This window comes from Gossypium raimondii, chromosome 4, assembly GCF_025698545.1.
Source record: "Gossypium raimondii isolate GPD5lz chromosome 4, ASM2569854v1, whole genome shotgun sequence".
Lineage (NCBI taxonomy): Eukaryota > Viridiplantae > Streptophyta > Magnoliopsida > Malvales > Malvaceae > Gossypium > Gossypium raimondii.
Genome location: NC_068568.1, coordinates 5,273,643 through 5,409,116, shown reverse-complemented (window position 1 = coordinate 5,409,116; position 135,474 = coordinate 5,273,643). Strand labels below are relative to the sequence as shown.

General features: G+C 32.6%; 12 protein-coding genes, 1 long non-coding RNA gene, 1 other non-coding gene and 1 pseudogene across 15 annotated transcripts; 7 read left to right on the top strand and 8 right to left on the bottom strand.

Annotated features, from left to right (window-relative positions):
- Positions 1 to 12,088: 12,088 nt before the first annotated feature.
- TRNAD-GUC (transfer RNA aspartic acid (anticodon GUC)) lies at positions 12,089 to 12,160 on the bottom strand. The gene has a single exon. It is a non-coding gene; the product is annotated as a tRNA-Asp (tRNA).
- Positions 12,161 to 14,667: 2,507 nt separating this feature from the next.
- LOC105780190 (probable galacturonosyltransferase 10) lies at positions 14,668 to 18,887 on the bottom strand. The gene is made up of 2 exons (XM_012604378.2): positions 18,410 to 18,887; positions 14,668 to 16,472 (listed from the first exon to the last, which is right to left on the bottom strand). Exons 1-2 carry the CDS (start codon positions 18,557 to 18,559, stop codon positions 15,021 to 15,023), a joined length of 1,602 nt encoding a protein of 533 aa, XP_012459832.1. The 5' UTR covers positions 18,560 to 18,887; the 3' UTR covers positions 14,668 to 15,020.
- A 762-nt stretch (positions 18,888 to 19,649) lies between these two features.
- Positions 19,650 to 21,441, bottom strand: LOC105780892 (protein TIC 20-IV, chloroplastic). Its single transcript, XM_052629514.1, has 3 exons — positions 21,187 to 21,441; positions 20,639 to 20,769; positions 19,650 to 20,556 (listed from the first exon to the last, which is right to left on the bottom strand). Exons 1-3 carry the CDS (start codon positions 21,252 to 21,254, stop codon positions 19,958 to 19,960), a joined length of 798 nt encoding a protein of 265 aa, XP_052485474.1. The 5' UTR covers positions 21,255 to 21,441; the 3' UTR covers positions 19,650 to 19,957.
- Positions 21,442 to 24,803: 3,362 nt separating this feature from the next.
- Positions 24,804 to 26,361, bottom strand: LOC105780891 (protein TIC 20-IV, chloroplastic). The gene is made up of 3 exons (XM_012605419.2): positions 26,170 to 26,361; positions 25,612 to 25,742; positions 24,804 to 25,529 (listed from the first exon to the last, which is right to left on the bottom strand). The coding sequence occupies exons 1-3, from the start codon at positions 26,235 to 26,237 to the stop codon at positions 24,871 to 24,873; spliced, it is 858 nt and encodes a 285-aa protein (XP_012460873.1). The 5' UTR covers positions 26,238 to 26,361; the 3' UTR covers positions 24,804 to 24,870.
- An 18,086-nt stretch (positions 26,362 to 44,447) lies between these two features.
- On the top strand, positions 44,448 to 48,269 carry LOC105779991 (external alternative NAD(P)H-ubiquinone oxidoreductase B1, mitochondrial). Its single transcript, XM_012604041.2, has 10 exons — positions 44,448 to 44,616; positions 45,074 to 45,350; positions 45,791 to 45,997; positions 46,105 to 46,355; positions 46,600 to 46,819; positions 46,909 to 47,013; positions 47,098 to 47,361; positions 47,450 to 47,571; positions 47,695 to 47,814; positions 47,926 to 48,269. The coding sequence occupies exons 1-10, from the start codon at positions 44,522 to 44,524 to the stop codon at positions 48,011 to 48,013; spliced, it is 1,749 nt and encodes a 582-aa protein (XP_012459495.1). The 5' UTR covers positions 44,448 to 44,521; the 3' UTR covers positions 48,014 to 48,269.
- A 39-nt stretch (positions 48,270 to 48,308) lies between these two features.
- Positions 48,309 to 50,415, bottom strand: LOC105779992 (pentatricopeptide repeat-containing protein At1g11900). 2 transcript variants are annotated; one of them, XM_012604043.2, is made up of 4 exons: positions 50,080 to 50,415; positions 49,807 to 49,963; positions 48,815 to 49,671; positions 48,309 to 48,626 (listed from the first exon to the last, which is right to left on the bottom strand). In XM_012604043.2, exons 1-3 carry the CDS (start codon positions 50,227 to 50,229, stop codon positions 48,935 to 48,937), a joined length of 1,044 nt encoding a protein of 347 aa, XP_012459497.1. In that variant the 5' UTR covers positions 50,230 to 50,415; the 3' UTR covers positions 48,309 to 48,626; positions 48,815 to 48,934. The 2 variants fall into 2 exon arrangements, with proteins under 2 accessions (XP_012459497.1, XP_012459496.1); XM_012604042.2 differs by having other exon boundaries at positions 48,815 to 49,963.
- A 6,042-nt stretch (positions 50,416 to 56,457) lies between these two features.
- Positions 56,458 to 57,213, top strand: LOC105779096 (germin-like protein 9-3). The gene has a single exon (XM_012602847.2). It carries the CDS (start codon positions 56,460 to 56,462, stop codon positions 57,084 to 57,086), a length of 627 nt encoding a protein of 208 aa, XP_012458301.1. The 5' UTR covers positions 56,458 to 56,459; the 3' UTR covers positions 57,087 to 57,213.
- A 12,234-nt stretch (positions 57,214 to 69,447) lies between these two features.
- LOC105779097 (uncharacterized) lies at positions 69,448 to 70,815 on the bottom strand. The gene is made up of 2 exons (XM_012602848.1): positions 70,022 to 70,815; positions 69,448 to 69,922 (listed from the first exon to the last, which is right to left on the bottom strand). The coding sequence occupies exons 1-2, from the start codon at positions 70,813 to 70,815 to the stop codon at positions 69,448 to 69,450; spliced, it is 1,269 nt and encodes a 422-aa protein (XP_012458302.1).
- Positions 70,816 to 73,609: 2,794 nt separating this feature from the next.
- On the top strand, positions 73,610 to 74,379 carry LOC105779295 (germin-like protein 9-3). The gene has a single exon (XM_012603051.2). It carries the CDS (start codon positions 73,619 to 73,621, stop codon positions 74,237 to 74,239), a length of 621 nt encoding a protein of 206 aa, XP_012458505.1. The 5' UTR covers positions 73,610 to 73,618; the 3' UTR covers positions 74,240 to 74,379.
- Positions 74,380 to 75,473: 1,094 nt separating this feature from the next.
- On the top strand, positions 75,474 to 76,400 carry LOC105779253 (uncharacterized). Its single transcript, XR_001128932.2, has 2 exons — positions 75,474 to 75,824; positions 76,065 to 76,400. It is a non-coding gene; the product is annotated as an uncharacterized LOC105779253 (long non-coding RNA).
- Positions 76,401 to 105,741: 29,341 nt separating this feature from the next.
- LOC105779971 (protein THYLAKOID FORMATION1, chloroplastic) lies at positions 105,742 to 107,815 on the top strand. Its single transcript, XM_012604003.2, has 5 exons — positions 105,742 to 106,143; positions 106,232 to 106,499; positions 106,721 to 106,937; positions 107,131 to 107,246; positions 107,511 to 107,815. The coding sequence occupies exons 1-5, from the start codon at positions 105,942 to 105,944 to the stop codon at positions 107,602 to 107,604; spliced, it is 897 nt and encodes a 298-aa protein (XP_012459457.1). The 5' UTR covers positions 105,742 to 105,941; the 3' UTR covers positions 107,605 to 107,815.
- A 4,856-nt stretch (positions 107,816 to 112,671) lies between these two features.
- Positions 112,672 to 113,418, bottom strand: LOC105779100 (uncharacterized). Its single transcript, XM_012602850.1, has one exon. The coding sequence runs from the start codon at positions 113,416 to 113,418 to the stop codon at positions 112,672 to 112,674; it is 747 nt and encodes a 248-aa protein (XP_012458304.1).
- Positions 113,419 to 114,928: 1,510 nt separating this feature from the next.
- On the top strand, positions 114,929 to 116,373 carry LOC105779970 (transcription factor MYB41). Its single transcript, XM_012604002.2, has 3 exons — positions 114,929 to 115,193; positions 115,283 to 115,412; positions 115,497 to 116,373. Exons 1-3 carry the CDS (start codon positions 114,938 to 114,940, stop codon positions 116,134 to 116,136), a joined length of 1,026 nt encoding a protein of 341 aa, XP_012459456.2. The 5' UTR covers positions 114,929 to 114,937; the 3' UTR covers positions 116,137 to 116,373.
- Positions 116,374 to 121,944: 5,571 nt separating this feature from the next.
- LOC105779101 (cytochrome b6-f complex iron-sulfur subunit, chloroplastic-like) lies at positions 121,945 to 123,398 on the bottom strand (annotated as a pseudogene).
- Positions 123,399 to 128,904: 5,506 nt separating this feature from the next.
- On the top strand, positions 128,905 to 131,004 carry LOC105781066 (putative cyclin-D6-1). The gene is made up of 6 exons (XM_012605639.2): positions 128,905 to 129,258; positions 129,344 to 129,424; positions 129,852 to 129,947; positions 130,046 to 130,247; positions 130,325 to 130,455; positions 130,563 to 131,004. The coding sequence occupies exons 1-6, from the start codon at positions 129,067 to 129,069 to the stop codon at positions 130,737 to 130,739; spliced, it is 879 nt and encodes a 292-aa protein (XP_012461093.1). The 5' UTR covers positions 128,905 to 129,066; the 3' UTR covers positions 130,740 to 131,004.
- Positions 131,005 to 135,474: the final 4,470 nt, after the last annotated feature.

Sequence of the window (135,474 nt, the reverse complement as noted above, 5' to 3'; positions counted from 1 at the left end):
GAATGAAATGTGTTATTAAATAGCCAAATTTGAATTTATTAGATCAAGAAAAGAAGAAATCAGATTTGGATCGGGGGAAATCAAAAGTTGTCGAATAGTCGTCCCGGTCAGTTCATCTTTGTCTGAGGTAAGTTCATAGTAAATACATGCTGTTAATTTCGAATATGTATAAATTATAAGTGCTGAATTGAATTATTAAATATATTTGGGTAAATGTCGAATTTGATATAAGCATGGGAGAATTAATTACGAGTTCGATTCGATCGAATTACGACGTCCAAAAGCCCCGTACGAAACATAGGAATAAATAGGATACATATGTCATGACATAGGATTTCGATATGTGATCTCGTGTAAGACCACGTTTGGGACATTGGCATCGATTTGAGATTTACATGTAAGACCATGTCTAGGACATTGGCATCGTATATGATTTCGTGTAAGACCCTGTCTGGGACAGTGGCATCGATATTTGATTACATGTAAGATCATGTCTGGGATGTTGGCATTGTACGAGCTTTCCGAGTTATCTAAGTATCCTATTTGATTCCGAACGGTTCAACGGGCAATGGTACGGTAAAAACTGAATGTGAGTTCGAATTAAATGATTCATGTATGTTTAAGTTTATATAAAGTTTGATAATAAAGGTAGGTGTTGTTGTATAATATGATATTGTGAACTAATTGTTTAAATGTGATTATAAATACATGTGTTTGAGATTGAGAGTATTCGACCTACTTGAAATAACCATATTAATGTTCATTTGTTAATTTAATTACTTATGACTTATTAAGCTTTCCAAGCATACTTTGTATGTGTATTTGTTGTTTTATAGATTTTTTTGAAAACTTGTATTTATGTCATATGGCATGTATAGTCTAGCTTGATATGCTTGGTTTTGAATTGTAGATATTTAGCCATGCTAAAATGGCTTAATTTTGATATTAATGCTATGCATGTTCGGTCATGGCAATAGTTTATTATAGAAGTGGATTTCATGATATAGATATATATATATATATATATATATATATATATATGGTGTTTGGTTATATTGTTTGGTAATAATGTTAAAGTTTGTGCATATATGGCTAGAACTTGATACTATTATGAAAGTAGGTTATTTATTTATATATATATGATTGAGATTTGGTTATAAATCGGTATGGAGAATTGATAGGTAGATTAAAAAGTGGTTTGATAGTTAGTTAAATTTGGAAATATGAGTTGTGGAATAAACATTGAATGGTGGATATTTGTATAATTTAGTTTAGTAATGTAAAACCGATATATATTTGTTGGAATTTTGATTATATAAGTTCAGTTGTCCAATGCAAGAATGGGCATTTTATATGTTTGTTTGATTGATGGTTTTGTTATGGTGTTATAATTTGAGGAAATTTTATATTAGAAATAATTTGAGAGTTAGTATTTGATGTGTACGTGAATTTGGATATTCATTAGTGAAGGTAAATGTATATACTAGTATTGTAATCACTTAAGGTTGAATTACTATGATTAGGTTTGTGATGGTATGATATGTTTCAATATAGGTGAAAGAAATTTGCTTAAATAAAGTGATCATAAGCGCATAATCGCATGATGAATAAAGTGGTGTATTTGGTCTCTCTTTTTTTTTTGTAATGATGGTTTTTGTGTAAAAATATATGTTATTAGGCCGTGTGAATGGCTAAATTTTGATTAGTATGCTATCTGAATAGTTCATGAGGTGAATAAATAAATAAATGTGGTTTGGCTTGATTATGAAATTTGTAACTTGAGTGCATGATTATGAAGTTTAAAAATTTCATACATGCCCATTTGTTGAGGTTATTTAGGCCAAATATGTTGGAGTTCATATACTAGGTGATACTGCGTAATAATTATAACATACATGATATACGTTATATAATAGTTTAAGCTTAGATAATAATTTTTTTTAAACGCAAATGAGATGAATATGGGTGATTTAAGATCTGAAATTTAAACGGGCTAAATGTATTGATAAGGTTAATTTACGATCATAAGTTGAAATGAATGTCTTTTTTGAGCTGTGATCTGTTTGGTAATGCCTAGTAACCGTAATCTGGCGATGGACTCGGGTTCGGGGTGTTACAGATGAGGTCAAGCACAAAAATATGCATTTTGGTCACCTTAATACAGCATGATTGGACTCCATAGCTTCATCTTGACCCAATGTTAAGTGGACTTACAAGCTTGGATGTCTAAGAGGCCAAAAGCAACCAAGAAGACTTCAAAACATCAATGAGGACCAAGTCTACATACCAAAGGTGGCCTAAACTGTCCACTAGTAGGAGAGGGGAGCCCAAACTATCCATGAGGCTTAGTCTTGACCACCAAATCAGCCATGGAGAGAATCTTGCAACCACTAACCTCCATGGAGAAAATCAAGCAATTCCTCTCCCAAATCAAGAAAAATCGTCCACCCTCTCCCTTGAATCAAGCAAATCATCCACCTATAAAGAGAAATCAAGGGTGAGACGCCAAAAATAGTAAAAGGATAAGGGGTGCTCACTAGTATAAATAGGGGCAAGCATTTGAGATCGTTCATGTTGGAACGCCAACACCCCTACGGCGCAGCGGAAAATTAAAACATTCGGTGATCCTAACCATGGATCCATGTGTGAGGAACGAATAGGGGTGAAATAAAGGTTTCGAAATTACCGAATCTTTATTCTGAGTAGACAGCAACGCGTCAGCAACGAGTAATCTAATCTACTATCAAACCAAGCCGCAACCTATCGTGACTCCGGCCTCTACGTAATTCACCCAGTTGACAATGAACGAAAGGAATCCCCAAAACTGATTTTGGAAAAACTTTTCTTTGATGGCTGCTAGACCCCAAGCAAAGAAAAAATGAGATTTTTATATCTATTTTTAGGGTTTCTAGAAATTAAATAAATATAACTATGTTTTAAACCGAAAATTATAATTACATTAATTATAATAATGATTTCGGTAAACTATATATTTATTTGAATTTATATACTAACCAAATTCATGTTCTCATTATACGTACAATAACCTTGTATATAATGTGTTCGATATTTGATTATCCAATTAAATTAATTCTATAATTAATTTAATTCAAGCGACAACCAAACACAATACCAACTATGTTTTATTCCGTTCATTTCAACTATAGGGTGTGACCCTGTAGGTTCTTGTAACGTTAGCAGTAATACTAGAACGATTCCAATGTTACAAACAATGAGTGGCACCTAGCAATGCATCATTGCTACCTAAGTCACAAGAAATCATGATTCGACATAATATTTTTATGATTAACTTTTCATGCAATAATCCTTAAGTCCTTTACCTCTGGATTGGACACAAGTCATGGAATAGTCACACTTGCATAGTCCATTCCATGTTCCTTGATATCTTAAGTACACTATGATATACAAATAAGTATGACATCTCATATCAGCTTATTTGAGCATGGCCATACATTTCTAGTCTCATTCAATCAAGTGGTCTAAGATATTACTCCCATTATGTAGGAGGGACTTATCCTATATCGATCAACCATATCCCTCTACATAGGTCGTGGTATATCCAACATCAGCTTTTATAGAACAACCAATTACGGTGTACGTTTGACTGTATCAAAATATACAACTCACGATGTTGGGATTATGATGATCTCAAGTCTGAGGATCATATACATATTAATCACTATGAGTAATGTTGTGACAATTACATAATAATCCAAGAAACATACTCATAACGGGTCAGTACAATATGTTGTTCTCTAACACACATATTCATGCATTGATTTTGACATTCCATATCAATGACAACTCTTTATCACCAATCAACTACATATTAGTCTTAATGCATTATTGTTGTCCTATCCTACAATAATACTTGACTAAGGACCTTTAAGAATAATCATATTACTCTCGTGACATTATTATAAAACAGTTTATTTATATACACAGAAAAGAAACTGAAATAATAATGGTAACGCCTTAAATTAATAAACATGATAAATCAAGTATGTTATTACAACCATCTCATGATTGATCTTTGGGCATACTCTAACAGTTCATTCATCCATCTGTCAATACATCACATTTTAAAAGAAAACAATATAGAATTGAGAGAGCAATTTAGAGTTATTGAGAGCAGCCAATTTCGGCAACTTGAGAGCATTTGTGCATAGGAGCAAAGGAAAAGAGAGAAGAAGGAGCAATGGAAGCAGTGCCACGGAAAATTACCGGAATTGGCTTACAGTTTCCTTTCTTTTAATCTTTTATTTTGTTCAGTGTTGATTAACATGATTGCAACTTATTCTTTTACTTTCAATTTAATGATGATCACTTAATTTTGTTGATGCTAGAATGATCACAATTCCTTAGCTTCTGTTATTAATACTCTGCTGATCATGTTCTGTGCATTGGTTGTTTATTCATTCAAATAATATCATGAACATGCTTACTCATACATAATTAATGTTGAGAAGTATATGAACTAATTTATTAATTTAAATAAGATGGTAATTAGTGGACACACTATTTGAATGGTGCATGATTGATTACTTAATGATTGATTTAGTAATGATATTTAGCAATATTGTTACCTTACATAACCCCTGAGATGATGCTTGCATATGAAACTTTGAAGTTAATTGAACATAGAAATATGCTAAAGAAACTAAAAGGTTAAAAGTAGGACTTCATAACTTATAAATTTTGGGTTAGTAAACCACCAAAATTGTCATGGGTCCGCCGTAACATTCTTTAGCATTGTTTCTAATAATTCTAAGTTAAGGGAAGGTAATTATTCTAGCTCCTTTATGTCATAGTAATTAAATCTCATGATTTGTTGCTTATTATTTTGTGTTAACACATTTATTTGTTTCACATACTTAGTAATTTTATTTAGGTTAATTAGTTAACTCAATTCACTTTTAATTATTTCTATCATCAACTTGTCAATTGGTAATTTTATAAGATTTGCCTTACATATACAGTCTTTATGGAGACGATACTCTTAACTCACTACTTTATTACTTATTGACGATTGTATACACTTGCATATCATTAGATAATCTTGCAACAATAACCATTGGATGCGATTGGAAGGTGAATGAGACTTTGGGCATATTTATAAGGCAAATACCTTGCTAAATTCCACAATCATTGTTTGTGTAACATTTCTTGAATTTACTTAGAACAGTTATTTTGATTCCGAATTAGTTTTTTTTTAATTTCTTCAATTAATTTTGAGAAATTAGGAACATAAGTTATGGTGTAGTATTTAGGATTTAGTCAAACATATGTAAAAGTGAGTAAAAATTTATTTAGGAATAACACATTTAATTAAGAGAACAAATTCAAGAAAAATTATTTAAGGTTAATAATTAACATCACATTACACATTTAGACAAAAACTTGTTTAGTTGGTAGCATAATATTACATGTAAAAATAAAATCCATTCCCTAAACTCTAAAGCATTCCATATCGTTTATGTTTATTTTGACTTTTAAAATTATTGATGATTCAACTTCATTTAATCAAATTAGATGCAAACTTTCACAGAAATTTATACCAAGTGTCGAAATGCATAAAGATGATCCATACTACAGTTATAAATATAAATACGACTTCCCACTTAACTTGTTTCTCTAATTTCATTCATCCCATCCAACACACCAATTGGTCCAATCAACAAATATTAGCATGAAGATGAGTGGCACATCGAGAAAAAGCTAATATAAGCACAAGGTGTTGAATACATAGATGACAAGGTGGATCAGTACCACCTCTAAACAAATACGCCATAACCCATTTCTTTAAACCCTCAATCTCCATCCTTGGTAGCGTCAAGCAGTGGAGCATATAATCATGATTGGTTTTCTAATGTTTACACCCTTAATGAGGATGGTACTTTCTCGAAGCACTAAAAACTTATATCTATAAATTTTAAACCTTAAATTTTTAACTCTACAAATTAAATCACCGTCTAAGTTAATTTTTTTTCATCTGCATTTTTTATATTTTTTATTTATTTTGTGCTAATGTTAATTTTTTTAAGTTTAAGGGGGTAAAAAATCCTCAATTTTTTTTAGAAACCCAATTAAGTTCTTGCATTTTTTTACACTAAATTAGATACTTGAGCTTTCAAAATATATAAAAAAGCCTCTCAAAATTTTTCAAGAAAAGCAATGTCCCTGCTTTTTTTTTTTGCACTCAATTGAGTACTTAAATTGTCAAAATGCATGAAAAAGACTCAATTTTTTCAAAAAAAAGCAATTAAACCATTGCTTTTTTTTTTTTGCATTCAATTGCTAAAATGCATCAAAAAGGCCCTTTGACTGTAAACTTTAACAGCTAACCGTTAAAGTTAACTGCCCTTAATTTCTTTTCAGTTAAAGCCACCTTGTGTCACAACCATTATGTCACATGTGACAAAAAAATTATAAAAAATAAAAATCAATAAAAATTATAAAATTATTAAACTTTAATAAAAAATATTTAAAATTTACTAAAAATTAGAAAAAAAAATATAAAAATCGTAAAAAATATAAAAATTGTAAAATTTTATAAAAATCATAAAAAATTATAAAATCTATCAAAAATGCCCTTTAACCATTAACTTTAACCGTTGACAGTTAAAGTTAACAATCTCCCTTTTTTTCAGTTAAAGTCATCACGTGTCGCACCACAATGTGATATGTGGCAAAAAATAATAAAAACAATAAAAATTATAGAAAAAATACAAAATGTTTCTTTTGGTATGATAATTTTATAATTCTTTTACTAATTTTATATTTCTTTACATTTTTATCATTTTCTTACAACTTTATAAAATTGTATATATATTTTTCTATTTTTTATATATTTTATAAATTTTACCATTTTATAAAATTTAAAATTTTATAATTTTTATGAATTTTATAATCTTTTTCTAATTTTAATAAAATTAAATATTTCTTATATTTTATTTATTAAAATTTAATAATTTTGATAACTTTTATTAATTTTAATTTGTTATCATTTTTTCCACAAACATGAATCTTCAAGTATAAATGAATCCATAGGTTTTCACATTTCTCATTTGGTCCTCCATAATATGGGTTACTTTAGGTGTTTCACCACAGAATATATTCGAAGTTGACATCCAAAACATTACCTCATACTTACAGCGTATGTAATATGTATCATATAAATTAATAAATAAATTAGCTAAATTTTAACATGTTGATCGGTAATACTTCAGATTAAAATCGAGAAGGATTGTATGAAATTGTGATTCTATGTCATTTTATTTCTTTTCAATAGAAGGATGACAAATTAAAATTTTCCTCCTGATTTTCAGTTTTTTCTCCTAAAAAGTTTAAATCCAACTAAAAATACTAAAAGTTGAGAATAAAATTTAATTTGTCATTTTCTCATTAGAAAGAAATAAGGATAGTTTCACAGATTGCGGTGTATTTTACATATAGTAATAATAAGTACTCATAAACTACACATGTAGAAGAAATATACTTCAGGATGGATGAAAACCCAAATGATTACACATCACTAGAACTATAAATCCTTGTTTTACATATATAATATATAATCAATCAGTAGCTAAAAACTAGTAGATTACTAGATTATATAATTACTGAAAGAACAATTAGTACTGGTTGAAACTCAGCCATGGCAGAGACTCGGTTCTCCATCAATCTTAAAACGTTCTTTGACATTGGAAATAAAGGTGGAAGCCATGGAATCCACGTTTTCGTCTCCAAGACCCCAAGTTTCATTTGCGTAGCCGTTGTGGTCGTAAAAGCTAGGCGACCTAAAGTAAGGCACCGCCTTGTGTTGTTGGTAACCAGTTGGTTGCTTAGACGTTACCATTGGAATCAGCGTGGACGAATAGTTTGCCATGTTCTGGGCGGTGTTCATCGACGGCGAAACCTTTCGGCTTCCTCCGCTACCATGCTTGGTGACGGGTCGAGAGAAAGACTTGGGTAGCAGCTTGCTTTTGAAGAACCCTTTATTCTTTCGAGTGGTGTCCATTGAAAGGGTTGTTTTTATCAAAGGAAAGTAACAAAGGTGAGGAAACAAAGATTGTTTTTGTTTTGGGTTTGGGTTGTTGTTAATGATGGATGGGGAAATTCTAGTAAATATATATAATGTTAAGAAGGATTGTGGTGTGCCTTCTAATGAAGCATCCTAAGAGACCTTAGAATTTATGCGGAATCAAACCTAAAGAAAGAGCTAAAGTGGCTTTTGCTTTTCGGACCACATAGAATCCTCGAGGCCTTTCGGTTCGTACTCTTCCAATTTCTTTTAAACAAATATTATTATTGGAGATCACGGATTTGAGTAGATTTTTTTTAACCAACCATTAATGTTCTGTATTTTACATGCCCATTAAAAGGTAAATATTAATCACGAATTTTAGAACTACTCCATACTTAAAATGAGGATTAAACTATTGATCACTAATATACGTTTGGATTGAATATAATTTTTTATTAAATGAGGTTGATACTTTCTCTATATATTAACATATTTTTACTCACCTAACTCCGTGTAATAGTCACTGTTGTACTAATCTCAGACAAAGTAGGAAATGGAAGATATGGCTAATATTCGAGGCTACCATGGGTTTTTTTTATTATATATAATTTGTTCGTTTTATGATTTAAAATTAATTATATAAATAAAATCCTCCTAATAATAATTATTTTAAAATTCAAACTTAATTACAAGAAAATTCTACTTACATTTTTAAGGGTAAATGATTAAAATAGTTATTTTTCTTTGCATTTTAGTTACTTATATTATTGCGGTGTAACATTTTAGTCACTGAATTATTAATTGTTGTTAGCGCTATAACGTTAAGTTGACGCGGCACGTTAAATTATCATTTCAAAAAAAAAATTTAGGTTAATTTATACAATCGGTCCCTATATTGTTTCATTTTGAGCAATTTAATTTTTTTCTTTTATGTTCTTTTAACTTTCACTTTTTCTTTATTTTCCGTTCTCTTTTGCTTCTCCATCTATTTTCCTCCCTTCTCCATTTATTTTAATATGCAGTTTTTCTATATTTTCCATTTGTTAAAACTAGTCCCCGTACTTTTATTTTTTTGAACAATTTAATTTTTTTCGAGTGAGGCAAGCTTGTATACTAGTTTTAACAAATGGAAATCATAGAAAAACTATGTTAAAAGAAATAAAGAAGGAAAGAAAACAAAAGGAGAAGCAGAAGAGAATGGAAAATTAAAAAAAATAAAGTTAAAAGAACATAAAAAAATTTGTTCAAAATGAAAAAATATAGAGACCAATTTTAGAATTTAACTTAAAATTTCCGTTTGAAATGGTGATTTAACATGCCACGTTAGCTTACTGTTACACCGTTGATGACAATTAATGGCTCAATGACTAAAATGCTATAACACGATAATATAAGTGACTAAAACGTAACATTTCAAACATAAATAACTAAAATATAACATGAGACAAACAAAAATAACTACTTTGATAGTTTACCCTTCTTTTCACTATTTGAAGCGTGTTTAAAGATATGGTCAGCTATGAACTAGGCCTGGGCTGCCATATGTTATATGCTTAATGATTTTATTCTTTAGCTCTTCTTTTTTGCTCTTTCTAAAGCAAAGCATTCATCTTCAAAGAAAATTCTGTTTAACTTCACAGAAATTCCTAAGCCTAATTTGAATGTTAACTTTTTTTTTTCTAAAAGGATAATTTTCTCTTTCATAAAAAATCAGTTTGAACATACCATATCTTTGTCAAGCTCGGTGGAATGGTATTCTAAGATCAGAATTTCTTTTCTTCATTTTCTTAAATAATAAAAGATTTTAGTGTCTCATAATTGATTCAGTTGGTACTGTTGTTATTGTAACAATTAAAAAGCATGGGTTCAAACATGTTTAAGTACGGTCTTTTTCTAATTTAAGGGTTGGAAAAGAATCTTAATTAGAAGTATCATTTAAAATTAGGATCAAATAAAAAATCAAAAATCGATTAAAACTATGGTATTTAGTTTGAATTTTATTGTGTTCAATTTGGTTTCGGTTTAAATGTTTCTCAAACGAATTCAATTAAATTTGATTTTCAAATGATAAATTTAAATAAAGGATATTTTATGCCTAAAAATATTGGCCAAAATATGGACTTAAAATTTCGTTCAAATACTCTCATATTTGCAAATGCTTAACCCAAGTCTATTTTAGGTCTACCCATATTATTTTAAAAAAATTAAAACATATATTTATATTATCTTAATTTATTAAAATTTTATATATAATTATCTTAACATTTTTCCTTTTATCTATTTTTTTTAATATTTGCATTGTAGTAGTATTATATATTACTATAGATTTACTTTTTATGTCTTAAAAATTACATAATATATAAAAATAACATAATACAAAATGTTACAAACTTAAAAAAAAATGGATAGAGCCTGGATCATATTTTAAATAAGCTTAACATTTTTGCACAAACCCTCTCAAATTTCGAGTTAGCCTTCAGGTCTAAGCGAATAATTCGACCCATAAACAGGTTTAGTTTCATGACAAGTGCATGAAAAATGCAGAGCTTTTAGATTTTTCCGAATCAAACTAAAAGTTTCGAGAATAATTCCTTCCGAATCAAACTAAAAGATTCAAGAATAATTCCTTTTGAGTGATGCACATGTATATTTGAGGTCTATAATTTTAAGGAATGGAGAATGATAATTCCTTCGATTGTTGCACATACAATCTCGCTAGTGGATCAAAAGTTCTATGAAGTTGATGATACGGTCCTACTAGCTGGTTTCCCTTGGGGCCCTATCTTCCCGACGAAGATTCTCATTTTCTAACATTTGGAGATCCTCTCCATAGGAAAAAGATGTGTTTATGCACATCTATGGGCCCTTTCTAAACCAAAATTTTAAAACTTTTAGAATGCCTACTGAGGTCCTCTTCCTCATGCCTTTCTCTGTTGGGAGTATGGTGTCCTTTCTACAAATTCTTCAAGTTATCCCTTCCCCACGGCTTCCTTGATGGCGTCCTTTAAGCAAAGGCAATCAATAGTAGCATGGCCTATATCGTTATGCTATAAGCATTCTTCTGTAGATTTTTTCTTCCAAGGGTCAAATCGCATGGTTGGTGGAGCTCCCAATATTCCTCTATTCCCACTAAAAATTTCTCCTTGTGAGGTATATACGGGGGTATAGCGGCGGAAAGAAGTGAGCAGTACTCTTTTAAGTGTTTTGGTTGATGATAGTTACAAGGCGCTCCACCATAACTTCAACTTGTCTCCCTGTGCAAAGCAGTGGTTTGAATTTTCTTCTAAGTCGGTGTTGCATTGTTGCCCCAAGGGGAACCCAACCAATTTTCTCATATCTTTACGTGAGAACCGACTTTTGGAAGTTTACATATTATACATACGAATAATTATATTTATCTAATATAAAAATAAACCGATGTATTTATTTAAATGTATACAATTGAATCCAGATTAAAATTTTATATATACATTTGAACCACAATTAAAATTTTATTTATATAATTATACAAAATTGAACATGATAATTTATAAATAAACTTTTGTCTCCCCACCTATAATTCACCTATTAAATATATTTTTAATTTAAGTTTTTCTTTCATCCACATTATAAGCATGGCATCATTTACATACATATATATATATATATATATATATATATTAAAAAGGTAAAATAAAGATTATATAAGGGAATTTGAGTTTGAGTCTTATGAATAAAAAAGAAACAATGCTAGAAGAGCTTTGTCTTCTTCTCAGAGTTTAATCTAGTTCTATCTTAAATTTAGTCGAAGGTTAATGTGACTAAAAATACCTATGGCAACATTGTTCATCTCTTTGAAAGAATTTACTATCATGTCTTCATATGCTTTCTGCCCTGTACTGCTTATTTTTGGTGGTGGTGGTGTACAAAGATTCTCTTGTTTCTTTGTTTATTTTGGATTAGGTAAAAAATGATTCATTGAAAAAAGGAGGTGTTTTTGCTGTAGATAAAGCGGAGGAAAGTGCTTAGGATGGAGAGGCAAAAAGGAAAGGAAAAATACGAAAACGCCGTTGCCGGGGATCGAACCCGGGTCGCCCGCGTGACAGGCGGGAATACTCACCACTATACTACAACGACTTCGATGTCATAATTTCGAAATTATATTATTTGTTATAAATTACTTTAGATTGTCAGAAAATATAAACCAAAGGATAGATCGCCGTTGCCCGGGATCGAACCCAGTCACCCGCGTGACAGGCGGGGATACTTGGCCGTCCAAATTTTGAAATAAATTGATTTAGAATGTAAAAAGTTTAAATCGGAGAATAGTTGGGACAGCAGGAAAATGTTGATTTTATTGCAGATTGATTAATGTCATGCATTTGACAATGGACACATATAAGTAACTTCTGAATTTATTAGGGTGGAAGATGAATTGAGTTTGAATGAGTCTATAGGTTTAGGGTATCTATCGGGGTTTATGGTGCTTAATAATTTTAAAATTGTGTTTGTGTTTATTTATTTAAAATTATGTATATTTGTGTTAGTTGATTTAAATTAAATGAATATGTTTACGGATAATGTTTATAAATCATAAACAAACAAAAAACACAAATAAATTTAGGGTTAATATTTGGTACACTGACAATATACTCTTTTTTATTTTATTTCACACGACCTTAAAATTTTGATAAGTGTCTCCTTGTTTTAGGTATTTATTTTTTAACATTTTATTATACCCTTATATGACATTTGTCAACCTCTTAACCCCGATTATAGGGTTTAAAAACTTCACCGTAATACATCAAATAATTTCTTATTTATTAATATATAATAATCAAACATTAAATAAATCTTAAATGAGCTTTAAATAATTTATTAACCACATTCTAAAATAAATTTATTTATAAACATAAATAAGGTAAATAATTTTTGGTCATGTTCACTTCATTTAATAAATCAACCTTAAGAATCATCTTTTAAGAAAGTAATAAAATCATTAAAATGACATTTTATCTTTTTATTATTTTATATGAAATTTTAAATAAAAAATTAAAAATCAGTACTTACAAAAATAAAACAAATATAGCATAATAATAATTTATACACGAGCACTTTGCCATTTCGCTTATGATTTAATTTTCAATAACTTTTTTATAAATTTATTTTATGTAAAAATTTTCTTTGGTGTCATATAATCTAATTATATATAAAAGGGTAAAATAGAAATTATACAAGGAAGTTGGTGTTAACTAAAATTCTAAACGTAAGTCGATTACTACTCTCATACTACTTTATGCGTATTAAATAAGATAATTTGTGTACTCATATTATATTAAATAAATTAGATAGTCGATTGAGTTTTAATTCGATTGGTATGGGTGTTGATGTCAATACAGGAGGACGTGAATTCGAATGCGATGAACTGCATATTCCTCCTATTTACGGGTTGTGAAGAGACTATAGGTAATTTAAAAATAAAATAAATAAATAATTGAATTGGCTGGGAAATTAAAGAGTGGAATCTTGTTTGTACGTTCTTACAATCAAAAAATAAATAAATCTTGCGAAGAGACTAAGTATTGCATAATGAGATTATTTAAAAATAAATAAAATAAATAATTGAATTGGCTGGGAAATTAAAAGTGGAATCTTGTTTGTTAGTTCTTACAATCAAAAGTAATTATAATGAATTATTTAGCCTTTCAATTTTATAAAAAGTTATTTTGATATTTTTTAATTTTTTACTTTTTTAATTCTTAAATTTGTGTTTTTTTTATCAAATCACCTAAAATTAGATGAAAAATTAATGTTTTTAACTTTACTAATGACATACAAGTAGATTGTCACATGGATGATATATCAACATTTAATTAATTTTTTAAATTAAAAATTTAAAAATTTTAAAAAATATTAAAAATATAAGAAAAATATCTTTTAGTATTTTAAAATTTCAAAAAGTTTATTAAATATTGACATGTCATCAAAGTTAACAAATGTTAACTTTTCTATCCATTTTGAAGTGATTTGATAAAAAATAAAAGTTTAAGGGCAAGGCGAAAAATTAAATAAAGGGTTAAAATGATTTTTTTTTTTAATTTTATAAAATTGTAGGGTAAAAAATGTCATTATGCAAAATCAAAATGAAGCATTAACTATCGAGTTGAATGATAAAAAGTTTGATCTCACCCACGTGACAGGCGGGAATACCAGGACGACTTTAACGTTAGTACTGCAAAATTTTATTCTTAAGAGAAGATCAGTTTAAATAAGGCTCCGACCAGCAGTTTTCGAGTAAATGGATCTCTATTTATATTTGTTTGCTTATTTTAAATTTGTTCATATTCGATTTATGTTTGTTAAATCTACGTATATTTGTGTCTATTGATTTAAATTAAATGAACATGTTCCCGAATAATATTTATGAAAAAAACATATATCTTAATTTTCAAATATAAATATAAATAATATAAGCACACAAACAATAATAAAATATTAATAAATAATAATAAAATAAGCAAATCTCAAAATGAACATAATGAATTAAACAATCTTTGTTCATGAACCTTAAAATTTTATTCATGAAAAAAACTGAAGAAAATAAATCTTAACCAAAAGAATCCATTCCTCCCAAGTAATAATGATAATAACAAACAAAAGCCATCCTATAGATCAAACTGATATCAACATTACAATGGATGCATTAGATCAGAGGTCTCACAAATGGAAAAGAAAGGTTGATTTAATGCGGATTACGACCGTATAAGTTTACAGCTTGACCTAAATGATAGTATATCAAAATTGTTTAAATAATTTTTTATATGAATGAAGAGTCTACACTAAAAACAAACTACTAAAGTTGGGATGAATTATAAATACCATGTTACAACCAGCAGCAGCAGCCATGCTTGACCTCTTTAAAATTATACAAGCATTACTTAACCTTCAAGCTTCTAATACGGTGTGGAAAGACTACAGATTCCCGTTGGCGGTTGTATCAATGAAAATTGCATTGTTGCAAGAGAGGGTGAGAGTAATCGACGTATTTCTCCCACAGTGGCTTGTATTTCTCTATCCCGATTTTCAACCACGGCTTTGAATTTCCATTGAAGTGTAGAACAGCTCCTTTCTCTATTAACTGGGGATCAACATTTGTATAGCCTAGCCCCAGTACATGCCATGAGGGATCCAATGCCTCTGTTAATCCATAGAATGTCAGCAGTCCAGGTGGCAGTGTCCCAAGTTTCCACAATGTCCGGTCCACATTCCGTTCTTGCCAATAGTGATAGATGCCAGTCACATTCCTCTTCCTCCACTCGACTAAATCGAAAACATTCATCCCAAATGCCCACCCACATGCATCAGGGTCAAAATGTGCTCTTATAAGAGGGTGAGAGTAATTTAGGTACTTGTGATATCGGTGAAATGTCTCCATGCATGTCTCAACCGCTCCATTAACATTTCCATTCAAATCAATGGAGAATAGACCAGACAGATCCTTCTGAACCACGATGTCATCATCCAGAAATACCACCTTCTTTAGTGCAGGATAAACTTCAGGGATATAAAACCTCAAATGATTAAGCATCGACAGGTACTTGGGATTTCTGAACTTGATTGGGGTCCGGCCATCATCATTATGGCCAGAAAAATAGTAACTCTGAGTCTCGGAATCTTGCAACTGCTTAAGAACCGGAACATAAGAAGCATTCAACCACTTGAAGTCCTCAAACTTCTGAACCTCAACAGTCACTCCCCGAAAACTGTTCACAGTGAACCAGGCCTTCATCGCAGCATAGTTTATTTCATCAGTTACAAGATGAAAGACAATCTTATCTGGATTTTTGGAATTTAAAGCTGTCGAGTTAACCACGACGGAACTTGCAAGGATGTTATCAGAGAAGATACAGAAATGATACATACTGTTGTCTTTAAGTTTCGCATCCATTTGCTTTCTTTCCCTGTGTTTCTTCTGTAAATTAGGGTTTCCAAACCATTCAGTTGTCAACCTAACACCGAGACAATATAGACTTTTGGGGACTTCTTCGGCAGCTATTTGTCCATACTTTGAACTTTTCTCATTCGCTGAACTCATCTGTTCTTCAAGAGTTTGGATTTTAGCTCTCAATCTCATGAGCATTGTAGCACTGTCATAATGGAGCTGCTGAGCTTGGTAGAGCAAAAGTGCCATATCACGAATTGCGGTCTCTGATTCTCCAACTGTCAATGGAGTTCGCCTAGTTGCAGCATTTGACAGAAGAGCCTGTGAGTTACGGATTTGAGCACTTAGCTCCCAAGCAAATTGGAGATTGTTGCTTTCTTTTGCTATCACAACAAAAGCCTTTGCAAGAGAAATTTGATCAGTAAGTTGTCTGGTGACAGAGTTGGAGCTCAACATTTCATCAGTGACGGTTACACCTTCCATAATTCTGTCACGCCGATAAGGTTTCTGCAAATATGCAACACAAACACATAATTTGAGAATTTAACATAGATAAAAGTTTTACTCATAATAAGCCAGACTATGAATGGAAGTAGTAGTGCCACTAGAGAACAGAAGCATCCTAACAATCTTATCTAGTCCTATGATTTGAGACAATAAATGTCCGTTCAGAATGTTAGACAAAGTACTCCAACCATTCCGTGGTTTAAAAACCATTTTCTTAATTTCTTCTGGTAAGTTTTAAGTATCAACACAACATGTGCAGAAAAGAAAAGAACAGATACCATTAAACAAGTAGAGCTTATATTACTAGGTGGCGACAACAAGAAGAAGAGACAGAACAAACAAATGATTTTGATGTTTTCCACTAAAAAATCAAAGGAATTACCAAATGCAATGCAAAGCTGAGATCCCCTGAAACATCAGTTTACAACAGTAGACAAAAGTGCAAGAGCACCTTGGAAACTAGGTGCTTATGGTACAATCCATCTATGATTCAGAATTTATCAGCTGAAATTGAGTTTAACGATAGCAGATAAATGAAACATGGTTTACATAGGACCATCACTTGGAAGGGATTTGGCAAGAGCATAAATATTATTATATATAAAAAAAATTTAGCATCATTATGCAACTTGGCATATCCAGCATTAAACTATCTCATCTCGAATGGCCTATCCTCAAAAACATTGTCATTGCATGATAAGCGGTAACAACTTACTTTTCTAAGGGATCAAAACTACCTTTAAATTGTTGCTTTAAATCAACATGGATTACAGAGTTCTACTTTCATAAAAAACCATACTTCTTGAAAGCAAATACATTCCGAGGCTCGTGAGCATTTCCTCTTTACTTCTATATCCTGATGGCCTATACCACAAAGCAAATAGTACCATGACAGAAAGCACAGCATTGCTTTTGGTTATCCAACTTTTCTCTTTCTCTAATTAAAGATCAATTCATTCCCCTAAAAGTAATGATGTACAGTTCTTAAACTCCTCTTACTATCCTATGGCTTCAAAAGATACATAAAGCCATTAATGTTCACTGGGGCTAAAGAGTAATACTTTTTTGCTACAGAAGTATGATCTTAATATGCTGACTTAGCTGCTATAGAAATGATTTACTGCATATGATTAACATGTATGAAACAAGCCATACATCACCACAGAGATGAGGTGATCAAAATCTCCAAGCTATTGTTGAAAAGAAAATGACACCTGACCATTATATGACTCCCTTTGTTTAAAACACTCATTCACTGCTCAAGGCATATTTCCTAGAACAAATAAGCATATATCACCACATCATAAGATCAACCCTACAATACATATCAACTTCTTTTGAGTCTGAAGTTGTCTTCCAACTTCCTTACAGGCTCGATTACTCAGTCCTTACAGAGGGACCAAAGTTGCAGCAAACTCTCTTCGGTTCAGGTTTGTACTTCCTAAAGTTTGTCTTAAAACAGTTCAAAATGATCTGGGCAAATAAATGACAATTGGCATGCCAAACAAACCCCTTTTTTTTCTTTTTTTCCTTTTTGGCTAGAACTAACAGCAGCATAATCAAAACCATTTTAGATATCAAAGAAAACGACATTTTAGCTAAACAAAATCCCAAACAAAGAACAAACTAATAACACAACTCTTTCAGACAAAAAATGTCCCAACAAAACAGTTAGAACTATAAATCAAACAATTAGTATATAAATCTCTGAAAGTTGAGACATACCCCAGATCTTACGAGCAAACAAAAAAAAACAGATCAAGCAAATTCATTTCCTAAATTCACCTCAATCAATTAATTTAGCCATAACCCAAAGTAGAAACATGTTCAAATATGTCCAGAAATTACAACAACAAAAAAACAGATGAGAAATTTTCGATCTTGGTAACTAGTGAAAAAAAAAAGGAAAGATAGAAAAAAAGAAAGGGTAGATTTACCCTAGAAATAGTGGGTTTTGATTCAATCTGACCCTCTCTGCTCAAAACCACGATGAGAACCAAAACCAAAATTCCGCACACTGTCCACCACACCACATTGGGAAACCTCTTCCTCACTGGTCTCCTAAAATCTAGTCCTCTCCGCCTCATCTTTCAAAACCTCCACAGCTCCCGTATGGTTCTCCTGGGACAATTAACACTAGTTCCCCTACAAATTAACTTTAGATCTAACTAAGGTTAAGGGATCGTATTAACTAAAAGAAAATAACAAATCAAAATAGGAAATGAAAGGGAAAGTGCTGTGGGTTTTTCCTTTTACGTGGATTTAAGTGAAGCGAAGAGTTTCCTTTTTGTTGTTGTTGGGCAGTGAAGGATGGGATCGTATTTAGCAATTGGTGGTGGTGGTGTTGATGTTAAAAAGACTGTTTTTTTGTGTTGTGTCGTGTAATAAAGTGAATGCCATTGCTAAATTTGGGTATTATTGCTCTCGATCTGATTTATTTGATTGTTTTACTTACATTTCTTAAGAGTGTTTATATTTCACTCAAATTGATAGACTTGCACTAAATGCATAAAAAAGGATGATTATTTCTATGGTTATTAATTAAGAAACTATGGATTTTTAACAAAAATATAAATAAAAGTTTAAAATATATATAGTTATATGTTTTTTTAAATGAATAGTGATAATCATAAAAATTTATCTATAATGAGAAATGGTTCTTTTGGTGCGTTGAAAATCATTAGAGGTATTTGGTCAAAGAGAAGAGAAAATTGGTAAATAGGATAATTGTCTTGTGCTTTTATTATTTTCATAAAGATATTTAAAGGAACGTTCATAGGTTATATGTCTTCTAGTGAAAGAGATGAACTTGACTGAGAGAAGAGAAGAAGTCAGTAGTTAGAATAATTGTTTTGTTCTCTTTATCGTCTTCATAATGACATTTAAAATGAAAGTTCATTAGCTATATATTTTCCCGTGGAAGAGATGAAGTTGGCCGAGAGAAGAAAAGAAATTGATAATTAGGATCATTGTTTTGTTGTCTATGTTCATAGGATGATTAAATAAAATAAAAATAAAAAAACTTAAAAACATAAAGGACATGGGTGGCTTCCAAAATCCAAATGAAATAAAACTAGTGGTCAGGCAATGTTGAATTAGGGAACAAGCCAAGGCCCATCCCTCAATAATGCTTTGCAATCATTCAATGATGATATGCATATCAGCTATTCTCTCATGTTTATCAATGGATAATTATTATTCAATTATCAGGAGAATAAGTAAAATACAAGCTAATTTAAAAACAATATTAAAAGTTTCTCTCCACCGATTGAGTCTTAACTCGATTGGCGTGGACAATATTACTAATACAAGAGGATTCAAACGTAATTCGAATTCGCTGAAATGCATTATCCACCTATTTTTGGATTTCTCTCCAAAAATTTATTTTGATACAACATTTTAACAAAAAAAAAACTCTACAACTCCTCAAATAGACCCTAAGCAATTGCTTTTGTCCTGTGAAAACCAACCCCATTAAAGATCTCCTAGAATGGTCTCTGTAAACCTCCTACATTGAACCGAGTATGTATATATGCAGCATTACTAATAACAGGGATGTGAGCACACTTGCCACCAAGAGCACACCTAACACATTCCAACAACACGAAGATGTAGCCGATTCCAATGCCGGCCCAAAAGTGCATCATGAAATTGCCGTTAAAGTGTGTGAGCGGGAGAAAGGTGCCCGTATACCATATTAACTTGAAAGCGGTTTCCAGTAACATGCCCATCATGAGATGGATCCTAATGTAGCGAGACAAAGCTTTGTTCTTCACAATTCCAGCATATCCAAAGTAGCAATATATCATTGAGAACCATGGAGGTAATCTCTTTATGGCTCCCGGGACGAAATAAATCAAGTTTTCGAACATTTCGTAATGTTCTAGGAAGGGATGAAGAAAATATCCGGTACCGGAAGTCTGCAAAGCTATTAGATATGGAATACAGGCTAAAGTCCTCAGCCACCATTCAGGCTTCTCGGTTATTACAGGGTAGCAAAATTTGGATATGTCATCCTTATATGCTCTTGGTAAAGAGAGAGATCTCGACCGTATAGGTAAAACATTCGTTTTACACCGTGCGCCTGCGAACGGATTATGAACTATCAAAATATACATAATTTAGAGTATAAGTCTTACATTCTAAGGCAATACAAATTAGAGTACCTGTAGAAGACAAGAAACCCTGTGAACCACTGTTGCTTGACAACAGAGGATTGGCCTGAAAACTTGGGCTTAATGCAACAACCGAGGACTTATTTCTCGGGTTGTGTCGTTTTAAATTAGGATCTTTAGACCTGGTGAGTACAAACATGTTATCAAGCAGGACCAGAAGCATACAAGAAACAAGCATGTAGGAATGTCCTGAGCAATTAAATAACCAAAGGATTTCCAACAAATTTAGCAGTCAATTCCCATTAACAAGAATATAGCAAACTAAAAGTTTCACATTTAACTATGGAACATATTCATTCAAATGCCTAAATCACAATAATGAAGAGATAAAAAGAGCCAAGAAGAAACAAAAGGCATAACCTAAGATGGACGAAAACCCTAAAAAGGCTAAACCCGAACCAAACATACACTCCATCTTGTCTAAAAATCACCAAAATTTTTAATCAACTTAAAATTCAGAAACTTCACAGAATCACAGCCCATTGATTAAAAAAAAGACCCAGTAAATTAAATTTGAATGAAGATGAAAAAGAGTTTACCAAAGAGCGGGGACAGGGGCGAGTTTGGGGTAGCTTGGGGCAGAGAGAGTAGCTGTTGGAGGAGCCATTTTTTGGACTTGATGCAAAGAAAAAAAAGAGAAGTTACTTTGCACGCAAGAAACTTGTGATATTTATAGTTAGGGCCTTGTAGTTGCCCAAGTTTCAGAGCCCTGTCGTTGCTGCTGAGTGAGAAAAAGATGACCGTTTTCTGTTTGTTCTAGAATATGCATCTGTTATTGACTTTCCTTTTTAAATTTATTTGTTACATATAAATACATCTCATCAATATTTTTAGGGATTGGTGAAGTTCTTTTTCGCTCTCTCCTTCCGGACAATAATTCTTGCGCTTTTATAAAGTATGGTTTTTTAATTTGATAGTGAATGCACGTTCTCTTTTATACAAAAAAAAAAATTTATACACAGATGACATGTCAATATTTAATTAATTTTAAAATTTTTAAAAATTATAAAAAAAGATATTTTAATATGTTTTAATTTTAAAAATTAATTAAATATTGGCATGCCATCACATGACAATCCATGTGTATGTGTCACATCAATAAAATTAACAAACATTAACTTTTCTATCTATTTTAGGATTGTTTGATAAAAAACGTAAGTTTAATGACTAAAAGAGACAAAAAATAAATAAATGACTAAAATAAGTTTTTTTTTTGTAAAGTTGGAGGGCAAAAAAAATCATCATGCCAATTTAAACATACTTTGATTGAAATAGTGATACGGATAGTGCAGAATAGGATCGTAAATTTGTCCAAGTCGCGGATTTGACATAGGGCTCTACATGATCAAAAAATAAATAGATTTTGACACAACCTGAAACGTTAATAAATTCAAGTCAAAACCAAGAATTTACAAAATAAAGGAAGCAACTAAAATAGATAATTAAATAAATCAAATAATCAAATAATTAAACAAGAAGAAAATAGTAAGAAAATAAAGAAGATAGATAAAAAATATATATGAATGTGACATGTACAAGTCCTAAAGAGTCTTCGAAACAAAAAGAATTCACAACTCCCTTCGAAAGCTCTAATTTATCCTCTAAAAAATGAAACTTGGCAAGAAAATGTTTGAAAATGATCCCATAATCTGAAAAGATTGTTAAAACTCTTTCAAAAGAAAACTCAAAAGAGAATTTTATTAACTCAAAGTGAAAAATGAATGAATTAATTTTGTATAATGAAAAGGGCTAAAAAGAAAACTCAAAGAGAATTTTATTAACAAAAATGAATGAATTGATTCTATATAATGAATATGCATTTATATAGGCAAATATAATATTGGACTAGTATATAAAAAAATTAAGCCTAAAATTCGAATCCAATATGATTTAAACTTATTAAAAAGCTTAAAACTCGTAATTTCTGTAATAGTCTCATCTAGAAATTTTGCACGCGCAATCTTTACTAAAATAATCATAACTTAAGCTCCCGCACTTGAAATCGAGTGATTCAAAATGCACTTCAAAGCTAAGAGATAACTTTTCAAATGCTATGCAGACATCTAAACTCATAAATGTCTCGATCTCATCCAAAAATCCGTCGCAAGTTGATTAATCTTTTTAGCTTGAAAATTGACAGCTTTGTTAAATTGACTTTAATAAATTTCACACATTCTGTGCATGTATCATTCCTCCTTCCCTTAAAAAGATTTATCCTCACATATTGTACTTGATCGAATATTGTTTTGATTTTCTAGACTTCTGACCTTGTTATTGAGTCTTGAGGTAGTGTAAACTCATTATATTTATAAGCCTGAAATTTGACTTTGAGACTCGTATCAATTAGTTAAGGGTGATATCGGTTTGGTTCAATTAGTTTTTTTAGATTTTTAAATTGTCCATCATAATTCAATTCAGCTCGGTTCGATTCTCAATTTTTTCATGTTAATTTTGTTTTAACTTTTTAGACTTATTTTGATAAAAATAAATTTTTTGACTTTTCAATATTATTTGACAAAATTTCAACGTCATTTCCATAAAATTTCTAAAAACAATAATTTTCAAAATTTAAAATTATTTTCACTATTTTAAATGCAAAATATTTTTTATATCATAAAATAAACTTTATTATATATTAGATAAAAAATTCATCAACCACGTTAATTTTTAATGGTGTGAATGAATAAAATTTTAATTAAATGACCAATTTACTTTTTAATTTAACATACAATAAATAATTTATTCACTTTTTAAGTTACAATCCATTTCTTAATACAAAACTTCCATAATACTTAACATTTACCATACATTTTATCATAATTGAGAAAAGGTAACCTACACATGGATATGTAACCCACAATCATTGAAGGTGCCATATTTGATTTTAGCATCGCAACTAAAATGTAAAATTAAAAAAAATAAAAATTAGAGTGAGAGATGATTAATCAACTTTTCACCACTTAAAAATTTAAGTGTTGTAAAATATATATTTAAACTGGTGATTTTTTAATTAAATTTGATCATTAACTTTTTAAAAAATTAAATAATTTAAATTTAAATGAAAATGTTAACTTAAAATATTATTTTTTAGTAGTGTTGCACGGTAACATGTGTGATAGTTTATATGTACTTCATACAAACATAGTACTATATAATAGTTCAAAAATATAACATTTTTGTCTTACGTCATATCAATAAATAAATTAAATTTTATAAAAATATTCTAAATTTTTAAAAATCCATAAACACTCAAAGGCGGTAGAATGAAATACACATAGATTACCATATTAAATGCTTTAATTAGTATTTTGTTATAAAAATAGTAATTCGACTTTTTAAAATGTTAATGGTCAAATTTCACTCTTTTAAAAAGATTGCAAATAGACTTGTTCATGAGTCGAAAAGTGAGAAGATTTAAGCAAATATATTAGGCTCGAAAAGTGAGCTTGAAAAAATTAAGTCCATTTAAAATATAGGTTGGGCTTGATTTTTTTTTTTGAGTTTGTATTGTTTTATATTATATAATTTATAACACTCCTAGAATATAAACATTATAAAAACGTTAAGATGATTACATATAAAATTTTAATAAATAAAGAATATTAAATTAAAAATAATATAAACATATTTTAAAATTTTAAAAATAATATGAGTGAGACCTAAAATGGGCTTGTACAAAATTGTAACTCCATATTTTGACTCAAGCTGAATGTAGACAAGCATAAAATGTATTAATATCATATTTAAACTCAACCCAACCTATGAACACTTTCAGTTGAAAGCCTAATGCAGCTAAAAAATAATTAAATTAATAAAAATATAAATATTAAGGATTAAATTTATCATTATGCATTTTAATTTTTGTAAAGGTATATGTAAGTAAGAAAAATGAGTAAAATAATAATTTTATAATATAAACTTAATTAAATGATATGATATTAATTTAAATTATAAATCATAATTTAAAATTTAAAATGTCACATATTCTAATTTAATAGAAATATATCTCTAAAAATAAAACAATAGTTATTTTTCTAATGAAATTAATTAATTAATTTCAAAATAAATGATAAAGTTTTGTAGTATTTTTAAAGTGTTTTTTAAAAGTCATATATAAAAAAACTTAAAAAGTAAGTAAAATACTCTTAAGAACTATACAACTCCTCAAATAAACCTTAAGCAATTGCTTTTGTCCTTTGAAAACCAAACCCATTAAAGAGCCCCTAGAATGGTCTCTGAAAACCTCCTACATTGAACACAGTATGTATATATGCAGCATCACTAATAAAAGGGATGTGGGCATACCTGCCACCAAGAGCACACCTAACACATTCAAACAACACGAGGATATAGCCGAATCCGATGCCGGCCCAATAGTGCATCCCGAAACAGCCATTATAGTGTATGAGCGGGAGAAAGTTGCTCGTATACCATATTAACTGCAAAGCGGTTTCCAGTAACATGCCCATCATGAGATGGAACCTAATGTAATGAGACCAATCTTTGTTCTTCACAATTCCAATATATCCAAAGTAGCAATATATCATTGAGAACCATGGAGGTAATCTCTTTATGGCTCCCGGGACGAAATAAATCAAGTTTTCGAACATTTCGCAATGTTCTAGGAAGGGATGAAGAAAATATCCGGCATCGGAAATCTGCAAAGCTAATAGATATGGAACACAGGCTAAAGTCCTCAACCACCATTCAGGCTTCTCGGTTATTACAGGGTAGCGAAATTTGAATACGTCATCCTTATATGCTCTTGGTAAAGAGAGAGATCTCGACCGTAGAGGTAAAACATTCGTTGTACGCCACAAGTCATCGTCATCTTCGCCTAAAAATGGTGATGATAAGGCCGAAAGTGCCTTACACCGTGCGCCTGCGAACGGATTATGAACTATCAAAATATACATAATTTAGAGTATAAATCATATATTCTAAGGCAATACAAATTAGAGTACCCGTAGAAGACAAGAAACCCTGTGAACCACTGTTGCTTGACAACATAGGATTGGCCTGCAAACTTGAGCTTAATGTAACAACCGAGGACTTATATCTCGGGTTGTGTCGGTTTAAAATAAAAACTTTAGACCTGGTGAGTACAAACATGTTATCAAGCAGGATCAGAAGCATACAAGAAACAAGCATGTATGACTGTCCTGACCAGTTAAATAACCAAAGGGTTTTCCAATAAATTTAGCGGTCAATTCCCATTAGCAAGAGCACACAAGAATATAGCAAACTAAAAGTCTCACATTTAACTAAGAAATATATTCATTCAAATACCTAAATCACAAAAAGGAAGAGATAAAAAGAGCCAAAAAGAAACAAAAGGCATAACTCAAGATGGACGAAAACCCTAAAAAGGCTAAACCCAAACCAAACATATATATCATCTTGTCTAAAAATCACCAAAATATTTTATCAACTTAAAAATCAGAAGTTTTACAGAATAACAGCCCATTGATTTAAAAAAGACCCGGTAAATTAAATTTGAATGAAAATGAAAAAGAGTTTACCGAAGAACGGCGACAGTGGCGAGTTTGGGGTAGCTTGGGGCAGTGACAGTAGTTGTTGGAGGAGCCATTTTTTATGTAGAGCGACTTAATGCAAAGAGAAAAAGGGAATGTTACTTTGCACGTAAGGAACTTATGATATTTATAGTTAGGGCCTTGTAGTTGCCCAAGTTTCAGGGCCCTGTCGTTGATGCCGAGAGAGAGAAAGACGACCATTTTCTAGGTTGTTCTTGAATCTGTATCTGTTACCGAGTTTCATAGAACAATGTAGAAACTAAGACCTAAGGCCCAATTTGATTACTTTTTAGAAAGAAAAGAAAAAAACACATGTTTCTTTTTTTCTTTTACCCTTGTTTGTGGCGAAAGAAATGTAAATTAAGTTTCCTTTTTACCTTTCCTTTTATATAAGTTTGCCGTCAGTCTGTTTTTCAATTTATCTGTTAAATTTAAATATCAATATTTTCAAGGATTGATGAGGTTATTTTTCGGTCTCTACTTCTTGACAACAATTCTTTCGTATTTATAATGCATAGTCTTTTATATGATATGTTAGGGAATAATTAGGTGTTATGCATACGACACGTTTCCCTTTTAGGCTTGACACGTACCCTTTGACATGTCTATTTAGTGGGAAGGTATCACCATAGAGAACTAGCACTACTCGCACGTCCTTCGCATTCCACCTCCACCTTGTGAGGTGGTGAGGCATGATAGGATCAACTTGCACATGGACCACCTCACGTGATATCGATGGTGTGTAGAGTGTTCACACGTGATCTCCCTTGTACTTACTTGTTGAGGTGGTGAGCCGATAACCTCGTAAGATATAAGTGGTGTGTGTGGTGTGCTCACACGTGATCTCCTTCCACCTCGCGAGGAGGGTCATAAGCATTCCACCTCATGAGGTGGGTCGGGCTCCATGGTCATAAGAATGGGTTGGATTTTGAGTTGTGAAATATTTTATAACAATTTGTTCCCCACTTTGTCGAATAAGAGTTATAAAGTGACCCTTCTGAGTCAGACTTGCGTAAATCGTGTAGCTGGGGGCTTTTATATGCACATTTTAACTGAAAACTTATTGAGTAAGCTTTGTTGCATGACAGCGAGGTACATAAATAATAAGGTTATTGGGGAATTAATTTTAAGGAAATAAATTTGAATCATTTTATTTCCTTTAAAAAAGAATTTCGCACAAACCCTAGATTATCTCGCTAAAATTTTGTTTCCATTCTTCATCTTCTTATTATTTTATTTTTTGACTACCTCCTTTATTTCGGTTTCCCATTTTTCTTCTTTTTCGGTTTCAGTATACTCTAACTTAGAGATTTCACAACCTTTTGGTGGAAAAAAATCATCGGTTTATAGGTAAGTCGTTCGACTGCTCTTTTTTTGCTTTGAATTTGTTTACTTAATATGGCTAGGGTTAGGATGGGTTGGGGTGGGGTGGCAGGGGTGGTGGTTGCTGTAGTTGAGGTCATGGGTCTGGGGTTGAGAGTGAAGGTGGTGGCCGAAAGAAGAGTCGTGAGGCTTATGTACCTATAGAGGCAACGTATATCGGTGTACAACAAAAAAGAAAGAGATGGTTCAGTATCTTGCTGTTTGGGGGATCAAGTTGTCGAACTTTACTTTTGATTTCGATATTGTCGAGGGTGAAAAAGGCTGAGTGATACTAAAGAGGGCTTTATGTTGCCTTTACATCTAAAAGATGCATGTTTCCATCTTCTTCTTCATCCTTTTTTTTGTACTGTCTTTCAAGAGTATAGAATCGCAGTGGGACAAGCTCTAACTTTTCTTAGTGGATATTGGTCGCATACTTCATTAATTGTTGTCTTAAGGATATGTTAAAAAGATGAAGTTGAAATGAATAACTGTTAATTCACTCAAGTAAAAGAGTAGTAAATATATACAAAATAGTGTAACAAACCCTATTGTTAATTACACGTTATTAACTAACTTCTAACTAACTGTACACTAATACCAATATAACAATATTATACTCTCAACACGCCCCCTCAAGTTGGAGGATGAAAAATATCTTTCATTCCCAAGTTGGACACTAAATATTTGTGCTGAGGAATGCTTAATCCTTTAGTGAGTAAATCTGCCATTTGCTCATTTGTTGAAATGTGCTTCGTTTCCACCTCCCCCTTTTGAATTTTCTCTCGAACAAAGTGACAATCGATTTCTATGTGCTTTGTTCTTTTATGAAAGAATGGAATTGAAGCAATTTGAATGGCTGTTTGATTATCACAGTGTAACAACATAAGTCTTGAAATTTGAACTCCCAACTCAGTTAATAAACCTTTCAACCAAATCAATTCTGCTACTGTAGTGGCCATGCTTCTGTATTCTGCTTCTGCAGATGATCTGGACACTGTATTCTGTTTCTTGGATTTCCAGGAAACCAAGGAATTTCCTAGCTTAATGCAATATCCTGTGATTGATTTTCTAGTCATGTTGCATGAAGCCCAATCAGAGTCACAATATGCTTGAATATCAGTCGTACCTTCAGCTGAAAGAAAAATACCTTGACCAGGATTTTTCTTAATGTATCTCACAATACGCAAAGCAACTTCATAATGGTTCTTTTTTGGCTTTTGCATAAACTGACTAAGGTGTTGTACTCCAAAGGCAATATTTGGTCTAGTGTTGGTGAGGTATAGGAGTCTCCCTATTAATCTTTGGTATACACTTGCATCTTCTAATTCTTCATCTGCATCGTGTATGTCTAGTGCTGCATCATACTCCAAACTTGTCATCTTTAAATTCTGCTCCAATGGTGTATTTGCAGGTTTTGCATTTGTCAAACCAAGATCATCAATGAGTTCAAGGGCATATTTTCTCTTATTCATGATGATGCCTTCTTTTGATCTTGCAATCTCAATGCCAAGAAAGTACTTGAGAGTACCCAAGTTCTTCATTTTAAAATTCTGATGAAGAGTTGCCTGCAAGTCTTCAATTAAGGATTTATCATTCCCAGTGATCAAGAGATCATCAACATAGATGAGCATGATTACAATATTGTTGCCAAACGATTTGATGAACATAGAGTAATCATGCTTACTTTGAACATAACCATTGTTGATGAGAGCCTTATTGAGTTTCAAATTCCATTGTCTTGAAGCCTGTTTTAACCCATAAAGAGATTTGAGTAGTCTACATACATGAGTGCCCCTTAGAGTGCCAAAACCCTGAGGTAAGTGCATGTAAACTTCTTCATAAAGGTCACCTTGAAGAAAGGCATTGTAAACATCCATTTGAATGAGAGGCTAGTCAAATAGAGCAGCAAGGGCAACAATGACTTTGATTGTAACCTACTTGACAACCGGTGAAAAAGTGTCCTGAAAGTCAATACCTTCTTTTTGACTATAGCCTTTAGATACTAACCTGGCCTTATAACGTTCAATAGAGCCATCTGAATGGTACTTGATGCGAAAAACCCATTTGCAGCCAATGGAACGTTTTCCTGGCGGGAGTGGAACAACCTCCCAAGTGGAGTTTGCTTCTAAAGCTTGAATTTCCTGTTGCATTGCAGCTTTTTAACAATCATGCTTAATTGCCTCTTGGTAGGTGCAAGGTTCAGAGATATGAGAAATGGAAGCAATAAAGCATTGAGTTTGTAAGGGTAAATGATGATAGGTGATAAAATTAGAGGTAGAGTACTGACCTTGTGCAGCAGTAGAAGATGATGAAGAAAGGGATGAATTGGGACAAATGTAATCCTACATCCAGGCAGGTTGTTTGGTGGTTCTAGTACTTTTTCGAGAAGGATTAGAGGGTAGATGAGATGGTGGTGGTTAGACCTGTCCATGGGTCGGGCGGCCCGCCCGAAATATGGGAGGGTTTGGGTAAAAATATAGGCCCGAAATATGGGCTTGGGCAAAATTTTAGGCCGTTTAAAAATGGGCAGACCTCGAAAGCAAGATTTTTTGGCAGGGCAACCCGACCTACCAAAAATATTAAATATATATTTTTATTTTTAAAATATAATAGTTTTTATTTTAAGTTTATTTACTTTCATTTCCTTAACTAGTGTTACAAAATAATAATAATAAAACATCAAGTTTGTTTTACTAATCAAATGTTAGATTTTGTTACAACAATTAATACAATTAATACAATTAATAATTTGATAAATTTACTAATCAAATGTTAGATTTTATTACAACAATTAATACAATTAACAATTAATAATTTGATAATTTTACTAACAATTAATTTTAATAAAAATTAGTTTTAATTTTATTTAAAAAATAATTTTAATTTTAATTTTAATTAAAAACGGGCCGGACCGGGCTCGGGCCCCATATTTTTTCTTCGGGCCGGGCCTGGGCAAAATCTCAAGCCCATATTTCGGGCCGGGCCCAGGCCTAGTAAACGGGCTGAAATTTTTTTGTAGGTCCGGCCCGAACCCAGCCCGGCCCATGGACAGGTCTAGTGGTGGTGTAATACCCCGAAAATTTCTACAGTAAGAGAAGTAAGATAATATCTCTGATATAGTAAAATAAGGAAATAATGTGCTAAAAAGGGTAATTTTGAGTTATCGTAACATTGGGAAGTATATTATGACATATTAATTCAAGAAAGGATTAAATCGTAAAAGTGAAAAAAATTTTGTTACCCAAGAGTAAATACTCAAAAGTTGAGGGGTTAAAGTGTAAATATGAAAAATTTGAAGGACCAATAGTGTAAATATTTTAAGGGTGGAATAATCTAGAAACTAAGGAAAATGGATGGATTTAGACCAAATTGAATAGATGAATAATTATGAGGGACTAAATTATAATTTTACCAAATTAAGTGATGACTCAAGGATGAAATTTTAAAAGATCTAAAGGGCAAAATGGTCAATTAGAAGAAAGAGAAATCTAGAAAATAATGATGATATTGGAGATATTTTAGAATAAATAAATAAATATTAGTTTATTAATATTTTAATTAGATTTTTAAATGACATTTTATTATTTTGTTATTATTGTTATTATATTATGAAATAAATTAAAATATGACAAATGGATGGTAATGATAAAACACATGTGTAATAATATGTAAATGTACAAATGTAATATTTATATTGTTTATTAAATAGATATTTATTATTATTAACTATATATATATATAAGATATAAAAAAAAGGGCGAGAAGAAAGTTACAGAGAAGAAACAACGAAAATAAGGGAAAGAAAAGAACAAGGGGGAAATTAGAGATTTGAAGCTTGGAGCTTATTTTGGTAAGTCAATCAAGTCCTTTCTTTTTAATTTTATATTTTAGAAACTTTAGAATAAGGTTTTGATGAAACTAAGTTGGCATATTGAAATTTTATGTGTTCTCAAGTATAGTTTATGTTGAACAAAAACATGAATTAGGAACATAATTGAATGAATTTCAAGCTAGAATTGATAAAAGGATTAAATTGAAAAGTAAGCTATAAATTTTATGTTGTAGGGACTAAATTGAGGAAAATTCGAAATTAAGAAAATTTTCTGAAAATTTAATAGTTAAATTTGAGTTTGGGTGGAATTTGAATAGAAAAGAAGTATGAATTGAGTTAGGGAAGTAAGTGAAATTATGAAAGAGTAAATTTAGCAACAAAACAGTTTTGGACAGCAACAGTCATGTGACTTTGAAAAATCACCAAAATTGTGGAAATTGAATTAGAAGCTGAATAATATATGAAATTAAAGCTGAATGAATATATTTTAACATAAAAGAAACATAGTAAGCAAAAGAGTTATATATTTTGATATATTTGAATTTTAGTAAGACAGAGTCATAATGATTTCGGAATCCCTGTTTTGAATTTGGAAAATCATTAAAATTATACAAAAATAATTATGAGTTATAGTTTATATTTTGAAATCATGAAAGAGTCTATTTTCAAGATAAACAAATGAGAATGTCATCCGAACTCTGTACAATGAGATAATTAATTTTAGTGAAGAGAGGTTAGAACTGCTAAACAGTGAAACATGGGAGATTTAAAGAATAAACTGTACTTATTGGCTAAGCCAAAATTCTGAAAATTTTATGGTAATAATATATATGAGTCTAGTTTTGGGAAAATTAAAGGATCTTAATTTGGAGCTCTGTAGCTCGAGATATAAATAATTTAATGACTCTGACTCGAATAGACAGCTTTGAATTTACATATAAGTAAGCAGTGAAAATATAGTTAATGTTTGTTTAAACGTGTTATATACATTAAGGATGTGGAATGGAGAGGAGAAGGAGGAAAATTGGAAATATATATATATATATATATGAATGAATTGTGTATAATTGGTCATATGTTCGATTATAATCGACAAATGTTGAAATATAATTGATGTTTATATTTGTGCATTATTGGTCATGGTTTAAGCTCATGTGAAGAAATAAAGTTTCATAGCATATATGTGTGTGGAGTGTTTGGTATATGATTTGGCATGAAGAATGTCATGAATGGTTATGGATTAACTCATGTTGGTAAGTTGATACATAGTTACAGTATTTCTGCAAAATAGCCTGGTAAGTTCATATGAATTATATTACGTACAATTTTGATTAAAGTGAATGTTATTTAGTGATGAATAATATATATGTATATGTGTTAGTATTGAACTGAATTTAGTAAAATGAAATGAATGATATATGCCTATGAAGAAACGATAAGAGAATGATATATATCGGGTCTCGTAGGCCCTATTTCTTATAATATTTTAAGGATATATTATGAAGAATTGTAAAAGCATGCTAATAATTTGAAAGTTTTAATTTATAATAAAATTTTATAACTCGGTTAAATACGTTTACAAGTGTATGTGTTCTGGTAATGCCTCGTACCCTATTCCGGTGTCGAATACGGGGAATGGGTATTACAGGTGGTGCAGGAGGAAGAGAATAAATAGATAGGGAAGGTGGTGGTGGTGGTGGTGTTGAAGGGGTGATAAAGAGAAAATCAGGATCATACAAGAAGCCAAATGCATTGACATCTAAGGGAAAGAGTGGTTGATCTTCGAATGGTGTTTTAAAAGGAAAAATAGACTCATGAAATATGACATCTCGGTTGACAAAAGATTTGTGTGAAATAGGATCAAACAGTATGTATCCTTTTTGCACTTGAGAATATCCCATAAAGATAAATGGTGTTGCTTTTAGAGAAAACTTGTCATGAGAATTGGTGACTGTAACATAGCAAAAACAGCCAAAAATTTTGAGATGAGAGAGGTTTGGTGGCTTATGATGCAACATTTCAAAATGTGTTTTCCAGCCAAGCACAACGGAGGGCAATCTATTGATCAAGTAAGCAATGAGGACACATTCTCCCCAAAATTTGACTGGTATGTGCGACTGAAATTTTAATGCTCGTGCAATATCTAAAAGGTGGCTGTGTTTACGTTCTGCCACACCATTTTGCTATGGTGTGTGGGCACAAGATGATTGATGAATGATTCCAAGGGTGTGGAAAAAAAAGAGTGCCTTCTTTAGTGAAAAATTCATGACCATTGTCACTTCGAACAACTTGAACTTTCCCAGAAAAATGTGTGTTGGCTAATGTAACGAATTGTTTAAGGTAAAGAAAGGCATCACTCTTAAGTTTTAAAAGATAAATCTATGTCATTCGAGTATGGTCATCAACAAGTGTTAAAAAATACCTATTACCAGAATGAGTGGAAATTCGATAAGGACCCCAAAGATCAACATGAATAAGAGTAAAATGTGTGGATTTCCTTGAATTACTTTGTGGGAAAGGTAATCGTGTTTGTTTTGCCAATGGACAGACAGTACAAGTCTGAATGTCATAGGAATGCAAAGAACCAGTATGTAAAAAAGGGATTTTATTCATCTTTGAAAAGGATGTGTGACCAAGTCTAGCATGCCACAAAGAATAATCAACATGCTTAGAAACAGATAAAGAAGTAATATCGAAAGGTTGTACAGGAAAAGGTACAGATGGAGAAGTATGGGTTGGGGAGGGGTGAGGTAGAAGTAGATAGAGGCCATCTTGTTCTTTACCAATCCCCATCATCCTTCCACTGTAAAGGTCCTACAAAATACAAAAAGTAGGATAAAAAGAAACAAAACAGTTAAGATCTTTGGTGAGTTTGGAAATGGGGAGAAGATTAAAATTGAAAGAAGGTACGTAAAGAACATATTTAAGGGTATAATAAGGTGTAAGGTTGTGAGTACCAATATGAGTGATGGTGGTTGTGTTACCAGTAGGCAATTTAACAAAAGAGTTGTTAGCACATGCAACAGGTTGAATTAAAGAATTAAAAGCATGAGTCATGTGATTAGAGGCCCCAGTATCAAGGATCTAATGAATCAGATCTGATGTATAGGATATACCTGCCATGTGGGCTACAGCTTGCACAAATGATTCCTTGTTTAATAGGTTCAAGAGCTGTTGATACTGTTCAGCAGTGAATGTAGGAGCAGAAATGACAGATGAGGAAGAAGCAGGCAGATCAGAAGAATCAAAAGAAGTAGCAACAACATGATTGACAGTTGGTGATTTCTTTTTGGTGAACTTTAAGTTAGCAGGAAAGCCAGTGAGTCGATAACATTTTGCTCGGATATGACCTTTTTTTTGCAAAAAGTACAAGTCAAATCAGAACGCTTCTTGGGGGCTGAAGAAGTTGATGATTGCTGACTAAGAATAGCAGTAGGCTCAGAGACAGGTAAAGTAAATTCAAGTTCACGTTGAGTTTCATCACGCATAACAAGTGAGTAAGCCTGATTAACAGTGGGTAAAGGCTGCATCAAAAGAACTTGAGATCGAACATTAGAATAAGTTTCATTTAATCCCATCAAGAACTGAAAAAGACGTTGTTGTTGAAGTTGAGCATTTCTGCGAGTAAGATCACAATCGCAGGTAGAGGAAGGAATAAGAACATCATATTCATCCCAAAGTAAGCGAAGCTTAGTGAAATAAGTGGAAACAGAATAAGTTCCCTGTATATGAGTGAAGATGGCACGATGAAGATAGTAAACACGAGAACCATCAACCTTATCATACCTTTCCTGAAGATCCTTCCAAACAATGGCAGCATTGGACGCAAAAACGATCCCAGCAGAGAGTTCTTGAGTGACAGTGTTAAAAATCCAAGAAAAGACTAGAGCATTACACCGATCCCAATGAGGCTTGAGATCTGCATCGAAGCCATCACGAGAGCATAAACCATCAATGAAACCAAGCTTATTCTTTGCAAGAAGGGCGATATGCATAGACCTGCTCCAGACACAATAATTGTCAGTACCAGTAAGCTGATGAGATACCAAAATCATCCCTGGCATGTCAGACGGATGCAAATAAAGAGGATGACTAAACGGCAGAGTGAGAGATGAAGAATTAGCCATTGAAAAAGAAACGAGCAAAAAATGAAGAAAGGGAATAATGGAAAAACTGGATCGAAGATCAGAAAAAAATCTTTAGGCTAATACCATTGTAAAAAGATGAAGTTGAAATGAATAACTATTAATTCATTCAAGTAAAAGAGAAGTAAATATATACAAAAGAGTGTAACAAACCCTACTGCTAATTACACATTATTAACTAACTTCTAACTAACTGTACACAAATACGAATATAACAGTATTATACTCTTAACAGGATAAGCATCCACTGCTGTCTGTTTTCCAGAGAATTGATCGATTGAAGGTTTCAAATTGGGAAAATTCATAGGGGATGACATAAGTTTTTCCCCGGGAGGGATTTGAATTGATTATCCGAAATTGGTAATAAAATTTTTGGGTTAATCATTGTAAATATACAAGGGTGAAGCGAAAATTTCGAGATGACTTTGGTTTTCCTGTTAAATGGTCTTTTCCAAGTACAGATATTTGTACACAATGCCAACCCCTTGATTCTAAGCTCGTCACTACTCAATATGCGAGGCTATGTAAGGGTCGTGTGCTGAAATTAGAGGATTTGCTAATTGTGTGAAACATATTTCGATATTACCTTCTGGAATTAGGTCGTAATGGTTGTCGGGCAATCGATATTAGGAACAACGCGAATCTAGATCTTATGTTCCGTGCAGAGCTCGCCTGGTCCACAGTGCTTCCGATGATTTCAGGCTAATTTTGTTAGGAAGAAAAATTTGAGTCTATAAATTCTTTATATTCCTATTGTAAGTAGTGACCTCACAAGCGGTCTTCCTTGTCTACCAGTGATCAGGAAGGTTCTACGAGCTCCCATGTAATGGTAAGTGATGTTGATGGTAATCTTGTTGGTGATGCAAGTATTGTTGGTGTTTGTGCTGCAGATTCAAATTCAAGAGAGTGTAGTAGCTCGCTAGAAGAACTTAGGCACATTATGGATATCGGATCTCTTATGCATGACTTGCGAGGTAGAAAAAACTTTGCTACTCTTGTTGGTGAAGGTAGCAATAAGTAAACAAATGAGAGTACAATATAGAGAAAATAATCTAAATGTACAACTTGTATATTACCCAAAATCCCAAATATAGCTCAAAATCTCAAAGAGAAAACTAGTAAACAAAACCCTAAATCTCATAAGACACTCACAAAATGAGTATAAAATACTCTCAATAATTATCACGAAAACTCTCACCAAAACTCATATGCGACTACATATTGTCGCTCTAAAAAAAATTTTGTTGATTGACATATCAAAATAGAGATACAATGACCCCTTTAAATAGGCTAAAATTAGAGTTCTAATTATACTTAAAATATCCCTAGAGTAATAAGAATTCAACTGAAAAAAGACAACAAAAGTTTAACTGGGAGAAGAATACGAGGCACACCCCACAAATTGCCTCAATTTGTTGACAACATTAATTTTTATTAAGGCGTAACATGTAGTTTGCCTCCTAAACTTGTCCAAAAGTATCTAGTTGATACCGGAACTTGTCAAAAAAGTATGTAGTTGGTTCTTGAACTTGTCAAAAAAATATTATATTTTTTAAAATTAATTTATTTTATAAGATTTTTAATTTATGTCTACCACGTGTAATATTGAGAGGTTACCACATGTCACTATAGGATTGACCATCAATGTCACGTCAACACAAACTATCGGTGCTAGTGTAGAGGTACTAACCTAGGTAACATAATACAAGTTCAATAACAATTAGATAAAAGAAAAAGTTTAGGCACCTATTTGATACTTTTGGACAAGTTTAAAGGGCAAACTACATATTAATCTTTTTCTTATCATAGGTATAGATATATTTTTAACTGATATATACATTTTAATTCCATTATGTATATTTTATTACTTCCATCAATTATATATATCAATAATATCATACATATTTTTATGTATTATTAATTGCTTTCAAACCATATGTTTCATTATTTATTATGTGTTATTTTAAACACACATTTGTGTTTTAAATTTGTAGTTTCCACATGCATATGTGTGTGATAGGATTTCTAACTATATGTTATGTAATATTCATCCTTCCTATCAAGTACACTTATGAAAAAAAATTATCCTTTTAATTTTCTACCCTTTCAATTTTCTTTCCACTCTATTAAGCAAAAACTTTAACAAATTTTGTTTGCTTGAAAAAGAAATAAATGTGGGTGTTGTAATAAATTTTTCCAATGTTTTGGATTCAATTGCTATATATTATGATAAACCTAGACAAGGGTGAAACTAAAATTTCTTTTTAGGGGTAGAAATTAAATTGTGATTTTTACGATAGAAAAAAATGTAATTTCACCATTTTAATAGGCTATATCTTTATAATTTTTGAAGAAAATTTTATATTTTTAAGGGGGGCCAAAGTACAATTTTACCTTTACTAATTTAAAATTTTAAAGAAAATATATGAAAACGTTTTTCATTTTAGGAGGATCGGGTCCCTGCCAGCCCCTAATTTCGCCACTGAACCCAGATCTACTCTTGGATATGTAAACAACTGTTAAAGGTGGCGGATATGATTTATCATCACAACTACTAAAGTAAAACTAAAGGTAGAAATGTAAATTTTTCTCATGAAAAATCATATCATATTTAAATAATTGTCACATTATTTTTTTACCTACATTTTATTAAAAGAATAATTTATTTTTGGGTATTTTACTAAAAAAGGCCCATTTCCAACATTATTTTCAAAAATGAGTCATTTAAAAGATTATTTCTTATTTTTGGGTATTTTACTAAAAAAGGCCCATTTCCAACATTATTTTCAAAAATGAGTCATTTAAAAGATTATTTCTCAGAATGGGCCAAAAAACCCAAAACGCGCCTACTTGGAAGCATTTTAAGGGGGAAACGCAGAAAAAAAACATATTGTCAAAGGTGCACTTTTGCCATGCCAGCAAAAAGTGCGTTGATGTGGGCGCACTTTAGCCCTTATTTTTTTCTAGGGTTTTTGGGTTATTTGTATGTTATCGCTTATGGTTTATGGGTTTAGAGTTTTAGAGTTTAGGGTTAAGGTTTTTAAAAAAATAAATTAAGGTTTAGGGTTTTTAATAAATATAGTAGGGTTTAAGGTTTTAAGATTTTTAAATTGGTAAATTTTGTTCTGGAAAAAATAAATTTGGGGTTTAAGGTTATGAAAAATAAATTTAGCTTGATGTGTTCTTAAAAGATTATTTTTACAAGATGAATTTTTTTGTACAATCAGTAAATGTATAGAAAAAGCTTCTAGCAGGACGCTTTTTTTGTGCAATTGATTCTGAAAAAATAATTTTAAGAAGATGGTTCTGAAAAAATATCTCGGAATTCACGGGAAATCTTATAGTTAGGGATGAAAAACGCTTCAAGCAGGATACACTGTCAGCAAAAGTACTGAAAAAGCTCCCAGTTGGACGCTTTTTTTGTACAGTTGATTCTGAAAAAATAATTTCGAAAAGATGGTTTTGAAAAAATATCTCGGGATTCATGGGAAATCTGATAGTTGGGGTTGAAAAACACTTCAAGTCGGATGCACTGTCAGCAAATGTACTGAAAAAAGCTCCTAATTGGATGCTCTTTTCAGTAATGTTGGTATAAATGAGCCAAATTTCATTCTCTTGTTGCATAAGTTACAGCAAGAGAAATTGAAGAAGCTCAGAAGAATAGAAACTGAAGAATTTGAGAAGTTATAAGTTGATTTATCGTATTAATATTTATACGAAACATTATATTTTTGCATAATGTTTTTTGTTTTGAATTTCTTTTGACAGATAATTTGGTTGAAAATGAGTGAACGTATTAGTGTTCTTATTTACTATGATGGTGAGGTCTATGACACCAAGAACGATATTATTTTTATATCAAAGAACACAGCGCGACTGGTTTTAACCAGAACATAGATTAATAGAACTTTGTAAAAGAATTAGGCGTAAAATCTTCGGAACGACGCCAATGAGAGTTTCGTCAATTAAGTATTGATTTTGTGGTTCGATTGATCCCTTAATTGAAGAAGTTGAGAAGTTATAAGTTGATTTATCGTATTAATATTTATACGAAACATTATATTTTTGCATAATGTTTTTTGTTTTGAATTTCTTTCGACAGATAATTTGGTTGAAAATGAGTGAACGTATTAGTGTTCTTATTTATTATGATGGTGAGGTCTATGACACCGAGAACGGTATTGTTTTTATATCAAAGAACACAGCGCGACTGGTTTTTAACCAGAACATAGAATTAATAGAACTTTGTAAAAGAATTAGGTGCAAAATCTTCGGAACGACGCCAATAAGAGTTTCGTCTATTAAGTATTGATTTGTGGTTCGATTGATCCCTTAACATATGACTCATTTGATATCAAAGGTGCTTGTGGCTTGGAGGCGATGGTGCAGACTCATTTGAGTTATATGTGGAATTTTCATATCCAAATGAAGCACTTGCAACTTCAACATCTACTGCTGTTCGAGAGGAATACACGACCCCTACCCGACACTTCATTAGTGGGAGGCAGAACACGGAAGCGTCCATTTTTATGATAGTATGAAATACACGACCCCTGCACGACACTCCGTTAATAGATGAGACATGCACTTCGGTGGGTTGATGTTCAATGCTGGAAATACGTACTAGAGAATGACATCAACTTCTAGTGGTTGGCAATCCACATCTGATTGGGGACGTTATGAAACGTCCACGATAAGGGATAATATACTTCCTACGACGTCCACCGGCGAGGGGATTTCACACATTGTAGATGTTAGTGGGTCACATGATGAGTCTGATATGGATTCACCCGGAGAGCCCGGTCCCGATGGTGTAGAAGTTGCATTATTTTCTGAACTAGAACATGTTTCAACTGAACCTGAATACGGTAAAGGGGATTCAGATGAAGAAGAAGAAGATCCGCAATTCATGGCGTACTCGCCTCCAGCCCACATGCATAATGTCGATCTATCGATAGATGATGCATTGGAGTTTCCAAATCTACCACACAGGAGGCGTGGCCACACAAGTTCGTCATTGGATTCGGGTGAATTGGAAGTTGGTAAGGAGTTTTTCAATAAGGATGGTTTTCTCAGTACATTGAAGCAATATAACATCATGAACGGGGTTAACTACCACGTGGTTAAATCCAAATACGAGAAGTTTGAGGACAATAGTGTAGTGCAAGATGATACATGTTCATGAAAAATCATGGCTTCGGTTAAGAAGATGACAGGTTTGTGGGAGATAAAGAAGTTCAAAGGTCCACATACATGTATTATCGATACAATATCACTAGATGTTTAGAGTTTTTGAATATTACTATTATTATTTAATGTTGCATTATTTAACGTACTCATGGGTTGACAGGTGTTTCACAAGATCATCCCAAGATAGATTTATATATGATAGCGGGCTCAATACTACCGATGGTGAAGGCGGATTCCAGGGCTGTTGTGTCGGTCTTAATTGCCAATATTCATAGTCAATTCAAGTACACACCTTCTTACTGCAAGGCCTGGATAGTTAAGCAGAAAGCGTTGGATAAGATGTACAGTGGGTGAGACGTTTCATACAATGAGGTGTGGCACTGGTGTCAGGTGCTGGAGAAGTATGTCTCAGGTTGTGTAATAGACCTTGAAATGGTTCCTACATATTACAACAACTGCTTGTTCTGTGGATGCTAAGTTTTCAAGCGTCTGTTCTGGAGCTTTAAGCAATACAAGAACGCATTTGTGTACTGCAAGTCATTGGTACAAATTGATGATACCTTTATGTATGGTAGATATACCCATCAGCTATTGCTAGCTGTGGCACATGATAGTGATGGGAGGATCCTTCCAATTGTGTTTGCAATAACACCGGGGGAGTTAGATGACGGTTGAGATTTCTTTCTTTCTAGGTTGAGGAGGCATGTCTGTCCCCAAGCTGATATTTACATTATATCAGATTGGGGCGTTGGAATACTAGCTGTAATTGAGTGATAGGGAAGCCTATGAGATCACACACACCATTAGTATTGTCTAAGGCACGTTGCGCCTAATTATTACGAGAAATATCGGTCTACCACTGAACGACGACAAGTGACTAACATGAAGTATTTAATCGCCACCAATATTATTTGGTTTGTAATATTCAATTTGTTCTGAATGGAAGAGTGGTATGTAATTATCCCTATCCACTTATATTGACAGGGTACGACCATTGGTCTAATAGAAGCCGTATATCTTCAAGAGTGGTAGGTATTCCCCTATAACTCGCCAAATGGTTCCACATATTTAAATATAATTTTAACATAAAATTATATTTTAAATCTATGTAATAATTGTAAAATCTAATATATATTTTACCTCGTTAAGAGTGTGAATGTATACGGGTGGTTCACTCGAGGACGTAAAAATGGAAAGCAAAACTGAGCCCATGATTGTAGCAGTGAGAGGCAACCTTCAATTTTGATTTTATTTGGTTGCGTCGCTCAACACATCTCTTGGTACAATGTCGACAACACAGCAGACCTCCAACTGAGTTCGCCATCTGCTCTAAAATCGACGAGTTTCAGCAACCACCTCAGATGTACGAGGTTTCATGACATGTCCGACATCAGATAACCTCTGAGGATCTCAAGGATGTATGCCCGAGTGTATCGTATTCTTTCTACTTCAGTCGAATCATCCCCCGACTCTGGGAATGTGTCTCGTAACCAGCCCATCTCGATCCGACCTCCGTAAATATTATCTGAAATCGTGCCTAAAAGATCGTAGCATATGGCTCTCCAATCAACAGATTAAGCAGATCCGGTGAGTACGGACCCATCCACCGGTAACCCCAATTGTAACTGTATGTCTTCCAAAGTGATGGTACACTCCCCCGGCCTATATTGGCCACTTGCCAAATACCTGTTTCCCTCAAGTAATTTTCTATCAATGGTGATAGAGGATTAGACATATTACGAATATAACATTGTAACACCCGATCTACCGACTGTTATAAAAAAATATAAAAATATTAATTAAATTACATAAATGAAAAATAATTGAATAATATTAAAAAATTAAAATTAACCCTTACCATTTTTATTTGGTTGACAGAGATATGTTTATCATCGAGACAAATTAATTATCAGACCATCGCTAACACGATCAAATTTCTTAGAAATTATAAAAAAATAATACTAATTTAGACAAAAAAATAAAAACTTAGAGAGTTTTGAGAGATTTTTTGAGAAATTTAGAGAGAAATTTGGAAAAAAATGTAAATTGAAGGAAATTTTGTGTGAAAAAAATGGGTGGGGGGTTTATAAATTTTTTCATGACCGCTGGCCCCAACGGTTAAATTTTTAAATAACAGTTGGATGTGACCATTAGGGCAAAAATAGGGGCTAAAACGCGCCCACGTAAGCGCGCTATTGCCATGTCAGCAAAAGCGCTTCCACATCAGCGCGCCAGCAAAAACGCTCCCACAAGAAGGCACTTTTCTGAAATTTCCCCTTAAAACACTTCCACGTAAGCGCGTTTTACGGTTTTTAGACTATTCCAGTAAATAATATTTTAAGTGGCCCATTTTCATAAATAATATTAGAAATGGGCCCTTTTTAATAAAATACCCTTTGTTTTCGACATTTAAAAAACACCATTTTATTATATTTTCTGGTGACCGACACATTCTTTTTTTACTTTAAAATAAATATATGAAAATGCATTTCATGCCCAATATTTTTAATTTCAACAAGTGTTTTTTTTTATCATAACACTACCAATTGGGTTGACGGTGACACCCATATTTTTAATAATTTTATTTTCTCTGTTGTCAAAAAAGGATGCAAACGCAGTTATGCATTCAATTCAATGAGAGGAATGAGTTAGATTAGCTTAATTTAAAACTTAACCATCATTAGGAAAAAGAATAAAAGCAGAGATGAGGCGTTGGATCTTCAATGCTATATCTTAATTTCTCGTGATTAGTGCCAAGTGTGTTATATATATATATATAAAGTCAATTGATGCATATCTAATAAAATATTAAGGGTAAGTTACTCAATTTTATAAGATTTCGTTTTGAGCATGCTACATAAAAGATATATATTTTAGACATTATTTTCATTTTAATCATCTAATTTTAATAAATTTTTATTTTGATCACTCATTTAATTTTTATAATTAATTTTATTTTTAAAAAGAACTTGGGTTTTATTGGAAATTAAATTATTTTATAAAACACATGTTTTTCCTTTTTACCAAAAAAAACTAAAAAATTTAAAAAAATAAAGTGATTTTTCTCTGTAATGATTTTCTATAAAACCTCATTTTTTTCATTTTACTAAAAAATTAAAATAAATTCTAAAAAAAGAAATAAAAAGATGAATGTTTTTTTTCCTATAAAAGTTTTTCCTTATAAAAGCAAACCAATTCCTCTTAAACCCCAATTTTCTCTAAGAAAATTAAAATTAATTCTAAAAAATAAAGAAAATTAGAAAAATAAAATGCGTGATAAGAACTTATTAAAGTTAGGTGACTAAAATGAACCTTGAATTAAGTCCAAAACGGTTATTAACATTTATGATGCTTAAAATGAAAACTCATAAAAATTGAGTGAACAATTGTGTAATTTACCTAAAAATTAAACCAATAGTTTTGCATTTTCTTAATAATATTTGAGGTGGAAGGTGAGAGTAAAAATATTCAAACTCGTATTGAAATGATGTCTAACAAGAATTTTAATTATCGTTTTTTATAAATTAAACCTTATTATATGATTTTTTTTTCATTCATCTAGTAGTTGAAAAAAGCATTTTATAAGAATTAAAACAATAAAATAATTAGTGATTAAAAAAAACTTACCACGTGTAAAGTCAACGTATGGTGAAAAGAAAGCTGATCCAACGCACTGTCGTTTTGCGTCAAACTTAAAACTCTGAAATATCATCTTCACTCCTCTGCTCTCGTAATTGTTCTTGTTTAGACAAAAAAAAAAAAAAATACAAGATTTCTTTAAAATATCTCTCTGATTTCCCCATTTAAAATGACAATCCTGTCTTTCTTCACCAGAGCTTCACGGGCTTTCAATGGCTACCCTGCTTCTGCCAAGCTTTTGCTTCTCTGTACTCTCAGTCTCAGGTTCCTCCCCCCCCCCTTTTTTTTTCTTTTTCTTTCACTTTTTGAGGAAATACCCACTTTTGTTTACTTTTTAGTTCTTTTGGCTTCTGTTTTATTGCTAACAGTAGATTGGGATAGTGAAAAGTGAAATTAGTAAATCTGATAGTACTGTAAAACTTAGGTTTTTTATTTAATAAAATTTTAGTGGAACTGAAGTGTGTATTTTGTTGAGCATAATGGGATCAGTAAGTGCTAAGGGTATGCATTGATTTGATACAATTTCAAAAGGGTTGATTTTACTGTAAAATGTTGGTATCTATGGTTAAATATAAAGGGAACTGATTTAGTTCCAGCTGAAAACCATTAGACATTTTGAAGTAAAACTTTGCTTTTCCACTTGTTCTACTGTGTAAATTTTAGATGCAGCATTTGGTTTTACAAGGTAGATTAATTACCTTTTATGTTTGGCTTAGTGCAGTGGTGGAGGTGTTGTGGCTTACTCAGAAGCACAAGTAGATGCTAGCAAAACTAGTGTTCAAGTGAACGAAAAAGATTGCAAGAAAAAGAGAGTGGTGGTTCTTGGAACGGGATGGGCCGGTATTAGTTTCCTTAAAGATCTTGATGTTTCGGCTTACGATGTTCAGGTTGTTTCACCCCGGAATTATTTTGCATTCACCCCATTGTTGCCTAGTGTCACCTGTGGAACGGTTGAAGCACGGAGCATTGTAGAGCCTGTTCGAAACATTATAAAGAAGGTAGATGAAACAAACTAGAGCTGCACAATATATTTTTTTCCTTTTCTCTTTAATTGTTTGGTAGGTGCTAAATGATATACTTGACTGTATATGCATGTAGGTGCATACATAGTTACAGCTTCATGGATGTGTATTATGTATAGGCCTTTCTATGTTGTTTCGTTGAATTGCAATATTTTGATACTTCTTGACTTCCATAATATATAAACTGTTGAATAAGGCATATGGTTTCTTTTCGTGATGAAGCGTTGTAGTTGCTATAATTGTACCAATACTTTTCTAGACCGCATATAGAAAATGGCTTGGAACTGCTGTGAGCCTGTGACCACATTGTAATTGCACCAAGGGGTTAGTTTTGGCGCATTGCTTGCTTAAGTGATCTGAACAATTGTAAGGGAACAGAAATGTTATTCAAAAGCAATTTATATTGTTGATGGCAGAGAAATGGAGAAATACAGTTTTGGGAAGCTGAATGTATGAAGATTGATGCTGCAAACAAGAAACTTTTGTGCCGGTATACTGTGGAAAATAACTTGGTGGGAAATGATGAATTCTCTTTGGAATATGACTATTTGGTTCTAGCAGTGGGAGCACAAGTAAATACATTTAACACCCCTGGTGTCCTTGAGAACTGCCACTTTCTGAAGGTAAAGTCATTTTAGTTGTATATATTGTAGTGAAATGGACATTTGATAGCATTCCGGAGCTCATCCTTTTATAAATAAAGTCTTTCCGGGCCCCCACTTGAATGCAGGAAGTCGAGGATGCACAGAAGATACGGAGGACCGTTATTGACTGCTTTGAAAAGGCTGTCCTTCCTGGACTAAGTGAAGAAGAACGAAGGATAAACCTTCATTTTGTAATTGTTGGAGGGGGACCTACTGGCGTGGAGTTTGCAGCAGAGTTGCATGACTTTGTTCAGGAGGATTTGGTCAACTTATATCCTTCGGTTAAAGATATGGTGAAAATAACTGTGATTCAATCAGGGGACCATATTCTGAATATGTAAGAGGATATGATTTTTGATTTTATTTCCACTGTATGGTTTTTGAATTTCGGTGACTGAGGACTGAACTATTCGATTCTGTTTATCTTTCTCTTTTCATTCTCTGTCATATTCTGTGTCTAAACATGTAATGGTACTGGTTTTACATTATTGTTCATGAGGTATTTGTAATGCTGCTTATAAATTGCAATGCAGTTTATAGACAAAATCACAAAGATCTTAGCAGATTTACACTCCCTGCAGGTTTGATGAACGAATAAGTAGTTTCGCTGAGCAAAAATTTCGAAGAGATGGTATCGAAGTTCAAACTGGATCTCGTGTTATTAGTGTTTCCGATAAGGAAATCACTATGAAGCTCAAGGCGAAAGGAGAGATTTGTTCTGTACCTCATGGATTGGTTGTTTGGTCCACTGGTGTTGAGACTCGCCCTTTTGTGAAGGACTTCATGGGGCAAATTGGGCAGGTGTGATACTTTCTTGTCATCAGTTGTTATGTTTGAAATTATTGGTTATGTTGCAGTCAAGTCACATACGATAGGTTTTCACATTTCAGGCTAACAGACGTGTTCTAGCAACCGATGAATGGTTGCGAGTAAAAGGATGTGAAGATGTGTATGCCCTTGGTGATTGCGCCACTATAAATCAGCGTAAAGTCATGGTATTTCCCTTTAATCTTTTGAGTTTAAGTCTGCAAACTTTTGATGAATATTATGGTCTGTAATTTTCCATTATGCTCCTTCAGGAAGATATCGCTGCCATATTTAAGGCTGCAGATAAAGATAACTCTGGTTTCTTAACCGTTGAGGAATTCAAAGATGTTATAGACGATATCCTTGAGAGGTATCCGCAAGTGGAACACTATTTGAAGAGCAAGCACCTGAGGGATGTAACTGATCTGATGAAAGATTCCGAGGGGAATGATATAGATGAAGTGGACATTGAAGGATTTAAGCTAGCCCTTTGTCAAGCTGATTCACAAGTGAAGAATCTGCCTGCAACAGCTCAGGTATTTGTCTTTTGGTATACAAGTTGGACTAGGTTGGGTTTGTTAGGTATTGCGTAGAGATCACACGATCTCATTGCTTTATCTTCAGGTTGCGGCACAACAAGGTGCATATCTTTCTAAATGCTTCAACCGCAAGTCTAAGTGGAAAGATAATCCTGAAGGCCCACGGCGTTTTAGAGGGTCTGGTCGTCATCAATTCCATCCATTTCAGTATGTGCTCTTAGTTGTTTCCTATGCAAGTAACTAGATGCAATTAAATTTGAATGCATCCATAAATGCTAATGGTTCTTGGACAAATCCTAATTTTAATGTTTTTTTCATTTCAACTGCAAGATACAAACACCTTGGGCAATTTGCTCCTTTAGGAGGGGAGCAAGCAGCTGCTGAGCTGCCTGGGGACTGGGTTTCCGTGGGTCGTAGCACACAGTGGCTCTGGTACTCTGTATATGCAAGGTGAAATCCTGGCCATCTTCCTATTGTTTTACATTTACTTGCTTAGCACATGCACGTTACATTGAGGGACTTCTTTTGACATGATTAATTTTCTCACTCATTCTGGTTCAGCAAACAAGTGAGCTGGCGTACTCGGGTGTTGGTGGTATCCGATTGGACTCGAAGATTCATTTTCGGAAGAGATTCAAGCCGCATTTGAGGCAGCAACAGAGAACCTTGTAATAATATTTCATTCCATCGTCATTCATATGGTGCTTGCATTGCATCTGTTGTACATGAGTATTACCATCCGTATGGATATTTATGTAAGCTTTTAATCTCTTCATTATGCTGTTTCCTTGTCTTCGTGTATGCTTGTCAATATTTTTTCTTGTAAGATCCATGAAGATAGCACTTTGGGCTATATAATGTAACTTACATTGATCTTCGACTATAAATGATTTGGTATTTCCATATTTTTCATAGGGATCATGAATGACCAATTCACACAGATCTGACGAAGTTTGTATATAGAAGCTCGAACCAAATACATTAATCAAATTGATTTTTTTACATAAAATCTTATTCTCTTCTTATCCTATGGCAAAAAGTATTGGATGAAGGCAACCACTTAAAATTGAAGTTAAAAAAATTTGAAGCTCTTTGACCCTAACGTTGCCATGAAGTATGTCGACCATTGGCAAAAAGACAATTAATTTTCTATTACAAGGAAAATGAATGCCATGCTTGAATGCATACTCAGTTCAGCCAATTTGCACCATTGTTCATGGTTGAGGCTTGGCCTTTGGCTCTGCTTCTCATGTCAAGAATACCTGAAGGAAAACAACATACATTAGCATAGTTATCGACAATATGCGATGTATGTTACGCTATAAAAGCATACTTTGCATGACGCAAATCCTAGTTATCAATCATTTAACATGGATCACATGTTACATTGCAACCATAAATCATCAATCAAATTTACAGAAGGATGAAGTAGACTACAGAATACACATACCGATATCAACAGTAATGCACTAGGGAACATCCTTGCATCCATATAGTTTGAGCCAAGAAGTACTCATGTTGACAGTAAAAAGGATTCTTTGGAAGTTCAATCCCTGAATCAATTACATAACTACCTACGTTTTCGTTTGAAATCCTTCGAACCAAACAAGTCTGGAGTAGATGAATTCATCTCCTGTGAAATCGACATTGCCAAATCCACCTTTCCTGCTTTCTTCAAAATGTCAACTAGGGATCGATATATGTAGATTGACGGGCGTATCTTCCTCTGTTTCATATCATTAAAGAGTCTTAATGCTTCTCCAGTGTTCCCTGATCGGCCAAATGCCTCAATCATTTCTCTGTAAGTAAGCAAATCTGGTTCAACTCCACTATCATCCATTTCTCTAAAAAACACTAAGCACATATCCAATCTCCCAACCCTCCTCAAATTGTTCAACAATGTATTATAAGTAATAAAATCTGGAACAAAGCCAGCTTCCTTCATAGAAGTAAACTCAAGGACCATTTCATCCACCCGACCAGCACGACCCAAGATATCCAAAATAGTATTATATGTTATTACATTGGGCTTACATCCAAAACCCTTAATCTGATTAAATACCAAAAGAGCCTTCTCTATCTGCCTACATTCACCAAAGGCAAAGATGATTCGATTTATAACAATCATGTTATTCGGGAAAGCTAAATCCGACACTTGCTTGACATATCTAATCAATGCTGTACAGTCATTAGTATCAGCACAAGCCCTTGCAAGGTTAAGATAACAAGTTAAGGTCAAGGGTCCATGAAAAACTAATAAATCTTTGAATATCCGAAACGAAAGGTCAATCTGATTTCTTTCAGCAGCTGCAGCCAAAAGTGTATTATATGCATTGGGGATGAATATATTATTATCACGCAAAGATTGCAGTAATCTAATAGCCGTAGAAAGATTCCCTGCTTTGCAGAGCTTATGAACATAAGCATTACACCTTTCCTTACTTGAATTCGGCGCGTTTCGATAGGTAGCGAGGATTTGGTTCAAGAATTCATCAGCCATTCCTTCATCATCTCGAGCAGCCTGAGTTGCAAGCGAGTTGTAATTTCCGACGATTTTGCTTACAATAGGGCAAAACAGGTGGACACAAGTGAAGTAATTCTGGGATAGAAGCAAAGGCACCGATTACAAGCTAAAAAGAACACTAGAATAGAAATTAATCAATCAAAGACGCATGCGATTGGTTTGCAAAGAAAATGGAGCGGATTTTGACTTACATGGGGACGATAATGTGGAATCGATACACGGTTACCTAAACCTCGGACCAGACTGGAATTGAAGATGAAAGTGGTTTTGCATCGAAGGAGAATGTTGAAGCACCTTGAAGCAGCGACCATTGAAATTTTGAAATTTAAGAAAGGATCCATAAATGAATGGTTTTATTCAGTTTTCATTTCCCTTTTGAAGCAAAAGGGAAATGGAGTTTGGGGAGAATGAATAGCGAGGATCAATGCTAGGGTTTCGAATGGGGGTGAAGGACAGAAGATCGCAAGCTTTAGCGATACTGCTAGGTTACAACGTCGAGGAAATCCTGTTTCTAGGAGTCGGTTTTCTTGGTTGTCCATTTTACTTTTATTTTTGTTTACCAAATTCCTTTTTACTCCTTGCCTTTAATTTTCATGGGTAAACTAGCTAGTTGGTCACCCAACTTTTAAGGCGCTTTCGTTTTGGTCACTCAAAATGAAATCCTTTCAATTTAGTCACCCAATTTTTAGGACACTTTCATTTTAGTCACTCAAATGTTGAATCTCGAACGGCGGTTAAATGTATAGGCCATGTCATGTTTGCATTTTCATTTTGGTCATCCAACTTTTAAGTCGCTTTCATTTTGGTCACCCAAAAAATACCTTTTTAAGTATTGATTGAGGTAAAAAAATCAAGGATTAAAGTGAAGTAAAAACTAAAATAATACAAAAAATTGTCAATTGTACTTGTTTATCCCATTGCTAGAAATTCTAAATTTGAATTTTGAAATATAAATTTTAAATATTAAGATTCAAAATTATAGTAGCAACTCATTGCCATTATCAATAGATAAAAAATTTTCAAAACAATTTAATTTATTTATTTTGATGTTTTGAAATTATCTTCAAAATTATCAATCAAAATTATTGTCTTTAATAGTTGTCTACAAAACCTAAATTTCTTTTGATTATATGATCTTAATCTTCCATACTAAACTAAAAGGAAAGAAAAATCCTTTCAGTTAATTAAATTAATTAATTTTATCTTTCATTTCTAACAAAACTCATAAACTTTGTTTTATCATTTTTACTCAAACGAAGAACAAGCAATTAATTAATTTTAATATTATAGTAATAAATCGGTTAACGTTATCAATGGGTAAAATTTTTTAATAATTTATTCAATTTATTTTGATGTTTTGAAATTAAAATTTTAATATTTCAAAAGAAATTTAGAATTTTGGTAATGGGATAAACAAGTAAAGTTTGACAATTTTTGTGTATTGTTTTAGTTTTTTTCGCTTTTTCTCTTAAATCCTTAATTTTTCTTTTATCCCAATCAATACTTAAAAAAAATATTTTTTGGTGGCCAAAATGAAAGCGACCTAATAGTTGGGTGACAAATTGTAAAAATTTCGTTTTGGGTGACCAAAATGAAAGTACTTTAAAAATTGAGTGACCAACTAAATAGTTTACTCTTTTAAAATGTAATTAGCCTTTTGCATTTAAATTTTAAAAATTCTAACTTCAAAAAGAAAATGAAAATCCTAGGCAAAAGTCAATTTATTTTATTCTTAGTCAAATTTATTAAATTCTCATTTGGAAAATAATCCAAAAATTTCTTTTATAGAAAATATTATGAATAATAAGAATATGAATAATAAAAGACAAAACATACTAGATGATTCAATTGATGAATTTATAAATTGATATACAGATGTTATGCCTGTAGAATAATCTCAAAAGAGGAGAGAAGATGGATAAACTAATAGTAATCATAGCATTGGAAGAATTTAGAAATAAATCAGAGATGCATTATCTTGATCAAACCATTGTATCCTAGCCCCTCCATCATCAGACTAATTTGACGATGAACTCCGATCAATCAAAAAACCACTTCCAAGAGCTTCTAAGAGACCCACAACATCAGTGATACACAAAAATGTCATGTCTTAGATGATTTATCCTCCTCCTCCTCATCATCATATTAAATTCCAATTTTACAAACACCATCACCATGCTCTATTATGATGAGGCATTTTGAGAATAGTTCTTCGTAAATCTAGTGGCACCTTTACTTGGCAAATCTCATAGATTCTCCAAAAATTAGAGTGAACAAGATAAAAACCACGAAAGTGTGGACAAAAAACTACACTAGTATGGACTGAAATTAAAAACAAAAAGAAAAATAAGAGAACACTATTGAAGAAGTTGCGACCAACAACTTGCTCGAAGGTTGACGCTAACAAAACAAAATAATTTTAATGGTATTAACAATTAGATTTAATTTTAACTTAATACTTATTGTATCTAAGTTGTGGCTAAAAGGAGATTAGAGCCTTTGATGATCCAACTAATGGCAAAATGAAGACCTCAACTAGAAGAAGACAAATTGAAAGTAAACCTTGGAGCAAAGATACGAAAGAAACAAGACAAATGTGTTCATAGGTCAGGTCATCTATTTAAGTATGAAGGTTTGTCTGAAATTTTGTAGGGCTTGGGTAAATATATTAGGCTTAAAAAACAGGGTTGAAAAAATTAGGTCCGTTTAAAATAGGGGTCGGGCCCTTGCTTGAACATTCAAGACTCGAGCATGACCCGACCCGTTTTTTAAGTTTGTAATATATCATATTATGCTATTTTTATATATTATATAATTTATAACACATAAAAATTAAATCTATCTTAATATATAATAGGTAAAAAGACCTCTCCAGTCTCTCTCAAATTTGAAATTAAGCAAATTAGTCCCTCTAAATAAATTGAAGTAATTTAATCCCTGTTTATTTTAAAAGTGAGAAATTAAGGACAATTAATTACGAGTTGAATGCCTTTCGTTAATTGTGCATAATTTTGATTGGTATAATAACAAATTTAACCCTCGATGTTTACATATTTTGTTAATTTGGTCTTGATTCTAAAAAAAAAAAAATTTAGCCTCAACAATTACACATTTGCAAAGATATTGCAGGCTAAATTTGTTAAATCATGACCAAATTGATAGAATGTGTAAATTATGAGAGCTAAATTTGTTATTATACCAGTCTGATTTATGTAAAATTGACGAAAAACATTAACGTTGTAATTAATTATCTTTAGTTTGCTCACTTTCGAAATTGACAGGGGTTAAATTGCTTTATTTTTTTAAGAGGGACAAATTTGCTCAATATCAAAATTGAGAGGGACTAGAGAGGTATTTTATGAATATAATACTATAATGTAAACATTAAAAAAATATTAAGATACCAATATATAAAAATTTAATAATTGGAAAATTAATATTAATTATAAATATTATAAATATTTTTCAAAAAAAATTAAAAATAATATAAGCGAAACTAAAATTGACTTGTATTAACCATTTATAAATATGGGTGAGCGCAAGTAAAATTTTAGACCCATATTTTATGTCGGACCGCATAAATATAAAATTTATAAATATCATACTTAAATTCGACTAACCCACCTATCAACACCTCTGACCTAAAGCTAAAAAAGATTAAACTTAACAAAATTGGTTATCGTTGTATCATAAATAAATAAAAGACATATCCTCAATCCACCAAAAAAAAAAAACCCTTTTAACTTATTCGGTTTAAATAATAATGAAAGAAGCAATGCTAATGGGAGCTTTTCAAACCTCATAACTTACCCTTTAAATATATTTAGTTAAAATTTTGAAAATGATTTTTAAAATGAAAATAAAGGTTTTCATTTGTTTAGTTTTAATTTTATTGATATAGTATTTGTATTATTTGGATAATTTAGACAAAAATTAAATGCAGTTATTTGAATGCTTATTTTTTTTAAATAATTTGTTTCAGATAGAAATTTTTAATATATAGTCGATTGAGCCTTAGCTCGATTAGCATCGATATTGTTGTTAGTGTAGAAAGACGTGGGTTCGAGTGCGCTGAAGCGCATTATCCTCTCATTTAAGGGTTGGGGAGAGATTATGGGTAATTCTAAATATTGTATCAAAAAGAGTAAATATGATAAGAACCTATAATGATATTTTTAAATAAAGTGATAAGTAACTATTACGAGAGTTCTAATATGAACTGCTTAAATTGTTGAACTTGTTACAACATTAAAACATTTTTGTAATTACCAAATTCCTATAAATCATTAATATTTTTACAAAATTACTGAATCTCATGCGAAGTTATTTATAATTGAGTAAATCTTGAATCTTTAATAAAATTATTAATTTTTCTACAAAATTATTCAAATCTTTTATAATAGGTTTACAAAGTTACTTATAATTAATTAATTTTGAATCACTTACAAAGTCATTAATTATTTTTAAAAAATTACTTAAATCTCTTATAAAATTCTCTTGAACTAATGGAAAACTCATTTTAAAGATCCTTTCTCATTTATTTCAAAGCTTTTTATTCAAATTTTATATTAAGTAAATATTAAAATTATTATCAATACTTTATCACACACCTAATTAATATAACATATGCAGTTAAACATGTCCAAAGGTTGGCCTACCTATGTTATAATTGAGTTGATTTGAATTTTAAATGGTGTATCCTCCTTATCTTGGTAATTCCTATATATATGCTAGTGTTGGAAAAATTGTAATTTATGGGAACTTTGAGGCATATTCTTAATTGATAAAAGTTGAGAGTTGAGTCATAAAATTATGATTTTATATTCAACTCCTTGAAACCTTTACAATGGTATATCATATGCTCAAAATGGTTCAGTGATGAATGAGAAATTGATGCTCAAATTAAGCTGCTTATGAATATTTGTTGAGGAAAAGAAAGCTTAAATCCCACATTAGTTAAATACCAAGTGTGAGATGTGTATATATATATGAGAACCACTTAAAAAGTGATTGAATGATAAAGTTTGGAACCTTACCTCACGTGCAAAGGGGTGTAGGTCCAAACCCTTGCATGACATAGGCGACGCAAAATGTCAGGCCCAAAATAGGTTTGTGGATATTTTAGCCCAACACGAAGTTTATTTTTTTTGAATACATATACACAAAATGTGATTTAAAAGATCATATATCCTGATTTTTTATTTGATTCTAATCAAATTGGTTTGATTTTAATTAAATTGATTTAATTGCCCCTTTAAATGTAGATTTTGTCTCCTTATACATAGATAATTCCAAAATTCCTCCACTTTGAATGCCTATAAAAGGAAAAGACTTCTTTAGAATTTTTTGTTCAATCTCACTCTATCACACCGAGATTATTTCTCTCCAAAATTCTTCTCTTTTCTCCCCATATTTTCCAACATTTCGATGATAGAAAAAGGCATCGTTTATTCGTTGACCATTGCAGTGGTGCTACTGCTTTGATCATCGTGTTGTTGTATCCTAGGAGACATTAGACCAACGTTTCTCCAAGTACCGTAGGAGCGGCCGAATCTGTCTTAAGGAATTGTTTAAAAACATGCCTCAACATCTAGTAAAACTTGTTTCTTATTTTTTATTTCTGGTTTTTGTTATGTTATTTATTGATTTTTCATATCTGATAATTTAAATATAAATTATTCAATTCAATTTATTATATATATATTTGTTTATTTATATTTATATATTTTTTTACTCGCTAACCTATTTTGTCCAACAGCTAGAGTACAACTAAAAACTGAAACTACAAACAAAGTGGACATGAGCCAGGACAATTTTTAAAGAAAATAAATTGAACAAAAACAAAATTGAAGATAGTGTAAACTTATACAAGAACCACAATAGTTTTAAGAGAAAATAGGGTGGACTGAAACTAAAAATTAATGAACAATCGAAGAATACTGTTAAAGAAGCCACAACTAGCAATCAACGTGGAGACTAGTGTCATTGCGAACAAGATCAAGATTTGGCTTCTTACGGAGAGACCAAAAATTTAAACATAAAAGTAAATTATAATATCTTATTATTATGAAGGACTTCATTTGCATGGCTCTTTGTTAGTTTGATTAAGAATGACTGCACACCTCTATTTATTTAGTGGAATAAATTATAAATTATTCACTTACAAACATTCTGACCTTATCTTATTACAATTCATTTAATTTTGGCAAAAAATATAGAGTAATAAAGTGCTTCATTCTTCGACTCTTTTTGCACTAATCAACAGAAGCAAGCAAAATTTGACAACCAAACTGTTGGGAATATCTCCAATAAATTATTCTGAATATTGAAGGATAAGGATATATAGGAATTTGGGTAAACTTCTTCGTTCTTCACGTCTTTTAACATCCTATATTCCAACCCAACCCACGTACAAGCACAAGGGACTTGGTAATCTTCACCTGTTGCAATATCACCAAATTTGTTTTGCAACAAAGCCATTACACTTAATTCAACTCTATAAATACACCACCATCCTTCAAACTTGAACCATCCCATCAAGGTAGGCACCACATTCCCCAGTTTTCCTAACATGGCTTCAAGGATTCCCACCATGAAATTGCTTTCCCTTGTGTTATCTTCATTTGTCACTGTCCAAATAGCCCTGGCTAGTGATCCTGATATTCTTTCTGATTTTTTAGTCCCTGCAAACCAAAATAACGTTGGTGGAGGCTTCTTCACGTACACAGGGATGCGAGTCCTCGTCAATCAAAGCTCCTTCCCTGCAAATTTCACGATTCTGAAAGCTAGCATGGTGGAATTCCCAGCACTAAATGGTCAAAGTGTGTCCTACGCCGTTCTTCAATACCCTGCAAGCTCTCTCAACCCTCCACACACTCATCTTCGTGCCGCCGAGCTGCTTTTCCTCGTTGATGGGAGCCTGGAAGTTGGTTTTGTCTACACAACGAACAAGCTTTTCACTCAGAGTCTACAAGCCGGCAACATGTTTATCTTCCCTAAAGGGTTAGTGCACTATCAGTACAACGCGGATCCCAATAACCCAGCTATCGCGATTTCTTCGTTTGGAAGTGCAAATGCAGGAACTGTATCGCTCCCTAAGACCCTTTTTGCCACCAACATCGACGACACTATATTGGCTAAATCCTTCAAAACTGATGTTTCTACCATTCAAGCTCTCAAGGCTGGTCTTGCATCCTAGTAAAAGTCATTTTAAGGAAGGGTGTCTTTTTAAAAAAAAAAAAAATTTATTGGTTGCTCTGTTGTGGTTTTGATTGAATTTTACCACCTCTTGATCAGAGATTCATGTGTTTCCATTTTTAACTAAGTTGTTTGTCTCCAAATGTTTGTAGTACTAAAACCTATGTGGTAATAGTATTGAAGATGCGTTCAAGATATCTCTCTAATTATGACTCTCTTCTTAATTAGTAAGATTTTCGAAGTTGTGGATTTTTTGATGCTAATGAATGGAATAATCATTCTTTTATTTAAAAGAGCATTTTTATTACCAAACTATTGCTTGCAAAGGGTATCTGTTGGTGGCTGAGGAATGGAGCCACCATTGAGGTATTCAATGACCCATGGATTTGTGAAGATAAACTTTTTTGTTGACTGATCAGCACCTCTATCGGGTATCGAAAACATGAAAGTCCAAGAATTATTCCCTGAAATAGGGCACTAGCAGTGGGATAAAAATTTGGTTAAAGGTCTCATGACTCTCAAATCCCTGTTAATTTGCATAAGCCTCCGGATCGCCATAGTGTAAGTTTAGGGTATAAAAGTAGCTCCGAATATGTATACAAATATTCTCCAATATGTTATTGAAGGAATAAAATTCCTCTACCCTATTATGTGCCCCTTTACGTTCCTTACCACTAATTTTTTTTGCCATGTAGGCTCCGTTTGTTTCATTGAAAATGTCTTCCGAAAAATGATTTCTGGAAAATGACTTACTTTTCTGGAAAAGCTAATATTTTCTGGTGTTTGGATGAATCTGTGTAAAATATTTTCTTTTGTTTGACAGATTCTTTAAAAATATTTCATAAAAGTCGTTTTCAATTAAACAAACATACATTTGAGATTTTTTTTCATTGTTTAATTGAGTTTATTTTCTATCTATAATTTTATATTTTACATTGTTTTTACATATATTAAAAATATTTTGTTAAATTTAGGTTCTTTGCAATGATCATTTTTAGTTACATGACTACCAACTGAGTATTTTTTATTTAAAATGTGACATTAACAAAATTGACAAAAAAATCAACAACGTCGTAGTTGGACTTGATTTTCAAATCTGGAAAGTAGAGGACTAAATTCTTAAAAATAAAAGTACGAAACTAAATTGTAAATTTGTGAAGAGTATATAGACTTATGACATATTTTAACATTTATACTACAAAACATTTATTATTAATATATTTATAATTATAATAAATATTTAGTATTAAAATATTAATATTGATATTTTCAATAATATGTGAATAATATTATTTAAAATTTTTATTTTAAAAGTTACTATTAAAATAAAATTTAAATATTAAATAATTTATTAAAAACAATTAATTATATTAATAATTTTTATATGACTAAATATAAATAATTAAATAGGTATGTTTAATAATATTAAAAATATAATATTTTATATTAATATTTTAAATATTTTAAATATTTTTAAAAATAAAAATAAAATTTATTATCAATATAATAATAAACTTGATTTAAGTTAATTTTTATATAAAAGTAAAATTATCTATTGAGGAGCTCTTTTCCGAAAAATGACTTACACTTTTCAAAAGGGTAAGTCATTTTACAAGGAAAAAAGGCTTATTTTCCGTTGACCTTAGTCATTTTCCGTTGACCAAACTGTTTTCTGCGAAACAAACACAGGAAAATGCAGAAAATATTTTCCGTAAAACCTTTTACATGTAAACAAACGGACCCGTAGATTAGTAAATTAATAGATTATTAAGAAATTGATAGGAATTGTTTGCCATTAACTTTTTTCTCATTTTAATGCTCGATTTACTGTTTTCTTCCCCAAAAAATCATCTTTAGCACTACTTCACTAGTGCTCATTGCAGGTTCATTGCTATCATCAAAGTGAATGCTCAACAGTTTAAATGTATTCCCTGTCATTTGCGGGGCAAGGAAGATGAATGTGACAATCCTTATATAAGTTTTGTCAAAAAGGACTAATGTGTAAAAACTATAAACAGTGGGATGAAATTTCTATAACATTAGATGCAAGTGAGTTATATAAGGATGAATTTGAGATTGATTTCGAAATCGAAGCTCAAATTTGAGAGTTATGAAAATTTCAGTTTTAGGGACTAAACTGAATAAAATGAAAAAAATTAGGGAGAATCTAAAAAATGAAATTAAAATAATACATGCATATAGTAGACTGCCATAAAATATTTTGAATTGATAAATTGAATTGAATACTTGTATAGATCGAGATTTGGACCAAACCGTAGATAATTGCAAAAAAGGCAAATTAACAGATTAGTCCTCGACGTCTTATTAATTGCTTGTTTTGTTAGATAAGTCCACATGGTATGATTCTATTTAAATTTTTATATAATTTAATTATGAATTTGTGTATGTTAGATAGTAATTTGAACTGTTTGCAATTTGGTACAGAAGGTGAGATATGGACTAAATCGTAAAGAAATGATAAATTGACTGATAAATTGGATAATTTGAAAAATATGTATGAATTTTTAATTTAATCTGATTTCGATAGAATTTCATATTATACTATTATTGAATTATTATTCGTAGATAAAAATGACGCAGGATCATCGAAAGAGGAAAAGAAAAGACGAGAGTCGATGACAAGTGGTGCAAGCTTCCAATTTGTATTTCTATGACCCGAAACTAATTTAGTTATTGCATATTCATGATATACTGCATTATACAATATTGAGGTAAACTATTAATAGTTATTGGGTGAAATGTTATGGTGGGAATTGAAGATTGAGACAGGGACTAAATTGAATAGAATAAAAAGTTGCATAACTTAACTAATATAGGAAATTGGTATGAAATTGAGCTTAAATATGTTATATTACTTTATGAATTGATAGTTTGAGATCTTTGTAGAATAAATACAAAGATAGATTTGATTTGATAGAGTAAATAACGAAATACGAACATTCCAAATATTAAGGTTAAAGGAACTTCATTGTAAAGTAGACATTTATGTTTGGTTGTTGATTATAATTGATTAGTTGTGAAACTAATACCATTTGATGAACGAATTAATGTTCATAGTTAACGTTAAGGTCAGAATGTCCTAGGACAAAGGCAAAACAGACGAGAAATAGCATAATTGGTTTGTGCTAGCATAATTATAGCTTTCTTTGAATTAAAGTATTTATACGATTAATTATATAAATCGATTTGCATTTTAGTTATAAGGATGACTTATTCTTGAATTGGTTAATTGAAAAATAAAGTTTATGCTATAATAATTTATTTCAATTCACGCTTAAATAGGCAGCTAAATGTATCAAATGATTGTGATCATAAACATGAGTTGAGGTATTTATTAATAGCTATGATTGAGTTATGTTTGAACATATGTTGTAACACCCCTAACCTGTATCCGTCGCCGAATTAGGGTTACGAGGCATTGCTGAACAAACACAACCATTTTAAAAACCAAACTGATCCCAAACATGAAAATTAAATCATTTTCGCATAGCTATTTATAATTTACAATCAAAATCTAACCAACATCGTACTCAAACCTATACATGCCATAAGATCAAGTTTAAATATTTAACAAAATACCAAAAGAAGTCGATAGTGTGATAGACTATGCTGATGATCCCCGACCTCGTAACGCGTCTCCAAAATCTATAAAATCAAATGGACAAAAACAATCAAAGTAAGCTTTTATAGCTTAGTAAGTCTATAGCATATCTAAAAATACATATAAAAGAATCACATAATTCTTTAAGTAAATTTATTGAAATCACAAATATCAAATATATTTACTAACCAATCATTGCTATATTAAGTCATTTTGTTTAAATCTAAAGAATGTATATTTAACTAATATACATAAATGGACAAAGGTATATACATTATATGCATATAATCAAGTTACTAACATAATCATTAACTGCATATACTGATTACTAGAGTACTTATTGTTCGCACTTCATCGGATCCATTTATATATAATTGTTAAATTACATATATCAAGAGCAAAATTTTTATACTTATCAACTATAAGTGCCAAATGCACATATACACTTATACCCACCTATGCCGAATGCATACATATATACACACATATATTTATATCCAACAATTTCATGATAACCGATATATATATATATATATACATACTCACTATTCACAAGGATTCGAATGATTATATACTCATCAACCACCTTGAAATAATGTTCATAAATTTATCCATTTCATATAAACAAAATCATATATATTTATACCCAATGCATAGAATCACTTAATTTAAACAAATTCACTGGCACTTCACCTGATAGGCTTATAGTTTAATTCCGTTCACCGGCACTTAGCCTGCTAGGCCTATAGCCTGATTCAGTTCACCGGCACTTAGCCTGCTAGGCTTGTAGCCTGATTCAACTCACCGGCACTTAGCCTGCTGGACGTATAGTCCGATTCAATTCACCGGCACTTAGCCTGCTAGACGTATAGTCTGAATAATTTCACTGGCAATAAATCCGATAGTCGTTTCTCCGTTGGAATTGAATTATATTCAATTCTACGTAACAATCATGCACTTAAAACATACTTGTATAATTCACAACAATAATTTCAGTTCAAAGAAGCTGTAATTCATATTCGAACTATATATGTATATAAATCCATACATAAAAATTCAGCTCAAAATTTATAACCTATATCTTTGAACCACATAGGTACATGAAATTCAAACACCAAATCCAGCTCAATATCTTCATGATTCAACCTAACAAATTTATGTATATAACTTTATAACTTGAATCCTACTACTAATATCATACTATTAAATTTATAATATACCAAGTAATATACATTTAACATTGAATTACTTAGATACATACACATTTTATGGCATTAAATTCACTTCAAAGAAAACATATCATACATTCAAATATATTATAAATAATCTAAGCTAATAATTTCATACCTTCAATTCAATACAAAATTATACATATGTATACATACATATTTGCATCTCATATACATTTATATATAATTTATACTTATAATTCAACTCATGAACTTATATATATATATATATATATATATATTCATACACAATCGAACCTCATGCTCATATATATAACTTCATATCTAATTTCAATACAATAACTTATACATGCTTATTCAACCCTATTAATATTTTTATAACATTCACAATTCAACTAAATTCAAAACTTATTTATATATATATACATATATATATATTCGAACATTATAAATACAAATATAACATCCATACTTTCACTTAACTCCAAAAACTTATAATTATATATACATACTTATTCGAACTTCTTATTTACATATATAAATGCTTATATTAACTAAATTCAATTTATATACTTTTAATTATAGCTCATCAATTATATAATAAATATACACACATATATATATGTTGAGTTAATAACATTAAATTGCTAATAGACTTACCTCGGACGATGGAAAATCGAAGTCGGACGATTACTCGACTAATTTGGCTTTTCCCCGATCTAACTCTGATTTCTTTGGTTCTCGATCTAAATATATTCAAAATAAGATAATTTATTTATTAACACATTCAATTTTAATCCAAAAACACATAATTTAGCAAATTACTATTTTGCCCCTAATATTTACACTTTTTGCAATTTACTCCTTATTACATAAAACACAATTTACACAAAATTTGCCCATACCACACAAGGGCCGAATATTCATGGTTCTCATTCAAGTCCACACATTGCATTTATTTCACACTTTAGTCCCCCAAAAATTTAATTTCACAATTTAGCCCTATTTACTCAATTTCACTAAAAATTCCAATACAAAATATATTAATCTAACAAATATATTTCATATTTCACCAACTAACATCATAAAACTCAAGCATTCATCAATGGCATAGCTCAAAATATTCATCAAAATCAAAAATTCAAGCATGGGTCAAATAGTAATCGAAGCAACGATCTCAAAAACATAAAAATCATCAAAAACCGAACAAAACCCCTACCTTAATCAAAGCTTGAAAGTGCCAAATGAAACAAGCTTTAAACCCCTTTTATTTTCTCTCCAATTCGGCCAAAAGATGAAGAACATGGCATTTTGATTTGTTATATTAAACATATATTAACCTTATTATTATTTTACTATATTAACCTTTACTAATATATATATAAAACATATATAATAAGGTTACATTAGTCCTTTGCCACCCACTAACTTACATAGTGGGCTAATTGCATAATAAAACCTCTAAATTATAAAGACAACAACAATTAGGTGTTTTAATAATTAACCCCTAAATTTTCATTTTACGCGATTAAGCCCTTTTATTAAATCGGACACTTAAACGACAAAATTAAAACACGAAAATTTCACACAATTAATTGCATACAAAATAAACACACAAAACAATATTAAAATATTTATCTAATTTAGATTTGTGGTCCCGAAACCACTATTCCGATTAGAGTCAAACCGGGTTGTTACATATGTGTACATATGTTTGATGGTGTGATTGCGTTATAGTATCGTAACATTATTTATATAATAAAGTGAACTAATGATAAGCTTGATTAGAGGTACATGTATATTTGACTAGTTGATATAATAAACATAAGTAAGAAACATATATTTGAGTGATTAAAATGTGAAGTCATTTTTATTGTAAACGAATGAATTATTTAAAAAACATGTGATAGGATATATGCTATGGACATATAAGTGCAAATTGAATCGAAAATGAGCCTTGGGGGCCAATTGCGTATTAAGGAGCTAATTGACTTGGAAATGACATAAATTTGTGGTATGAAAGGATAAGTATGTGTATATATATTTGTATGCATATAGAATTGGGTGTGTGGCACCCCAAACCCGGCCGGGTCAGTCCGACCCGAATTTAAGAGGTCACATTAGTCACCGAAGTGACCCGGACTAGAACTGACATATTAACATGTGATTTGCTAACATTAATATTAATAAGATATCAACGGAAGACAATTATATGTTTGATACGTCATACATGATCAATTACAAGAAATTAAACCTATTTGCATGCTTATTTAACAGGCATTCATGCTTATCATATGAGTATCATACATAAAAAATTAAACTAACGACATGTGTTAGTCTTAAAACACTTAATTAGACCCTTGATAAAAGAATAATCTTGGTCCGATTATAAAATCTCAGTTAATTTTAGAATCAATTAATTAGAGACTAATTTTTATAAAAATGTCAAAATATTGAGAATTATTTGAAATATAAAATTTATTGCATTTATATGAAATAAAACATTTAAAACATAAGCATGCAAACTTTCAAACCTTTTCGAAAACATCCTGGCCTCCAAAAATCCATACTCAAAATGATAAATTTGACATTCATGCTTTTCAAAGATACCTAAATAGTCAAAACATACCAATTCGCCTATTGAAACACACCTCAATTGCCAAAATACCTACATGCTCATCTTACCGCATTTTAGCTACTCTATTAACATTCCAACATAAAATATACGTCCAACATGCATCAAAATATATCAACCATATATCATCAATATAAATGTTCAGCTAGTAATCAAACAATCCATAAATAACATAAAATGTCTACTCCCAAAAATCCATATCATATTGCCTTTAAGAACTAACACAAGTTTCAAACACCTACTAAAGATGGTAGATTCCCCTGGTTAACTTAGCTCACTTGCCTTCACAACTTAGTATTCAACTTGCTGCACATTTAAACTGAAGAGTGTGAGCTAAACATAGCTCAATGAATGTTAAGGTTACTACTAAGCACTTAAGAACCATGCAACACAACACATATATGCTTACATATACATTGGATACCCGGATCTCCAAACACACCAAAGACTCAATGAGCCATATGCTGTCCCATAAGTGTAGCTCATGGCTAACACTCTCCAAACACGCCACGCTATCCTAGTGAACGGAGCTAAGCTCAACGCTCCCTTATCTCTCCACGTTGTCCCATAAGCCTCAATGCTCATCACATATAACACATAATGGTGAGTACTTACAATCCTATGGCATGCCAACTATATCCAATGGTTCCAAGTGGTCAAAAGGCCAATACATCACAATAACACATGGTTTATTACTATTTTATGCACATTATATAACCATTTCACATTTTCACAAATACTTTACACATTCACTTTGCATGCTCACATAAAGGTGTTTATAACACTTCTACAATGCTCATAAAGCCACACAAACTTAGACTTGCATACATGTGCATAAAATTAGCAACTCACATCACATATACATATATTAAACCTCATTTAATTACTATTTTGCACACTTACACATCATCTACAAAGCATCACATAGTCATACTTTACTTAACACAAGCGAAGAGAAAAAAAAACACTTACACCAAAGCCTTAAATCTTATTTAAGACCTCCTAAGCCTTTGATTAACATCCGAAATCACACTTACCAATAGCCAAACACCAGAGCACTTACCTCAACACTTCCTCTCACTTTGTCGAAAGCTCAACCGACTTTTTCCTTGCCTCTCAACTTGCTTGATGATGGCATAGAAGGATCTGTCACTTCAACCATACGAAATACAACATACATGTATGTTAGAGAACATATAAAAGCACTAGAAATTCAAACAAAACCCCATACTTCAGTCTTTATTTTCCAAACTGAAAACTTAGCCGAAACTAGTCAAAATTCAGATTTCTCAATCTAGGTCTATTCTACTAACTTAGGAATTATTCTAAACACTTAATTATACTCTAAAATCCGATCTAAACCAATTTAAAATTAAGAAACTCGAATTTGCACAAATCAAAAATAATCCTCTATTAACAAGATTTAAACTCAACTTTGTTATCGATTTCTTAAAATCCTTCATGATCTATTGATTTAAGAATAAAACCCTTTTAATCTAGTAAAATTTAGTTGAAAAATACTTTAAATTAGAGATTTAATAAAGAGACACGAGATTTTCCATTTTCAAGCTCATTTCGATCAAAATTAGCGGATATAAGATAGATCTATCTAAACTTAAGTTAAACTTAAATTAAAGACTCAAATCAACTAAAAACATGATTAAGAATAAAAATTTACCCTAGCTAGGATCAACAATGTCTGATTTTGAAAATCAAGTGTTGTAACTTGAAAAACAATGGAGAATTTGATAGAATTTATAATATCTTTTTGAAAACTTGGTGAGTATTTGGAGTTAGGATGAGAGAAATTTCAGATATGAGATGAAAATTTGAGAGAATTTGAGAGCTTTAAAGAAAAAGAAAAGAAAATGAATGCCAAAAGAAAGATGAACAATGTGTGTTTTAACTTTGTAAGGAAGAGCACCCAAATTTTAAAAATTAGCTATTTGCCACATAAACACTCCTATCTTTCCCTTGTTTTGCTATTTAGTCCTATGTCTCAATTATCACCCATTTCTTAATTATTCCAATTTAACCCTATTATTTTAATTTTTTTTAAAAAATTCAATTTAATTGAAATTAAATCTTCAAGTCCATTTTCTTTTTTTTTCCTTACAAAAATCATTTTACTAAATTGATTTCCCGAATTAATAATTTCGAGTTTCTAATTCCGTACCAATCTTATCTTTTCCCAAAATTAAAACTGACTCCTAAATCGAGAATCCAATCCACTAACCTAAAACTATCGAGTCCAATTTTAGGGTATGACAGGGTGTTAGTATGATTCTGAGCATATTAAATTGTGTGGGAAGATGATTAGTATAAAATATATTGCACATGCTTTGTTTTATGTTGATTTAAAAATAGTCGCATGCATTGACTTATATTTGTTTAAATTATTTTCGAATCATAGATTACCACTAAGTGTTTTACTCAGCATACAATTTGTTTTTTCCATGCGCAAGTTAGGTTCAATTGTTCAATTCGACCTTTCCAAGCATCGATTTCAGCATCCAAACGATGATCTTGTGCTCAGTAGAGTTTGTTTGTTTCCATTTTTATTAAACTTGGCATGTATCAATTAGGTTGAGTCATGCTTAAATTGTTACTTAAGGAATTGTGTATGTATGTATATAAATTTTGTTAAGTTGTTATGTATATATATGTGAATAATGTCTTGAATGTCATGCATATATCAACTAAGTGGATGATTGATATGTTGTATGTATGTGTTGAAGGTTTATAAGTACAGTTCATTTGGTCATTTATGAGAATAGATTTGAGTTGTTCAAAATTGCAGGTTTGCAAGTGAAGTTTGCAAAAACAGTATGCGACGTCGCGACATCATACGGATATCGTTGTGATGAGAAAAATTGAGGCGAGAAACCGCGATGTCGAGTAGATTGTCGTCATGACGTGACAAACTATTTGGTGACATCATAACGTTGACCTTGTGTTTTGAAAATTTTACAATTCAGTCCTAATTTAACCTCAGGTTAACTTTAAAGGTTTCGTAAGTTCGTATAGAACTTAAGGTTGTATTCTTATTATATTGTTAACCTATAACTCTTATATTTGCATGATCGATGATGTGTTTATGTATCTAAACTGATAGTAGTTGCTCCAACAACGAATGTGGTGTCTTATAACTCAAACCTGACGACCAGATTAGGTATGAGGTGTTACAAAATCTCACTGTAAGCACTCATAATACAATAAACAACTCTAAGAGGCAAAGAAAAAAATTTAAGATTTTCTTACTTGTAACTTTTAAAGAGTAATCAAACTCGATAGCATTTGAAAAAGATGCGGGATCACTCTTTACCAAAGCTTGCCTAAAGCTCTAAAAGGCCAAAGAAAACTTGACTCCGAAAGAATTAAGTTGCACAAAGAAAGGAAAGACAACTCTTTTTGTACCTATTAACACAAGAAGCGAAAATGTGTTAGAATGTAAAAAATAATGAAAAACAACTTGAATTTTTTGTTCAAGGTGTTTCTGATGTGCTAAAATTATGAAATTTAATCTGGAGCATCCTTAAATGATAATAAAAAAACAGGTCTAAAAATTTTCAACACAAAATTCCACCCATATAATATTTTTCGACTTTTTTTTTTCACTTTTCCAATTTTTTTTATTTCAACCGGAAACAAGGGAAAACAACTTGAATTTTTCGTTCAAGGTGCTTTTGATGTGCTAAAATTATGAAATTCAATATGAAGCATTCTCAAAGGATAAAAAGTTGATATGGAAATTTTTGGCACAAAATTCTACCCACGAAATATTTTTCGACTTTTTTTCACTTTTTTGAATTTACTTATTTATTTATTTTTTACTTTTTTGAACTAGTTCTTTTTGTAGAAACTTGTTTGTTACCATAAAATGGTGCCTAAAATAGAGGTTAAATTATGAAATTTAATCTGGAGCATCCTTAAATGATAATAAAAAAACAGGTCTAAAAATTTTCAACACAAAATTCCACCCATATAATATTTTTCGACTTTTTTTTCACTTTTCCAAATTTTTTTTTATTTCAACCGGAAACAAGGGAAAACAACTTGAATTTTTTGTTCAAGGTGCTTTTGAAGTGCTAAAATTATGAAATTCAATATGAAGCATTCTCAAAGGATAAAAAGTTGATATGGAAATTTTTGGCACAAAATTCTACCCACGGAATATTTTTCGACTTTTTTTCACTTTTTTGAATTTACTTATTTATTTATTTTTTTACTTTTTTGAACTAGTTCTTTTTGTAGAAACTTGTTTGTTACCATAAAATGGTGCCTAAAAATAGAGGTTAAAATTTTAGATCAAAACGAAGCCGTTTACCCACTCAAATGATCAAATTTTTAAAATTTTTTCTAGTAAAACAGTTTTGGAGACAACAGAAAATTTGCCTTATGCCTCTCGTTGGTTTGAACTCATCCGTGAACCTTCCATTCCACAACACTTGCATTGTTGAAATCGAAACACACAGCATTATAATGCGAACAACATTATTAGGTATCTTCGCAACATCAAGAATATCCTTAATAAAATCCCACCTTAATTGATCATATGCTTTTTCCATATCTATTTTAATCGCCATCCACCATTTTTTCCTTTTGCGACTCCTCATCGAATGGATGATCTCTTGGCTATTACAACATTATCCATAATACGTCTCCCTTCCACAAAACTAGTTTGGTTCTCCGCAACTAGAATAGACATTGTGGGTTTAAGACGATTCACAATAACCTTGGAGAGTATTTTGTACGGAACAGCACAAAGACTTATGAGTCTAAACTGCGAAAGTAATTTATGGGCAGCAACCTTCAGATTAAGCACAATTAAGGTTTTATTAAAGAAATCCTCCAAATCCCCATTCTCGAAGACTTTCCTAACCATAGCCACTAAAGACTCACCAACAACATCCCACTACAACTGATAAAATTGGGCATGCAATCCATCAATCCTCGGGGCTTTAAGTGGTGTCATTTCAAACAAAGCATTATGAACTTCCTGAGTAGACAAACTTCGATCAAGTGTCTCAAGCAAATCGGGCTCAAGAATAGGGAACACGTTTCTAACCAAAAAAAGGCCCACATTGGTTGCATCATTAGTATACAATTGTCGATAGAAATAAACTACTTCACATTTGATTCTATCCTCCTCATAACTCCACAACCCGTCATCCATCTTCAGTGAATTAATTTGATTAGCTCGTTTCCTTTTACTCGCTTGACAGTGAAAATACTTAGTATTCCGATCCCCAAGCGAAAGCCAATCACTTCGTGATTTTTGTTTCCAAAGGAGTTCCTCATTGTCAAGAACCCCTTCGAGCTCAATTTGCAGGTTTTTCTCTAACTCAATAAGCTTTCTTGAACGATATCTCTCAAGACACCTTTGAATCCTACAAATCTGAGACAGTAAAATCTGTTTCCTCTTCTGAATGTTACCGAAAACTTCCTTACTTCAGTTTTTCACGGCCACTACAAAACTCGTTACAGACCCCTCCAAATGCTCGCCATTACTCCAAGTCTCATTTACAAATCGACCAAAATCACTATGAGAAAGCCCACTACTTAAGAAACGAAAAGGGCGAGGGGCTTTTAAAGTCTTATACTGACCAAAACGAATAGCTAAAGGATGATGATCAAATTTAATCTTATGAATGTGATAAACCGTCGAGTTAGGAACCAAATTATCCCATTGGTAATTGCACCGTGCACGATCAAGGCATTCAAACAAAGAACCTCTATTCCAAGTGAACTTAGGACCTTGAAAACCAATATCCTTCAAACTATAATCAAAACAAAATTGTTGGAAGAGAGGGAAAGTACAATTATTTTTCCTTGAACCTCCTTGTTTCTCATCTTCATTAAGCAGTGCATTGAAATCACCTGCTAACGTCCAAGGACCCTTAACGTTCTGGGCAATATAACCAAAAGCAACCCATAAATCCTTTCTCAACACCCACCAAGGGCTCCTATAAATCCCAGTAAACAAAGCCACTGAAAATTTCACTTTCAAGTGCACGAATTGAAAATTATTAACTTCCACAATCACATTAACAATATCCTTCCACAAAATCCAAACTCTCCCAAAGAAACCACTAGCTTCAACTTTATGAGAATTTGGCAATCCAATCTTTTTAATAACACATTTTGCCTTAAACCCACTAACTCTGGTTTCAACCAGAAGAACCACATTAGGATAAAAATCACGCAAATATTCCTTTAAAAATTTGTGAAATTTTGGATATCCTGCACCTTGGCAGTTCCACACAACTATATCAGCTTTCATGGAAAACGTAAATTAACCAAACCTCGACCTGAAGATTCAGTCTGAAGAGGCGTCCATCCCCACTGTACCGGCCTCGTCATCCAAAACATTCTCGCAAGGAACTTCCGAAATTTGTTCTAACTCCGTATGGCCTAGCTTAGCTAACAGACAATTTCCCGAACGATTCCCCATACTTTGTTCTCCAGGTTCCAAACGTCTCACTAACCTGTTAATTGCTTGCTCTAAAGGAACCAGTAAATTCATTCCAAGCTGGCGTAAATCATTACTATGATCACCAATTTCCAGCATGTCTTTTGAGATTTTCTTCTTCAATGACAATGGAAACAAATTTGGGGGAAATTAAATTGGTAAATCCCAAATTGTCATTGAAATTAGCAGCCCTAACAGAGCCCTCATGTGGGCTTCTGTTTTCTTTCAAATTCATCAGAGAGTGGTGTTTGGGATCAAGTAGCATAAGCCCATTTGAGTTCCCTCCATTTCTCCTTCCCAGCCCAAACTTTGACCCAGCATCCTCACTGCCCAAGCTAGAACCGGACCCATCCTTTCGGATACCCAACTTCATATCCACTGGCCCATTTAAAAGTTGTTTTTGTTTCCTAGGCTTGTTTGCAACTTTGAGCTTTTATTCTCAAATTTATCCTTCCGTGATTTGTCTCCTGTTTTTACCGTAACTTCACTGATCCTATCCCCATTATTGTTTTCCAAAGAATCAGCCTCTATCCCTCAATCATTATTCTGCTTCCCAAATTGAAAGGGTCCCGAAGCTGGTGCATGTATTCCATCTTTCACCTCCCAACTTTGGAAAGTACATTAAACCTAGATCCAACCCTATTATTTCCCTGAGTTGCTCCTGAACCTGTGACTCCCTCTCGTTGCTGACGCCGTTGTCGACGATTAACCACCATCCACTTGTTGAATTCCTCTTTTTCCACCCTTTCTTGAACACCCACACTATCCCCTTGCTGATTTGGTGATTTATTACCATGAAGATTCTCCCCATCACCTTTCATGCCCTTCTCCAGAGAACCATAGGGACATCCCGCAAATGTCCAAATCTCCCACAATGGAAGCAAATCGACAGAAGAGATTCATACTCAATTCAATGAAGTCTGCTCGCAACCCGGATATTTGAAACCAAAGGTTTGGACAGATTCACTTGCACTACAAACCCTGCAAACTGGCCCCTCGATCCCTTGTCCGTTTGGAAATCAACTTTGACTACCTTTCCAATCAAACTCCCAATCTGTTGCAGTAGGCTCCTTTTATATAGAGCTCCAAAGAGCCCTAGAATACGGACCCAAGCCACACACTTAGTGGAAAATCCTCAAGAGTTGAAAATTGAGTCGACCAAGACTGAAGGGTCAAATAATGTCCGAAGATCACCCATGGACCCTTTGAAACAACATTATTGTAGTCCAAGTCAGATTCAAACTTCGCCAAATAATAGTCGTTATCGATATTCATTAATGGGAATCTCATCTTTGGTTTCCACAAGGCACACACCTTGTTCCATAAGGCGTTATATCCAATTTTCCTTCCCAGCAACTTGACTACTAGTGTCTTCGACATGCTCTTTCTAGCAAGTCCATAAACCCTGTCCTAAAACTCAATTGAAGGCACTCCATCAACGACATCTTTCCTCACATCATCTTCTCGAAGATCCAAATCATCCACTTCCCACTCATCATCCATGGTATTATTCATGGGACCTGTATTAAGAACAGCATCCTTAAACGAGAATGGTTTGGACATTCCTGCACCCAAAGTTTCCAAATCTCCTCCTTCATCCGATGGCTCCTCCTCTCGACACCGGACTTTCTTCGAAATCCTACCAGGCACCGTAACCGGTTGTTCACTCATAGTACATTTTTTTATTAAATGATTTTTGTTCAAACCTGAGTAATTAATGATATTTAAATTGTGATCATGATGAAATTGAGTTGAATAAGAAATGGGTAATGTAGAAGCAAGTTTGAACAAGTGTTAGTAAGGAAATCATTGTTGAGTTATTAGGGAATTATATGTACGAATTAAGAACTATATAATGATAATTTAAAATTTTAGAATATAATGATTAAGTCGGAATTAGATATGAATGAGTGATTTAAAATAATTTCGGATGGTTACGTGAAATTCATTTCTAAGGACTTTATTTGCACGATATTTGTTAGTTTGATTAAAAATGACATGATCATTATAACCTCTCATCTATATTTATTTAGATGAATAAATAAAAAATATTCACTTGCAATTCTGAAAGCCAATAAGAGACTCATTTTACAACTGACATGATGTCACAAAATTTTTTTTTTCCATTTTCTAAATGATTAATTGGGGAATCTGAATCCATCCCAATTGAAGTTTAATTTGGATAAAAGAACCTTCACACAAAAAAGGGGACCGTACCCTGAGGACAAACTACAACTCATTTTGCTTTGGCAACAAATATAATAATAATAATGCTTGATTCTTCGACTCTTTTTACCCTAATCAACAACAAGAAGCAAAATGTGACAACTAAGCTGTTGGGAATATCTCCGATAAATTATTCTGTATATTGAAGGATAAGGATATATAGGAATTTGGGTAAACTTCATAGTTCTTCACGTCTTTTAACATCCTAAATTCCAACCCAACCCACGTACAAGCACAAGGGACTTGGTAATCTTCACCTGTTGCAATATCACCAAATTTGTCTTGCAACAAAGCCATTACACTTAATTCAACTCTATAAATACACCACCATCCTTCAAACTTGAACCATCCCATCCAGGCAGGCACCACATTCCCTACTTTTTCTAACATGGCTTCAAGGATTCCCACCATGAAATTGCTTTCCCTTGTGTTATCTTCATTTGTCATTGTCCAAATAGCCCTGGCTGGTGATCCTGATATTCTTTCTGATTTTTTAGTCCCTAACCAAAACAACGTTGATGGAAGCTTCTTCACGTACACAGGGATGCGAGTCCTCGTCAACCAAAGCACCTTCCCTGCAAATTTCACGATCCTGAAAGCTAGCATGGTGGAATTCCCAGCACTAAATGGTCAAAGTGTGTCCTACGCCGTTCTTCAATACCCTGCAAGCTCTCTCAACCCTCCACACACTCATCCTCGTGCCGCCGAGCTGCTTTTCCTCGTTGATGGGAGCCTGGAAGTTGGTTTTGTCGACACAACAAACAAGCTTTTCACTCAGAGTCTACAAGCCGGCGACATGTTTATCTTTCCTAAAGGGTTAGTGCACTATCAGTACAATGCGGATCCCAATAACCCAGCTATCGCGATTTCTTCCTTTGGAAGTGCAAATGCAGGAACCGTATCGCTCCCTAAGACCCTTTTTGCCACCAACATTGACGACACTATATTGGCTAAATCCTTCAAAACCGATGTTTCCACCATTCAAGCTCTCAAGGCTGGTCTTGCATGATTCCATTTGTCCTTAAAACTTTTTCGTTGTTTTATTGTGATTTTGTATTGAAATTTACCATCTACTTTTGGTCAGAGGTTCATGTGTTTTGCATTTTGAACTAAATTGGTTTGTCTCCAAATGTTTGTTGTACTAAAATCTATGTGGTAATTGTTTATTTAAATCGACTTTTTATTTAAAACGAAAATGGGAGTCGCCACTAATCACTTTTGAGAGGCGTAATCGGGTTACTTCGAAATTTGATTGTTTCAATGAAAGGTTTGATTTATTAAAATAATATTTTTCGGTCTACAAAAATCCAAAAAAATGAGTTCGGGAGTCAATTACGCATGAGGAAGGATTAGCACCCTCGTTACGCCCAAAATTGGTACCTAATTGATTACTTAATGTTTTTAGTGTCGAAAAATAAAAATTTGAAGAGATTTAGAATGCGACCCCACTTTGTATAATGTTATTATTTAAACCGCTTGCATAAATCAAAACATATATAAAAGGCTCTCTTATCTTGAGGTAACAAAAAGTCACGTCCCGTAAGTTAGGATACAACATCTCGAATCCTCGAAAAGGAGCTCGCTCTTTAAAATGCTGTTTAAATCTCATGTGTTTAAATTTTAAGAGGAATGTTTGATTATCTTGGTTCAAAGAGAAAGTCGAACCCCTAAGTTAGGGCAAAAAATTTCGAATATCCAAATACGAAACATTATCTTAATTTTAAGAATTTCTTTTTATACATCGAGCAAAAATTAATATAACACTTAAAATGATATATATTTAATTTATTTGGGTATGGTATAAAACGGCCAAATACGTTTAAGTGTAACACTTGACACGAATACTAGCACAATATAAGATAACGGGTAAAAAACGATGAATAATGCGCGATAAGATAGAAATGCAAACATTATGAATATAAAATAAGGGCAAAGAAATAATAAATAAATAGGTAAAATAATAAAAATGAAAAGTTGAAAATAAATAAATTGGGGGTTCAATTAGAATTAAAAATAAAATGTAGGGCATAAATTGTAAGTTATAAGTAAATAGATAAATGCGAAAATAAATAAAATAGAAATTATAAAAGGTAGAAATTAAATAAGCTAAGGATTAAATATACCTTTGTCCAAAAACACACGGATCCTAAGGGGTCTTGGGTCGGATCTTGGGTCAAAAGGCCAAAACGACGTCGTTTTAGGATTACTGAAGCTGGCTACGTCGTTCAACATTGCCTATCAAAGTCAATTTTTTTTAAAAAAAATCATTATGTTTTCATTTTAAAAAAAAACCTGAGAGCTCTCTCATTTTCTATTGTCTCCGGCTCGGACAACGGCAAGCCTCTATCGTGCCTCCGCCGTGGCCGAAAAAATGCTTGTAGTCCCTTTTTAATTAAAAAAAAACCCAGATCTAAGCTTTTTTGAAATAGAAATAAAATATATATATATATATATATATAAATTGCGAAGGAAAACCTTCGCCTCAGTTAACTATTCAGGTCTTGCTCTGCCGAAGCCTAGGCCGAATCCTAATGGATTCGGAGATTCGACGCCGGAGAACGCATCCGACAACCGTGGAAGATGAATCGACTCAGGTAGAAAACCAGTTTTACTTTTTATTTATTGTTTCTTTTCAAAATAAGACGGAAAAAGAAATCTCCTTTGTTCGATTTTGATTGCTTTTTTGTTTTTGTATATATTTCTTGCTCTGTAAATTACAATATGTTTTTGTGGCCTTTATAGCCACTAATACATTGTTTCACTTCTGTTTCTTTATTGTTTACGCTGTTGTTCTTACTGCTTCTTTTTCCTTTTTTTGTTGTCCTTTTTTGCAGGCGTTGGCAGTCAACGGAGGCGAAGGCTTGCTGTTTTGGTGCAAATGGTGGCAGGGCGCGCCAGGCCTCGGGCGGCGTGCGTGCGAAGGGAAGGGTGCAGCGCTAGAAAGGAATTAGGGTTTCCTATTTTTTCTGAAATGTTTTGGGCCACTGGGCTCTTAACTTTAGGGTTTTTAGTTTTGGGCTATTTCGGCTTCTTTTGTAAATGAACTTTGGGACTATCAATTTGTATTTTTGTTTTTATTTGTTTTTTAGTCTTTGTTTAGGGCTCGGGCAAAAATGGTCCATTACAATGGTAATAATATGGAAGGTGCAAATCTTTCGTCCTTAGTTATACATTTGAATCTTAATTTTGATTCATCTCGGATAAACTCGTAAAGATAATAGCGTATTAATAAATTATTTATGTATATATAATATTTTTTAATAATTGAGGGTAATCAACTGTAGAATATAATATTAACATAACACTAAATTGTAAAATTTAACATATGCTATTTTATTTATTTAAATACTATAATTAATTATCATAAAATTATAAAAAAAAGTAAGTTACATTACGAAAATTATAAAAATCAAATTTAGAATAAAAATATTTTTAAAAATTGGTGTAAAAAGGGAATTTCAGCCTACCACACAGTCTAATTTGGATCCTATGACCTTGGTGAAAATGGGCAATCTTGACTTTATAAAGATGTTTTTTTTTCTTTTGAAAATGGAATTACGAGTGGAATGCTTCGAATTTTCTATCAAAATTTTTGGATTAGGTTGGCTTGAGTTTAGGAAAAATATGCTCCATCTTACCTCCAGATATATTTAGTAACTTGTCTGTCTTTTAATTATATAACCATTTATGATTTTTTTTTAACTTTTAATTTTTTGGGTAGATTAACTTCTAATATTTTAATTTTATAAAATATTTTTTATACTTTCTTAATTTTATTATATATTTTATTTAATTTTTTAAAATTTAATAAATTCTAGTTTGAGGCAGGATAGGAGCAAGAGGTATAGCCAGGATCGAGGTAAACAAAAAACCAATCCACTTCATTACCATACAATGGAATCCAAAGCCTTCAAGATATTGCAGTAATTAAAAATTTAAGGATGGTGGATTTACCTATTAATCGAGCAGCTCAAATTCTAATGCTACCTTTTGGCCAATCTAGATCATGTGTGAAAGGTGAAGACGACTTTATGATCAAGATTTTTTTTTTCTATACACAACGATTATTCGAATATAAGTTCGTGAGAAAAATAAAGGTTTCACTAATAGCTCATAATTTCGAGTTTGTTTTATAATAAAAATTTAAATTATAGTAATCATTATTTATTGTGTTTGTGATAAAAATAGAGTAACCTCTTTCAATATTATTGATAGACCTCAAGAATATACATAATATTTATTCAACAGTAATCACGTAGGAATAGAAAATATATATAATATATTTCTCAATATATACCTAAAAGATGTATAATAATATACCATATTTTCCTAAAAGATAATATCACATAATAATATCCTAACAGTTTGAAATGATTATATACTGATTATAGATAGAGCTGAAATTGAAAAATAATAATTTTAACATCTATTAAAATTTTAGCCGAAAATTAACAATCATTTTTTTTCAACTCATACATTATTAGCACACAATTCCTACTATTTAATCTGGGGTGAAGCCCGGTTGAGTTGAATAACATTCCCCTTTTTTACTCCTGTTGGATGATATTAGAATTTGTACACTCCGTGTGTCGGTGGGTGGGGTAATTCGTTTTAACCAAGCAATCATTTTTAAGAGAAACATTGATAACTTGTGTCAATATAGACACCAGAACCCTAATTATGCAGGCAACTATAATTTACAATAATCAAGATATATATGTATATATATTTGTGCATATGCCGTGACTGCCTGGATTTGGCTTAGGGAACAGCCAGCTCTAGAGACTTGAAATAGTAGAGCCAACTTGTATTGACATTAGTTAGGACCCCAGAAGCTCAAGTACATGACAGTCCTAAGGGACTCCTCCGACTGCAGTTTAAGCTTGTTGGTGTCATAACTAGTTTTTTTAGCAGATTTGTCAGTACAAATGTTTCTGACTTGCTTAGAAGAAGATTTGAAAACGGACCCAGTGATTGGAGGTTGGTGGTCTTTGATGCCTTGCATCACCTGTGATTCTACTTGCAACAGTTCCCTGCTTGTGTTCCTCAAGCTCATCTCTTCTTTAACCAAAACGCCTTTCTTCACTTGTGTTTGGACTTTGAGAAAAAGAAAATAGAGAGAGAAAGAAAAAGAAAACACATGGTAAGAGAGTAGCCCTTGTAGTTAGCTATACTTATAGGCAAGGGGAGATGGAGCCTAGTAACATAAATTTCCTTTGCCAAGCCTTAAAGGTAGTTTTTTTCGTAACCCAATTTAATCCGAAATATTTATTTGTAAATAGATAACTTAAAATATGTCATCCTCAATTCATACTTTTATTATTTTAATTATTTGTTGTTGACGTCCACCTGATGAAATTTTTTTAATATGATTACATAATCAAAATTGAACTTGATTCTCCACCATGCTAACTTCAAGTGAAAAAAACACTCACTATATCAAATCCAACTTTTAAAGATTTCACTATGCAGTTGATCAGCATGGTATCTAATTAGGTACTACTGCTTTGTTATCGGCTGATATATATACCATTAGAATGACAGAATTGACTAAAGTTGAAATACGGTAAGTCCCTTTATCTTCTCTTATCATAAATTTCTTTTTTATTCCCACTTTTTAATTTACATAAATATTCTTGATTATCTTTGGGGGTTCTGCTTTAGTATTAAAGTGAAAAACAAGAGCTTGTGTTGGTACAGTTTGGAGATAGTGAAAGATACATAGCAGGTTGCTTCCATAGAGATAGGAGCAGAAGGCATATATGCATGTGAGTGTCTACGAGTACCCATTGACGTCTTCGTCAACTGGATAAGATTGACACATTAAGTAGGCAGACAGCTTTCGCCTTTGTTTGGTTAAATCAATTTCTTATTCATCATCGAAATGAGTACGCACATTGCTTTGCGGGTACATTCAAACAATATATTTTATAAATTGAAAATAATGTGAATGTTGATATTTGAATATCAATTTTAGTATTCATTTTATTTTTATATTAATGTTTGGTTTATGATTTTACTTTTATTAATCTAATTTTAAAGATTAAATATGTGTTGTTTTATTAAAAGTATAATATATCTTATTGTTACACAAAACATTTATTGATATCAATTTTAATATATAACTGATGTGAAATTCATGTCTTTTTATGATCGTGTATTTTTCCACACCAATGAAGGATCATGGTCTCTAATAATTGTTAATATTTTGCAATGTATCTGATTACTTTTTTTGTTAATATGTTAGTTATTTATTTAATCACACCTTATTTAAAAAAGTTCATGTGAAAGTATTCAAACCCGTATTAAACTTGTAACAAGCCAAATTCGACCTTATAATAGGATCTGAGTCTGGTGTGCCACTACTTAAAATCAAACTAATTTCAGCAAAAACTTTGGATAAATCTTACATAGTCAAATATTAGTACTTCATAAAAATCTCATCAAAACAGAGTCTTAACAAAAAGTTCTTTGTACAATTCCATTTCACAATACAGTTATGCGCCTCCCCTATAAGACATGCATGATACAGATACAAAGTAGTTAGTTCACAATCCTAACAGCACTCAGGCGTAATCCTTGAACAAAATCTTCATTCTATCAACAATCCAGAGAAGGAAAAGGGAATAATCGAGTAAGTTCGTTTGAACTTAGTGAGTTCCAAAGAAAAATCATATAATACATTACTTAGTACATTATCCAAACCTTTCTGAAGATCGTACATGAATTACATAGAGTATGCCCACTAGTGTATACAGAACACAGTTAGACTTAGAATGCCAACTTACTTATCATTTAGGCGTATATTGTCCACCAACTTAACATAACTCAAACAAATCCATCTTCGTGCCATCCACATACCCAGAATACAAAATTAAAAGCGTATCATTTAGACTTATTCAAAATTATACTCCCCCTTAATTCCTCATCTCATTTCCATTCAGAACAACATGTTTTATCGTGTTCTACCAATCTGGTTTGCAATATATCTACCCTACCAAAGGCTACACAAATATATCTCCACATCCTCATCATCATATATCAGATCATATCGTATCATACATATAAAAAGCAGATGGTAGTGGATTAAGCATGAAGAATGGCGTTTACTTCACTTTACAGACAAACTGTACTCCGACTGATAATTGTGGATAACCATTATCCACACAAACATCTTTCATTCATTAATCACTCACACACTTTTCATACTTTACAGAGGAAAAATACTTACCTTACATGAAATATAAAATAAAGAAACGACAACACATAGAAATAAGAAGGAACTCACCAGAAACTCTAACATAAGACTATAAAATAAGTCTTTTGCTCTTATCATTTGGACCTTCGTTATCTTCTTGAGTAGTAAACTGGTACTAACGTATGAGTTAGCCTAATACTATGAACCTTACTTCAAAGAGGTTTTCTGAACTTCAGTTTTCAAAGACTTTTCAGAGAAAATCAAGAAAGAAGAAGAAAACGTAAAAGTGTTCAAAAAGATCACCATTATCCTTATATACTTAAGCTTGAAGACAATGATTAGTAGAAAAATTAGATAATTCCACTAACTCTTTTGATTCCCGTGATTAAGGACTTTTAAATTAATTTAAGTCTTATCATCTATAGTAGTTTAGTTCCGTTCTAACTAAGTCTCAACCTAACTAACTAAATTATCATACTTAAATAATAAACAAACCTAAACAATTACGAACTTACTAAGTTCGCCCAAAACATTTGAGTTGGGTTGATACTTACTGAAAAGTCTGCCAAACCAAAGAACACACCAAAATAAAGAGTTCGCCAAATGGCGCATCAGACAGAATCCTATACTTAGTCAAGAAAAACACTTTACTTACTCATATTTATCCTTATTTTACCAATAACACACCAAATAGTAACCAGATACAGAGATTTCATCGGACAGGCTATTACAATTCTCCCCCACTTAGAAAATTTCATCCCCGAAATTCATACCTGTGAATAAATGTGGATACTGCTCTTTCATTATACTTTCTCTTTCCCAAGTGGCTTCTTCTATACTATGATTTATCCACAATACTTTCACTAATAGGATCCACTTATTCCTTAGCTCTTTTACCTCATTTGCCAGAATACGAACGGGCACTTCTTCCTAAGACAGATTTGGTTCAACCTCTAATTTTTCACTCTGTACAATATGATTTAGATTGGATCTGTATCTTCTCAGCATAGACACATGAAATACATTGTGAATATTTGAAAACTCTGGAGGCAAAGCCAACCTATAAGTCACTGGTCCAGCCTGCTTTAAACTTTATATGGCCCTACAAATCGTGGACTTAATTTTTCCTTTTGACCAAATCTAATAATCTTCTCCCAAGGAGAAACCTTTAAAAATACTTTATCATCAACTCCAAAAGAAATTTCTTTCCTCTTCAGATCAGCATAGGCTTTTTGATGATTCTGTGCAGCCTTTAAATGACTACGGATAACAAAAACTGTTTCTTCTGTTTCATACACTAACTTAGGACCTACTAATTTTCTTTCACTGAGTTCCATCCAACATGTGGGCGTTTTGCACTTTCTACCAAACAAAGCTTCAATAGAGACATTTTCAAACTAGTATGATAATTGTTGTTATACATAAATTCAACCAAAGGAACACACCTTTCCCAATTTAACACAAATTCAGTTACACAACTTCTTAACATATCCTCTAAAACTTAAATAACTCTTTCAGACTGACCATCTGTCCGAGGATGAAAAGCAATACTGAATTGCAACTTAGTTCCCAATGATCCATGTAATTGCTTCCATAATCTTGAAGTAAACCTTAGATCTCTATGTGAAACTATGGAAGGTGAGGTTCCATGCAGACGTACTATCTCAGAAATATAAAGCTTAGCTAACTTCTCCAGAGAATAAGTAGTGTTCACTAGCAGAAAATGAGCTGACTTAGTAAGTCGATCTAGTATCACACAAATTAAATTTTTCTTTAAAGGATTGAGGGGTAGCATTGACACAAAATCCATGGTGATCTTATCCCACTTCCACTCTGGTATTTCCAAAGGATACAACTTACCCGAGGAAACTTGTTATTAAATATTTTTTAAATAAAAAGACAACTTTATTCCTTACTATTTACTTATTATTTTATTTTTACCTTCAATCTTTATATTAAATAATTTTTAATTAAAAATAATAAAATAATTAGTTATAAAATAATTTAAATATTATTAAATTAAATTATAAATTGCATTATATTCTAATATAGTCATATGTTAAAAATAATGTATTGTTCAATTAATATATGTATGTTTTTAGAAGTTACTTGTAAAAACTCAATTGCAATCACAAATAATATATTCGAATAATTATAATCAGAATTTATCATTATAAAACACGATTAGATTGATAATTGGAATATATCTAAATCTATACTAAATAAATATATACAGAGTCTACATATAGTGGTACATAAACCAAAATAAAAATAGACTAAGAACCTATACATGGTTAGGTAAAGTGAGATTCGAACTTGAGATCTTAAAGTTCCTAAGGCATTAACCTTACCATTAAGCTAAGATCTTGTTGAGGAAGGTCAACTCCGTTGGGAGAATTCTGTGAAATGTTGTTTGCTGAGAGCTGATGACCTCTCATCATGTCAGTATTATCTCTGGTGAGAGTTTACTCTCCTTAATCTAATAAGAGCCCAATCGCTTGAAAAGGCGACGAATTCATAGAGTGGGAGTGCCTTGTCAAGTGCCTAGAAAGGCGAGAGCCAATGGACCCTTTAAAGGGTCTGTGTTGTCCCTAGTGGAAGGTTTTGTCTCCCGAATCTAATGAGAGCCCAAGTTCCTAAAGAGGCAATTAATTCAAAAAGTTGAATTGCCTCATCAAATGCTTGATAAGGCAAACCATGTGGATGTATCATGGGCCGAGACTTTAGCTCCACCAACGTGAGACCTTAAGTTAGAGTTTTATGCCAATAATACTGAAGTAAAACCTACTATTTAGATCGAAGAGGCACTTGATAAGTGTTAAAAGTAACATGTTTTAATCTAATTTTTAATGTGTTTTTGGCTGATTATTCGATGTTAATGGTGAATTTTATGCTCCTAATCCTTTAAATTCATATTTTTATACTTAGGAGGGCATTTGGGAGCAAAATGAGCAAAAACTAGAAAATCAGAGTAAGGTACAAGATCTACACGGGCTAACTCCTTCCACACGGCCGTGTGAGCCATATAGGCTGCCACACGGCCATGTCGATTTTATGAATTGGCACTCTGAACTGCGGGAAAACACGATTTTTAGGTTTTTCAAGCATTATAAGACATATATGTGATAAAAATAAGAAGATAGAAGAGAGTCGTCATAGAATATTCAAGAAAATAACTCAAAAAACACCATTGAAGTCGATTTTGAAGCAGATTCCCGTCAAGATTGAAGACTCCCAGTTGATTTCTTAAGAAGCCATCATGAGTTTCTTTGTTTCTTGTGGTTATACTGTATCTTGGATGTTTTTATTTTTAAGCTTGAACTAATTTTCTAAATACCTACGGAGATGAACCCTACGATGGATTTTGTCGTATAATTTTTATTTTACGTAATAAATACTTAGATTTTGTTCTCAATTATGTGTGCTTAATTACTGGTTTGATATTTCTAGATTATTGACCCATGTTTGATGTGCTTAAACCAGAGGAGGAATAGACCCTATTTAAGAGTAGATCTTGCGTAATTGAGTGGAGTTGCATGCAATCCTAGAAATAAGATGACATAAATCTACCAAATTAGAATCAAATCTAATAAGAGAATCCATAACATAAGTTAATGTGATAATAGGAGTTTTAATTAGAAAGAAATTTTAAGTAATCAACCTAGAGTCAGTTGCTCTTACTCTCGAAAGAGATATTAGCATAATTTAGGAATTTCTACGAATCAAGATATTGAGTAAATAAATTGTGTAATTTAGATTGATAGTGACGGATGAAGTGTAGGTGAATTCTTTTATTGGGTATTGTTTTGCTTCTTGGTTGTTAATCGCTTATTTTCATGTTTTTTTCTTTTTTGTGTTCGTTAGTTAATTAATTTAGTTAATTTTAGTTTTTAATCAATTACTCGAATTTATCAGTTAAATAAAAGATAGTAATTACTAGTACTTTTAGCCTTCGTGGAAACGATATCTTTGCTTACCGTAGCTATACTATTAATTGATAGGTGCAATTGCCTTAGTCAAATTTTTAGTTAGTTTAAGACACATCAGCACTCTCTAGCCTTTGAGCCTTACAAGCACACTAAGAGTGCACTCTTTAAGCACACTGAGGGTTGGGAGAATGCTAGGAGATGTATTTCACTTAAATGCAAAGTTATGTAAAAATGAAGGAGGGGTGCCTCCTATTTATAGGTAAAGCCCATTGATCCTACAACCAAGATCATTTACATTTGATGGTCCACAACATGTCTTTAGAGTATTCTACACTAGCCTAAACTACTCTATACAAGGCTACAACATTCGAGAGCTTTTGAAACATTCTACCATATTCAATAAGGCTAAAACATGTCTTTAGAATTATGCTATCTCTCTCTAGCCAAATAAAATAAGAGTAAACTACACCGGTGGTCAACCAATAATCAGTAAGTTTTTTTTAGTCACCTAACCATGAAAAGTTACAAAATGATCACTCAACTATTCGATTCTTTTCTTTTTTGGTCACTAGACATTAAACGGCTAATGGAAAAATGACATGTCAATTTTTAAAATTGGCATAATAGCAATTTTAACCCTTAAACATTTATACATTGTGTCAATTTAGTCTTGATTCTAAAAAAAATTTAACAATAAACATTCACACATTGTGCAATTTAGTCATTTTTGTAATTTTGCCTTTCTTTGTGACCATTTCACCTAAAAAGCTTTAAAAAGCAAATTTATCAGAAAAATTTGACAAAAAAATACCAAAATTAGAAACACCCAAAAACCCAAGATCATAATTTTCACATTTTCAAATTCTTTCTATTGATGCTTCGATTCTCCACAATTGGATGGGAAACTAATGACTAAGATTAATTTGTCTTCGTCGTTTCACTCTAGATTAATTTGTCTTCGTCGTTTCAGTTTTCATCGGTTTTAAAAGATTTGCACTTGACTACATTAGGTATTGTGTAAACGTTGTGTATAAACCCAAATTTATCCGGCCCGATACAAATATAAAAACTGAATAAATAAATAAATTAAAAGTCCACTTTCAAAGCCCAATATTACAGGTCCAAATAAATCAAAATACAATACAAAACCCACTAACCTAACCCGAATTACCCAATACACCCCAGCCCAATAACCAACTCAGCCCAAATGGCCCAACATAGAAACAAAAGCCGGAAAACCCTAATGGCTGATGAACCGCTACCAAGCCACGCACGTAGCACCACCACGCGCCTCCAGCTGGCCTCCGTACATGCCACGTCCCCGACTCCGTACGCCGTACCTGCAAATAGAGCAAACAACGCAGCAGAAAAGAAAAAATGGTATTTTCATTTTTGTTATTTTTGTTTATTTTTTCGGCCTATAAAACAAAAGGCGAAACCGTTGTAATCAGTCAGACACACGCATTCAGAGAAAGTGAAAACAAAATAAAAATAAAAATCTTAAGGAAATTGAAGAGGTGATTTCTGAGTTTCTTCTTACTTTTCATTCCCTGGTTGTTAATTAGCTTTTCTTTTTTTCGTTTTGCACCTGTCGATCGTTTGTTAAGGAAAAAAGGCAGTAAAAGAAAGGAGAAACGTACCTTGTGACGAGATCCTGGCCATCTCCGTCGTCATCGGAGTATGGGCTAAGTTCGAAAACCGTTTGTATGCCCTCAGTACAGAACGGCACAGAGTTCATCTGATTCTATTTAGGTTTTTTTAAGAAAATGAAAAGGATTTTTTAGGTTTTTTTGGCCTTTAAGCACGGGAATAAAACGCTGTTGTTTGGAGTCAATGCAATGGCTTTGAAACGGCATCGTTTTGAGGACCCGATCCGCATGGTGACCCGATCCGGGCAGGATCCGCGCATTATGGATCGATTGGTCTATTTATTGAACAGGTCCCTCTTTGTTTCAAATAGTTTCAATTTGATTTCCTTTAATCTTTTTAGTTTGTACCGCATATTTGACTTTGTTTTCACTTGAATCCAAGCCTAAGCGGCGCCGTTTTTACGATTGATCTTGATTATTTCAATGCTTGCGTGTAGTTGCTGATTTAGTCCTTCAATGTTGAAATAGATTTTAATTTAATACAAATTTAGTTTTCTTTTCTTAAATTCAACAATATTTTAATTATAATTAGTCCTACTTTCATTTATTATAAAATTTAACATAATTTTTGGATATTTAACTTTTGATAATATTTTAAATTCACTATTATGGTTTTAAAATATATTAAATTATTATTTGAATTTGTTATTGATACTTTTAAATTCATTATATGCTAATATTTTGAATCTACTATATATTTATTTATTTTTATTTTATTTAAGCTCCAATTTTAAATTCATTGATATTTTTATAATTATTGTTATCATTTTCAAAGTCGTTTTATCATATCTAATTTTGTCTTCAAAAGTGTTTTTAAGTAAATTAATTCTTATCTTAATTCATTATTTCTAATATTTCAAAATTTCTGTTGTAGACTTTTATTTTCCAATTTGATATTATTATTTGTTCCATCATTCTTGATATATTTTTATAAAATTTTGATATGTTACTTTATATCTTTGAACAATGTATTTTATAATATAGCTTAAATCTTATTTTCACAATAATATTACATGATTCTTTTGAATATATATATAATTTATATGAAATTATTCTTAGTATACGTGTATATATATAAAATATATCATTAACTTCGAATTAGCTTTATTATATATATATGGTTTTATATATAAATGTTTTGTTTCTTAAACCTTATTTATTTCTTGCGTTTTGTTGGTTGTTTATATATTAATATTGAAGTTTGTACGATATGATTAAAGTCAATGTTTGTATTTGCCTATCACTTGCTTGATTGCTTCTAGTTTAAGTTTAGATTCTTATTTATCTTTTACATCACATGTATTGTCATTCAATCATGTTCCATTTGTAAGAGTTGTATTTTATTAAAGCACTATAATCATTTTATTTCATAATTCCTAAAAAAGCTTGGTGTTCATAAGTTCTCGAGAGAATTGTGCCCTAACTTACTGGGCTTCAATTCTTCTCGATGAACTTAGATAATCAAATGTTCATTTTATTAAAACCATACATTTAAAAAAAAGTTCTTAAAATTTCAAAATTTTGGATCCTAACTTACTGGATATAACATTTTGTTATCTCGATTTTAAAATAAAGGCAATATTTGATGTTTAAGAATTTTGAGAAATTGAACCCTAACTTACTGGATTCTGATTTCTCGATTGACCTAAATATTCAAATATCCTTCTTAAAACATATGATTTTTTTTAAAAAAAGGGACGAATCTAACTTCGAAGACTGAACTATTGCACTCTAACTCACTAAGTGTGGCGGTTTATTTATTTGAAATGGGTCCGTCTATTTAGCCAATTCAATTATTTAAGCTTTCATTTCATGGGATTGTATTTAAAAAACTTTTCAAGTTTCGACACTAAGACATTAAACAATCAATTCGGTACCAATTTTTGGTGTTACAAGGGTGCTAATCATTCCTCGTGCGTAACCAACTCCCGAACTTGTTTTCTCAAAATTCGCAGACCTAAAATTATTTTAAGGTTATCCGATCACACCTCAATAAAAGATTGGTGGCGACTCCATTTTCAAAATCGATCCCCATTTTTCAAATTAAAAAAAAATGATTTCGACACGTTGATGATTAAATTTATTATTATAATATTTTTAAAAGTTGTCGTGTTATCTTTCCGTTAGCATTTAACGATTAGTGAGTAGAAAAAAAAGTCAAATAGTTAGGTGACCATTTTGTAACTTTTCATAGTTCAACGCCCAAAAAAGAAACTAATAGTTGGGTGACTACCAATACACTTTACCCATAACACACCATGCATTGTAGGATTGAGCAAGAAAATAAAAAATTAACCCAAACCAAGGTGTTTGGACGTTTATAGAATGCCAGTTTGAAAAATGTGACTACCCATAATTGTACTGAATTCTATTTTATTTATTATATAATGAATTTTAATTTTTATGATATAAAATAAATATTTTATATTTAAAATAGTGAAATTAATTTAAATGCTCTTGAATTTTTTTTAGAAATATATATATATATAAAAAGCTTTGAAATTTTGTCAAATATTATTCAAAAGGTTTAAAACAAAGCTCATTTTATTAAAAATAAGTCTAAAATTTTAAAATAAAAAATTGATATGAAAAAATCAAGAACTAAACTGAATTATTAATAAAGATTCAAAAATATCTAAAAATCAAATTCAACCGGTATCACCACTACTGCGTTGTCTCCATCCTTGACACAACTCTAGGCAGCGCCTTTCTTTTAAATGTTCATTGCATTCTACTAAAATCACAAGATAAAGCCCCACCCCCACCAAGCTATATATGAATGCCATTTTTTAAGAAGAAACAATAAGCCAAAAAAAAAAAAAAACTCTAATCTCAAGCACCTCAACAATCAAAACAAAATTAGTGTAAACAAGGGACCATGCCCATAAAGTAGTCCTTTTATTTAACAGTTAACCTACCCACTTTTTTTTTCTAGTTCATGCATAATGCTTATCTCTTTGCTTTAGTTTCCTTGTAATTTTGTGACCATAAAGCATCCAAATAATTTTCCCCATTCCGCTGCTTTGATAAAAGAAAGATCAACGATCCCTCAACTTAAGTAGCCTCTTGCAACATCAGTGATTGAATCTGCCTCAAGGTTTTGCAGTCAAATTGCATAAGCTTAGAACACATGCAGTGTTCCAAGATTCTATTATAATAGAGTTTATAACCTATGGGAATCTAAACATGTTATCGTTTAGTAGCACCCCTTTTTTTCGTTTTGGCAAAATCTTATCTTCTTCTCTTGAACGATGATAAGCGATGGTGGGCCTATCCCATGAGGCTTGAGAGCTACTAACGACAAGGTTGAGTCAATTGAAACATTGATGATCCCCCTTGTTTGCTTGGCTTGCTATACTAGATGAGTCCCATTCTTACGCTTCCTTTCCTCGTCAGGTTGTTTGTAGCGTAGCCGCTCGGCTATCTGTTTAACTCATAAAATTGACCACTCGAGGCTGTAAATTGGCCTATTCCACAAGAAAATTATGTTAACCAACCCAATTAAACTCGATTGGATTATAAAAAAGTCAATAATTTGGATTTAAAATTAATCTAGACTCAAATTGACTTAAACTTAAATATTTTTGAGAGAGGTTAATAAACATAATACTTATAACATAAATTGTTAATTTGTTTTAATTTATAGTTTGTAAATTCTACTTGCCATTGACTATTGTCATAAAATATACAATTTCAACTTATATCATATGATTTTGATAGACAATTGCAAATACAAGAAACACATAAAAATATTATCTTGTTATTTGCAAGTAAAATTAATGAGTGAAGAGAAATTATTAAAATATAATGCAAAATATTAAAAAAATCGAATATATTTAAAAAAATTGATTTTGATTTTGTTTAACTTCAAAATTATTTTTACAAAATTGAAAATTTTTTACATGTGTTTTAAATCCTAAAATCTAATTGATTTCTACTTACCCACAAATTTTAAATTCAATGATGTTATTAACAATAAAAATATCAAAATTTTAGATTAAAAATATTATTGATAGTAAAATATTTGCAATGACAATTTAAAAATAAATTGTCAATATAGCAGAACGTGAGTTCGAGTTTGCTGAAGCGTATTATCCTCTTATTTATAAGTTGGGGAGGGGCTATGGGTAGTTCTGGACATTATTTTTGTATCAAAAAGAGTTGGATATGATTAGTACCTATTATTTTTGGTTCAAAAACCAAGGGATTTCCCCAATTCACTATAAGAATGGTCTCATATCAAAGAAAATGTGAACCTTTACTATCCCTATATTTTTCTTAAAGCTTAGATAAAGCACTCCACTAGCTAGTAACTCTCCAAATTTACAATTGGTACAAATATTGAGTAAACAATAAGAACCTCTAAGAAGATAGGTGTTTACAAATTTGACTCACTGATAAGCGTCGAAACCACCAAAAATAATTCCTACAAAAATAACTATAAATAGTAGTAAAGAGTGGTAGTAGGGTCGAGTCCACATGGATTGGATGTTATAATCAACTTCTACGTTTAACTTGTGATCAGAATTTTTGTCATGTTGAAAATCATGGCAAAAGTCATGCCCACGACTCCAAACGGACCTATAAAGAAAATAAACGAATAAATCATGGGAGTTTGGAATGATTAGAAACTAAGTAATTGAAACAACAAAAATAAATAATTAAATACATTTGAAATTAAATTCGGATTTTGTAATCAAAGATAATAAGCCCTAGCCTTAGACTCGATGGATTCTGAATTTTTTTGAATCGATCCATAAAAAATAATTTTCTCCTCCAATCAATAAGCTGGTTATAGCAGTTAAGAACTACCTAACCACCAATTATTCCTCTCATAGCTGGTCCTGATACAACCTACAAACCAACCCTTACCGATTATCTAACTGAGATACACTTGTTCCCGATTCAAGATTTCGGCAGCCTTGCGCGCTGAAGAACCCAACTTGAATTAACAGCCTCAACCGTGTGGGTCGTTTAAACTCGATCACTTCTTCCTTGATTTGTTCTCGAAGATCCGAATACAACACGGCCAACTTATTCCTCCAACTATCAGCAAACACGACTCTAACCCAACGTCCACTTTTTGACTTGAAATCGAGTTAACTTTAAGGGATGAGTTGTCAATCCAGATACTTAGGAAAAATGTGAATACCGATTGGAAGAATTTTTGGTATGGATTCGTATCTCACGATTCCCGATTGGAAAGAACACTGACCTAAAGCTAAGATGGAATTTAGTGAAGCATGGATTTAATCATGCTTGTAGGTTAGGGAAGGTGATTATATTTGTATGAAAGATGGTGGAAATTGAGAAAGAAAAGGACTTGGAAGGCAATTAAACAAATTTTGAAAAAAAACAGAATTGGAAACAAAGCAACAGAATGTTACTCACCAATTCAATTCCAAATTGAAATCAAAGTGTGAAATTCAAGTGTGTCCATCCTAAGAACATTAAAGCTCTATTTATACACATGGTATTTACTAATTTAGGCTTTAACCACTTCAAAATATAATTAAAATAAAAAATAAATAAAATAAAATAAGATTTTTTTTCTATTTTTGGCTTTTACAAAGTTAAAAAAATTTGATGAGTCATTGGCTTTCTCCACATTTTTCCGCAAGTAGTTCGTGTACTTGGAGGAACAAAATAACACGCAGTAGGGGTACGGCAAGAAAACCCATAGAATCCAAACAATATTTATCTAGGCTATCCATACTATATGCACATGTTAAGGACGAGAAATCGACTTCAGAGGGAAAAAGTTGAGAGGTTAAATTCGTAATGTATGACCCAAGTATTAGTGGACGATTACATCGCAAAAGAGCATGAAAGTTTCATGCAAATAAATATCCTAAATTAGCTTTAAATCCAGAATGCATACACTGCAAGAAAAACTAAATGCTAAAAATCGATGAATATATCTTAAGGCGGGTTCATGCACCAATAAGTCTTTTGTGGTCTTCGGATTATGAAGTTGATTTCTAGAATGAGTTAAAGCGCAATAAACATCTTGAGCATCAAAGTTGCTTGGAATATCTAACAGAGCAGTATGATAGGAATCGAATTGAATATTGTCAGGGTCGACGAAACCCATGGCAATGTTGAATTCAGAAATCGACATCCTAAAGTCCTTACCAAGTAACCGAAAATAGATAATGCTTTGAGTTTCAATAGTTTGTAATGCATTAATATTGAAGCTAAATGTGGTGTAAAATTCATAAATCAACTCATAATATGCACTACATGAAATATTTGCAAATGAATTCCAACTAATAGCATCGAAATAGCCAATCACAGTATCGCGAATGTTTAACATATCAAGAGTGGAAAGATCGATTTGCTTACAGACCGGGAGCGGACGTTGTCGGATGTCGTCGTATCTTGCGTGATGCTCCGAAGTTGAAAAGTTTAGAAACCCTCGTAATCATTTTTTGATAGGAATAGTGTTTGCACGACCTCGTCTATTACGTTGACCGTCTCGTGATGGTCGAACATATTCGTTTGGCAAGTCAGACGGTGGACTTGAATTTCTAACAGTATCAGTATTGCTGTGTGGTGGTGTCGCTGATTCATGTGTCGGTCGTTGATGAGCTCGAGTGGTGAACGATCGTGTTGGCCATTAAGAAACACGCTTAGTTGTAGTTGAGGGACCTTCGACATTGTCGTTAGAAGTCCCGACTCCCTCCGAGTAACCTGCATAATACGTTAGTAAATGTGAAAAGAGGTTGAGGATTAGGAATCGACCTTTAAGGAGTAGAGGAGTTACTTTTGAATGTTCTATTTCGACCGAAGTTGGACTTCATCGGCGACGAGTTCTCATTAGTACGGTCGTTAGCCTTCTACAAGGTGGAGAAGGTTCGGAGTTGTCATTGTCTAAATTGACAACTAGAGGCGCTGAAAATCGATGTCAATTGCGATTGAATAAAGCCAGAATATTGTTGGTTGTTTGGTTTCGAGTTCAAACCATGGTTTCCGTACAAGATTCACGAATAAACGGTTCTGCTTGGCAGCACAGCAGTGACGAATGGTGACGATGGCGGTAGCAAATGATGGCGACGGTGGTAACGAATGGTAGCAACGGTGGCAGTAGATAGTGGACGATGTGGTTTAGGTCGATTTTTTTTGAAGGGTGACAGTGGGTATTTTAGGTATGGCATCGGTTAAGGTGGTGGTAGGGTTGGTTTAGGTGTTTGGTGATTATGGAGAAAAAGAAAAAATAGATGAGATGGTGCTTGGGGAAGGGAGGAGCAGTGGTGTTTGGGTAAGGGTTTCGATCGGCAAGAGTACGATATTGAGGTAGTAAAGAATGCTTTCGAATGGCGGTTAGAGCGAGAGGGCAACAAATGGAGAAATGGGAAGAGTGATAGTTTGAACAACGGGGCCACGGCGGTTCGTGAAGTCCGTGTGCGATGGTGACCGTAGATGATGGTAGTGGCGACGACACTCGACGACTGCACAGATGATGGTTGAGGCGGCGGCAGTGTGGTGTGGGGTTAAGGTTTGTTTCTTTTTTTTTTTGGAAAAGATGAAGAAGAAAAGGGTTTGGGAATTTTAGGGATTTTGGGTGTTTGTTTTTTCTTTTTTCTCTTTTTTTTCCTTATGGCTGGCTTGGGCCTCTTGTCTATTTCTTTTTCTCTTTTTTTTTTCTTTGGGCCAACTAGGCCGTTCGGCCTAATGTTATTTCTTTTCATTTTTTTCTCATTTTTTTTCTCTTGGGATTGTTTGGGTGTTGGGCTAATTTTGGGTTTATTGTCTGGTTTTTTTCTTCATTTGGGTTGGTATTTAGGTATGGGGTAGGTTGGTTAAATGGGTTGGTGGGTGGGTATTGGATTTGGGTTTTGGGGTTTTTATAAAGGTTAGGGATATTGGTTTTTTTTATTTGTAGGTAAATAATTGTCACCATTTAACATGTCGTGCCCACGCCACCATCATTATTCGACTTTCGAAAAATTCAAAACCTCCATTATGTTCCTAAAAACATCAAATCAACTAGATTAAATAAAAATTTATTTATTTATTTACAACCTAAATCTTATTTAAACTCAAAATTAAATAAATGAAAATAAATTTGGGTTGCCTCCCAAAAAATACTTTTGTTTAACGTTGTTAGCTCGACGACCTGAAAAATTTATTTAATCGGCTTTTCGAGGACTAATTCCTCAACCATATGGACTTGAAAATTTTCATAGAAATGCTTTAATCACTGTCCATTGACCTTAAAAATTTTTCCAGATTCTTCGCTTTTAACCTCGACTGCACCATGTGGAAATACATGAGTAATAACAAAAGGTCCTAACTATTTGGTTCGAAGCTTACCTGCAAAGATTCTCAGTGTAGGGTAATAAAGTAATACTTTCTGCGATACCCCAAATTGTTTACGGGTTATCTTTTGGTCATGGTAAGCTTTGATTTTATCCTTATAATTTTGGGCATTTTCATACGCTTCTTGTCGAATTTCCTCAAGTTCTTGAATATGTAACTTACGATGCTTACCTGTAGCTTCCAACTCTATGTTGCATTGTTTGACTGCCCAAAACGCTTTATGTTCTAGCTCAACAGGAAGATGACACAGTTTACCAAAAATTAGTCGATAATGAGACATACCTATGGGTCCTTTATAAGTTGTACGGTATGCCCACAGTATATCATTTAGTCGCAAACTCCAATCTTTTCTATCTGGCTTAACGGTCTTCTCCAAAATCAACTTGATTTCTCGATTCGACACTTCCACTTAACTGTTTGATTGAGGGCGATAAGCCGTAGTGACTCGTTGCACTATCTCGTATTTTTTCAAAAGTGTGTCGATTACCTTATTACAAAAATGCATTCCCCGATCGCTGATCAATGCTCGCGATGTGCCAAACCTAGAAAAAATATAACTCTTTAAAAAATCGACTACCGTTTTGGCGTCAGCATGACGAGTGGTTTTTGCTTCTACCCACTTTGACACAATCAATAGCAAGTAAAATATAAACGTTACCGTATGATGAGAAAAAAGGTCCCATAAAATCAATGCCCCATATATCAAATATTTCATAGACATGTACAGGGGTTAGAGGCATTTCATTTTTCTGGCTCAAGTTCCCTACTCTTTGTCACTTTTCGTATGTTTTACAGAACAAATATATTTTATGCGCAATTCGTTCATGGCCAAAATGTCCACCACATGTGTAAGAATGATAAAAAGATAGAATCAATTTTACCTTAGTTTTTGTAGCACATCGTTAAATTACATGATCGGAACAGTATTTCAAAGGTAGGGGTAGTCCCAAACATAGTATTGTGATTCACGTTTGATCTTATCTTTTTCAGATCGCGATAAGTTAGAAGAGACTATTCTTTTAGCAAGGTAATTCACCATGTTTGCGTACAAAGGGAAAACTGTCTGAGTAACAAGTAGACTTTCATTCGAAAAATCGTCTTTGAGTGGTGTGACATTCTTTGATGGAGGTATTCAACTCAGATGATTAGCTAACAAATTTTCGCGTCCTTTCTTATCCTTTATTTTGAGATCGAACTCTTGCAAAAGTAATATCCACCTAATAAGTCTCGGTTTTAATTCTTTTTTTCCGATCAGATATTTAAGAGATGCATGATCAGAGAAAACAATCTTAGTCCCTAATAAATAGGAATGAAATTTTTCCAAAGCAAAGACTATAGCTAGAAACTCTTTTTCAATAGTCGAGTAATTGCTTTCGGCAGCATCCAAAGTTTTAGACGCACAGGAGATAACATGTGGTTCTTTCTCTATTCTTTGCCCAATGACTGCTCCTACACTATGGTCATTTGTGTCACACATTATTTTGAAAGGATAATTCCAATTTGGTGGTTGAACGATAGGTGCCGAAATGAGCTTATGTTTGAGCCTGTCAAACGCATCTCTGCATGATTGGTTAAACTCGAACTCCTTGTCCTTCTGTAAGAGATTACAAAGTGGTCGCGCAATTTTTGAAAAGTCTTTAATGAACCACTTGTAGAAACCTGTATGACCAAGGAAAGAACGAATCCCCCTCACAGTTGTGGGGTATAACAGTGAGTTAATGATGTCAATTTTTGCTTTATAGACAGAAATTACCTTAGTAGAAATGATATGACCTAGGACTAATCCTTTATCTTCCATAAAATGACATTTCTCATAATTTAAAACAAGATTAAATTCTAAGCATTTTTTCAAAATTTTTACAAGATTTGACAAACACACCTCAAAAGACTCCCCATACACAGTAAAGTCGTCCATGAACACCTTAATTATTTTCTCAACGTAGTCAGAAAATATACTTACCATATACCTCTAAAATGTGGCTGGAGTGTTGCAAAGTCTGAATGACTTCTGTCTATAAGCGAACGTGCCAAATGGACACGTAAACATCGTATTCTCTTGATCCTCCAGTGCCACTGGAATTTAAAAAAACCCTGAGCAACTATCAAGACAACAATAATGAGACTTCCCAACTAAACGTTGTAACATCTAGTCAATAAAAGGAAGTGGAAAATGATATTTCCGAGTTAAGGAATTCAACTTCTTGTAATCGATGCAGACTTTCCACCCGTTTTGGACCCGAGTGGGAACCATCTCACCTACCAAATTTTCAATTATGATCACGCCAGTTTTTTTGGTACTACATGGACTAGGCTGACCCAATTACTGTCAGAAATAGGATGGATCATCCCAGCATCAAGTAACTTTTGAACCTCTTTCCTTACCACTTCTATCATGGGCGGATTGAGACGCCTTTGAGCCTCTCTTTTGTGAATTGTATTATCTACAACTTGAATTTTGTGCATGCAAGTCGAGAGGCTCAACCCCTTAATGTCATCTATCGTCCATCCAATTACCTCTTTATAATCTCTAAGAACTCGTACCAAGTTTTCCTTTTCTACCTTCAAGAGTTTACTCGAGATTATTATCAGTAAGTTATTTCCTTTGTAGAGAAAAGCATACTTCAAATGGTCTGAAAGTGGTTTGAGTTCCAACTTTGGAGCCTACAAAATAGATGGCACAAGCTTAATCTGTGAAGGAGATAATTCAAAAATTTTACCTGGATTTTTTCGTAATTGCAGTGCCTCCATATGAACTACTCTTTCGCTAACAGACTCTTCAAAGGTTATCCACTCTTCTAGTTCCTCTATGGATTCCAGTCTAGACTTCTACAAAGAACAGTTCGCAATTCATCCTCGTCATGATAGTCTAAATGTAATTCAGCTAAAGGATCGATTATATCAATATTAGAAACATTAGAAATCATGATAGGGCGGTCCATGGCCTCATAGACATTGAATTTCACCACTTCCCTATTGAACTCCATAGTGAGTATCCCACTTCGTACGTCAATTTTTGTTTCTGCGGTACTCAAGAATGGCCTCCCAAGGAGTATGTCAGACAAATTAGCCTAATTATCATCCTCCATATCCATAATGTAGAAATTTGCAGGAAATATTAGCTCGTTTACCTTAACAAGAACGTCCTCCAGTACTCCCTCTGGATGCACTATAGATCTATTTACAAGTTGAATAATTACACCTGTTTCCTTCAAATGACCCGTGTTAAGTAGTTTATAAATTGACAAAGGCATAACATTAATTGATGCGCCTAAGTCACACATTATTTTTTTTAATATCGATACTACCTATTTTACAAGATATGAAAAGCATACATTGGTCCTTACATTTAGGTGGTTATTCCCTTTATAGAACGGCAGAAACGTTTTCTCTGACACTTACCTTTTCAAGGCCTAGAAGCTTTTTCTTACTCGTGCACAATTCTTTTAAAAATTTTGCGTGTCGTGGAATTTGTTTGATCACATCGAGAAAAGGTATGTTGATTTTTACCTTTCGAAAGGTGTCAAGGATATCCTTCTCTTCTCGCTCCTTCTTGAATTGTACAAGTCTTCCAGGAAACGGAAGTGGTACTGCAAATGATTTTTGTGGTGCTAACTCTACTAGAGCCTCTGTGTCAAGTTTCTCCTTATCTCGACTAGTGTCGTGGGCACAACTCGTGCCAGGCACGAGTTTCAAAACATTCCTACTCCTCAATGTCATAGCACTTGCATTGTGTCGAGGGTTTCGCTCAGTTTGGGAAGGCAGCTTACCTTAGGACTCTAAACAGCTATCCGTGAGTGCGAGCTTGCTCACTTTCTTATCCAAATCCTGCAAATGCATGTCAGTTTTTTGTTGAAATTTCTCAGTACTATTGGCTAGCCTTTCCACTATGGCTTCCACAGATTACTTTGGGGGTGTTAACTATTGATTTGGATGCGACCTTTGTTGGTAAAGTTGACTGAATTGAGTATTCGACCCATAACTTAGATTCGGGTGATCTTTCCACACCACATTATACGAGTTCGAGTAGGGGTCATATCGCCTTTAGGGCGGTCCTGAAATGTTCCTAACAATATTTGTTTATTCTGTCGAATCCTCATGTAAAATTGGACATGAGTCAGTCAAATGATCTGGCTTAGCGCAAATTCTGTACAACCGTGCTGGGCCCGTTTTATCTGTAAGAAAAGTGTGAACAACGTTAGTCAGCTTATCAATTTTATCTTCTAAAGATAGAGAACTGATCCCATTAACCCGTCTTGTGGGTTCTTTAGCTGGTCGAAATTGTTGAGAATTAGCAGTCATAGTTGAAATCAACTCTCGTACTATTTGAGGAGTCATATTGACTAGTGCCCATCTACTTGTAGCATCTATCATTTTCATTTCCATCGGGAGCAATCCCTCATGGAAATATTACAAGAGTGACTGTTCAGTCAGTCTATGTTGCGGACAACTTGCACACAACTTTTTGTACCACTCTCAATAATCGTAGAGTGATTCAGTGTCCTTTTGACGGATTCCTACGATGTCCTGTCTAAGTTCGGTCGTTCGAGCTGCAGGGAAGAACCTGTTAAGAAAAAAAACATGACATGTCAGACCATGTGTTGATAGATCTTGGAGGTAAATAAAACAGCCACTCTCTAGCAGAGTCGGCTAATGAGAAAGGAAAAGCATGAAGTTTGATTTGGTCTTCGATTACTCCCTAAAGGTTCATGCTTGTGCATACCATATGAAATTCTTTAAGGTAGGTGTGCAGATTTTCGTTCTGTAATCCATGGAAAGTGGGTAGTAAATGAATCAAACAGGACTTTAACTTGAATAGCGTTTCTCCCGCCGAATAGGTTATACATAAGGGTTGTTGTTCATCCGGTGCCGTTGCGAGTTGGCGTATCGTCTATTCGGCCATCTCGTTTGGTTTGTCGAACAAGAAAATTTCCTCGGTATAACATATGGTTTCAAATCTGGGATTTCATCGTTTACCGCATCGAATGGCTTCTTTCTGCAATTGTCGGGCCAATTTTTCAATTTCTGGTTCAAACTATAGAGTTCTAGGTTTTGATCTGGTCATAAGGTAAACAAACAAAAATTAGAAAAATATCTTCACTCCCCAGCAACAGCGCCAAAATTTGATGGGCGTCGAAACCACCAAAATTAATTCCTACAAAAATAACTCTAAATAGTAGTAAAGAGTGGTAGCAGGGTCAAGTCCATAGGGATTGGATGTTATAATCAACTTCCGCGTTTAAATTATGATCAGAAATTTTGTCGTGTCAAAAGTAGTAGCAAAAGTCATGCCTACGACTCCAAATAGACCTATAAAGAAAATAAACGAATAAATCAAGGGAGTTTGGAATTTTTAGAAACTAATTAATTGAAACAACAAAAATAAATAATTAAATAGATTGGAAATTAAATTCGGATTTCGTAATCAAAGATAATAAGCCTTAGCCTTAAACTTGATGGATTCCAAATTTTTTTGAATCGATCCTTGAAAATTAATTTTATCCTCTAATCAATAAGCTTGTTATAGCATTTAAGAACGTCCTAACCACCAATTCTTCCTCTCGTAGTTGGTCCTGGTACGACTTGCAAACCAACCCTTGCCGATTATCTAACCGAGATACATGTGTTCCCGATTCAAGATTCCGACAGCCTTGCGCTTTGAAGAACCCAACTCTAATTAACAGCCTCAACCGTGTGGGTCGTTTAAACTCGATCACTTCTTCCTTGATTTGTTCTCGGAGATCCGAATACAGCACGACCGACTCGTTCCTCCAACTGTCAGCAAACACAACTCCAACCCAACGTGCACTTTTTGACTTGAAATCGAGTTAACTTTAAGGGATGAGTTGTCAATCCCGATACTTAGGAAAATTGTGAATACCAATTGGAAGAATTTTTTATATGGATTCGAATCTCACAATTCTCGACCAAAAAGAAAATCGGCCTAAAGCTAAGATAGAATTTAGTGAAGCATGGATTTAATCATGCTTGTAGGTTATGAAAGGTGATTGGATTTGTATGAAAGATGATGAAAATTGGGAAAGAAAAGGACTTGGAAGGCAATTAAACAAATTTTGAAAAAAAAAAACAAGAATTGGAAACAAAGCAACAGAATGTTACGCACCAATTCAATTCCAAATTGAAATCAAAGTGTGAAATTCAAGTGTGTCCATCCTAAGAACATTAAAGCCATATTTATACACATGGTATTTACTAATTTTGGCTTTAACCACTTCAAAATATAATTAAAGTAAAAATAAAATAAAATAATATTTTTTTTCTATTTTTGGCTTTTACAAAGTCAAAAAAATCTGAAGAGTCCTTGGCTTTCTCCACATTTTTTATTCGGCCTCATTTCATTGATTGTGTTTCAGTTTGGTCCTTTTCTGCTCGTTTTTTACTCTTAGCGTCCCAATTGCATCCCTGACAAGATTAAAACATAAAAGCACTAATTCAGCAGAGATCAATTCAGAAATAAACCGAATTAAACACAAAATGTCATGCAAATTAACATGTTATCACTCACTAAGGGTCCGTTTGTTTACATGTAAAAGGTTTTACGGAAAATATTTTCTGCATTTTCCTGTGTTTGTTTCACAGAAAACAGCTTGGTCAACGAAAAATGACTTACAGGTCAACGGAAAATAAACCTTTTTTCTTGTAAAATGACTTACCCTTTTGAAAAGCGTAAGTCATTTTCCGAAAAGGAGCTCCTCAATAGATAATTTTACTTTTATATAAAAATTAACTTATATCAAGTTTAATATTATTATATTGATAATAATTTTTATTTTTATTTTTAAAAATATTTAAAATATTAATATAAAATATTATATTTTAATATTATTAAACATATGTATTTAATTATTTATATTTAGTCATAAATAAATTATTAATATAATTAATATAATATATTATTTTAATAAATTATTTAATATTTAAATTTTATTTTAATAGTAAATTTTAAAATAATAATTTTAAATAATATTATTCACATATTATTGAAAATATAAATATAAATATTTTAATACTAAATATTTATTACAATTATAAATATATTAATAATAAATGTTTTGTAGTATAAATGTTAAAATATGTCATGTAACTAAAAATAATCGTTGCAATGAACCTAAATTTAACAAAATATTTTTAATATATGTAAAAACAATGTAAAATATAAAATTATAGATATAAAATAAACTCAATTAAACAATGAAAAAATAAAAAAAAATCTCAAATGTATGTTTGTTTAATTGAAAACGACTTTTATGAAATATTTTTAAAGAACCTGCCAAACAAAAGAAAATATTTTACACAGATTCATCCAAACACCAAAAAATATTAGCCTTTCCAGAAAAGTAAGTCATTTTCCAGAAATCATTTTTCGGAAGCCATTTTCAGTGAAACAAACGGAGCCTAAAAGATAAAAGAAACTTATGAAAGATTTAACAATAAACTCTACAAGACTATGTATAAGAGAATGAATAAAATGAAGGAATAAACTTGATTCTCTTGATTTTAATGCTTGGACATCTCTCTTATGTATTGTAGTGTTGTTGAAGAGTAGTTATATCAAGGAACTCTTTTGTAATTGTTTCGAGTCGTTGGAGATGAAATTATAGCTGTTGCAAGGTAAAAAGTTAAGTTGAAAAAGAGTCCCTACAACTTAGGTATTGATACCTACAATAAGGGTATGGGTGCTTTGGTTAAAAGCTAATTGTTAGTAATTGTTACAAAGGCCATGTGTAATACCCCTTACCCACATCTGTCGCCGGAATAGGGTTTCGAAGAATTACTGATCAAACAAACATAATTTCAAAACATTTCATACATATTGTCCCTTATTTACAATCAATCCACAAAATGACTAAAAATTAGACAACTTAAGTATATGCCAACACAAAAAGGATAAACATCATCATGTTTGAGTTTGGGACTGTTGTTGGATGCTGAATCGGTAATCAAAATTAAGTACCTAACCTGCACACAGAAAACAAAACCGTACTCTGAGTAAAAACCCGGTGGTATTTCTATAATCCGAATATAAAAAAAATATAAAATCACAAACATACAATCTAAATATTACAACAACCATATCACATTTCATTTGTTTCACAATATCTCAATTCTCATATTTGCTATATAAATAGCTTTTCACAATATAATACACATATCATTTAGACAATAATTTTGTTCACTCCATATCCAATTCATGAATACACAATTCATGTGTCTCAATCCAAATTTCAATTCATTGTTCCATTTTCGTTTCACATACAATATCATCTAACATCAATCATATTACAATTTCAATTAATTACCCCTATTAACACGACTCGGACTTGGACGAATACGCGGATCCAACCAAACACACCAGTTTGGCACCCAGTGCCTCATCGGCTAAACCGAAGTAAATTGACACCCAGTGCCTCATCGGCTAAACCGAAGTAAATTGGCACCCAGTGCCTCATCGAATATATCCGAAGTAATAATTTGACACCCAATGTCTCATCAACTCGAAGTCGAAGAAATCCCTGAACTCTTCCAATCCTATATCCGACTCAGGCCGATACAATTAATAGGGTTTCAATTCACTTTTCAAAAACAACCAATATTCAATTCAATTCAAATAATCAATATATATCCAATATATATATACCTATTCAATCAATATAAATTCAATAAATTCATCACATACTAAATCAATTCATTTCAATTGCAAAACACAATAATTCTCACCTCAACACTTACCATATACATTAAATTGAATTATAACAATTAATAACTAGCTTCGGAATATAGAAATACAAATCAAAAATTCCGAGCTATTCCTCGTCGACTTTATCTTTTCCCTTTTTATTCGAGGGTTCCGGTACGACATTAGCTACGGAATTTAAACATTTAAAAACATCAATACAACACAATTCAATTTCATACTGAAAATTTTAATTTTTACTCAATATTTGCCTAAATTCCAATTTAGTCCCTAAACCGAGACTAATTTTATTTCTTCACAATTAATCTTATATTTTCATACAAATTCCACTTTAGACTAAATTCAACTACCTATTTTCACATTAATTCCTAAATTTCAATTTTTTTCACAATTTAGTCCCTATTACTCAAATTTTACAATTTATTCTACAATTCAATCTTTTTTATTTCTAACTTAAAATCTATCAATTTAATCTCTAATTCTAAAATTATTCAACATAGACAACACTTAAAAACCCAATAATTTCTAAATTTTGACATGGGTCGGGTAGTATTTAATACCGGGATTCCAAAAATATAAAAATTACAAGAAAAATGAACTAAACTGACTAACCAGTTAGAGCTTGAAACTTTGAAATCCCTAGCTTTGCACTTTCTCCTTTTCTTTCCTTTTTCTTTCATTTTCCTTTCTGTTTCGTTTCTATCTTGTTTATTTTACTATTTCTTTTTCTTTTATTTTGTTTTATTATATAGTAATTTATTATATAATATAATATATATACTTAATACCTAAAGGAATTTATTTTATAATATATATATAATAAATTCACAAATATCTTACTTATGCAGCCTCATTTAATGCTAATGGCATAATTGCTTCTTTAGTTTCCTTAATTTTTCTTTAATCTATAATTAAACTTTTACCTTATATACAATTTAGTCCTTTTACCTAATTACTCTTAATTCATGCAAATTCACCTAACCAAAACCTAATTAACCACACAACTAACTAGATTTCAGAAATATATTTTCCAACACCCGTGACTATCGGGTTGTTACACCATGTGTCGATACTAGTAAGGCATATAGCGATACCTAAATAGCAAGTATCTATACAATGCCACTCTAGTTTGTTTTATGGCAACTGGCTCCTAATGTATCGATACCTAAAACCCTAGGATTGATACTTAACCACCAAATTACTTTAAAAGCCATTTAAATCACTTTAAAACAACTTGGAATTGACTCAAAACATTTGGTACAAGATGGAACACATTTAGAACATGTTTTTTTAGTATTACAAGGCTTTGAAAGAATACACTGAGATTCTATTTGGCATTACTAGGAATTTATGGAAAATATGAATAAATTGTTGTTTATTAATGTCGGGTCGGATTCAAATGAACCTTTAAAGAGTGGAGTTAGATGGGTAAAACATGTTGGGACTACAATTGATCTGAACGAACAATAACACAAAAAAAATGTTGAGGCGGGTAGGATGGTTCGCAGCAAAGGAAGGATGAGTCTATGATGAGTGTAAGAATTGGCTAGTTGGATTTTGCTAGTTTGTTGGCACCTGTAGTGTTTACTAGGCTGAACTATGGGTGATATATAATGGTATCTTGGTTGTATAGGATAAGAGCTACAGGGAAGATGGTTGATTGCAAAATGCTAAATGATTGAATGGGAACAAATAGTCCATTGGTACTCATGAGAAGTATTCATGAGTTGATTTGTAGGACATGGGAAATTCAATTTCAACATGTTTACCAAAAGCTGATCACTTGGTAAATATTGCAATAATAAGAAGACCATATTTGATCATTTTAGATAATCTGCCAACTAGATTGAGGGCATGATAGTCGAAGAGGCAATGGGAATTACCTATAGACACTATTGCTTAGAAAATTTGAGTTAAAATTAAGATATCCATCGTCGGTAGTAGTAACTATTCCCCTTATTATGAGTTTTTAAAATAGTTTGTAGATAAAAACCTTTGAATGAAATAAATTACAATGATATTTTTGAAAAATATATATTTACAATAATTGAAGTTAAAGTTAAAAATTAGTATAGAAATGGTATGGAAAAAAAAATTCAAAACAACACAATGGTAGGAGTATTAGAGGTGTCCATGAGCCGGGCCGTACCAGGCCGAGAAAACTTTTTGGCCCGGCCCGAAATATGGCATGAAATTTTGTCCAGGCCCGGCCTGGGAAAAAATTTCTAAGCCCGAGCCCAGCCCTGCCTATTTTTTAATAAACACCAAAAAATTATTTTAAAAATAAAAAAATAAAAAAATTTATTTTAAAAATATTTTAAAATAAAAAAATAAAAAAATATAAATTTATTATATATTCGGGCCAGGCCGGGCCCGGGCCAAAAAAGTGGTGCCCGATGCCCGAAACGGGCCTCGTTTTTTGTCCAAACTCATATTTCGGGCCTATATTTTTACCCGAACACTCCCATATTTTTGGCGGGCCATCGAGCTGGGCCGGGCCGTCCGGCCCATGGACACCTCTAAGGAGTATGTAGCTTCAAAGGCTTTTCCAAATTCATGGAAACCTTTTGATAAAAAAGAAAAAAATCATGGAAACCTAAACCACACAAGCAAGAGAGAGAAGGGAACACAAGAAACAAAGGTCCACGTGTCGAATCCTCAAAATTCTCCCTTCCTAAATTCACAAAAAATCCCCCATTTCCCATTTTCTAACACACTGGATAAGCCTCTCTATCCTCCTCTCCCTTTCCCCTTCTTCAATTTCCAATTTCGAAAACCTCAGATTTCCACTATGATTTAACACCCAATTCCAAAAATCCAACCTTTCCCAAAAAATTTCCCCCTTTTTCTGTACATTTATACAGAGTCAACAATACCCGTACTGATAGATTCAAAACCCAATGGCGGCCGTCAGTTCCCTGTCTTTCCCGGCAATCGGCCAAACTTCCGGCGACAGAAAACTTAATGTCCCATCGGCTCGTTACTTGGCTTCCAATTTCGAAGGATTCCGTTTCCGTACAAGCCTTTTATATCAGTCCGTTGGACTTCGAGCTTCCACTACTGCTTCTCCTTCCGTTTTTTACTGCATGTCTACTGCTACTGGTTAGTTAATTTTCAATGCTGGAGCTTGGCTAAAGGGGATTAAATTATTGAAATAATTCGATTTCTTTTTATTGAGTTTGATTTTCAGATACCCCGACTGTTTCTGAAACGAAGTCGAGCTTTTTAAAAGCGTATAAGCGTCCCATTCCCAGTGTGTACAACACGGTTTTGCAAGAGCTGATTGTGCAGCAACATTTGATGAGGTACAAGAAGACGTATCGATACGATGCCGTTTTCGCCCTTGGTTTCGTTACTGTCTATGATCAGTTGATGGAAGGATACCCGAGTGATGAGGATCGAGATGCCATCTTCCAAGCTTATATTAACGCCTTAAAAGAGGACCCTCAACAGTATAGGTTTGTCTATGGAGTTTACTTGCCTTCATTTACGAATCAATGAATTGCATTGAAGAAAGTATGCTGAAATATAGGGAGTAGATTCTGGAATTTCTTAACTTGTTCATGAAGCTGGGATTATATTGCTTTTAATGTCTGCATTTTTTCGAATTATGTGTTGAAGTGAAGGATAAAAAGGTTACTTTCTAATGTTATCTTTTTCCTGTTTCGTGCCTTTACAGAGCTGATGCGCAGAAATTGGAAGAATGGGCGCGAGCTCAGACTTCTAGTTCGCTAGTCGAGTTTTCATCTAGAGATGGAGAGGTTGAAGCGATACTTAAAGACATTGCAGAAAGAGCTGGTAGTAAAGGGAGTTTCAGTTATAGCCGTTTCTTTGCTATTGGGTTGTTTCGTCTTCTTGAGCTTGCCAATGCAACTGAACCTACGGTGTTGGAAAAGGTAGAATCCTCTTTTCTTTACATCTATTGGTTTATTGTTGGACTAAGTTCCGAATTACTCACACCTCAGCACGAGTTATATCATTGAAGTCTTAACCGAATCACCATTAAACAATTCATGAATGAAACTTGCAATGTTAAAGTATATGCAATGAAAGCACCTATGATTTTAACACATGATATCCGTACAACAGCTCTGTGCAGCCTTAAATATCGACAAACGAAGTGTGGATCGTGATCTTGATGTGTATAGGAATTTGCTTTCCAAGCTGGTTCAAGCTAAAGAGTTGCTCAAGGAGTATGTCGATAGGTAAATTCTCTCCTCATGTTAAACTTTTTCTAGACCATAGTATTACTCTATTCTTTCGCCTGCTCTGCACTATGCGATGCAGTTCAACATATATATCTGAGGTGGACCATTTACACTGTAAAATGTTGCTAAAGCGAACTTCCTTCAGCTCTAAATGTGCTTGGCACATTGTATCTTTTCCGAATTATGGATGTACTTGCAACGATGTGGTTCATTGCTTAATGTGTTGCTCTATTTGTTGCCTGAAATGTTTTCGGAATGCAGGGAGAAGAAGAAAAGAGAAGAAAGATCGGAATCACCCAAAGCCAATGAAGCCGTTAAGAAATGTTTGGGCGAATACCAATACCTAAGCCAGTAATTCAATCCGTCTACTCTCGATGTGCTTATCATATTTTGTGATACTTCGATCCCGTTTTTGTTGTCTGAGGTAGAAACAGTGACATCCATGGCACAATTTGTGAGCTTGTGTAATGTTTCCTAATTTGGTGGTTAAGATACACATCCTATATTTGTATTTTTTACGATACAGTCTTTACTCTTCCAAAATGTATCTTTCCTTTATAGTCCAACATGTCTCTCATGTCACTTAATATTCTTTCATATTAGATTTTCATCATGCAAAAAGTTTCACCATTTAAATTATTTCATTTTTTTTTCTTCACTTTTTTCACAATACCAAGGCTTCATTAACTGATTCTTAGCAATATCTTATTTTTATGCAAGAACATGAATGATATAAAAAATTTAAATAATGAATGGAGGATATATAAATTTAAGGCTTTTTAAAAATTGAAGTTAATTATATTTATTTTAAAAACTTCTTTTAATGATATCTTTAAAGAGGGTGTTTTTTTACGCAACTAACCTAAAAATAAATAAATATTTATGAAAATGATTCAAGTTGAAAAACTATGACGGAAATGACTTGAAATCTACCGTGCCGGGCGATGCCGGTACCAAAGTCTATCATTGTGTAATCATTACTTTGTGATTGAGTTGAGGATAAAAATTTAATTTTTTTGGTGTCGACCATGATGTAATTTTTTGAGTACTTTTCCTGTTCAAAATTTTTTAATAGTTGTCGCGTGTAAGAGGCTTTCTGTTGAAAGAAGATAGGTAAAATAGAGAAGATTGTAGAACAAATCTATTTGAATTTAATTCTTTCTGTTTACTTAGTTCTATACAAAGCCAAATGACTATATTTATAGGAAGAAAATAACTTCCTTGCTTAACTACTTAGCTAACAACTCAGCTGACCTTAACTACCTCACTAAGAGATACTATCACTAACATGCATCCATCTTCTCTACGGGAACAACCCGAAGAAAAGATCTAAACCGAGAAAAACATGAAACAGACAGTGGTTTAGTTAAAACATCAGCAACTTGATCGGACGCAGGAACTTCCCCGATAACCGAGCCATTGGCAACCTTCTCACGAACAAAGAATAAATCTAACTCCACATGTTTAAACTTAGAGTGTAGCACAGATTGGCAAGAATAGCCATCGTGACCGGAGCTATCACACCAAATATTGAGCTGAGTACGCAACCCAATATGTAACTCTTGAAGTAACGAAAGGATCCACAAAATATCACTAGTGACAAGACAGACTTGATATTCACTTCTACCGTGACCGAGACACCACTTGTCGCTTTCTTAGAGGACCACGACACGTGATTGGACCCAAAAATACACAATATCCTCAAGTAGAACGCCATCATCAAAATCCAACCCCGCTTTGCATTCAAAACCAACTAAGGACAAAGAATCAGATTGACGAAAAACAATTCCAAAATCAAGAGTACCAGACAAATATCGCAATATCCTTTTAAGAGCAGCCATATGTACTGTGGTCGGACTATGCATGAATTGACAAATCCTGTTAATTGCATATGCAATATCAGGCCTAGTCATGACGACATACTGTAATGGACCAGCCAAACTTCTGTACTCCGTTGGATCAGATAGAGGATCACCGTCACTTTTAGAAATATGTAACGAACTAATCATGGGCGTATGAACACTTTTAGCATTAGACAAACCACTACGATTCAACAAATCCTGGATGTACTTTCTCTGACACAAATGAAGACACTTGGAAGAGGACCGAGTAACCTCAATACCCAAAAAATAATGCAAATCACCCATATCTTTCAACGAGAATTCAGCATTCAACAGCTTCACAAACCAGTCAATAGATGACGGTACATCCCCAGTTATGATTATGTCATCAACATACACAAGAACATAGATAGTGCAATCAGACTGAACTCACACAAACAAAGACGCATCCGATTTTGAACCAGTAAAACCAACCATCAAGAGAAATGCTTTCAACTTCTCAAACCAAGCTCTCGGAGCCTGACGCAGACCATACAAAGCCTTCTTTAACCGACAAACCAAAGGTCTCCCATCAACCCCAAGCTTAACATAACTAGGAGGTTGTTGCATGAACACTTTACTATCAACATCCCCATTCAAGAAGGCATTGTTAACATCAACTTGTCGAAGCAACCATCCTTTAGTAACTGCAACCGACAATATAACCCTTATAGTAGCGGGTTTTACTACTGGACTAAACGTTTCTTGAAAATCACAACCTGGAACTTGAGGACAACCTTTCGCAACCAGACGTGCTTTATACCGTTCTACCGTACCATCTGGGTTTTTCTTAACTTTAAACAACCATTTGCAACCAATAACTTTATGACCCAATGGTAAAGAGACCAGTTCCCATGTACTATTGCGAATTAGGGCATCATACTCAGCTTGAGCAGCAGACTGCCACTCAGGGCTCGCAAAAGCCTCCTCAATCGTTGACGGCTCTATAACTTCAACAGCAAGCACTCTAGGTTTAAAAACACCAGCCTTTGACCTAGTAGTCATGGGATGGACATTCACATCAGTTATCGAAATCTCTGGTCCTGTAGGAACAGATGGGATTGGAACAACTGGTGTGGGAGACTGATTACCAGAATATGACGAGCTACTATGAGAGGAATTACTAGGGAAATTAGCATTTGTTGGAACCACATCTACACCATTCTGAGGAATCACAACCCTATTCAAAGACGGTTCATTAGGGGAATTAGCATTTGTTGGAATCACATCTACACCACTCTGAGGAATCAAAGTCTCATTCAAAGTACTTGGGCACGGGCACACAGAACTAATACCGGAGTTTTGACGACAAGATAAATTATTTTTGAGCACAGGAAAACAGGAAGAAATAGTACTCACCTTCCTAGTAGACCGTAGAGTCGTCAGAGAGAGAAATCGTGACTCATCAAACTCAACATGACGAGAGACAATGATTCGACCATCAGGTAAAAGGTATTGGTAGCCCTTGTGGCAAGAACTATACCCCAAAAACGTGCACGGTTGAGATCGAAAATCCAACTTGTGGCGCTGAAACGAGCGCAAATAGGGGTAGCAACAGCATCCAAAATACGTAAATGATCATAGGTAGGGTCGCGCCCATACAAGGCTCTATATGGGGTCTTACCATCCAGCACTGGTGTGGGAAGACGATTTATTAAATGAACTGCACAAGCAAAGGCATATGACCAGAATTCCATTGAAAGTCCCGCCTGAGCTAAAAGAGTGAGCCCCATCTCTACTATATGTCGATGCTTACGCTCCATAACTCCATTTTGTTCAGACGTATGAGGACAGGTGACTCGATGAATGATACCGTGAGACGCCAAAACCGAAGCAAACGCTCGATATTCCCCACCCCAGTCGCTCTGAAATTGTTTGATGGTCTTGCCAAATTGATTCTGAACTAGTTTCTGAAACTGAATGAAGCAAGTCACCGCTTGAGACTTCTGCCGTATTAAGTATACCCAAGTGAACCTAGAACACATATCAACAAACGAGACATAATACCAATTTGAACCAGAAGCAACTGAGGCAAGTCCCCATACATCCGAAACAACCAACGAAAATGGATCAGCATATTCAGTAGTAGAATCCGAAAATGGCAATTTATGAAACTTTCCTTTTTTACAAGCAGTACAAACATCACTCATAGTAACTTTATTCATGGCAATTTTATTGAATTTGAATTAACATTGATCAAGGACATTCTTAACAACATTTAACGATGGATGACCAAGACGTTTATGCCATAACGAACACAACTCACTGTCAGCAGTCGTAGTTGGAATTTCAACCTGAGCAGTAGACGAATGAAACGTAACAGGAACAGACGCATCTGATATGGAAAACTGATATAGCCCATTATGTATATGGCCCGTCGGTAAAATCTTCTGTGTCACTCTGTCCTTTATCACACAATAGGTGGGGTGAAACTCAAAGAAAACATCATTATCAGTTGCAAACTGTGATACGGACAATAAATTCTTCCTAATAGCCGGAACACATAAAACATTAGACAACCGAAGTACCCTAGATTGTGTAGACAAAACACCTTGACCAATAGACGATATCATAGTAGGTGTACCATCACCCATTAAAAGAGACGACGTACCTGAATATGGAACAGCATCACGGAGTGTCGAATCATTTTGACACACATGATTACTGGCACCCGAATCAGGATACCAGGATGTCGAACCAGCTGGCCTAGGAGCCGGGGAGTCAGATCCATCCCCACTAGCCCCACACTGCGCAGAGTTGATATACGAACCCGAGACAGACGGATCCGAATAGTCAGAAGCATGTAAATCTCCTAACCTAGGAAGTCCAAAGCACGGATTTGACGCAGAGAAAACACGAGCTCGCGGCTTAGTCCGCCACGGAACATATGGCGTAGTCGAATTAAGCTGTACATTATTCGAAACAGGGTTAGTAGCAGGCAGCCGAATACCATCATTCGGCCCAAAGCCATCAATTGGCCCAAAATTACTATTAAATCCACCATTAGGCCCTCCACCATTCAGCCCACTTGTTTGTGGCCTATACCCATGATTTTCAAAATTCGGCCTGACACCTCCACCATTCGGCCCAAATGTGTGTGGCCTATACGCATGGTTCTCACCACCTGACCTGGGCCCACCACCAATCGGCCCTGCATACTGACCACAAAAATTATTAACACCATCAGCACAATAATTTTGACCAAGTGGAAAGCTATTTTGACCATTAAAACCATCAGCACAATGATTTTGACCAAGTGGAAAGCTATTTTGACCATAGCCATAATGATTTTGACCAGATTCAGCATTATATTGACTAAGGCCTGGACCAAGATTCGAAAATCTAGGCCGTGTATTTGATGTTGAAGACCAGCCACGATTCCCGGATTCACGAGAGAGCGGCACCGGAAACTGCATCGGAGTTGCCTCGTCACGGTGGTACCGATAGTAGCAGCGCTGAGCAACGTGGCCGAACCTAGAGCAGATCTGACATTGGAGACGTGGCCGGAAGTTCCTTCCACGTCCACGCACAGCCGAACGACCTCAGCGCATCGCGCCATCCGTGACCGAGACCGATGAATCTTCCACCAGATTTGCACTATACACGGCTTCCTGATCCGACGGAACATGTCGATTTTCACATTCAATCAAAGCATCCACCAACCACTGAAATGGAAGAGGAGTCGTGGACAACGACACGGAGGAGACCACTCCTTCGAACTCGGACGGAAGACCCGCAAGCATCACCGCCGTTCGTTCCACCACAGATACAAATGTTCCAGACGCTTCTAGATGCGCACATAGACTCTTTAGCTTGGCAACATACTCCCGGATCGACAAACTCCCTTTCTTGAGGGAGTGAAGTTCATGACGCGGCCTTTCTTGCCGTAGATCCGTATCGGCGGCGAACATTGCCAATGCCGTAGACCACACCTCAGATGCCGATTGCACATCCATAAAAGAGGATATAATGGTCGAGCTTATCGTAGAAAGAAGCCACGAAGTAATAAGATTGTCCTGTTGAGTAAACACAGAGGCCGCCGAATTAAGTACAAGAGCACCGTCCGATGCTTGTACAAATCTCGGCGGCGCAGACACAGATCCATCCAGAAAGGCAAACAAATCATATCCATTCACAATAAAACGAACCTGTTGCTTCCACTGGAGAAACGTCCCTTCATCAAGCTTCACGACCTCATGCCGAGGAAACGAGTTCACCACCCGATCAGCAGTGAAGACTGAGCCATTCAACTCAACGGAGTCAGAGGCAGCAGAATTTGTCGTGGCCATTACTAAGAACGCCTAGCGACTGATACCATGAAAGAAGATAGGTAAAATAGAGAAGATTGTAGAACAAATCTATTTGAATTTAATTCTTTCTGTTTACTTAGTTCTATACAAAGCCAAATGACTATATTTATAGGAAGAAAATAACTTCCTTGCTTAACTACTTAGCTAACAACTCAGCTGACCTTAACTACCTCACTAACAGATACTATCACTAACATCTGTCAGTGTTTTTTGGGGTCGGTATTTTCGTTGCTGGCATTGGTGTGATTTTTAAAAACCAATTTTGCTGGCGTGCTCTAGTTGCTAGATCCGGTGACCATTTTTAAGAAAAAAAGCCAAAGACACTTCACAAAATGAAAAGACTTGGGAAGAAGAGAAAAAGAAATAAATTGAGAAAATGAAAAGACTTAAGAGTAAAGGAAAATGTGATTTCTTTTAAAGGGTGAGTTTTATCGTATGAATACCAGTTCTCTAACTTTTAATCTCTTGTATGAATGTTAAAGGAGGTTTATTGTCTCAGCTCGTGTATACTTAAGGAGTTTGTATGTGGAGTCACGAAGTCCAGTAGGCAGTCTAGAGCAGTACAGGTGTGTTGTATACATAGAGCTTACCAAGAACGTCAATTCTATGAACAATAGTTATGTATATAAATATTTGATTGCCTCTAATAAGACGCGATGGAAAATTACTCAACAATAATTATAATATTTAATTTTGTAGTTATTTTAATTAAATGAAATTGAATATCCATTAAGTATTTGAATTGGAATGATGATGTCAGCATCCTAGCAAAACCACAAATTTTAACTTTTTATGGTGACAACAATTGTTGAACTTTTGTACGTGTTTAAAATAGAGTGGTCTGTTACGAATAGGGTCAAGCAAGGAAAGTTAATTGGTAGCGTGGTGCCTGACAACAACTCATCTTTTACATGGGTGCTGACGTAGGCGCCACCTAAAAATTCAAATAAAATTATCAATGTTTATTAAACCGGATTGTTAATAGAACCGATTAGGTTATAAATTTTTTAGTTTAATTGATTTAATCGATTTAATTAAAAACTTTAGATTTAAACTAAATTTTTATTCGATTCAATTATTCTCAGATCAATTCTTTGATCATTCAATTCAAAGTCATTCAAACTTGATTTAATGGTCCAATCAACTATTCGGATCAAATTCAAACAACATTAAAAATTATATGAATATATGAATAATATAAATTTATATAATAAAAAATATTTAATTTTCCAAGAATCTGATTTGAGCAAATAATTCAATATTACTACCATAAACCCAATCTATAATTATGATCGTAATGGATTTAATTTTGACAATATTACTAATCAATGTTCCTAAATTATTTGCTTTCATACGCTACAGCATATATCGACGTTTATGCTTAATTTCATGTGCATATTGTAAACACATGTATTGTAATACTTAGAGAAACAGGCACGCGTAAGAAGGCCGGCACCAAATTCCGTTGACCTTAATCTTGTTTTCCAACTATATATATATGGTGGTCATCGTTGCTTTTTTCATCTACCATTTCCACTTTTCGCCACCTTCACTTCTTCTCCAAGCCATCTCACACCTTCACGTAAACTTCACTATCCTTTTTTTTTTCCAAGGAAAATCAATGGGGAGAACACCTTGCCGCGACAAAAATGGCCTCAAGAAAGGTCCCTGGACTCCCGAGGAAGATCTTAAGCTTATTAATTATATTCAGATTCATGGCGCCGGACACTGGCGTAACCTCCCCAAGAATGCTGGTATGTATATGTATAAACTTGTTTTCTTTTGTATTTTTAAATATTGTGTTCTTCAGGCTGTGATGATGGGTTTTGTTTAAACTGTTTAGGGCTCCAAAGATGTGGAAAGAGCTGCCGTCTCCGGTGGACGAACTACCTGAGACCTGATATAAAGAGAGGAAGGTTTTCATTTGAAGAAGAAGAGACTATAATTCAACTACACAGTGTTTTAGGAAATAAGTAAGGTTTACACTTTACAGTGTTTTATGATATTGTTATGAGTGATGAAGTTGGAGTTTACAAATTCATTTGTCTGTAAATCAGGTGGTCCGCCATTGCTTGTCGGTTGCCGGGGAGGACTGACAATGAGATCAAGAATTACTGGAATACACATATAAGGAAAAGGCTTGCAAGGAATGGAATCGATCCTGTAACACATGCTCAACGTCTTGATTTGGTTGACTTGTCTTCTTCCATTATTAGCTCATTATTAGGTGTCCAAGCTCTCCTAAATCCTCAACTGTTAAGCTTAGCTAACACCCTCTTGTCGTTAAAACAAGAAAACCCAGAATTACTACTACAATATCTTCAACAAAACCAGCTTCTTCAAACTCCCACGTTAGAACCACGAAGCCAAGTTCTTCAATCTCCCATGACAGACTGTAGCAATCAAAATTCCCAGAAAAGTTATGTATTAGTTTCGCAACCAAATTATGAACATTCTAACCCAAATCCAACGGTTCCATCACTTGTATCTGACAATTCACATTTCCATTCAATGGATGGTAGCCAGAATTTTGGGTTGGATTCAGTGAGGTTCACGCCGATATCAAGTCCAACTCCGTTGCATTCATCATCTACATTCATCAACGGCAGCTACACTACCCATTACGAAATAGAAAGATTCAACAGTTTGCTCAAATATGAAATTCCAGAAAGTTTGAATATTAACGACCTTTTGTAAATATATATACATACACACACATTATTTGTAGCTTAGAGTCTCAGAGTTTTGGCTTGTAAAACTGAAGACACCATCATTATTGGTTTTTTTTTTTAGATATTTTATTTTGTTTTGTTTTGTTTTTCTCAGTTTTTTGTGGGTTACTGGGTTTGTATTATATACATATATATACACACATATTATAATTATTTGATTGTATTACTTGTATTTTAAATATAATTTGTTAATTTTCAGCAATGCATGCTCATGAAGATAAGCTAATATTTAATAATATTTGGAGTTATATTTATGCATTAGGATATGTAAATTAATATATTAATAATAAATTATTTTATATCACCTTTTTTTGGTGAATTACAATAACAAGATAAAACCCGAACAACTAACGCGACTAGCACGACCCGAACCTAGGCCTTTGTAAACTGCAAACTCATAAAATGGAAAAACAGTAAATCAGTCTCAAAAGTTAAAATATCATTTTCAGTCCTTTAAAAAATCATAAATTAATAAATGATAAAATTATATTTTAATTTTTTATAAAATTATAATTAAATTTTCGCAAAATCATTTTCATAAATAGTAAAAGGACTAGCCAAAGGAGCTGTGTGATTTACAAACATTGTGTAATAATAGATGGTTGGATTAGGTGCAACAAAGTAATTAAACAAAAAATTAACAACAAATTGGAGAAAGGAAAAGTCAAAGAAAATTATATCACTTTAATTTCTTCGATTCCAAAGGGTATGCATCCCTATACAACTATGTCTGTCAAGGAAACATTATCGAAATTATTAACATTATACTTATTTATGATCACTTAATAATCAAAGTTTATAGTTATCGTTTTTAAATTTTAAATTTGTTTGTCTTATTATTATATCCAATGTTAAATATAAACTAAATGCTTACTTTTTATTATTATTTTTAGAAGTATATCATTCAATTGCTTAAGAAAAGAAGAAGAAAAGAAGTAAATTGAATGAATTTCTCTATCATCATTATTCTATTTTCTTTATCATCAAGCAAAATACAGCTTTGAAACTAAATAAAAAGTGCAATCTTGTCTTTACATGCCTCTTTTTTTTTTTTTTTTTTTCTTCCTCATCATCTAGCTATAGCAATGAGAAAGCAACTTTCAATAGCTTTGAACGTAAACCCTTTTTCTTTCTCCTTTTTAACCTTTTATCGCCAATGGGAAAAGAAGAAATATGGAGGTTGCTGTTTATTTTGGCCTTTGTTTTTGGTATACGTAGTCGACATTGTTGACTTTTTTCAGCTTTTGCTTTGTTTCTGCATTTCGAGTATATTAATCATGTTTGAGCAAATTTTAAAATGTTTTTATTCAAGGATACCAAAATTAAGTGGTGGAGTGCGGCTGAAATTTAGATATATTTGGATAAGTTTTACTTGTAAGATAACATTTTGCACATGATGTTTAATATGTAGTAGCGGAAGAGGACACGTAATGTAAGAAATTGTAGGACTGCACCGCCATGTCGCAGATACCAGACGCTTGTCCATGTCCAATACTGACTCGCACAATCGAGTTTTACCCTCAAGAGGATGGTAAAAAGAGAACCATACATTTTGAGTTTTGGTTCTAACTCCAATATGTCACTCAACATGCAGCATATTCATGGCTTTCCACCATTTCCTTTTATAGTTCTTCACTTTTTGCTGAAAGAGTAAGAATCAATGGCAGAAATGGGCTCCTCACCCTTGTTTGAATTGTAAAAAAGGCAAACGAAATCATTTATCATTCACCCGTTTCTATAATTTTTATTGAAATTAATTTTTAGAAAAATAATAATCATATAATTTTTAGATTACAAGTGTTGGGTCGGATCAATTTAGGCTTAAACATGGTATTAAAATATTTTATATTTGTTTAAATTCGATTCAGCTCGTAATATAAATTTAAAATTTTGTTCAAGTCCATTAGTATTTGTAAATGACTAACTCAAGTTTATTTTAAGCATGGCCATATTGTTTTTTAAAAATATTTATAGAATAATATATATTTCATTTATTGAATATAGACAACTTAACATTTTAGATTAATATTTAGTTTACTTCCTGAATTTGTTCGAAAGTATGTAGTTGATACCTAAATTTGTATTTCATCACACACATTGCCCTAATTTATTAACAACATTAATTTTTTAAGGGTTAACATGTAGTTTGCTCATTGAACTTGTCTAAAAGTACCTAATTTGTACTTGATCAACTTGTCTAGAAAATTATACTTTTTTAAAATTAATTTATTTTTTTTAAAAAAAATTAATTTTTTAATGTGTCCACCACGTGTCATGCTAAGAGGTTGCCATGTGTCACTATAGGATTGGCTATTAGTGCCACGTGAGCATAAATTAATGATACTAGTGTGGAGGTACCAACCTAGATGACGAAATATACGTTGAGGTATCAAGTAGGTGTAGAAAAAAGTTCATAGGACAAGTAGGTACCTACAAGGTACTTTTGGACAAGTTCATATGACAAGTTTTATATTAACCTAGTATTTTTTAATCATTTATTCTATTATTATATATTATTATTATAGATTTAATTTTTATATGTTATAAATTACATAATATAATATAATATAATATAATACAAACTTAGAAAACACATTGGCTTGAGCTAAACTCGGGCCTTGAATGCTTGAGCCTGAGACCCAATTTTTTATTCAAGCCAATTTTTTTGACCTAATTGACTCAAACCTCCTAATATTCGAACACACCTTTAAGTTTGGACAAATACCTAACAATTAAATAGGTCTAATTTTAACATTTCACTTTATTATTTATCATATTAATCATATTAATTTAATATTAATAATTTATCATTCACCCTTTTGTATAATTTTGTTGAAATTAATAGAAGAGTTTAATATTATTAATATTTGGACTTGTATTTTAAATATAAAAAATAAATTCTTTAAAATAAAATTTGAGGACTAAATTCTAAATACAAAAGTGGAATAACTTATAGTATATTTTAATCATAGAATAATTAATGTTTTAGCACATTCCATATATAAACAACACAAACTATACCTAACCCAAAATATTACAGGTCCAAGCCCACTTAAAATCCTTAAAATCTCAAACCTAGTAGTATTAAAATAAAATTTTGATTAAGATGGTAAAATTAAGATTTTATAGATGTTTAAGTCGATATTTTATGGATTATATTAAAAATATAAAAGTCAAAAGTAGTATCATAATGATATAAAAGGTATTTGTTGGCCAAGGGGTATCCTTCAATTACAGTGGATTTACTTTCAAAAGATTTCATTAGTCTGCTTATGATTTGAGGTTATGGGTGTATTTATTAAATCGCTATACATTGTATTCTATATCAGATGGAGTGAAATTCATGAAATATATTAGACTTCCAATAATGTGTGCATACCCAGATTGAGCATCAAGGTCCTCTATATTTTTTCTTCATTTAAGTATTAGTAAATAAATATCGACAATTATTCACATACTCGTACTTCAATTCAAATGAGAGTTACCAAAGCCCAAGACTTGATGCAACTAGCCACAAATGAAGAAGAAACCTTGGGTCCCTTATTCCAGCCGAACAAGCAAAGGAGGGAGGCCTAGAGTAGTTGAGGCCTGAGGGAACAGGCTAAATTTTAGATCTATCCCCGTTCTAAATTTTTTTTTGAGTTTTCTGACATTTTTAACACATTTAGTAGTTTTGATTTTTAGTCTCAGATTCGATTCCTTTCTTATTTCATATTGTTTCAACTTTTTTTTAATTTATTTTTTTAATTAATAACTCTTTTATTTATAAAATAAAATAATTATTCTAAATATCATTATTTTTAGTAAATATAATTTTTTTGTGTAATGTTAATTTTCAATCCATATCGTGAGTGTAGTAACTTTTAGTATTATATATTTTTGTATGTGTATTTGAAATATTTCAAATATAAACATAATGATATTTGAAATAATTAATTGAAATATTTCACATATAAAAATATTTGAAATATCATACCCACAATGTAGATGAAAAATAACGATATTTGAAATATTTTACATATAAAAATAATAATGGTATTTGATAATTATTTCATTTTATAATATTAGAAATCACCATACCCACAATATAGGTGGCGAAAATAAATATTTGACATATAAATATTATATATAAAAAAAATATATAAAAATTAGTTAATATTTTTAAAATATATATTTAACATAACGATGAGTATCAAAAGTATATATTTTATTATATAATTATTAATTTAATTATATAAATAAAGAAGTTATTAATTTTAAATATTTTTAACATAATGATATATATAAAATCATTATTATTTAACCATCTAACCAAAAGAGCTTATGTGCTAAAAACATTAATTAAAAAAATAATAAAAAACTTGAAACAATATGAAATAAAAAATACAAATATGAGTAGGAGAAGGATTAAACTTGAGACTCGAGTACAAAATTACTAACATTTAACCATTTGACTAAAAGAGTTGATGTGTTAAAAAAGTAAAAAAAAAAAATCCTAGTAGAACATGCTTTCAGCTGAAAATGCGTCCAACAAGACACGTTTTCTGTTCCTCACTCCAAAATCAGTATATTTCCCTAAATATCACAAAAATTGACCCAAAACCCTAATTTTTTTTTTTAAAAAATGGCATATTTCTAAAATTTGACCTCCTAAAAATCCTTAAGAATGTTGGAAAATTTTTACATTAGGTAGGTTCATAGGAAAGAAAGGTGGGTTACAATGAATACTCTCAAGTACCAAGTGCTTTTTTTAACTAGAACTAGAGAAATGCTAAGCTTGAGATGTACTGAACACTGTTCTTAAGGATATTTAAACCACAATGTATCCCCAGAACTTAACAAGTTGTCCTGTTACAAGAACAGAACCAGGAACAACACTGCCAAAAAAAAAAAAATACCCAACAAGGAGGGAGAAAGAAAGAAAATGAAAAACTCACTTGGTGCATTTTTGAAATCAAAGATATTGAACTTTTTATATAGACTTGAAAATCCCTCATTCATCTCTTCCTTAGTGATGTAAAAGTGGGGTTTCTTTTGAAATATTCTATATTTTTAGAAAGAGAATTCCAATATAAATAAAAGTTTTTCTTGTATTATTCAATACCAGGTAATTAATACACTAAGAGTGTCAGAGTAACTTTCAAGTTTCAATGCATTATAAAATTTTCAACTTTGAAGATGCTAATTTTAAGTAATTTGAAGTGAATTCTCTGCTTAAGGTTAGCACGATTTGCTCGATTAAAGTTCATGCTCATGACAATATCATACGTCATTAAAACTAGTTTATATATTTCAGTAGATAAATTCACGTACTTAACTATTAATTTATAAATCCATACATAAATAATGTATAAAATATAAATCTAAAATTAAATATTACTCAGTGCATATATCATGATATTTCTTGTACCATTTCAATTTTATAATTAAATTGGTATGCATTTAAGTTAAAAAGGAGTGTTGACTCATATAGGGCGGTGATCAAAACTTTTGTTAGACATTTGTCTAACATGGGTTCAAACTGAGTGACTCCATCCCCACCCTAATTTTGTATATATAAAAAAATTTAAAAAGATAACTGAACCTTCATGAATTAGATATAAAAGAAAATCTGAATATACCAAGACCATCAGTGTCATGCCAGGATATGATTAAGGCATCTTACAAGCTGCATTATACAAATGAGTAATTCTATGGTACAACATGATTGGCAATGCTGTAAAAACATACGCTATATAAATATAGAATACCTGAACTGCCATAATGAATATGTTTAAGCCCACCATGGAGCATCACCAGTTCTGAAATCTATTTCGACCCACGGAACAAACACTACCTTCCCGTCTTCCATACCAACATGAGCCAATGCTAATGACTGTTCCAATCATCACACAATCAATTCATTATTTGCAAAGAATGAGATAAAAACTAAACATAAATTTGGATGTGCAAATTTGTGAGACTAAAGGAGTAAATGCAGGTAATTTGTATTAGGCTCACTAGGGGCAGGTCCTCTCACAACTCTTCCTTGATCATTGTATTGAGAACAATGGCATGGACAAATGAACTTGTTCTCAGCTTGATTCCATGCAACAACACATACAAGGTAAGTGCATACAGCGTTGATACCATATGCTGCAAGTGTTCTGTTTTTTTCCATCACTAGGTAGGTGGGGTTTCCCTGAAGTTTCATAAACAATCACAGTTTTATAGACTTTAGCAATAGGTAGAAAAGCTCAATAAGAAACATCCATTGGTTACCTTAAATCCTTGAGATAGGTTTCGACTCGAGGGCCATGAGTCTTAAGCCATTTAGCAACAATGACATCGTTTCCAATCTAGTTAGCTGAGGATGTTCATTGTGGGAAAAATATTGAGTTGGTACATCAGAGTACTAAGGAGACCTCCTTGGAAATGTTAGAGGTGCGGAAAATCTATATGAAGCATATTGAGTTATTAGTGGGGCTACCACTTATGGGAGTGGTGGGTTGTGCATCAGACTTTGGGGGAAAAGTGGTGATGCAAATTGAGCAATCTAATCCAGTAAATGCTATAAGTGAGGTACATCTCAAACACTTATCTAATGTTTTACATTATGACTTACTGTTGGCTTGGTAAATATATAGGGGCCCTTTCAAAGTTCTGAAGCGGATAAGCCAAGGGCTACAAACTAGAGTTAGTGACAATACTCAAGGTGAACCCGGTGTTCAATGTGGGTATGCCAAAGCCTATTTGTGAGGATCAAGGGGATCCCAATCAAGACAAGTCACAATGGGAGCAAGTAAGAGCGGTGGGCTCTTACGATCAAGATGTACAATAGAGGAATACAATTTGAGTTAGGCAACACTAGAGACATAAGTCAAGGAAAATGTTTCGAGGGGCAAAACTATTCGATAGAGAGACTAGTTGGGAATCAGCTGAGGCATCGAGACCATTCCGAGACAAGTTAAACCAGTGCCATTTCGAGGATGCGAAAAAGGGCATTGTGAGAATGGGTGAGGGAAAATATCACAGGCCACAGATCAAAGCCTGTGACAAATGTGTGCGGAATGTCCTATGGAGGCCAACTGATCAAATGTGGCTCGTTTAATCTACTTGAACTGGCTTGATTCGTGGAACATATGGAGAAGCCCATCTACTTGAAGCCTTGGTGGCCCAGTGAAACACTCCAGTAAAACTAGAGTTACCAAGGTAATTATTGGGGTTTAAATCTTTTAGGATTCTCATATTGTAAATAGGCAATTAATCTTAGCCGTCGATATAATTCAATCTGTACCATTAAATTTTAGGGAACTCAACTATAAATAAAAGTTTTCCTACTCATTTGTAATCACCCCTTTGTATTCCCTTCTTGAGTTAAAGAATATTTTGAGAGCCTTTACTCAAACGCTTGGTGTGCGCTATTTTTCTTTGTCTTTTGTGTTCATTCATGACTTCTTTCTCTTTCGAGTTTGCTTCCACTTTGCTTTGGTGCCTCAGAGAATTTCTCTTGTGAATTCTTGCTTTTCGAGAGTTAGCCTTTCAAAATACTCATATAAGAGCCAAACTTTTATGAAAGTGTTCAAATAAAAGCTTTTCACCAAGGTTTTCAGACTAGATCGGTGGTCAAATCGCTCAAACCACCGGTCCCTAGTCTAACCGATTTGTCTAGTTCAATTGAACAAATTAATTAAAAAATCATAAAAATTAAAAATAATAAAATCGGTTCAACTGACTCATATTGGTTCGTGAGTCAATTGGTCCAACCTTTTATTTCAAATTGGTGCCCCGATCAACTTTCGATCCAAACGGTCGATTGATCGGTCCGGTCTGATTTTGAAAATAATACTTTTCACACACTTCACCCCAAAATTGTAGTAAAAGTTAGGTGAATGTTGACATGTTTACAATAAAACACATAAAATAGTTGAATCATATATTACTTGAAAAGAATGAAAAAAAAAAGAAAAAACATAACGGCATGTTGATAAAATTTAGCATTCAACGTGTACATCTTTTGTCAATTTGGCTTTTATGATTATTTTTAGTTAAATTTAACCATTAACCTTTTAACAAGATTCAAATAATTTTTAATGAAAATGCTTACTAAAACATTAATTTTTAATGATGTTGTTATGTAACCTAAGTGTCACCACGATATTTCATACTAACATGACACTATTGACTTATATGACATGTGAATAAATAATTTAAAGATTATAAAAATATTTAAAAAACCTCAAAATTAATATATATAAAGTTATAAAAGTTCAAAAATAAAATAGCATGGAGTACACATGGATTGCCATGCTACTATGTCTGAAGATTTAACGTTTTAGTCAATATTTTCTTTTAAAAATAGCTATTTGACTTTTTTTGAAATGTTGATGGTCAAATTCAACTATTTTTAAAAAATTGCAGGTCAAATTTAGCTCAAAAAAAGATAATGACCAAATTGACAAAAGCTATAAGCGTTAAGGGAAAAATGTATCATTATGTCAAACCTAATTTAAAACTTGATATATGACATTTGAAAGGTACTTATTTGGGAACTTTAGCACATTTGAAAAGATTTGGCCCGTATTTGATAATTTAGGTAAAAAAGACCTCTTTGATCATTCTCAATTTCAATATTGAGCAAATTGGTCAATCTAAAAATTAGAGCAATTTAATCCTTATAAATGTCAAAAGTAAAATTTTCATCAATCATACATATTTTTATTAGTATAATAATAAATTTAGCTCACAACGTTGACACATTCTCTGCAATAAATAATAATTAATAAATAGCGAAAGAAATGAAAAAGCAAAAAAGAGCGTTGGTCTTCTAATAGGTGAAAATATATATAGGACCCTTTGGTTTTTCTTTAGACTTTCTCTTCCACCAATGTAAAGAACAAAAAAAAGTTGGAATCTATTTGTTTTTCCATCGTCAAACAAGAAGATAAAAAGTAAAAGATGCATGGAAAGGCCAAAAAAGAAAATATATTTTGAATAAATGAATAGAAATGGAGGAATCCTCGAAAAACAAACATTGGAACGTTCTTCAAAGGCATATTACCAAGTTTGTAAGCCAAAACCCTGCCCGCATTACCATGCACACACACAAATTGGATTATTTTAACATCTCATAGGATTACGATACTCACTCATGTTATTAAAAACAGAAAAGAAAAGAAAAGCAGATTCATTTCTTAAAGAAGAACCCTATGCAATGCTTTGTTGAATGTGAATTACAGCGAGAAAGGTTAAACTAAATAAAAAAGGAGAGTATATTGGCAGAAAGATGCGACACAGTAATTATTTCATGTTAGCTGCAGTTTTAAAAGTTGGTATAAGCCTTTAATTTGCGCATCCAATATATTAACAAAAGATAGCTGCTTCGGATACATTTAAGGATGAGTTTTTTGGTACCATATTTAAATGCACACACAAATGATTTGATTTGTATCTTATTAAAAATATAACTCGATGTCTAAGCGTTGGTTTGTTATCATACTTTGAATGATTGCAAAGCAATAAGAAAGAAAAAATAAGAACACACAGGACAGAGGAGAAGAAAATTCATTAATATCGAATTCGAATTATACAAAAAGAGTTTAGACTACATCTGTTTATAGGTTAAAACATTTTTCTCTTAATCAATGTCAAATAGAAGCAGCCTTATTCTAATCTATATGGATTCCACTTGTGCATACAACAAGAATTTATTTAATAGGAATTTGGGTTACATAACTCTAACAACAAAAGTAGCTATCAACTCAAAAACTCAAATTTTTATTTAGGTTAAAACAAATATAAAAAGGTTTGAGTTTCATAAACATGAATTTTATCAACAATTCAAAATAGTTACCTTGATAATGTCATGCTGATAATACCATATGACATATCAAATAGTGTGATCTATCAAAATGATCACGGTATAATATCATATTAGCATGTAATTAGTATCTAAAACAATGTCATTAATATTCGTGATTAAATCATTACTTTATGATAAAAAATATAAAAGCCTTGGAGAATTTTAGTAGGTAATCTTGTAGTTGATATTATTAATTCATAATTTAACACAAAAGTAATTACGAAAAAAGTAGTGGTATAAAATTGAATGAAAAAAAGAATTTACAGAAATTATTAGCATTTATTTAGTTATAAGGTGATATATTAGTATTCATGAACTTTGTAGAAAATTCGTGCATCGATAATATATCAAATATTATAAAAATATACGAAAGAAATAGAAAAGTATTTAGTAAATTTGAGATTTTAGCATTGTATAGATTTCTCATCTAATAAGTTAGACAAATTTTATCAGAACAACTGAGATATTTCATGTTTGCTCTGGTGTTGCTACTTTTGCAGTTCTGACTAATTTGCAGGCAATATCTCACTAAATCTGCTCAACAGTGTTCCTCTTTAAGAATTAAAAAGAAAGTACATAAAAAGAGAATTGTGGCATGTGGGTTTCAAGCGCTCAAGGCATGGGTCAAACTAGTTAAAGGGATGGGTATATAATTATAAAAAAAGTAGGAGCATTTTGAGTGTCTTGTTGGAGCTCTATCTCACTTTAAATTGCCATACCTTATTTCATTTTTTGGTCTCTCTACTAAGATGTAATTTGGCTCAAACTAAATAATGTTAAGTTATGTCATGAAAAATTCAATTATAAGTTAAAGAACCTTTTCAAATAGACTTTGGAGTTCTCCTATCCATAATTTTCTTTTTAATTTTTTGCACTACATGAAATTAACCCAATGTTTTCCACACGTGTCCTGATAATTAAAGGTTGCTCCCATGGTAGATTACCAAAACGAGTTATTTAGTGGTAATGTATGGAGCTATATTTGTATTAATAATATATAGGAATGATGGGTGGTGAAACATCAATGTGATTAAAAGAAAGAAATGAGACTGTAACGGTTTGATTAAGCCACGTAAAAAATTAGATAATTGTATTAGTAATTTAGAATTTGTTAAATTAGTTACTGAATATGTTTCTTAGTCCAAATCCTGAATGACATGATTAGTGGTGAGCGCTCGATCGAATTGAGTCGAGTTGAATTGGGTGAAAAATTTCGAGTTAATCAAGTTGTTGAGTCTCATTTTATCATCCTAATCTAAATTGATTTTTTTTTAAATCGAGTTGAGTAAAATGAAATTCGAGTCGAGTCGAATCGAGTAAAATTGTTTGAGTTATATTAAAAATTAAACATGTCAAATTAAAATCTTATTATAATATAATTAATTTCATGTTAAAGTATATAAATTTGAAACCATATATATTTGAAAACTCTTTCAAAGCAAAATAAGATTAAAAAAATAGGATAATTTAGTATGATAAACTTGAATAATTAATTTCTTATTTAGGTCCCAAAATTATTGTTTTATATTTTTAATATTTTAAATTTTTATATAATCTTGAGAATTTTTGGAATTTTCAATAGATATTTAAATTTTTTATATATTTTAAAATATATAAAATTTGAAATTTTATAAATATTTTGAATTTTAAAATTATTTTGAATTATTTTGTAATTTTGTTGAGAGAGAGATCGGTTTGCTCATTTTCAAAATTAACAGGACCGAATGTGTATTTATTCTAATATGTTATTTGAGTTATTCAAAATATTCTAGTTATTGGAATTGTAAAATTTAGCTCAACTCAAATCGAAACTCAATTACTAATTCAAGTTTACTCGAAAAAATAAATAACTTAATTTGATTAACTCAAAATAAAAAAAATTTTATTTTTTTTATCGAATTGAATTTTACTCATCTCTAAACATAATAACGATGAAATGCTATTTCGTTTTCGCTTTTTCATTTCAGCCGTTCCATTATATAGATGCATAGCTGAAAGATATTTTTCCCTTTTCCTTTTTTTTTAAACCTTTAGCTAAGTAGTTTACAGAGTTTAATAGAGGTAATTGCAGCAGTTGCAGCAATATCTAATTTTGAGAAGAATATACCTGGACAGGTAGGGTTCTTTCCATGTTGACAATGAAATGAACTGTATGACATGATGGGCAATTAGCCTTGTTTAAAAACATTTGGACATTTACTGCTTTACCTATATGCAGATAAACAAAGCTATACTAAGTAAAACGCCTCCTCTCCCTCTGATTCACCTCCACTGAGACAAGAGATCCGATGTTTAAGGTGGAATCAATTTGTAAATCCAAATTTTAATTTATGTTGAACAATAGGCGTCTTCTAAGATGACACTTTGAAGACTTTTTTTCGAAGGAGATGACCTACCCAAAGTAGCATCATATACCCTATCCCATAATTGACATGTATAGAATAGGTGAGGGGTTTAAATCCTACCAAGGTTGAGATGCTCATGTTGCCTCTTGGTGGGTGGTCGTACATCCACATAGGGTTGAAGCGTTCCCCTCTATAAATCATACACGATTTTCGTGGATTGGGAGACAAGACCTTCCTATAAGACAATACTTTCTATTATTGAGGAATCAAATCAACATTCCCAAAGATGATACTTCGAAGACTCCTCCTGAAAAAGATCCCCAACAATTTAATTAATATAAATAGATGTAATATTTAACAAAGTTAAAATCTATATAATATATTATCATGATTTGGTGAAGGTCAAAAGCCTATAAAAGTTAAGAGAATGTGTGAATGTCGAATTTAATGTCGAATTTGGGCATTCACCAAATAATCTTATCTGATCACTTCCCTTTTAAAGTAAGAGAGATAAGTGTGTATCAGCAAAGTTGAGGATTTCCAAAGTATTCAGACACCATCTTTTGAGAAAGGAACAAAAGAAAAAACTGTTAAAACTGTGTGTGTGCCTCTCTCTCCATGCTGCTTGTTTTATCATCACAGCATCTTGTCATTTAAACGATGTGCATAGATATAGCGGGCCACTGAGCTTTTTTCTAAAATCAATTTGATGGAGTTCGATCTTGAAAACCCATTAACAAACTTCGATGACTTCCATGTTTCTAGTTCTGTTCCCACTTTTATCCCTTCCTTCTTCCTTGTTGAATCTGATCATATGCCCACTGAGACTTACATTAAGACCCTCGAAGCTAGTGATCTTGCTACTAGTATTAGACGAGAAGCTATCTGTTCAATCTGGCAGGTATGGTACCAAGGAACTTAAGTTATTAATGGCGTTCATGCTTATGCATATACCTGCTGAATTTGGTTGTGTTTTTTGGTTTCAGTTTTCACGCAAATTCAGTTCTTTTTTGTCGTATCTTGCTGTCAATTATCTCGACCGTTTCTTATCAAGCCAAGGGTTACCGGTGAGGAAACCTTATATCCATTTAGTTACCAACATTTCTGCAATTGATACAGTACTCCAAAACGGGGTAAAAGAACACTATGAGAATATTTTTGGATTGTATTATGTAACTTCTACTCAAAAGTTGAAGTAAATTAATCTTAAATCGAAGAGTAAATTGATATTCTCCTAAAATTTATCTATTTTTATTATTAAAAATCGGTTTTTGTATACACACTTGAGATAAACACAGCACATCATATGTCATTATTTTAGTTATTTTATCAAACATGTTAATTTTTAATAGAAAGAATCAGTTTACTTTTCACTCTAAAATACAATAATTAATTTATCTGTTTTTAATAAAAGGGTAAAATACAATTTAAGTATTAATGCTGAACCTTTATGCTACTTTTACTCCATAACTGACAAAAGATATGATATTGCAGCAACCTGAGACATGGGTTCTAAGACTTGTTGCAATCTCTTGTGTCTCTTTAGCTGCCAAGATGAACAAATTAGAGTTTGAACTTACCCATTTTCAGGTAAAATTCTATATTATATCATGTTTATCAAGATGTATAAATTGTTTTTATGATCAAATTAATCTTTTTTTTTTGTGTGTGTGGAATATAATGCGTAGGGCGATGGAGGTTACATGTTTGAGGCACAAACAATAAAGCGAATGGAATACGTAATATTGGGAGCCTTAAAATGGAGAATGCGTTCGATTACTCCTTTCTCGTTCATATCCTTTTTTATTTCATTGTTCAAGCTCAAAGATCCTCCATTAATGGACGTCCTCAAAGCTCGAGCTGTTGAAATAATTTTGGAAGCCCAAAATGGTAGGTCTACTTCAGTGAAATGCATTTACCTCTAGTACTGTACTTCAAATTTCCCATAAATTTTGATTTTATAACAGATATAAAGCTTTTAGAGTTCAAGCCATCAATAATTGCTGCAACTGCACTTGTATGTGCTTCCCATGAACTTTTTCCCTCGCAATTCCCCAGCTTTAGAAAAGCAATTTCCTACTGTCCATACGTAAATAAGGTAAACCCCATCCCATTATCTTAGTTGGTACAAAATTTAAACCTACCAACAAAGATTTTAAATTAGAAGATTGAACTATAATAAAAAACCTCATAATTTGGGTGCAGGAAAACATGTTAAACTGCTACAATTCGATAATCGATATGGGTTGGAGGTCTAACAAGGCCGAAGATATGGTTTCTCAGCAATTTTCAAGTCCAGAAAGAGACATGTTGAAGAGAAGAAAAACCAATGATCATGGGAAGAACCACACGGTCCACCTCTCTCAGGTCCAACACTGTTGATGATAGTGGGTGAGAGGTTTGAATCAATGGGCTGTTTTGAGAGTGAGCCTAGCTACCTCTTTACCTTCAAATAAGAAATGGGATACAAGATCATGATTCTTAATGGCTAATCCGCTCCCTTTCTTTCTTGGTTAAGAGAGCTGAAGAGATGAAAACCAAAGAGAATTTTGTTTGCTTTGATTATTTTCCTTTCCTTTCTATTTGGTACCAAATAAAAACGAGGACAAAATTGACACTTCGAATTATATGGTTGGATTTTTGTTCATCTTTTTAGAGTTTCTAGCAGAAGAATAATGGTGATGGGTCGTAATTACCGGGGCAAAACGAGAAAGCCGAAAAAATAAAACTTGAAATCCATCCATTATCGGGGTTGCTTGAAATTAAATCCAATCTTTTATGTCTAGAGCATACTCTTTTTGTCACTACATCAAGAAGTTGTTGACAATAAAGATGATTTTTATTTAAAAATTCTCTGTTTTGAGAGTGCTTTTTTTTTTTTAATTTATCTTTTTCTTAAGAGGATTGTTAGTAGGGAATAATATTTTATTGTCTAAAAATTTTAATAAATTATAATTATTGATCAAATAGTTGTGTTAAAAATATATGAAAAGTTATCTTATAGAGACAACTTTGTGTAAAATTGCACAACAACACAATTCTCCAAAATATGTATCATTAAAAGATATATTTCTATGATAGGATATTTTATTCTGTAAATGATTTTTTATTAATCATTTTATTGTTCTGCTTAGAATATTAAAGGTTTTGTTGTATCTTGAAAGCAAATTAAAGTTCTATACACCTCAAACCATCTTATTTTACTAATGTTATTTTTTTTCTTGTTTCAATCTTTATTATTTATTTTTTTTCTAACAGTATTTGGTAAATTTATTGATAATGACCAAAATACAGCTTGAGTTGTAAAGCTTAAAAACGGCTTTAATGAAGTCCATGGTTATAACTTCCCAACTCTGATGTTGTATAGGTATTGGATTTAGCTTCCCTAGGTAAAAAATAAATGTTCAATTTTATTCCTTTGGCATGTATCACATTGTTGAATAAATTCTTGCACTTGTTTCGACATGTTATGTAACACCCTCATATCCGATCCGATTGCCGAGTCAAGGCATCAGGATGTCACATTCGTTGCCGAAGCAACTACTGAAAATTTCAGATCAAGTTATCTTATTATGTAACACCCCAGATTTTGGGGTTAGAAATTTTGAGTTTTGTGGTTAGGGGCAGTGAGAAGGTTGCGCTATTGTGTTTAGTTGCGCGTTTAAGTGGTAGAATGAGCTTGCTGGTTTAGTGGTTGAGTGAGGGCTAATGTACCTATGGGTTTTTGGGTTCGAGTCCATGTGTGTGTGTTTTGCAGAAGTATTTTTATTTTGTGAATTGTAAGTTTGATTTTGGTGGAATACGACAATCTATGTGCCTTTTGGAAATTGGTTGTCAATGTACGATAATACTGTTGAATGGCATGGAAATCTATATATTTGGTGTGTTTCTAAATCCCATCAATCGAGGATCGATTTAGTGACCGAAAAGCTCGACTTCCAAGCTGATTGGGGGTGGTTTTGTGACCATACCGGTGGCCACACGGGCAGTTCACACGATCGTGTACAGTTAGGAATTAGGGTTCCGGGCAAGTTTTGGTGCCAAATGGCCTGGCCACATGGTCGTGTGGCTGATTTGGGGAAATTAGTCGATTTTTACACGGCCGTGTCTCCCGGCACACGAGCGTGTATGATTGGGAATTTAGGGATTTAGCAATTTGGTGCCACACGGCCTGGCCACACAGTCGTGTGGCTAATTTGGGGATTTAGGGATCCCACACAGACGTGTGAGACTCTCATAGGGCCGTGTTTTCCCTGCACTCTATTTCAGCACAAATAGACAGAAAGTTACACGGCCATGTCCCCGGCTCACACGGGCGTTTTGACCCCCCACTCGACCTGGGCATTTTCACATGGCTAGAGCACACGACCATATGGCCCTAAGTCACTTATTTTGGTTCTGTGTATGTTTTGATCTGAAATCGTTTCTGTATGTGCTTCAACGCTTGGCTAGGCTTTAGTGAGGTAAATAAGACTTTGTTACGGGCTTTAGCTTATGTGTTTTTTGTGACTATTGTGTGTGAGATGTCTGATTCTGAACCTGGTTAGATGGGTGTGTGTGCATATCTGTTTTGTTTAACTGTTTGTCGATGTGTTCATTGTTTCTGTGAAATTGTATGCATACATACACTTGCATAAAGTAAATTTTTGGGTTGGTTGTGAAGAGAAGGAGACCGATTCGATCCGATATGGCGCTTCATCAGAACTTATTTGTACAAAGAATTTACCGACTGCATCAGCATGTACGCCGCTTTGCTATGTACTATTATTTGATCTGGCAGTTTAAACTGGAACATGTTTGTACAGCGGACTACCGCATTACACTGTACTGCATATGCGCTAGCCTTGCTACGTATTATTATCTGAGTGGCTTAGTCCATATTCTTAGTGTGTAGGGTTGGATGATCCTTTCGAGGTTTTATTTGGTGTGATTGGTTGGATGAGCTTTAACAGCTCTTTTGGGGTATGATCGGGGGACGGAGAGGTGTGTAGGCTGGATGGGTGGGTTTTAGTACTTAATTGCATTTACGTGCATCAATTTGGGTGTTCTGTTCGACTGAACAACACTTGTGTTGAGTATTCTATTCTACTTGGTGTGCTCTGACTGTTACGTGTGTTGGAGTGTTGGTGTTGGTTCCGTGTTTGGTTTCTGTTTCTGCATATATTTGTAAATGTGTTTTGCTATTGAATTGTCATCTGGGTTCCTCTTTTGGAATATGTTGTTAGTCTCTGGAGTTCTCTTCTGGAATCTATTGTTAGTCATTTTGAACTCTCACTGAGCTCGTGTAGCTCACCCCCTTTAGTGTTTCCCCTTGCAAGTACATTTCTGTTTTTTGTAGCTGGACTCAGTATGCAGAGGTCTCGGTTGAAAATAATTTATCAATTATCTTTTCAATTTCATTTTGATTCACCGTCTTGATATACAGGGTTTTATAAAAATTATTATAAAGTTTTGTTTGGAATTTTTCGTACGCAAATTTAATTTTTGTATTAAACTCAACTATAATTTTTCTGAATGAATACTAAACGAATAAATGTTTTCGATTCGTTGTGACAACTTGTTTTGTAAAATTTTCCATCAATCACTTCAGTGATCAATGTGGCCTCCGGAATTCGGTCTAAACTTCTAGGCCGAGTTTTGGGGCGTTACATATTATTTAATTAATGCAGATCATTAACTAATTTTAGTAATAATTGAATTTACGATATAACTAATTATGAGTTAAATGAGCTCATTAAAAAATCTACAATTGATCAAATGCCAAATTGTAAAGTTTATAAAAAATTTTGAACTGTCGTCGCGACTTTGGGGTTTCCACGTCGTGACATGGCGAACTTGTCATCGTGATGTCGTCTCCATTTCCTACAAGTTCCACGCTTTATTTTTATTTATTTATTTTATATCATTACTTGAACCGTATTTAGATGTCATAACCACTACTTTATTTTACATATCATCCACTTAAATCTATTTCTAATCTCAAATCCTCATAAAAACATGATATTCAATTAAATATAACAAAGTTTATAAAATTAACACAAATATTAAAATTTTACAAATAAGACCATTGGAGGACTTGCACTTGCAAAATTAGTTTACCCACTTTATGTATATTTCATATTTATTTCTAAATTGTGCCAATCAATTTAATTCTTCATAAAATTTTAACAAATAATTCACATCAATTAACAATTATTCACTTATTATGTTATCAATTCGCTTAAACATACTCATATGTATTAATCATTCCATCACCTACAAACATTTCAAATTCATCTACTCTATATATATTCATATATTTTCCTCCTCCTCCATTCCACACCCTTTATGTATATATTTGTTATAATCTTTAGCTTTTAGTATATAACATGCTTATATGTAACATTATCTATAATTCTACTATTTACTTATGTGTTCATATCAAAGCTGTCCACTTGAGTCATAGTCACTAAATTATTTATATCTTGAGCTACAGAATTCTAAATTAAGATCCGCTTGATGTTTTTGAAACTAGACTCAAATATCTTTTTACCATAAAAATTTAAAATTTATAATTTAGCCAATAAGTACAGTAAAATCTTCAAACTTATCATTGTTCTGCTATTTGACAGCTTCAACCTTTCTTTACTAAAAAGTAATTATCTCTTAGTACGGGGTTTGGATGATGTTTGCGTTTGTTTCTATTAAAATAGAATCATTAAGAATTTAAAATATAAATTTAAACCCCTAATTATTTTTTACAAATTTTATGATTTTCCAAAGTTAGAATAGGGGAGCCGAAATCAATTTGAAATTGTCTCACAAAAATTCATATATCTCATAATACAAAATTCTTTTGCTTACACCGTTTCTTCTATGTAAAACTAGACTCAATAGGATTTAATTTCATACTTTAATTGACCTCTAATTAAATTTTTACAATTTTGGTGAATTTTCAAAGTCAGACTACTATTGCTGTCCAAAACTGTTTTAGTAGAAAATGTTGATAACCAAGTTTAAAACACTCTCCTTTCCTTTCTCTACAATATTTCCCATCACTTCCTCTTATTTCCCTTCACTAACATATCAAGAACATAAAACCTTATATAAGAAAACTCTACTTTAATATCATTTTCAT

Excerpts from the sequence above, each read along its gene's own strand:
- LOC105779295 (XM_012603051.2), top strand. The coding sequence starts at position 73,619 with ATGGCTTCAAGGATTCCCACCATGAAATTGCTTTCCCTTGTGTTATCT.
- LOC105779100 (XM_012602850.1), bottom strand. The coding sequence starts at position 113,418 with ATGGCCACGACAAATTCTGCTGCCTCTGACTCCGTTGAGTTGAATGGC.
- LOC105779992 (XM_012604042.2), bottom strand. The coding sequence starts at position 50,229 with ATGGATCCTTTCTTAAATTTCAAAATTTCAATGGTCGCTGCTTCAAGG. Across the intron at positions 49,964-50,079 it reads TTCCACATTATCGTCCCCAT|AATTACTTCACTTGTGTCCA; the intron begins GTAAGTCAAAAT and ends CTTCTATCCCAG.
- LOC105781066 (XM_012605639.2), top strand. The coding sequence starts at position 129,067 with ATGGAGTTCGATCTTGAAAACCCATTAACAAACTTCGATGACTTCCAT. Across the intron at positions 129,948-130,045 it reads TTGAACTTACCCATTTTCAG|GGCGATGGAGGTTACATGTT; the intron begins GTAAAATTCTAT and ends TATAATGCGTAG. Across the intron at positions 130,456-130,562 it reads ACTGTCCATACGTAAATAAG|GAAAACATGTTAAACTGCTA; the intron begins GTAAACCCCATC and ends ATTTGGGTGCAG.
- LOC105780892 (XM_052629514.1), bottom strand. The coding sequence starts at position 21,254 with ATGGCTCCTCCAACAGCTACTCTCTCTGCCCCAAGCTACCCCAAACTC. Across the intron at positions 20,770-21,186 it reads GCCCCTGTCCCCGCTCTTTG|GTCTAAAGATCCTAATTTAA; the intron begins GTAAACTCTTTT and ends TGTACTCACCAG. Across the intron at positions 20,557-20,638 it reads GGGTTTCTTGTCTTCTACAG|GCGCACGGTGTAAAACGAAT; the intron begins GTACTCTAATTT and ends ATCCGTTCGCAG.
- LOC105779097 (XM_012602848.1), bottom strand. The coding sequence starts at position 70,815 with ATGAAAGCTGATATAGTTGTGTGGAACTGCCAAGGTGCAGGATATCCA. Across the intron at positions 69,923-70,021 it reads AATGGCGAGCATTTGGAGGG|GATTCAAAGGTGTCTTGAGA; the intron begins GTCTGTAACGAG and ends TCAGATTTGTAG.
- LOC105779991 (XM_012604041.2), top strand. The coding sequence starts at position 44,522 with ATGACAATCCTGTCTTTCTTCACCAGAGCTTCACGGGCTTTCAATGGC. Across the intron at positions 45,998-46,104 it reads AGAACTGCCACTTTCTGAAG|GAAGTCGAGGATGCACAGAA; the intron begins GTAAAGTCATTT and ends ACTTGAATGCAG. Across the intron at positions 47,362-47,449 it reads ATCTGCCTGCAACAGCTCAG|GTTGCGGCACAACAAGGTGC; the intron begins GTATTTGTCTTT and ends CTTTATCTTCAG.
- LOC105779096 (XM_012602847.2), top strand. The coding sequence starts at position 56,460 with ATGGCTTCAAGGATTCCCACCATGAAATTGCTTTCCCTTGTGTTATCT.
- LOC105779970 (XM_012604002.2), top strand. The coding sequence starts at position 114,938 with ATGGTGGTCATCGTTGCTTTTTTCATCTACCATTTCCACTTTTCGCCA. Across the intron at positions 115,194-115,282 it reads TAACCTCCCCAAGAATGCTG|GGCTCCAAAGATGTGGAAAG; the intron begins GTATGTATATGT and ends TAAACTGTTTAG. Across the intron at positions 115,413-115,496 it reads CACAGTGTTTTAGGAAATAA|GTGGTCCGCCATTGCTTGTC; the intron begins GTAAGGTTTACA and ends TCTGTAAATCAG.
- LOC105779971 (XM_012604003.2), top strand. The coding sequence starts at position 105,942 with ATGGCGGCCGTCAGTTCCCTGTCTTTCCCGGCAATCGGCCAAACTTCC. Across the intron at positions 106,500-106,720 it reads GAGGACCCTCAACAGTATAG|AGCTGATGCGCAGAAATTGG; the intron begins GTTTGTCTATGG and ends GTGCCTTTACAG. Across the intron at positions 106,938-107,130 it reads AACCTACGGTGTTGGAAAAG|CTCTGTGCAGCCTTAAATAT; the intron begins GTAGAATCCTCT and ends TCCGTACAACAG.
- LOC105780891 (XM_012605419.2), bottom strand. The coding sequence starts at position 26,237 with ATGGCTCCTCCAACAACTACTGTCACTGCCCCAAGCTACCCCAAACTC. Across the intron at positions 25,743-26,169 it reads GCCACTGTCGCCGTTCTTCG|GTCTAAAGTTTTTATTTTAA; the intron begins GTAAACTCTTTT and ends TGTACTCACCAG. Across the intron at positions 25,530-25,611 it reads GGGTTTCTTGTCTTCTACGG|GCGCACGGTGTAAGGCACTT; the intron begins GTACTCTAATTT and ends ATCCGTTCGCAG.
- LOC105780190 (XM_012604378.2), bottom strand. The coding sequence starts at position 18,559 with ATGAGGCGGAGAGGACTAGATTTTAGGAGACCAGTGAGGAAGAGGTTT. Across the intron at positions 16,473-18,409 it reads CAAAACCCACTATTTCTAGG|AAACCTTATCGGCGTGACAG; the intron begins GTAAATCTACCC and ends GCATATTTGCAG.